Genomic DNA, 119225 nt, shown 5'->3' with positions numbered 1-119225 from the left:
TGATGCATTTATTAATGCATGCAATTGTGCATTTTTTGTTTAGCATGTTGTGTACATTTATTCATGTATTTATTGATATGGCAGGTTGCTCCATACCTGTATCCCTATTTTAAATAGCACCCATTCTTTTCCCACACATCATGTTACTGTAACAATATTAAGAACCAGTTGGCCCCTCAGGCAAATACACCCACACACCCACAAACACACACTCACGCATAGTCATTACCAAGGAACGGTATTTACATCGCCTGACTTGCCAGGTCACTTGAGTCACTGTTAGAGGGCAGTCACATGTTCTCATCTGTGAGGTGGTGTGACTTTGTTTTAGATATCTGATTGTCGTTCTCAGTTTTGGGACAAACACAAATGACATTTGCACTGTGAGTTTCAAAGTTAGCAAAGGCTGAGTTTTAGGGTATAAGGGAAAGCCTGCATACTGGCTTGAATGTAAATGCTAACTTAACTATGTATGTGTATATAATACTTGTATGATACATCTCACAGTTCTTGGTAAACCTCTCCCTATGTCTGTATTTATTATTAAAAAAATAATAATCTTATATTTGTATATTGTATAATTAGTATTTTAGGTAACCTGTTTTAATTTTTTTTTCCCTTTTCCTATTTTCCTTTCTTGCCTGCTGTTACACTGCAATTTCTCCTTGGGGGGTCAATAAAGTACCTAATACTACTGCTGTGTAGACATGTCTGGGAGCTTGAGTTTTAGTTAAAAAAAAATGTTTTAGCCTAATTCACAATTTGTTCTTCTCTCATGAAAGAGAGAAGAAAGAGAGAGTCAGGTGGCTGAGTGGTTAGGGAATCGGGCTAGTAATCAGAAGGTTGCCGGTTCGATTCCTGGCCGTGAAAATTACGTTGTGTCCTTGGGCAAGGCACTTCAACCACTGCCTCGGGGGAATGTCCCTGTACTTACTGTAAGTCACTCTGGATAAGAGTGTCTGCTAAATGACTAAATGTAAAATGGAAGCATATGTGTTTCTCTTTTAATTTTTAAATAGCTCCAATGACCTCTCTTATCTATCTGACCCTGGATGTTCACATGCTCTGCTGGTTTTGGGGGCTCCAGCCCACTGTTCTCTGGGTATAGAGTTTCTCTCCATTTAGTGTGGGCCACACACATGACTGGGACTGGGGGCCCTGGCTTTGAGAGAGGGTGTCAGGTTCTGTTTCTCAATCCACGCATCAGATCAGAGGAGGATGGAGCGGTAGAGTGGCATGAGATGAAAATGTCGATTCAAAGCGGGAGGGGGTGAGTAGGGCTTGGATTGAGTTAAAGAGCAGTCATTTTCCATGAGCTATATCATAGGCTCTGTTCTACCTCCCAACCAACGCCCCCCAACTCCCTAATCCATGCCTCTAGACACACCTACTTGCTGTCCCCAATTTCCACCTCTCTAGCACCAGCCCGTGTGATATGTTCCAAATTTAGGCTCCACCTGTTGCCTTGGGAAGGATTAATATTTTGTGTGAAATAGGGGAGGGTTTGTGGATGGGGTGATCTGGCGGTGTACTGGCTGGGTGCATGGCCCCTTTGGCATGTGTTTGAAAATAGCCTGGCGGATTCACAGCAGCTAAAATGGCAGACAATAGGAGGCATAGAGGCACAAGTCTGTTCTGGCTGTACAGCACAAGAGTCAGAGCCCCAGATCAGTGCTGGTGACAGTGGCTTCAGTTTATTTCAGGCCAAGCATTTGCACGGGACTCAGGACTGTTTCCGTTACTGGCAACAAAACAAAAATATATTTTGTATAAATATACGTTGATTGACAGTGAAATAGACTGTAATAGACAATGCTGAATTCATGTTTTTTGCAACAACAAAAAATACCCCCAAGATCCAGTTTTCCAACTCCATCTCCAAAAGGCCGTGATTGAAAGGAGGTCATAGAACTCACTCGTGTGGTGATTTCACCAGTCTGTATACAGTTGACACACTTGTCTTCAGGCAATGGTGGATAAGGTCAAGAAAGCTTTCTGCTTGCGTCTTTTCGCAAAAGACGACCTCTGTCGCTCTCAAGAGTAGGGACGGCTAAACCTCTCTCCAGTACCCCTCACAACCCCTCCCTCCTTTAGAAAAGACCAAGAGTTGTGAGATAGACTGTGGCCATGGCATTCTATTAAGGCTGAACGGACGCACCACGAACTTCATAGAAGACAGGATCCAGTGAAAGAGACGCATTAACACTTGCTCCTAATTTCTTCTCTTTATCGTGGATTTTTTCTTTTTTGGATCACTTTAATTCCACATTTGCGTGGTTTTTCGGGTCTACAAAGGGATTTCACGTGGTTGGGACTGCGCGAACGAGAGAGACGACTGAACGGCTACTATCGGTATCTCAGCCTGTAGCCATGCCAGTTGGGTTTCAGCAACTTGGAGGGGAGGTAATGTCAAATTTAATCTTTGAAAATGTTGTTTCAAAATGTGTTTTGCAGATCTAAATGAACGATATTTATAAATCCATCGTCATTGCGCAATGCACGCTCAACCGATGGGCCCATCCTATAGGCGCAGATATACTGTGATTGCCTCAAAGCATGACAGGAATGTTACGTAGGTGTCGTATTCTTTCATTCATTCATTATCAGAAAAAAACATTTACACGTTTTTTATTGACACCTGTGATAAACAACACAAACTATAGCTAAACTTTACTGCATTAGGTTTATGGGCATTTCGGCTGCACCAGAATAGAAACGAATGAGCATTTCATTCGTTTTCAAAAGTAGGCTAATGAGAGAAATGTGAATTGTGAAACTTTGTTTGTCCCCAGTGGTGACCTTGACGAGGAAGACCTTTCGATTAGCTATGCTGCTAGGTCTGGGTCAGGTTGAATTAGGGTGGGTGAGTGTGTGTAGTTCAATGGGTTTACATCACAGCTGCCATGAACATGACCACCTCTCAAATCCTCAAATCCTTACCCCTCTCAGGTCATATTGGTATTATGGCAGTATTTTCTCAGGTCCGTGGTAAGGAGAGGACTCTGGTGTGTAAAACTGTAACAGTATTACAGAGCACTAGACATTGCCATGGCACTCAGCAACTTGCTGACGACAGAATCTGATAACGTGACAAACATTAGAAAAAAGCTGAAAAAAGGTATTTTGTCTTGACTTCACAGAACCATTCTTCAAATTCTTCCATATGGTTGAGTAGTGAGGTGTTGTGGGGCATGTATTCTATGGAGTGAATTAGAGCAAGACTTTGTCATTCTATCTTTATGTGGGTGTCTTTCATACATGGGCTACACACACACACATACACACACACAGTCAAAGACACACACACACCCTTGTATTGGTTTATTTATTTTGGTGGATTAGAAAGCACAGCTTGTCTGGAGACTCAACACTGCAAGGTCATGTTGTTAATACACAGGCACGCCCAACCCATTCTCTTCACAAGGTGCCTAATACAAACATGCAGCACAGTTTGAGTAAGTCACAATTCATGTCGTACTATTGAGAAATTGATAACTCTGTCTAGTATCCCGCACACATTTTCTGGGAAAACACATTGCAAATTGCATTTAGTAATGGCACAACATGCAAAATGAGTGAAAGTGCACCGGTTTATGTCCCCTGTACAGATATTATTATTCACGCTTGTAGGTTGTGAAAGGTTCTTGAGCCACTCAGGCTCAACTCTCAGTTGGCAGTGTTGAACATAAACTGATGTCAACAGAAGGGTGGTTTCACCTCAAACTCCTGTCAGTCAGCATGCAGACAGGTGTGTGTGGCCAATTGGGGAATGGGGGGGGGGAGTTAAAGTCCAAGCACCTATCACACGATACACAGTTAAGTCCTGCCCACCGCTGAATAGATTCTTTCTCATTAATAACACAGTTATATATAGTGCATATTAGAGAGACTGTGTGAGGGTCCGTGTTTGTGTGTGGTGAGTATCCATTTTATCTTGAAGAGACAGTTCACCCCAAAATGATTTTTTTTCTCCTCTGATTGTTATTTATTCATCTATATTGTTTTGGTGTGAGTTGTGGAAAAATAATGGAACTAAATGGCACTCGGCTTGTGGTGGTCAAATTGGCTAAAAAGAAATGTGATTTATATATTTTTTATGTAGGGGATGAACTGCTCAAGGACCACATTGCCTTGCAATCTTGGCCCTCCAGGGTTATATGTGAAATAAAGGTGTAATGTCTGGTAAACAGGGGCATAGGTTTTATTAGACATGAGTGGGACATCCCACCACTTTGTGAGAACACCAAATCTGTCCCCCCACCTTTTATTAAGAAAATTATAATTAACGGCCTCATCCTCAGTTGTTAAGCTGTCCCACCCAATTTGAAAACAAACCTGCACCTCTGATGGTAAATGTTTCAAAAAACCTACAATCTTAAACTTCTTGTGCTGTTATGTGTTTGTGCTTGTTATCACCATGGTGTCAACATGTGTTCTCATGTGTGCCTTGTGTCCTGATTCAGACGGTGACTGGAACCCTCGCTCTCTCTGTGTTCACCGCTGTGCTCGGATCCCTGCAGTTTGGCTACAACATTGGCGTCATCAATGCCCCTCAGAAGGTAGTACATCTAGCGTTAACAGATCAAACTCACTTCGTTTTAGATGTAGGAATGTCTTTTGAGACTGTTTGTTCCAGACCAATGTGAAGGTGACTCGGCTAAGCTGATTAGGATGTGTGATATTGCTCTGATGAGGCATGTGAGGGAAGACAGTAATATGACATTTAACCAGATGTCCCTGGTTGGTTCCGGGTTAGTCCATTCTCATTGTTGCAGCTGTTACAGGCCATCATGTCTGTGTGTGTATACCCAGAGCACCTCATTACAGAGAGCTAGAGCTTAAAGGGAAACCTGAAATATGGGGATCAATTCCTTTAATTGATGAGTCACGTTCTAATTGTGAATGATAATTGGTCATTCAATGAATGATCTGCCATTTATTTAGCCCAAAAAGCATTGAAAGGGTTTTAGGGGTTTGATACATTGGCTGGAGCAAGAGGAGGAGTGAGAGACACAGAGATGAGGGGAGAGACTGAGTGGGGAAGAGGATGGGTAAGGAGATAAAGAGACAGCAAGCATCCAGTACACTATAGCAGAGAGTGGGATGTAACGAGGGAGTATCTGAGAAATGTCAACACGGGGGTGTGTGTCACATCATGCAGCATGCGGAAGCACGGTGCCCCGCCAACCCCCCTTGCCCCTCCCCCACCCCGATTCCCCCTCTCCTTCCTGGACCATCACTACCCCATGTCACTCACCCCCATAGCCTGCCGTCCCAGCAAGCTTTCACACATATGTACCTATTTGTATCCACCCAACCCCACACACACCCCACACACACACCCCCACACACACACTTCACCATTCCTCCATCTCGGGTGACCGGGCACAGCTGAGAGTTGCAACCCGAGGCAGCGGTCTGAGACTGCCGCTCTGGTGTCATGGGAAAAGAGGGGCTATTTCTGTCTCCTTTAAAGGGGGTCGTTGGGGAGCCACGCTCATATGGTTCGCCAAGGGTTCACGTTGTGACACAGACAAGGGGGGGGACGAGGTGTCTTTTTCGGAAAGGGACACACATCATGGTGCACGTACACTAGATTAGAGGGGCTCGAATACTGTGAATGCGGTTCCGGTCCCTTCAGCGTGAACCCTAGTTCTGGTTGAAGTTTTGCTTGTGTGGAGGATAGCCATCGTGCTGTATGGTGACACCTTAAGCAAGCCAACCAAATGAGAACTATCTATCTGACCTTTTGCACTCATGACAAAGGGATTGTCTATGGCTAAGTATGGCATTGATTTTCTGCCACAAAAATGATATGTTTATTAAGCAAAAATGGGAACAACTTCGGTGTTTATCGAATTGTTCTCAATGAGACCTAGTAAGGGCAGTCAAAGGGGATGGTCACTTTAAGGACAGTGAGTCAGACATAATCAGTCAGCTTGTCACCAGTCAGGTGAGCAGTCATACGAGACATCACAACTTCCCAGCCTATGTAGGCATGTGACCTGCCGTCATTATAGCGTGTGTCAAGTCTTTCAACTCTCACACTGTGCACACCAGGCCAAAACCTTGACCCTCCATGACAGAAATGATGTGCTGGCCTTGAGCTACAGAGACTGTGCTGGTCTCATCCTGACCGCACCATGTCTGACATCCATTGCTGAGGGGTATTCTAGTACAAGGCTTTGTGGGTGTGTAGAGGACCATCGTTCTAAAACCAATTGGCAGGAAACTCTTGTGCTTGAGTTTGTCAGGAACTGAAGTGTGAACTGTTTCTGTGTTACATTGTGTTAGGCTTTTATATAATATCAACACCATTATATTATATCAACACCATTGGTGTTGATTTTATATAAGTAGCTGCTGTACTGTAGACATTATAATTAAATATAACTATTTCAAAATACAATATTAAAGTCATCTTTGATTTGGTTGCTCCGCTTTCCAATTTTGCCTCAGCACATTGAATAATCAATATGAGAGTTGTAGTGTACATTTAAAGCCCATGTGGTAATTTTACCTCATGATTATGTCGTGTTTTTAGTTGTTCTGGTTTAGCTTGACATTATTTCCTATGTCCTGCTTTTGCTTTGCTTTACTCTCCTGTATATTGTCTCTCCTTGATCTTGACCTGCGTCTCCTTCTCTCTCGCCCGTCAGATCATTGAGCAGGACTACAATGCCACGTGGCACCATCGGTACGGGGAGCCCATCCCCCTGGGAACGCTCACCTCGCTCTGGTCCCTGTCTGTGGCCATCTTCTCCATAGGAGGCATGCTCTCCTCCTTCTGTGTGGGCGTCATCTCAGAGTGGCTGGGCAGGTAGGGACAAAGCACAGAGAGAGCACACACACACACGCTCAGACACACAAGCATGCGTACACAAGATGCTGCAACCATACGCAAATCACACGATGAAAGATATCTGAGAGACATCCGAGCCTGTTCAGTACTGCATGTAAAGCCTTGTTTTTAAATTCGAGGCAGTACCCTGACAGTTGACTGCCGCGGAACTGTCAATCAGAATCATTGGTACTTTCAGCCCCCTTGTAATAGGCTGTATCACGCCCCCTCTTTTCTGTCACTGATCCAAACTGGATCCTCATTTGGAGCAGATGGTTGAGCGGTTAAGGAATCGGGCTATTAATCAGAAGGTTGCCGGTTCGATTCCGGCCATGCAAAATGACGTTGTGTACTTGGGCAAGGCACTTCACCCTAAAAGCATCTGCTAAATGACTAAATGTAAATGTCATTGGTTAGTGCCTTTCATCCAGTCTGTCTGTCAGGAAGTGCATCCACTGTTATGTTGTCCAGTTTCCAGCTGTGAAACTAGCTAGTACACAAGAGGGATTATAGCCCAGAGACCTGGACTATTGAAAGGGGATCCCAGAAGAGATGAGTGGATTGGGGAAAAGGGAGGAGTAAAGCTGTGTGTGCTGAATATGTGTGTGTGGGCTGTGTATGGTGTGTGTTGTGTGTGTGTACATGCTGTGCGTGTGTGTATCTGCACCTGCTATCACAGTTTAGTTCTCTACCTGATGTCTGTCCATGATCCTACCTAACCCTCATGCAAATCCTTACCTGTTTTACAGGCTTTACTGTTATCAGATTTGGGTCAGTCTGAAATTCATAACACTTCACATCATAAACAAAGTTTTAGTTGAGGCATGCCTTTGTTGGAGCATAATCAGTTATTCATATTTCTTGTGCCCATCCTTAGCATGTCAGCTTTGACAAAGTACGTATTTGACAGAGTAAAACATGCTTTTCATTTAATTTTGTATCAGAATTTTAAACCCCACAACTTAGTCTGCACATGTTTGTTAAATTGTTTGTGATGAAATCCTGCCATCTAGAGGCTTTGCATAAGCCTCCGACATCTAAATACTCTTTTAGAGTGGTTACTTTGTGCAAACTAGCTACTGGTTTTCTATATTGAAAAAACATTGGTTTCTTTGTGTTTTGTCAGGAGGAAAGCCATGTTGATCAACAACTTGTTTGCATTCATTGGCGGAGGCCTGATGGGGATGTCCAAGATCAGTCGGTCATTTGAGATGATGATCCTCGGACGGTTTGTCATCGGGATGTACTGTGGTGAGGATCTGGTAGACTCAAAGCTTATCTGGAGAAACATATATGACCCTGATATAGGACTATTATAGGCCTACCCCTAATTAAAATCTGGGCAGAATATTAATAGAAAATAGTAGAATGCCATTACAAATGCAAGTTACAGTATACAAGCATTTTGCCCAAACAAGTATATCTGAATATGATACTGTATACTAGTTTCTGTTCCTTGTCTTTTTATACTCAGGATTGGCTTCAGGGCTGACACCCATGTATGTGGGTGAGATTGCACCCACCAGTCTCCGAGGGGCACTGGGCACCCTGCACCAGCTGGCTATCGTCACAGGCATACTCCTAGCACAGGTAGGATTCTGGACATACGTGTGAACAAGAAAAGAAGCACCAGGCACAGCATTCCGGGAGGGTTAAATAGTTTTGGAACAAGAAAACGTCTCTTACCGGAACACACATTGATAATTACATAAGTAAAAATGCTAAATAGTCAACAGTGTACATGGTTTACTTTTGGATGGTTTATTCACCCTTCCTAATTGTCTGTCTCTCCTTCCCCTGGTAGATCCTTGGTCTGGAGTCTCTGCTGGGTAGCGAGGAGCTCTGGCCGGTGCTGCTGGGGATCACCGTTATCCCCACCGTTCTGCAAATGGTGTTGCTGCCCTTCTGCCCCGAGAGCCCCCGGTTCCTCTACATCATCCGCTGCCAGGAGCACCACGCCAAGAGTGGTGAGAGAGACGTCTCGAACGTGTCCCAATACTCCGTAGTGGCCTCCTTTCCTGTCTCTTTTAGGAGTCACTAAGCTTAGAGGACCTTTAGAAACTTCAGGAAAGACGTCCCTAAACATTGAGATGTGTACCAGAGATAAGCTATTAATGAGCTATGTGTACTCTCTCTCTCTCACACACACTTTCTCTCTCTCTCTGTCTCTCTAATATACATACTCCCAGGTCTTAGGAGGTTGACGGGGAGACAGGATGTAGGGGACATGCTGGCGGAGATGAAGGAGGAGAAGAGGAGGATGGACATGGAGAGGAAGGTGTCCATCCCGGAGCTGTTCCGATCTCCGTTTTACAGACAGCCTATAATCATAGCTATCGTTCTGCAGCTCTCCCAGCAGCTGTCTGGAGTCAACGCTGTGAGTAGAGCATGCGCATGTGTGCGTGTATGTGTCTCTGGGTGTACAGTTTGTGAATTCTTTTTTTATTCAATTCCAGGGCAAACCATGGTATATGTTTGGATCGTTAAGTTGTTTCATCTTATTTCTTCTTCTCCTCCTACCAGATATTCTACTACTCCACCAGCATCTTCCAGAAGGCAGGGGTCCAAAGCCCTGTCTACGCCACCATTGGAGCCGGAGTGGTCAACTGTGCCTTTACCGTGGTCTCGGTAGGCTCATTAGTCACAACCACAACCCCATCCTCTCCTGTTTAACAATGCTATCAGAGAGTAAACAAGATAACGCTGTGGATCGAACCAACCTATCCTTTCTCTAATAGTTATCCAAAGAAATAAGCGAGATATGACTTGTTGGGTAGAGAAGTTAAACTGCCAAGTCACCCATAGTGTGTCCCAGTGTGTGTATTTGTAAATAAGAAGGGGTGGAAGTACTTTTTGTTTTGAAAAGTTGTTGTCTGGTCAAGTAATACTGTTACCCTTATCACAATGCTAAACAAACTGAACTATGAAATTATTCCATCCTTATCTATCTGTTTATTATGACTCTTGTAGTGTCCTCATCAGCTAATTAGATAAGTCCACTTCTGGAAGTTTAACCAGGGTGGTACCTACAATGCTTGTATAAAATTCCCTTTTTGCCTCATTCTGCTTACACACCATACTGATCTGTTTGATCTTTTGACACAAACATTTTAAAGCTAGTTTGCATGAGTGAACTTCCTTGGTTAACTTCAACCAATTAAGTTGCTTAAATGTTTTTTCCCTTCCGAATGACTCTTAAGACACAGACAGAAGTGAATGAATAATGACTAATGAATAATAATGAATAATGGGGAGCTCTTATTGGACTACGACTGTTCTCTAATCTTTTGTCGTCCTCCTTTCATCCAATCAACAGCTCTTCCTGGTGGAGAGGACAGGCCGCAGGACACTGCACATGCTCGGCCTGTCCGGGATGTGCCTGTGTGCTGTCATCATGACGATGGCCCTCGCCTTATTGGTCAGTCCTACATAAACATAAACAACATGTGCTATGGTTCAGCTACAATGACAGAAAAATAATGTACTTATTGATTAAAGCTTCTGTATTACCTTACTTGCACATTGTAGGCACAGACACCAAAAAACGAATTCAAGAAATAAACATAGAAAAAAATATTTTTACATAATAAATATTTTGTCACCTGCTTGTGTCAGACTCTTTCCTTCATCCCACCCAAAAATGTCAGCACCAAATGTTCCTAGTTGTTTCTATAAGACGACAATGAACCCTTTAATCTTGTCCCTGGCAGGATAGGGTTCCCTGGATGAGCTACATCAGCATGCTGGCCATCTTTGGCTTTGTGGGCTTCTTTGAAGTGGGTCCTGGTCCGATCCCCTGGTTCTTCGTCGCCGAGCTCTTCTCCCAGGGTCCCAGACCTGCTGCTATGGCTGTGGCCGGATTCTCCAACTGGACCGCCAACTTTATTATCGGCATGGGCTTCCAATACATCGCTGTGAGTGTTTGGATCCATGTTGTTTTACTTTAGTAAAGGAAAATAGTAGTTGATTATAGCCTTGTTGAGGTTAACTGGTAAGCAGATGTCATAAATGATTTATAAGTGAACCTTATCCTTACCGTGAACCTCTTTCTCTTAATTTCTTCATTTCTCCTCAGGACGTTTGCGGCCCGTACGTGTTCCTGATTTTCGCAGTGCTCATCCTCTTCTTCATCCTCTTCACCTACTTCCGGGTGCCAGAGACGCGGGGCAAGACGTTTGACCAAATTGCCGCCAATTTCCAGCAGCACTCAGCGACCATGATGGACATAGACCTGGACCTGGGCCTGGACAAGCCTAGCACCGAGCTGGACTACCTTGGGGATGGCACTCTGAACTAAGGGTGGGGGGCCTGAGGAGGGAAGGAAGGCTGGGCGCCATAGAAATGAAGTTGGGTATCGTCCCAAGGGGTGGACAGTCCTTTGGACCGGATTCCAAACCCATTGCTGTGTATTTGGAGAGTTGATGAGAGTATGCAATTGGTTTGGAATCAGGCCCTTGTAGGATGCCATGGGTGAAACAGGGAAATTACGCTAAGTGGGGGGGCATTCCTGGAACTCAACTTAGTACAATCAGTTTCAGGGAAAAGGTTATACAACTTTAGAACAGAACTGCAACAACTTAACAGTCCCGGGAGAGGAAGAGTTGGAGGCTTGTTACCAAGTTTGGGTGACAGATTCTGATTACCATTGCAACCCATAATGGGTCATAGTGGGCTGTAAAAAATGTTTTTTAAGGCATAAATCACATGGTTTTTAAATGCAGGTTGAGGTTGGGAAATTATTCTGTGATATTGCACACAGATATTATATATAGAGCAATGCTGGAGACTTTTTACTGCACTTTATCTACAAATATGTCAGGTTTTCAGAGATGGAGAAAACTAGTTACAGAAGGGAAATAAGGTTAACCAACTATACATAAGTAACTAGTTAAGTGGTCTTGACGGAAACATGTATGATTTGTTTCTGACATTTCATGATGCGTATTGCACAGCCTACAGAAATGTTACTGTGAGAAGTGATAATGATGTACAGTACTTAGTACTTAATGTTTATAGTGTGCTGGTTTGATTGAAACAAAGGAAAAATAATGGTTTGAGGGTCTACAAATATTCAAACTTTACCCACTCCAAAAGGAGGATGCCTTTCATTTCTTGTGACAGGTATTTGAAGTGGTCCTACTGCAAGAGATTTAACAAAGCTTTTTTTTTTACCATCTCTGCAATATGTCTGAAAGTACTATGCATGCAGTTAGATATTTTGGATGTACTGGTGTGATTGTTTCTTGAAGACTTGTATTGAGATATTGTACAAAGGACACCAGTAATTTATAAAATGTGTGAATATTGATGCTGTGTTCAATGAAGTAACAGATTGTTGACAAATGCCACTTGATTGTCTTTTTACTCAAATATTAACAGCCCAATTATGAAGATGTTATCAAAGGACTACTAAATATATTCAAGTAGATATGTTGACACCCCTATTACTTCAGGCATCATATGTATCACACCCAAAATGCAGGGTACAGTGCCATACAGGTAAAGAACTATACTTGAAATGTCACTTGAGTTAAAGAAATTGTAGGTAAGGAATATTAAACTGACTCGCCAGATGGTTTCCTACTGTTGAAAAAGGACACAAACACTTGGCAAGTGATGAACCATCTGTATCACAGGCTAACTTAAACCACCCCTGTAACTGCCAGTACGAGTTTCCTTATAGGATGCAAATTGGTCCAAAGCACTGGCTCGGGCACAACTAACAAAGTTTGTCAAGATGGATTGTCACATGGTCCTTATCGTGATGCCAGCTGTCTTAGCATGAGGTAGCATGTGAGGGATCTCATGAGGGAGCAAAGAACAGTGGCAGCATTTTTTGCAAATATTTTTTTATTGACATACTGAACTGACATTGCACATGATCCCCTCAAAATAAATGCATATAAAAATAAAACAAATGAAATTACTTTATACCCAGCTCCTGGCTTCGATCATTTAATAATGGGCAGCATGTTCGATTTTAGGTGATACGGATCTCAATAATCTCCCAGTATGCACTACTGCCCTCACCTGCTTCGCTTCCCCCTCGTCAAACTTAAAATCGAGGCTGGTTCCTCGTTGCTTCTCCTGCCCTTCTCAGTCAAAGAAAACTACCTGGGGTCATGTTGTATAACGGGGTATCGAAGCATATTTCAATAATTTTCTAAAGATTATTATTATTTTAAGGTTCACTTAGAATTTCTAAATATGCATGCACAAAACCCTTCACTACCCGAGCATTCCCCTTCCAATAAGCAGTGCCTAGACAAGACAAGACTGTCGGTGGGGAGGGGGCAGGGGTCAAGAAGAGAGGTGAATTGCAGGGAGGGGAGAGGGGAGTATGTGAGTGTGTTGGGGGGGGGGGGTAATTCACAGAGCAGTGGGTGTGTTGATAGGCCCGGTAACAGAGTTTACCAACCCCTACGACCTACAGACACAAGAGAGGATGAAAGGGGGGGACAGAAAGACAAAGGAGGAAGAAAGTGGGGAGTGACAACACAAAACATTAAAATATTAGACAACCAACACGAAAACATGGGCATTAGTCAAATGTCTCTCCCCCCCCCCCCAAAAAAAAAGCGAACAAACTATGGGTTGAACAATGTTTTGCTTTCCAATTGGCAACCAAAATACCCCTGCAATATTCAGGCCTATTCCAGGATGTCCAGACATTATAACCAAACTTAAAAAGGGCTACATCTGAAGACCCTCATGCCCTCTGGGACGAAAGGTCACAATCCCATCAGTTTTTCAACCTAAAAGGCTCAGGGTTAAAACTAATTAAAGAAAAAAAAAAAAAAAAAGGTCACACATTGCATCACAGGCTATGAGAACCAATGTTGCCATCATGCAGATGCAGAGCACGAGGTCAAAACCCTAGACCCACGCAGTCCACCACCCCACCCGAAAGGTTCAACTATTTTTTGCATGTGCGTGTGTGTGTGGGGGGGGGGGGGGTCCCACCTCTTGCCAGGGGTCATGCAAAGAGGTCCTCTCTCAGCCGTTACTCTGCCGGTGCCGGAACTGTCGGGGTAGATGTCTGGAAACAGTAACATACATGAGGGGGGTGGATGCCACCATCTGTGCGTCTACAGTGATTGGGAATCATTTAAAAAGTGGAAAGAATATGAGTGTATGGATAAAGAAAGTAAGGTTACTTACCTTAGGTGACTTCTGGGATGTTTTGGGGGAGTCCTTTGGAGAGGTTTTGGGGGAGGACTTGGGGGAGGACACTGGGGAGGACTTGAGGTCGGCTGGCTTCGAGGACTGAGGGGGTGTGCTGGGCTCTGAGGCCGATTTCTCCGTTCCATTCTCCAGAAAAAGGGAAATTTAGCACAATTGAAAGCAACTCCTTGTTTTTGGTGATTATAACATTGCCTCAACACCTAACACCCCCCTAGCCTGGCTCTGCCCTCCTACGTACACTTCCGCTCAATTTTCATTGTGCTTCTGTACTGCGTCTGGGCTTGAGGTATATTGGTCAGATGGCTCCGGTAAACTTTTTACCGGTCCAATCAGCGAACAGAGGGAGTGGCTGAGAACGACGATGTGCGCTAGTTTGAGTTGTAGTTACGTAATGGTGGCGGAGAAAGATGCGAGCGAAGCCTTTCGGCCTGTTGTGGCAACACTGCCGAATATCCAGAAGTTAAAGCCGGAGCAATAACAATCTTTGATCCCCACGGGGTTCATTTGATTTTCCAGCTAGCTCCGTTACTGGTGAAGGAGTTGGCCAAGGCGAACGCTAGCGATTGGTTATGCCAGATCCAGAGTGGCTCTGGGCAGATCCAATAGTTTTAAACTTCAACAGAGTACCCGCCTTCAAGGAAGTTAACGCTTGTCAATGGATCGAGCCCAGACTATGTACAAATGCAATGTACGACAGTCTGGTTAGGACCAGGCTAACACCCCCCCCCCCCCCAAAAAAAATAAAAATAAATAAATCCATACCTTTGAGGCTGAAGACTCAGAGTTCCTCTGTCGGCGCCGGCTGAACTGTCGACGAGGCTTCTGCCCGTCCAGCTCCCCGTTGGTCTGCTGGTCGTCCTGGCCCCCCTTCCTAGCCTCCCCCTGGGCCTCCGCCTGGCCCTCAGCTGGAACAGCCTGGCCCTCAGCCGGAACAGCCTGGCCCTCAGCCGGAACAGCCTGGCCCTCAGCCGGAACAGCCTGGCCCTCAGCCGGAACAGCCTGGCCCTCAGCCGGAACAGCCTGGCCCTCAGCCGGAACAGCCTGGCCCTCAGCCGGAACCTCTCCCGGAGGTGGCCGAGGGCGCACAGGTCTGGAGGCCCGATTGGTAAGAGGCAAGAGAATGGTTATTATGGAATATGTTTACATTTATGATTTGAATTGCACTTGGTTGTGACAACGATATGGTCACGATTGTCACCTGCGGTACTGGGGTCTGAATCTACGAGGTGGCAGCTTCTGCTGGTCACCATCTGCAACTACTCCATTCTTCTGTTCACCTCCTTCCCCCTGGAAAACAGACATGCTATGCAAGGCTTCAAGCCCAATACAAAAAAATAATAATCTATTTAAGACTATGGGTAGGGGGCATCTCACTCATTGTGATTCATATTCCATTGCTACAGAACACATAAGCTTGATTGGAAAGAGAACTTTCAAGTTCACTAAGCCCACCTGAGTCACCGTGCAGCAGCACAGTATAATCTTTCCCAGTACCAACTAGGACACTATATTCCAGGTTAATGCGGTCCATGTTTGTAGCCCTCCACCTCACCTCTTGACCCTCCTGTCTGGGCCTGCGCGGCCTGCGTCGTCGTGGGGCAGGCTGCGGACCGTCGTTGTCACCTGCTCCCTCGCCCTCAGAGCCCAGGCACTCGGGGCCCTCCTCAGCCTTGCCCTGCTCGTCGGGTCGGGGGCTGCGCGGGAAGAAACGCCGGCGGAAACGGCGCTTGTTGGGGGCGTAGCGGCTGCCTTTGACAGGTACACCGCCCGGCCCCGTCACATTGGCCGCTTCTGAACCCTGACGGAGAGGACAGCAGAGGGGTTGAGGAAGATTCCGGCGTCCTCGATGTAGCCAGATACCTTAAAATCATTTAATTATCCCAATAGGACTGTATATACGAAATAGGAATACAAAATGTGGCAACCTATTTCCACAACAGCACAAATGCCTGTTTTGGTTGGCAAAATATCACATGTATTAACCTGGGGACAACAGACAACACTTTAATTTACTCACCTTGGCTGCTTCGACAACATCAAACTCAACAACTTCACCATCGCCAACACTTCTAAGGAATTTCCTGGGGTTGTTCTTTTTGATGGCAGTCTAGTGGGAAAAATCAAACCGGTGGTTAGTTACTTAAAACTATTATGTAGCACACTGCCCAGAGGGAGTCAGAATCAACTTCATTGAGGACTCACCTGATGGACAAACACATCCTCTTTCGTATCATTTCTGAGGGAGCAGAAAGCATGAGTGTCAGTGCTATAGAATTCAAAAAAGCGCCAGAGCCAAGCAATGGTTTGCTTTCAGACAGGGTCGGCTCTAAGGGGCAATGCCCCCCAAATAGAATGCTGTGCCCCCTCAAAAAATAATTTGGCATTGGCTCTAAATTAAATATCAAGATGGCTACACTTTCCTGCAGAATATGCAGGTCTGATCTTATTTTGACACTAATACATGCTTTGTAAATGCGGGCCCCCCTTGTGAAAAAAATGTCGTCGTCCCCCCCCCCCCCCATTTAATTCGTTCTGGAGCCGAGTCTGCCTTCAGACCACCAACACAGAATCTATGCAGTTTAACAAAAATATGTTCGCGATTTACGAGACAACAGTATAGTCTTCAGTGTCATCCTTGAGCACCCTGGAAAAGTAATGTCATTTGAGGGGAATTGGAGCAGAAGACATTGACACACTACAGTGTACCTGTTGATGAAGCCGTATCCATTTCGCACATTGAACCATTTCACAGTGCCTTGGACCAGAGTGGCTGCAACAACAATATAAACAATTAAAAAGCACTGTATTACAAACTTACCCACTCTATAAACACATAGCCTAGAAGGGAATATGTTTGCCGTTCTCAACTACCTTTATCACCCCAAGCAGAGCTAGGTCATGTTATGCATGATGTAGGGCCTGGAGTCAATCATTAACAAGAAAACTTCGAAACCATTTTCTCCTCTAGGTCAACAGGGTAAGATTGAACACCCTTGTGTGTTTATGTGCATAACTCATAAGTTTGATGTGTACCAAGATATCTGCCGAGTGGTGTCCGCATAACTTTAAGTTAACCCAAACGTTAAAAGTTACTCATTTCTGTCAACCGGCAAATAGTGTCGAATTATATTTGAACATGACTGAATAAGCTACACCTGGGAGATCGCTCCCTCCTGCTTTGGACACGTGACAACTGATATGGAGAAAATCAGTGTAATGGTTTCACATGAGTAACTTTCTAATCAATGTCTCCCTCATAAATGTGAATTACTCGTCAAGTAAAACGGACCACAATCTACGCGTCTGGAAATGCCAATTGTCAAACGCACATGTCAAACGCACTTACATGGGGTCACTTGGGGAAACAGTGTAGGCCAGATACCTTGTGTTCCGAAATCAAACTTGTAAAACGGTTGATACATTTTAGATGGGGACACAGATTCGTATTATTGTAACTAGTAGGCCCATCTCAAATATTTCAGTAATCGTTGTGACACGTGAACGTTGGGAAACAAATCAGGCTAAATGGCCTAAATGGAAAACTTCTCAGGAGTAGCCTACAAATGTCATAAAGAATAGTTAATAGATAGGCTACTACTACCACAACTATATGGCCATGCGGTAAATGACGATATACACATTTCAAACAAATAACATTCTAGCGCAAGTAGCTAGCTCAATCTGAAGTGCGCTCGTTGCGATACTAAAATATTAACGTTTATCAAATAGGTTTAGCCTTAATAAGCTGCTTGGCATGCCTTGAGTACAGATTCCCTACCTATCACTTTTCTCTCGGGCTGTGGCTCGTCTTCCACAGGTACCGACGGTGGGGCGCTCTGCACTTCGACTTCGGTCATACTCTCTCGCGGATATACAATACAATTGCAATTGCGTCCCCCTCCCTCCGTCTCTCCAAACTTTGCTGAAGCCGCCACGGCAAACTTTTTATCCAAAATCCCGACACCCTCGCGGCATTCACTTGGTCAGCCGCCCCCTCATTGGTTTCACAATAGTCAGCCCCGCAGCCTCATTGGTTAAGGAGGCATGACAATTGGCAGGGCGAAGGGTGAAACCGTGCCGCGAAGAGTGACAGTTTTCAAAGAACACTTTCAAGTGTGATCAATTGCGTAGTGATTGTAATTGTGTCTAAATGCAGTAAAGAAAGCTAAATAAAACCTACAACGATTGTTGTGGATTACATTTCATTTTGTGGATTTGAAAAATGTAATCAGGTTTCAACTTAATATATAATTAGAAGCTGCTATTGTCATTGCCTGCATCTTGTGGCTCAGTAGCTGTAACCCTTGCCTATACATAATATTAAGCTACATAATATTAAGAAGGGAAAAAAGATGACCACAAACATTTATTGATCGATATTCATACCTTAGTGCTGAGCGATGAGGTCCCCTTTATGCACCTGTTATTCCAGTGCTGCCGTCCTTGATTGACATTACAGCATTATCTGGTTCCTTGCCTGATCGGTCAGCACAGACCATCCAGGGTTCCACGTTAATGAAGGGCTCCCTTTCTTCCACAAGCGCTTACTAGTTACCCCCCCCCCCCCCCCCGTCCACACACACACACGCACACACTCACAAACATCTACATACACCAGGAGCCCACCAGGAGCCTCTAGTTTTTTACCTCACTTCTCCCAACCTGAGCCCCCACATAGGTCATAGGATTTAAATTTCAGGGAACTATATTTAAACCAATGGTTCAGGCCACGTTCTACGGAGCCAACCACCGGGCATTGCACTGCCAATAGTTTATCATGAAGTCCCTGGAAAGGTATTCTACCACAATTTATAAAGCGAATAACGAAATTATGACCTGCCATTGCACCAAACTATCATAGAAGAGGTTACACATGACTTATGTGGCAATTAACATTCCATGTTTCAGTCTTTTGAAGTGCGTCTCTACGCGAGAACAGTTTATATTAACCTATATTTAGTTAGACTTGTTTAAACTTACACCACTTATTTAAGATCTATTCCTATATGTTGAATGTATGCACCTTCTTGTCAAAGTAAATTCCTTGTCTGTGGCGATTAAAACTCTTTCTGATTCTGATTCTGATAACGGGACCACGATGAATGAGACTGCAAGCTAATCGATACGATTAATTATTAAATAGATAAGATTAAATATTGAACTTTGATTGTTTCTAGTGTATGAACCGGATTTTTCCGTTCATCGCCCGATATCGCCCATGACTCTCAGCGCTCCGTTCTAAAATCAATAATGGATTGGGGTGACAACGCATGCGCAGTGTTGTCTAAATTGCCTAGGTTTGTTTCATGGGTATTTGGAAAGGCTGGGTGAGGGAGTGAGCGAGAGGTGCCTACGGACATTGTGGGATATTGGGTTCCCACTCTTTTTTGGCTGGCGGCTGACCTGAGCGTGTGCCCCCTTCAACGAGAGCGATTGCAACCGTGCAGTAGGATAAAACAGGGAGGCTAGTGGAAAAGACTGGAATGAAAGAAGAATAAGAGAGAGAGCTGATATAAGAGAAAAGGCACAACAGCGTGAGGCACCGCGGCGGCAGACACCAGCCAGACTAGGCAGACGGGGAAGAAAAAATAAAAAAATAAACAAGGGAACGGACTTACATTTCCTCCAAGGGGTCGGAGTAACAAAATATAGGCTAGTATTGGAAACGTCAGGACGCAAGGTAAGTTGCTTATCCCAACAGCCAGATTTCGGGCCGTAATTTACAACCTATTTCTCATGCACATGTCTATGTAGCTACGACACTATATTCACGTTATTTTCACCTGGAATCACGTTATAGCTTCCTGCTAATAAAAGTAAATTGCATAACGGTTGTTTGGATGTGAAAAACAGATCCAGTCACCTTATTTAATATTGCACAAATTATGGACTTGAGATGCTTAGAATGGGAGGTTTTGTCGTTCAACAACATGAAAAATGTAAAATGTCCTCTTGAATATTTGGATCATTTTTATGCATAAAAATTAAGCACAATAGCTTGGATCAAAACTCATCAGTGTAGCTATTTGCACGCCCTTGCCTATATGCGTATTAGCTTAGTCATTACCTGCAGTAGGCTATTCTATGCCACAGATGACAAGGGACGATAAGATCTGGGCTCGACTAAGTACGGTTTGCTCAATTTCTTTATCTGTTTAATTTACAATGTAACACCCTGATATGGCCGCGTTGGTACAACAATGTAGGCTATCATTCGTCCCCGAACTACAGCCCCATGTTTCGTGGGCCTCAGCCCGAATGCAGTGCGCATGCATCGACGCCGTCTGACAGCCAGTGTACGTATTGTGCAGACTAGGCCTCACACACGGCGCCCACACTGCAGAGTGCACGCGTGCCAAAAATGTGGCCGCAACAGTGTGTCAGTATATCATTAAATCCATATCGTTTTGTTAAATACTGTATATTACTTTAACATGTTATGTCATGTTATGTATATCCCAAACAAGACTTGCAATTATAAGGAATTCAATGTGGTGGACACAGGTAGCCAACTTCCGACTTAAATGATTTGAACATCATGGGGTATAGCATTTGGCCTTATTCATTTAAATGCTTATTCATATAGATCAAATTGCCTAATTATTTATAGGAATTTAACATACTAATAATGTAAGGCAACGTGTAAGGCATGACAACATCCTCACGCTTGGTCAGATCCTGATAAGAACTCCGTGCCTTTGCTTGAAGGGTCGCGTTCATACGTCGACATGACAGTCGGTTGCAAAAGCTACTGCATAATAGACCCAATAACACTGAACATTGTCTCACCATGTTTTTCCTTTTGTGTCTTATTATTGTCTAAAATATCACCAAAAACCATTTAATCAATTGTAAATCACATTTAAGGACTACTTTTATTTTAGGTGGACTCATGCCTGTCCCACTGGTTCAGTTTACAAGTGCCAGAGTTCTGTTGCTTAATTTAGATCGCACTTCACTTTTCCCCCTTATGTCAGTGGACCGGTTCACTACTGATTTAGCTGTGAATGATAGACAGACTGACTAAATCAACAACCAATGTTTATGATTGTAAAATGTAACTTAATTACTATTTTGTTTGTGTTTGTATCCTTGTATACTAGCAATTCTACAACTCACCCAAACACAAACTTTAAAGCAGTTATTTAGCCTTTTAGGGCCATTTAATGCTATTCAGATAAAGAATAAGACTTCTGAGAACGCAGATTGTAAGCCTATATTTCAAACAACAACACTGATATGATGCACATACTTACTGTCATATAATGAATATTAGGTTGGACCAACTGCCACCTTTATTACCAACCTCCTTTACAGCTTCACCCTTTCCCACTTCCGCTCACAACAAACCACTGTCATTAACTGGTCATAATGACAGTGACATAGTGACATTAACATAGTTCCCTCCTCACCCCTGTGACATGGCCTCCACAGCAGGTATGGCAGATGCAGACTTGGACTTCCAGACAGGCGATGCCGGCGCATCTGCCACGTTTCCCCAGCAGTGCTCTGCCCTGCGCAAGAACGGCTTTGTGGTGCTGAAAGGCCGACCCTGCAAGATTGTTGAGATGTCCACCTCCAAGACTGGCAAACACGGCCACGCTAAGGTCAGTGGGGCTGGGCTGGTCCAGAGAGATGGGACAGGAATGAAAGAATATGTTGACAAAATGGCCTGAATAAAAAAGACTGAGGTACGATTAACTGTACATTGTGGTTTTTGAAAGATTTGAAAGATCAGCGGTAATACCTACCTGTGTTTGTGTGTGCTGTATTCTTTGTTTTTGATAAGGGGATGTTGTGTCTGAGTTTGTCTCTAGCCTGAAGTTCAGTGTTTTCTGCTTCACTCGATGTGCAGGTCCACATGGTGGGAATTGACATCTTCTCTGGTAAGAAGTATGAGGATATCTGTCCCTCCACTCATAACATGGACGTCCCCAACATCAAGAGACTGGACTACCAGGTGAGAGAGAAAGAAGTATCAAAGGAGTTCAAGAGGGAGAGAGGGGATGCCGTAAAAGTAAAGAGTTATCCATTTAGAAACAATATAGGAAGCCTGTTGTAATTACATTCCAACATACAGTATTTACAGGTAAAAAATACAAATGAGTAGTATAAAAGGACATAAGAGTACAGTAAGGAGCAGTTTATTTGAATTTACCTATGCACATAGTGTTGTTATATAGTTTTCTATTTCGAATCTATCTGAATGCAGTCTAACTGAATGTATGTCCTATCTCTCTCACCTCCTGGTAGCTAATTGGGATCCAGGAAGGCTACCTGTCCCTGCTCCAGGACAGTGGGGAAGTGAGGGAGGACCTAAAGATGCCCGAAGGAGACATGGGAAAAGAGATTGAAAGCAAATACGAAGCTGGAGAGGAGATTCTGGTCAGTAGTTTTTTGCAGTCAAGTTGGCAAGAATCCCATTCATTAATAACCTGATTTAGTTAGATTCGTTGTAATCTGTTTTGCTTGTCTCTTTTGTTCTCCAGATCACTGTTTTGTCTGCCATGAATGAGGAGGCTGCAGTTGCTATCAAAGCCATGGCAAAATAAGAGACTGCAGGTAAAAGTTTACATGCTAAAGGTTTTTGAGTTTGTATGCCAGTCTGCCTGCACCTCCCCTGTGTGTGTGTGGGTATGTTTATGCAGACGTACATGTGTGCGGCCGTACCCAGCTAGAAGACACTACTGTGCCAGCAATGTGTGTATGTGGCTGTGTACATCCATGTTTTGTTAGTACAAATTTGTTTGTGTGTTGATGAATGTTGTTTTGTGAACTTCAAAGGGAAGGCAACTCCAGTCATAAACAACCTGACTTTTATACATTGTTTTGTTTAAGACTTATTGTTAATGAAGTGGTAATATTTTGCAGATTATCATAATTTGTCCCTTATAAATTGTTTCTTGTTTATTTATTTTGAGGAATATTTATTGGGCCGGATATAAGTTTGGGAGTTGGCATTCTTTCTAGTTACTTTTATAGCCTCCCCCAAACAGTCTATTTATTTGATTTCTTTTTTCTTTTTTTATATGTCGACCAGGCCATGTTTGTCCTGGGAAAATATAGAAAAGGACACTTTGTACAATGACATTGTATGTCATTTGGTATTAAATATTTTGTACGATGTCCACTCCTTGCCATTGCAATGGATTTGCCTACCCTCTCTGCACTTTGTCATGTATTTTTGTGTAAATGAGAATGCACATCATTTGAGTACCTTGTACTGCTTTGTATTGAAAATATCCCATTCATATTTAAAGTTGTATTTTATGTTTTGCACAGTGGCATTTCTTTTATTGCAGATAAAATGCACATGTACACTTTATAGGCTGTGGTTTACTTGCATTCTTTGCGAAAGGAATAGGTTGGAATCTGCACACACACTATACCTTCTGTGTTGATGTACACACTTATTGTTCTGTCAGTTTCTCCTTTCCCCTTGTATCACTCTAAATGACTAAAAAAAAATGACTAAAAAAATCACTCCCTCTCTTTTCTTCTGACCTGTCCTTTCTCTGTTCTGCTTTTCCCATTCTGTTTTAGGGGTTAACAAGATGCACTGGACCTTGGAAAAAGGAGGGAATATTGCCTCGTCAATGCTTCTCCCTCTTTTCTTTCTTTTGACTTTCTTTTTCATATCCTCTATCACTCCCCCTCTCTTTCTCTCCATCTCTGTACTTTCTTGCCCCTCTTTGGGTTCAATAAATAATTGGAAGTGACAAACAAACACCTTCTATATAAATTGCACACAAACACAACAAGCAACATACAGTCTGTCACTACAGACTCAAATGAGGAGAGAGAAGGGCAGAATAGAGTAGTCTCTCACAAACAAATGGTCGCCTATTGTGAGTAGGTACATCCTGCAGTACCTACCTCTCAGGGGAGGGATGGGGAAAATGTCACTGTTTTTGTAAAATATTTCCCCTGATTCATCAAGGGCTTCAACTCTAGATTTAAGATGGAGTGATGTCGTTTTGTTGGGGGGGGGGGGTGCCACACTTACTCAATCTTAACGTAGAAATGTGTCGCACAGAACTGACGCCCATTTCCTATAACACAAAATGACGAGTCTGTTCTGTGCGTCTAATTTGGATCTGTAAAAATCCTGTGCGGCGCTCTCCTCTGAGCAAGCACCCTCTGTCTTGTTCTATATTTTGTGTAACGTATATAACACATAAAAACTTGTCTATTAAAATGACGTTGTCAGGTTTACGGGCCAGGGTCTGTTCTTTCTCAGCACCAGGAGTGTGTCACTGAAGAACAGTCCTGTCATCTCTTTCTCCCCCAAGTTTCTCTTTCCTGAATATCTGAGTGATAATAGTTTCTCTTTCCTGAATTTCCGAGAAAGACCACGTAGAACACAGAAGAGAATCTTCCCTTATCTTCTATCACCAATAAAACATCTGGTGAAGAAACCTATGACAAGAGACTGCCAACAGAGCAGATACTACCCTGGGTCACCTGTAGGAACAGGCACAGACTAGAACATGACACATTTACTTTGTACAAAGCTCCATACGAGTAAAGAAGAAAAAGTCATGATGGTATATCTCCTTTTTTTTGTTCAAAAACAGTCCAAACTGTGCAGAATGTCTCCCCGCCTAAATTAAAGACGACACAAATTGTTAGAAATGGTGCGTGTGTTTTTGTATTTTTTATTTTAACGACACAAAGTAAGGCGGACATACATAAAGGCCTACAACCAGTTATATTCTGAACAAGGGTAAAGGAAAAGTCTCATTACTATTTCACAGGGTCTTCACTGACTGACTCCAGTTCCAGTTCTATGGAGCTGCAGGGGAAGTAGGATTTAGACCTACTGGTAGCACACCACAGTTCCAATACCCATCTGTTCAAGACCAGGTTCAGTAAAACGCTGATCTTAGACATCAAAACTAAAGTAAAAAAGAGGAAAACAAAGGATGAGCAGAGGACACTACAATATGCAGTATATGGTATGTACAAAGTAATACTGCAAAGACCAGTCCACGGTCCTGTCCTTTTTACAATCAACCATCAGGATCCAAGATTTGGAGAGGTGGGGGAGGGCAATGAACTCTCATCCATAAACTCCGGGGGGGAGGCAGTCAGTGTAGTGTGGGGTCACCGTGGTTACTTGCTGTGATGATAGAACCTCTGTCCACTCTGGGCGTGTGGGAGGAAGGCGTGGCGAGGAGCAGGCTGGGGCGAGCTTTGGAAAGGAGCCTGGATGACACAAAACGACAAACAAGCGTCCAATCAACACTTTCCGAGCCAAAGATTGATTCTTGCATGCGGATCCCGGCTAACTGTGACCATGAGCGAAGCTAGAATGCTTACAGTCATCCAACTTGATGAATCGAAAACGACTGTTGCTAGAAGCAACCATTTTTTGATGACTCAACATGGGTCCAACCATGCTCCTGGAATCTTCCTTCTTGTAGGCCTTCATTCCAGCCCCAGTTGAAACAAAAGATAATTCAGCTCGTCAACCAGCTAACTGTTAGAAGCAGGTGTGCTGGGTTAGGGTTGGAATGAAAACCCACAGGATGGGAGCTCTTCGAGAACAGGGCTAGGCAGCCTAGATCAGGTGAATGGGAGACCAGCTAGTTACAGACCGGCACCCATGTGGCTTGTATCAGACAGGAGACAGGACCCGGTACAGCCTTCGATGTGAATGGGGAGGCAGGGGGGGGGGGGGGGGGGGGTGACAGGGATAAGAAGGTCTAAGGTGTGTGTTTGGGGAAGTATATTAGAGTGGCGTTGGGGGGAGTCAGGATGGGGGCTGGGGAACCAGGAGAGGGGGATGGGGGGGGGGGCTCACCTTGGCTGTGGGGATCTGAACAGCCATGGAGGGAGTGGGAAGCAGACCTGCAGCAGAGGCATGGAGGGCTTGGGGGTGCATGGGTCTCAGGGCACCCTAGAACACACAAGAGGATTTTGTATGAGGAGGCAATGACAGGGCAAGGGGGACAGGGCCTGAGGTATCGTGCATAGGACAGGCCATAACAGGCACCCTGGAGTTTAACAGAGGACTTACTGTGTCGGTGAAGCCAGACTGCTGGTTGGCGTGTTCCAACTGCTTCTGGAGGGGGATTCCAGCACCAGGGATGAATCCTGAGAATAATAATGAGGGGGACATAAAACAATTCTGCAGCCCATATAGGTACATACATTTCTCAAATGTGACAGCTTGCATGAAACAGCACTTGTACAGTAGTTTAACATCCTCTAAAGAATATCCATACAATGAGTCGCTTTAGTTAAAAGTGTCTTCTGAATGACGTAAATGTCATCATCTACCACAATATGTCAACTTTTTTTTTTTTTTTTTTTCCCAAAGAGCTGAAACATAAAAGTGAATGAGGCAGGATAGAGAGACCGACCTGGCTGCGAGGTGAAGTGACTATGGACGGCGAAGCCCTGCTGCTGATGGGGAAGGTACTGCATGGCCTGGAACGCCGACGCGCCTAAAGGAGACACGCCGTAGCCGCACGTGAGACCGACAGGGGGAACAGAACCCCTACCGCGAGCCATACAGGCTCACCGGGTCCCACCCACGTCGACCGAACGGTCGAGAGCCCACACGCACACACCTCGGATCTGGGAGCTGCTGGCGAAGCTGACGGGTACGGAGGGTCCGGGGGCGTAGGCGGAGGGGTGCTGGGACGCCGCCACCCCGTAGGTCTCGTGCACCCCCTGGCTGCTGCTGCTGCTGAACTGGCCGTGCTCTGCCGACCCCCCGCTGAAGCCAGGCTGGGTCTGGTAGTGGCGACCCTGTGTGGGGGGTGTACAACTATTCATGACGTATCCTTACTTTCTCAGCGAGTATTCTGGAGACTGTGAGCCCCATTTGGGATGGCTAACCGCTACACAATACGCTGGCCTACAGAAATGGCTGCTGGGGAAGATTTGTGTTCTGATAGTGGCCTCTGGTGGTCAGAAGAGGCATTTGTATGCTGCACTCACTGGGATGACCGGCGTTGGGAAGAGCTGCTTGCTGCGTTCTCCTAACAGAGCTCCGGGCCTGCTGTGACCCACTGGACTTCCTGGAGGAAAATACACAAAAGGGGAAGTAGTATGTTAAAGTACTGATTCAGAAACAGAATTCAAAAATGATTTGTGACTGCTTCCATGTGCCACCTTGAATGCTGAGCAGATGCTGGCTCGAGTGCATGGGTAGACTGGGCTGGTAGCTGGCTGAGGTCAACGTTGTGATATCACTGGAAAACAAGATGGCGAGCTATTAAAAGGTGCTATTTATCGGATTTCTGACAGAGAGACTTCTACGTGTATTTTCCTCCATACAACAACACATCCATAGCCACAGAAAGCTGAACTTGCTACTAAATTTCCAGCTTTTCTGCCACTCACCTTTGCTCCTTCCTGCGCCTCTTCTCCTCCTCGTGGAGAACCTTCTTTAGCTGCAGGAAGAGCTGGTGTTTTTCCTCCTGCAGACCCTGCAGCTTCTCCCCCATCTTCATCACCTGGTAACAAGGCACACGCGATTCACAGGAGACCCTCACCAGTAGGTCTGCTGAATGAATACGGACATCATGCGGTGTAACTGTCTTTTAAGAGGACAGGGAGCAATAGTGAAAGGTGTGTCGTGCTCACCTGTTCTTTAGTCTCTTCCAAAGACATACGCTCCTCTATCTCTTTTGTTCTCTTCCTCTCTTCCTCCTCCTTCATCTTCTGTTCCATCATCTTATCAACCTCCTCCTCCTCTGAAATTTGAGGCCAAAATAGGACAGACTTTATGTGATTGGAGAGCATGACAGCTTGATTCTAATCAAATGGCTCGTGGGTTACAAGTACAATGATATTTCAATGAAATGTTGCCAGATGCACTAGCATATATGTCACCTTGTCTTTTGCGCTCTCTTTCTCTCATTATGTGCTTGTGGAGGGCTCGGGCCATTGCGTTGGACAGCTTGGGTCTCTCCAACAAAGCAGGCATAGTGACAGGCAGGGGTGGGGCCAGCTGAAGATCGAACAAAATAAATTGATTTTATAGACAAGGTTCACAAGAATGTTGTGTTTGTGAAGAATATGTTATTCTATCTACAGTAACCCTAGCCCAGATTCCTTGTATACTATAAACATTTACAATTATTACTTAACAACACCTAAATATTCAAATTCTCACCATTTGAGAATTTGTCATGACAAGTATGTATGACTATGCTAGCGATAGGGTAGCTTGCTTCCCTTTTGACGTTTGTGCAGTGCTCTGACGGCAACAGCTGTGTAAACTACGCACATATGCCCTAGTGCTAATTGGCGGGCTGAAAAGGCCTAGTTTTGGGCATTTTATTTTGTTTACTGTGTAGATACTTGCCAGGATATTGGTAACGCGCGAAACATAAATTATTAGGACCAAAATCGTGCAAAGGGATCATGCTAGGCTAACTAGTTAGCACTTAGCTGCTCAGCAGTTGGTCTGAGCAGGCGGCAAGTCGTAAACAGATAACTTACTTTTGTTTCTTTGTGAGTCTTTCAGAAGAAAATTTGCGTCTGCGTTTGGAGATAGTGTTGATATGTGTATATTTTACGTGAACACTACAAAAAACAGTTTTATATCGGCAGGGGATTCCTCCTGCTAAGCTAATTTTCATAATATTGCTTCGAAGAAAGTTGTATTTCCGGTTCATACGGCGTTTCCTGTTTGTCCGCGATTGAAATGCTAATAATAGGTCAGTTCTACTGTGTATTCCTAGAATCAAGGTCTACGGTTTAAAGCTATGGGAAATGTCTATTGTTGGAAAACAAAGTTCTCATTGATCTGCGAATAGTGTAATAAACCTATAGCTTCAACAGCTTGTTCAGGGTTACATCTCTGTTTAGCTTTGAAAAGGGTCCGATATAATAAATGGCCTACAGATATACAGACCCACCTTCCACCAGTTATACAATTAACATGGCCATGAACGTCTAGTACAGAAACAAGTAACTAGTAGTGAAGATGAGAGATGTCACAAATACAGAATATAGAAAGAGGATGTTGGGTTAAACCATATAACGTAATATAAATGGCCTGCAGATATACAGATCCACGGTCAATCATCAGATCCTGCTCACTAGACTTTCTGAGATGGGCATCTCTGTTACTGCACTTCAGTGGATCTCATCCTACCTGTCGGGAAGATCCTACCAGGTCTCCAGGGGAGGTAAAGTGTCAGGGCCCCGCCAGCTCTCCACTGGTGTCACAGGGCTCTGTACTTGGACCCCTCCTCTTCTCCCTGTACACCACCTCACTTGGACCGATCATCACCTCCCATGGCTTCTCCTACCACTACTAAACTGACGACATGCAGCTGTACCTGTCGTTCACCCCGACTGATCCGGGATCTCAGCTAGAATCGAGGCCTGCCTCACAGACATCTCCGCCTGGATGACAAAGCACCACCTCCAGCTGAACCTCGCCAAAACAAAACTTCTCATAATCCCGGCCAAACCCTCCATCCCCCACGATCTCTCAATCACCCTGGGATCTGCGACGTTGACCCCTTCATCCTCTGCCAGGAACCTCGGGGTTACCCTCACGGCCCACATTGCTGCAGTCTCCCAGTCGTGTAGATTCACCCTCTACAACGTCCGGAAGACCAGGAGATACTTGGACTACTGCAACTCGTTTTTCGCCCCTCTCCAGAGGATTCAGAAAGCAGCAGCCTGCCTGATCTTTAACCTACCCAGACGCTCCCATGTTACCCCACTCTTCATCTCCCTCCATTGGCTACCCATCACGGCCTGTATCAGATTCAAGACCCTGGTACTGACTTTCCGAGCGGTGAACGGGACTGCACCTGACTACATCCAGTCTCTCGTCGAGCCTTACACCCCCACCCGCCACCTACGGTCTTTTTCTGACAACCGTCTGGTGGTCCCACCGCTCAAGAGCGCCCGCTCCCAACCCAAGCACTTTTCCTGCTTGCTTTCCTCCAGGTACACTCTAGCACTTTTGAGGATCATGTTGTTTAAATGTAATTTGTTTAACGACATGCTCTTCTGGTTCTACCCATTGGCACTGATTTGCTTTTCACAATGTATGCTTCATGTTTTGGCTCCCCGCAATGTTTTTTATGAACTCGTTGTTTATGATCATTGACCTACGCACTTTTTGTAAAGCTCTTCTTGTAAGTCGCTTTGGATAAAAGTGTCTGCTAAATGAATACATGTAAATATAATTGTGTAGTGCCAATGGTGGACAGTTGGGCTGTTAATGGATTCAGTGTCTAACACAAAAAAAGAGACAGAAAACCAATTTGGGTTTATCACATTTTTATCATGTATGGTCATGAGTGGAGAGCGCCAGTAACGCAGCTATACCGAGTTCACATCTTTAAAAAAACTCAAACTTAAAAAAGGAAAAGTTGCACTGAGTGTTACAATACCTTAGAAATTAAGCCATCTAAAAATCAAGTACATTAACAACCATAATCATAATAGCAATCAATCAAAATAATAAATGTTACCATTGAAAGCAGAGACAGAGGGGGAAATGATTGTTCAGTCTGAATTCTATTCCATTCCAGTCAGATGTCAAACATTACCATTTCACCACATCAATAAAAATTATATATTATTTTGCCGACTGGAATTTAACCTCTAACATAACATACAAACTATCTTTTTCCCATATCTTTAGAATGGCAATTATTAATGGCCCAATTCAAACCACGTTTAATGTGACATCAGAAAATGCATAATGAAAGCGCTACCAAAACTGACCACTTGACCAATCAACTTCAAGTCCTTGCAGAAGAATCCTGTAGGAAGATAAAATTCAGACTGTAGAAGACTAATAAAGAGGTAGGGGGGGGGGGGGGGGGTGTAAAAGTGCATCTGACATATTTGCTCTGGGAACTCTAGGCTGCTGAGCTGGATTAAGTATTTAGATGGAGACAGGGTGGAGGATTTGGGTGTGAAAGGGGGTTTGGGTGTGAAGGGGGTTTAGATTTCTATTTGGCGGTCCCCATAGACGCTCTCATCACTGTAGGCGATATAGAGGAAGAAATCTTCTTCGTGGTGCTCCTGGAAAAAAGAAAAGGATAAAAAATTGGTTTGGTATTGAAACAAGGCAAAGAAAAGAGCGTCAACTTATGAACGTCTGCTAAATTAATAAAAATGTAAATGTATAAAACTATAAGTGAGTGAGTCTTACTTGGTATAACAGGCCCATAGTTGCGGAGGTGGGGGGAATTACATTGTTAACAAAGAAAAAGAGGGCATCCTCAGCTCGCAGGTGGATTCGTTTCCGGATGAGGAAGTAAAACTGGCCAACTATATAGAGACAGACAGTATTTTATTGAAATAATAGACTGTGATTTAGTCATTTTTAACTTGAGGAACACTTGTTTTTTGTAATACCTGTCAAGTCGGAGGGAACAAGGTATTTCTTCTTGTCCAGATCTCCTATCCTTGCTTTGGGAGCCTTTTCCACAATTACCTAAGCGTAAAGAAGCAAAAAAGTATATATATATATTTGTATTCAGATTATTCTTCCAACTGCATCTTATTTATTAGTATGAATACTTATTTATTCACTAATCATTTATTCAGCACATACAAACTCATGAGGGGGGCCTGTTAGTACAAATTCTACAAAGACTAAACAAGTAATGTCCCAATTAATTTATACATTACCAAGACCAATGATATCAAAGACAAACTGGTTAAGGATGAAGAAAGGCTAAAAGGAAATATGAATAATGTGCTCTAGTCAAGGCCTTGTGTTTACATTTGACATTATGTATGCTTGGGCTTCTGAATCTATTTCTGTAGCTATGTTGGTTTCAACATAACACGTTTTTGGATTCAGTCAGGATCTATTGCAGGGCGGTGTAAACAATCCATCTAGGCTAAATACATAGGTTAAGTCTAAATGCGTAAACAAACAGATAGCTAAATGGGCTACATGTACTTGACAACACTATTTAAGGCTCAAGTATTTGGAATGTTTCCGCACAGTCGAATCTCTTTTCGAATTATTCCTTTAGTTTAAGACTTTTGGGCCTGCATATGATTTAGGCTACTTCAAGGAAATCGACACGACAGCTTGCTGCTTGGCTAGCTTAGCGACTGTAGTAGCTCAAAACCCGTTTGTTAGTCTACTGTACCTTCTCAGCCATTCCATCCACATTTGCCTAACACTAGATTGTTGAACTCAGTACTTTGTTTGGCACAATTGTTATCCTATCATTCAATGTATTTATCTGATCAGTCTTCTTTTTTTCAAACGCTGTATCAGTTCCTGTTTACAGCTGATAGCTGGGCCTCGGATGCAACTGGCCGCCATGATAATGAAATGCCACTCGTGTTTGCTATCTCAGGTGAGTGAGTGTTTAGTCATAGCTATCGAACATACAATGTAGTTAACAATCAAATTAAAATAATTATTTCCCTTACACCGACAAGACAAGTAAGAATACGATTACACAACGATCCTAGCTAACACTGTTAAGCTACCTAGCTTAGGTAGCTACAATACTGTACAGTAGAGCTACTAGTATTGTCACCAAAAGAGAGCAACTTACAGGGACCCTGTCAGGATACTTCTTCCTAATTTTCTCGCCCTCGGACCGTCTCTTTTCAAATGGATGCTCCTCTTTGTACTGGAACTTCATTGTCAAAGAAATGACAGGCTGTAAGTAGGTTGATATTAGATGTCTGGTCGAGATTTCTCAATTTGTAACACTACAGTACGACACGGCGACGACAACACGACAGTCTTTTGCTAGCTTGTTTGGTGTCTGCGGGCTCTGTTATTTTTCAGTGCGAATGCGGCGGAGGGATACAATAACAACGTCTGACGTACGTAAGATCGCTGCGTTGAATTCACAAAGCATTTGCGCTCCATTCAATAATCGGGATGTGTTAACGTAAACGCCATTATTGTTATTGAATAAAAACTTTTCCATTGTATTTTACAGCTAAATGTTTTTTTTCTCCTCAAGTTAGAAAGTCTTTATGGAACTACTTTATTTTTAACACTTTTTATGCGAAATAATTCCACCAGATAGGTTGTGGTACGGTATGTGTCCTTGTCATATGACCCGTACGCTGCTGCAGTTGAGAGTTCACGTGATGTTAGTTGCAAGAATGTCGTAATATCAGGATAGTTCGACGTGTCATGGGAAATGTTTTCTTGATGTCTAAAATGTAATGTATTCCTAGGCTACTAACAGACAAATCTGAATCCTGTTTTCAAATACACTAGATTATATTCACAGGCAGTGTGCGTGAACGGTTACACAACAGTGGTCATTTGCGATTCATTTCCAGATTTCACCACATGCGTTCTGCTGCATTGCCTGGGTTTCACTCAGTGTTTGAATAACATTGTCATTATCAGCCTTCTATTGCACGCCATCATTTTTTGTTTCACATTGGTAATGTGAAACAAGGTCTGATTTTCGATATAGTTGTCACACCATATTAATATCTTCACATTTGATGATGGGCATTACTGAGTACCATAGAGAGACTGAAAACAGCTGGAGACTGGTAGATACTGACAAGTGTTTTATTAGAAACACAGATCTGGAGACTGACCTGATAAGCTGTTTTGAGCCCTGGACAAGACAGAAATGGTTCAAGTGCCATTTAATAGATGTTGGTCGGACAGTGAAACCAGTAAGGGTAGCAGATCTGAATAACAGATACTCGTTTTGCATCAAATACAAAACCATCCACAAAATGATAAGAAATTAAGTGCAAGTCCTTATCTTTCAAAAGCAGGATGGTATCAATTGGTAGAAAGGGAAAGCAAAATGTTCAGACTAGGTCATAGGATTGTACATCATAGTAGTAATTCAAGGAGGGCAGATTCAAAGCCCAAAGGTCTTGAACGATTATTTCCTTTCAAAACTGTTCCAAGTTCAGTTTCATGTCTTTGTATTATTGTGTACCGTGAGGAGTTTTGGAGGGGAAAAAGATGAGATGGTTGGTTATGGATGAATTTCATTTTATGAAGAAAAAGTCTGACCTGCTTTTGACCTAATTCAGAGATGTTTTGTGTTAGGTATTTAGCCAGCAAATCCTTGTTGCATACAATTAACCAAAGTACAATGTACAAACACACAGGTCCTAAAACAGGCCTGGGATTGAAAATCGATCACACCCTCACTCATATTTTGCTTTAGCTGCTCGTGGCTATGTCAAGTGAGGTTCAGTCTGGTATCAAGTTATCTAATAAGAGATGAGAATAGATTGCAGTCTCCATTGAAGTGCAGTGTCGAGGGTAGTAAACGTAAGGATTAATGATGGAAACTTGTCTTCATTGCTTTGCTGTCCCTTCTCAGGTTTTTCTCTTCACGTCAAAAAGTTTAAAAAGACCCAACGAACACGTGCATACTCCTCGCTCACAGACTCATGGACACGGACGCAGCCCCGGGCGCTCTAGGTCAGGTCAGGAGCTGTAAGGCAGAGACCATCCATTGTGTTTTAAGAAAGAAAAAATAAATTTGAAATCAAGAAGGAGGACAAAGCTTGCTTCCCCTCTTTCCCAGTCATTTCCTGGGGCAGTCCTGTTTTGCTGTCCCACCGCATGCCCCTCTCTCAGGTGTCCCTTCGGAGAGGGACTCACAGAGAGGGAGACAGATGCCCGTGAGGAAGGGGAGGAAGGATAAAAAAAAAAAAAGGGGCAATCGATAAGCCCCTCCCGCATCCTCAAATTCTGAATCCAGCCAATCACCAGAGCCGGTGCTGGTGGAGGTTTCGACTGAGGACGGAGCGGATGTCAGCGGTAAACCTGAACAAGAGCAGAAGAGTGACAAGAGTTAGAAAGGGAAAGAGTGGTGAAGAGGAATAAGTGACGTTATGGAGTAAAAAAGTACTTTTCCCCAGGGGGAAATTGCACTGTTAGACACATTTACAGACTCAATACAAAAAATAAGAGTATGCACTGTCAACATGACCCAATGGACAGATTAAACCATCATCCAAAGAAGCGTCATGCTTTGGTGTGACAGTAACTTGGAGTGGCTTACCTTAGTGCATCGAGCATAGGCAGCAAGTTAAGAAGTGCAGTGTCACTAGGGTCGCTGAACCATGACTTTATGGGTATTGCATTGTCTATAAAACAAGCGAGCAAAAACACAAACACATAAAGACACAGCCAGCAAAAACACACGACTTGTGTGATATTCAGGACGTGAAGTGATCTCTCATGCAACAAGTGATCTAATGTGCCATTCTTTTATGTACAATACAATCTATGTGTTGTTTGGAAGCGAGTGGTAACATTTCGATTACGCCGGCTTCCCGCCTTCTACATAGGCTGGCAGTAGTCTGTTTGAACTAAAGGGTGTAGATTGTTTACACACAAAATGAATGTATAGACATAAGAAAGCTGTTTCACACCCCTCGCTAACTTACACTTGTTTGATTGCAACTGTATGGACTTTAATGTTCTATACCAACCAGGTGTACTGCGTGTGCATGTTTCGGGGGGGTCATCTCACCTGGATGGCTCCGGTAGGCACCAGGTGAGTTATCCAGGATAACAATACTGGCCAGGTCTTCGTGTACGACGGATAAGTCTTTAATGTAACTGCCTAAATCCAGTGTGCAATGCTACAAGAAACGAAGAAAGGTGACTCAGTGTGTTGTTATATTGCAGCATGATTCATCTGAGCAGCAGCAGCAGCCTCCACACCTCAAAGACCCAGACCGACGCACCGCTGTCCATTATCCACAAGGTCACTGGCGCTAATTTAGCTTTTTAACACAAAAGACGAGGAGAACGCTCCGGAACAGCGGTTTCTCCGTAGGGAGAAGGAGGGCCGTCTTACCTGTCTATAGTATCTGCGTTTCAGGATGTTCCTATTGTTGTCTAGTTTGTCTGCCACAGCCGAGCCATATATCTCCATACTGGCAGTAAACACCACCAGCTCGTACCACTGGCTAACCTGGGGGTACCAAGTTTCACAGATGGAGGAACACGGGAGGGTCAACAATACCTTATAGAATTTAGTTGGAAAACCAATTATATTCAGTTTAGTTTATTCTTAGCAAAGAGAATGTATGACTTAACTTATTAACTCATAGGAGCTCTTAGGTTAACTACAAGAGAAGGCAAAGGAATTCGGAAATTACCACTTCTAAAAAGAAGTCGACGTGCGGTCTTTTGTGTACGAAGAATCGGACTGGATGCTTGTCAATGACTACCTGCGAATCATATGGAGAAAAAACGATTTTTAGGAGAGAAATAAATACCTACACATCCTTGTGCCACTGTATGTGTGTGGGGTGTGTGTGTGTGTACCTTGAGGATAAAGTCTGGCGGTGTGCCTGGTCTCACAGTAGGTCTGAGGACCCCATCGTGGTGAGAGTGGATCAACGTCTCGTCCAGATCCAGCACCAGAATCTTCCTCTTCACAGCATCTGGAGAGAATGTGAAGAGTCCACACAAACAAAACGACAGCAACACAACTATTACATTTATCGACCACATAATAATTTCTAAACTGGTCTTGCCAGTCTCATATGGAATCTTGGCCTAGACAAGTCCTCAGCAATCATATCAAAAGCACTTAAGACAATCAAATATTAAAGTATCCTCCTGGTTGTGCAGGATGCAGTCAAACCAGTCTTGATTCCATTCTAGCCTCTAGCATTATAACCTCCCTCGCCACAGGTTCGATCACGTGCTTCAACAAGCTTTAACAACAGAAGACGTGAAATACCGTACAGCTAACAGATTTGGCAACCAGCCAATTGCTGATTAAAAAAACATTATTTTTAATCAAGGGAAAGTCTCTCAGATTAAAGAAGCAATAATATACTTTCCCTTCAAGATGCGAAAAAAAGATTCACCAATTAATCACAAGTTAATTCCAGGCCTTTTAAAATATTTTAACGCGGTCTGTACTGTAACAACAGACCTCTCAACACATGCACTGAAAACACCCACTTATGCCTTTCTATATCCTCCATCATCCATTATCTGGTCTGTCAAAAAGGGATGAATGCACATTAAATATGCAAAAGTCTTCACAGGCTGACAGCTGGAGATGGTTGAGGGTTAAAAGGTTAAAGTAATTTTTCCAGGGGCTGTCTGTGCACACATTTCCTGGCGAAGGGGGTTCAAGGGAGGTGAGACGGAGTGACAGAACGGTACTCACCGAGTCTGTTTCTGGAGATTGGGGACAGGGGTAAAGTGTCGTACCGCACCGTCTGGTACTGGATTATCTGAAAGAGGAAATGACAGGCATTGAAAGGTCAGGTGGAGTGGGTGTCACTTGAGAGTTTATAAGATGAATACAAAGTACAGTAGATAAAACCATACACTTCATGTTACAGGTTGAAAGTTGGACTTCCAAAAAAAGCACATTTCACGGTACCCTGCCATATAGGCTTAGGTGCAATGAGGTCTGACAGGCCCCAACTGAATCCATTCACAGCTCCCTATATGGAATGCATAACTGGGAAAAGTGATGCCTTAGGGAATGGGTATGTCTCTGTAACTTTGGCGACGTCATACTTCACAACTTCTCCAATGTTGCACAGGGGCCGACTTTAAAACAAGCCATTTTTAAACTCCTTCAAAAGAATATGCCATAGGGTGACCTTTCCGTGTTTGCTGTACTGTACACAGGCAACGTTTCCCTCGCAGAGGAGTTCAAAGGGGAGGGTGCTAGTCCAGACTATTGAGATCCAGCCACTGCTCCTAGCTTCCCTTCTTTCCTCTGGGGTACTTGACACTACAGGGTGGACACACTCCTCTGCTGTACTGTCCTCAAGCTCTGTTCTTCCTAAGGGCTATTTATAGGACACCCAGCTGTCTGCCAGTGTCAATGGAATAGGGGCCTAGTGAAAAGAGACACTCGCAGAAGGGTGACTTTGACGTCTCCTGGCCAGGGTTGTTTTGTCCCAACCCTTCCAACAGGGACCCCTCTCTGGCAAGGCAGAGTGGGCCCAGGAAAAAGCAGTTTAGAAATGGCTGCTGGGATGAAAACAAGTGAGGCGGGGGAAGAAACAGGCCTAGGTGTAGTGTGTGCACCTGAGTTCACCTGCTACCCTCCTCTCTCCTCTTCGTCCAGGCTATCAGTTGTGTCCTGGGAGATTATGCATCGTTGTCACGAAGATTATGATGCAACGGGCTTACCATATGTTTACTAGGGGCTGCATAGGTTGGTAAGAACTTGTAGCATATATGATAGTTTCTTGTTCCCATCTAAGACAATTAACGACTGACAGCAGCACTGAAAGCAGCATGTCACATTAGAAAGTGTGGTTACTATATAGTCTACTGTCACATACGGCTGTATTTCTCAATTGGACAACTTATGTCCAATTGAGTCCAACCAAGTCAGCCTGCACTTCTATTGACAAACCTGACATTCCAATGAATAGACCTAGGCCTCAAGGCACCTAAATCATTAGCACTGAACAAGTATTAAGCAATGCTGTAAAACTTTAAACACTTGAGCTAGCTCATGTGCGGGGCAGTGTGTTTTTGTGAGCTGAGGTACTAGTTTATGAGCGTGTGTGAGGGTGAGCTGGATACAGGGCATTCTCTGTGGAATGGTAATCCCTCAAACTTCAGCTTTTTTCTTTAAAAACTTCCCCTTTTACCCCTGCTTACTACAAAATGTACAGAAACCACCACTGACAACATGAGCCCAAATTCAATTTTCGTGTGGAATGGGTGTGTGTAGCCTTACTAAGACATGACATGTTACTAAGATATGTGGTTGTCTTATGCAGAACGTATGATTTGAACAACTACTCAGATGTACAACTATTTAGTTGCCTTCCTGCTCACAACACGTTAAGAAACAGTGCGTTTTCTCCCTGCAGTGCCCTGTAAGGCTTCCCAAAAAGAGTAGGCAACCATGATCCGACAGTCTGATTGTCAGTCAGATCAGTTTTTCCTCTAGGCCATATGGGACACCAAAACTTTCAAGTAATTGACCACGTGGCTACTAGGATGATGGTTGTGTCGTTTTTTTGTTTTGTTTTTACGGACAGATATGATCACCAATAAATTCTCAAGATGAATACAATACAAAGGTGTTGACAAACTGCTAGGTGTCATTCAATGATAATTCTCACCGTACGAAGGTGCTTCCTGAGAATATACAAGATGAAGCCCCATATTCTGGACGATACTCCAAGTAAAGTGCGGATGCCAAGTAGACACTGTCGGGTCTTCAGCATTACGACGACCACTCAAGTATCCAGACTCGGGAACAATACTATGCCGAAATGACAGACTAGTCCTGACAGCCAAATTGGCCAATGTGATTCAAGCCGTTAAATAATGTCAATTGTTTCCTCTTTCGCTTTCCTATCAAAGAATCGAACACATCTAATTTAGTCGAGACGAAGCAAACATGCGAGTGGCTACCTCTGCACGCTTGCTACACAAACTCATAGATAAAAACGCATCGTGGTTGTAAAGTTGACTATTTGTTCAAATTTAAAAAACGAAACACCTAAACGTGGGTATTCCTGCACGACGACTGCTAGTATTACTAGTCGGAGTCCACCACGCAGCTCGCTAGCTGATATGTTGACCACCTTGAACCTTTAAGAAAAATTGGCCAAAACTTTCGTGCTTCCCGGCGTCAAGTCACTAAATGGTCTTCTTCTCTTTGTGTCGTTTCAATTCAGAGCATCTACGGGGAAACACTTAGTCAAACAGTCCACGTTAAAACTCTTTGTAGTTAACAGCAAATCCGGAATAGAACAGCGAGCCGCCATCACCGCCTTTCCGTCACTTCCGCGGCTTCTTGCCTCAACCCGATTCGAACCTGGTGGTTGCGCGCAGCACGCTCCCGTGGAAGGCAAATAAACTAAAGTAGACGAGCACAGCAAATATATATTTAATATTCATTCAAAGTAAAAGGCTACACGAGAGACCAAAAATATTATAATGTACATAGTTGATGAGCAAGTCTCTGATTTAGCGATTCGCTTTACTGCTCTTATCCGCCTCGTTTTATGAGCCGTTCAGTGTGTTCTAAAACTTACAAGTGGTTTCAAGCAAGTTTTCACTCACTCATTGATTTGTAAACACTTTTACTTTGTGCTTTTGTTGGCACACAAGACTGATGCCCTTAGGGGTCTCTGATGACATAGGAAAATTCGGATCATGGCGTTTCAGACGAGATTACAGAAATTGACCACCGCTCAATTCATCGTGTTCATAAAAACATAAATGAAGCATGAACGCAAATGTATCCAGGTCATAAAGACAAGAATGAAACATCCAACGAAATACTCATGACTCAAACTCACTCCAGTGGTTGCTGACAGAAACTGCACAAACATGTGTCTGATTTACAAATTGTGTGAGAATTCCTTTTTATATATATATATATATATATTTTTATGCAACATCCACAAGGAGACAAACAAAACAGTGTTTTATTTGAATAAAGGCTTATTGTGTTCAGCCTTCAGCTGCTCTTCATTTACCAGGAGACAGATCTTATGACAAGCTTTCATTCAGCCAAGGTATACAACCATTTGCATCGACAGCGCATACCAATTTTCTTTGACTCTGTACATCTCTGTTCATCATATCTTAAAGCATTGAGTATAGGCCTACTTGTCAAATGTGTTAAAAAAAAAAATTATAAAGCACTCCAACTGCAGTCTTCTTGCACTATTAGCAACGCTAGCAGTGCTCTTGCATTCTGAATTCATAGACACAAACATTTTATGTAAATGCCATGAGAAAATGTTTCTGCCTAGCCTCTGGTCTGTGATTCAGGGTTCTCCAGAATGTCACATATCCGAGGTCCCATTAGCTGTGTTTAGAAAAGAAACTCCTGCTTTAGTGGGGTTTCCTGGCCTATACATCCAGGTCGTCATCAGGATCCTCCTGGTCAAAGTCATCGTTGGCGTCAGGCTCGTACACGATGCGCCCTGAGCCAGGGCCAGAGTGGAGCAGAGCCGACTTCCTGGGGTAGAGGAGGGGGAATAACAATTAAGACAAAACTTTTACAATTATTACAAATATTTAAGGTACAGTAGGAAGCAACCCATATATATATATATTTATATATAAATGAATCTCACTTGTCTTTACTGAAAACAAAGGGGAGCGACAGTTTTTCTTTAGCTTGGCGCTCCTTCTCAGACAGACGGAGGTTGAAAGTCAAGTTGGCTGTTGGATCTGTCTATGGATGCAACAAAAGAAATCCCCATGGTTAAACTTTCTCATTACGAGTAATGGAATTGCAATGCCTAGACAAAAAACAGCTGTCATACCTCAGTTTCCACTGTGTCCATCTGTTTGGCTCCTGAAGGGTTGGGCTTGCCATGTACTGTGACTGTTAAGTCTTCTTTGATGCTAAAGATCTCCTCCTATAGGCAGACACAACTGATTACATTTACATTTAGTCATTTAGCAGACGCTCTTATCCAGAGCGACTTACAGTAAGTACAAGGACATTCTCCCCAAGGCAAATAGGGTGAAGTGCCTTGCCCAAGGACACAACGTAATTTTTCACGGTAATTTTTCACCGGCAACCTTCTGATTAATAGCCCGACTCTCTAACTGCTCAGCCATCTGACCCCCTATTATCATTGACAATAGTAAATTAATACATGTAAGACCTGTGTGTCAATCAGAAACCCTTACAGCTTGCAAAATCTTTCCAGATTTTGAGCGTCTTGTTATTTTGGCAACAGTCCCCTGATCCCTGGGCCCAGGTGCTACTGTGATGACTGAGGTAGCCAAGTGGCATACACTTCCCACAGTGCCATGCTGGTGCAGGTCTGCATGCAGCAGGCCAATGATAGTTCTCACAGCTCCACCTAAGGACACAAACAGTAAAAATACAGTAAAATTGTTAAAAACGGTAGCGTTCTAATGGCACTGATGTCACAGGCATTGATGTGTAACAAACTTGAATGTGATTGTCTACTACAGCACATAAACAGCAGGTGAATCCTCTTAATCAAGTTAGTGCTGCAGCAGGTGATCTTCAAACCGTCACGAACAAACCTTTCTTAAGTTGATGGAGAGTCTGACAGATGACAGTGGGATTGAGATGCCTCAAAATCCACGTCAAAGAGTCAATGACGAGTGTCAATCCTTTGTTATTGGGTGTTTGCTTAAGACAAGTGCTGATATCGTCTGTGGTAAACTGGTGGATGGTGAAACGTGGGTTTTCGGTCCAGCCGAGGGGGTCAGTATATGCATCATGAAAGTGTACCCTACATTTACAATGACAAACACATCAAAAATTATCAACTGCCCCAATGTATTGTTTTAGTAGTATCAGACTAAATGTCTGTCAAAGTCACCTTTGAATGGATGATCTGTCTAATCCATCTTTGAGTTCCTGCTCACTGACCTCGAAACCCAGCACGTGGACAACTTCCTCCCTAAATATAATGATAATGTTTTATTTTGGATTTGTGCTTTAAGCATGGCATGGTTCTTAACTTCTATATTCGAAATCTACTGACGACAACACATTACCTATTCAGTGCTGCATTAATGTAGCTTTTGAGGAGATGTCGACCAGAGTAATTCACCGAATCTGTAAATTGGAAAAGATAAAATAAACGGTTGTTTCACAAATGACATCAGTTTCAACGCTGTTGCCCACCTTTTAAACGTTGTTTGCAATCTGCCATCAAATCAAAAGAAGAAGAACGGAACAGTGTTGGCGATAACGAAAATATCAAATTGTAATGTAATGCAGTAAGATGCAGACACAAATACATCATGTATTACATGGCTGGCATCGTAAACAACTATGAAGCAAATTGACATGCATAGTGTACCTTTTATAATAATCAATCCTCCTGCCTCGGCTCCTTGTAATGATTCGAGCAACATGATGGATTCTAAAAACATGAGCTCAAAATCTCAAGCTAACTTTACCAATACTGCTGCAACCGCGTGCAGTTTGTTAGTCTCTTCATTTCGGATATGCAACCACAATTGTAAACCATGAAACCCGACAACTCAAAAAGAAACGTTACAATAGTATCCAACAAAGTCCATGTTGGAGTTATGAGTGATCAAAAGGATGGTTTCCATGGAATGCCAAATTCAGATTTTGTGTTTTGTTTTCAAGCTAGCTGGCTAGCACCATATATATATCTATGGCTAGCACTAGCTACTTCTACATTCGGATGCGGAAATTAAAACTACATATCCCATGTAGTTGAATGGCTCTTGACATAGGCAATGTAGTTTATCACGGTGGATCCGAGTAGATAAACGCCCCTGATTAAACTACAATACCCAGAAGAGCTCAAGTTACTGTCATTGCGTTGTGGCAACCACAAGGGGTTCTGCAATCAGTTGACATCCTGATGGCTTGAGTGAGGGCGCGCAAGGGACGACACGGAGACGTATTTTTAGTCCAACTCTACTCGGTTGTTGCCTCTGTTGTGGGGAAAAATGTTCAACTTCGGCTAATTCGTCGACCCAACGCTATTTGACGCAACTTTAAAAAGATCTACGAATTGTAGTTATGCTCTGCGTACTACGCTTCTTACTTTTACTACCAAACTAGTTTAATTGCAGGATTATTTATGCAATAGCTGCTGTGACGAAGAAATTAGCTCGCTAGCCAGCTAATCTTGTCCTCGACTCGGATTGCCACAACGTCAACGGCTATCTTGCAGCAACTGGGACGCACAACCAGGAGAAACAACACACGGAAAATATATTGTTTCTCGGACTGAATTCTTATTTGAAGAGTTGTTTAGAGTCCTTCGTCCACGGCTGGTGCTGCTCAGAGTAGCAGTCAAGCCGGGTGGAAGAGCAGTCTGCGGCGGATGGTAGCTACTTAGGCTACTAGCCACAAGGCCTTGTTGCTGAGGCGACAATGCTTGAAATAATGTCTGAGCACCAAGGTATGTAGACACTGCCTAACTGGATAGCTACATTTGTTTGTCAACTAGGCTAGTTATGAAAGTGTCATTTTAATCCTTTGTTAAATAGGATTTGTTACATACAATGTGATCTTCATCGAGTTTTAGAAATCTGGTCTGTCGATGATAAGTTGTCGACTGGGGCTTGTGCTAGTATTGGGGCTAGGCTAGCTAAACAGTAGCTACTGTAGAGGCTATATCGCAGCACTGAAGTTAGTTGGTTATGCTATCTGATAGCAGTAGCACCTCATTGCGGCAACTACCGCGCTAGACTAGCTAGGTTAGCAAGTTAAAACGCATGACGGCGATGATGTAGCTATAGTTTAGGTTAACCTTGTTTGTGTCTGTAATTTTTTATTCAAATACTCCAGTACAGTACAGCAGTATGAGGCACCACATTTATTAATGAACTAGTAAAGCATTACTGTAACGACGCTGTACTGTACAGTATCTGACAAGATAGAAAATGCGAGCTAGGTTGCTAACTAGCTCTACTACTAACGTTAATGGTAGATAAGTCCCACGCTTCTACTTAAGTATCCACTATGAAGTATCTAAACGTCTGCCCTGTCCATATAAAATGCGAATCTTCGACAGATTATAAGCGTCTGTAGTGAAAAGATTAACATCTGAGTTGGGCTCGCTTGCTAACGCTACTTTTACGTAATAGAAATAATTCACGTTGCGTTGGGTTTGCAGTTCTGCTGATGGTAGCTATACATGGATAGCCTAGTTACCTTGAACTTCTGATAGCTTACGGATAAGTACTTGTCCAGCTAGAGCTAAATGTCAAACTTTTCTGCACAGAATGGATTGGATTGTTGGCGTCGAGCTTGCTAGCTACAGTAGAGGTACTGTTTGTGCGCCATTATTTGGACAACGCTAGTTAGGGCTAGCTAGGTCCTGTACTGTAGCTAAGAAAACCTATCCGCTGAAGCCTGCTACTATTGTACTACTAGCTGACGTAGTAGTTTGCTAACTGACTAGCTACGCTTTGCACCAGAGTTTACGATAAACGCGTATGCTAACGTTAATAATAGCCGCTGTTGGGATTTGTATTTTACTCTCGTGTAGTAGCTAGTTAGCCCGATTCAATTGTTTATTAATGTTTAGAATACTTAACCACTTTTGTCACTTGCTGGTGTATTGCTAATGTTGGTTACATTGGCTTTTACGTTTACACCAGACACAAGAAAAAACATTACCATAAGCCATTCCCGGCCAGTCAGTAGACTACTAGTAACGATAGCTAGCGTCAACTACGGTGTGGGTCTGACAACGTTACCCGCTAATAATCACCTACCGTAACACATCTAGTTTGTAAAGAAATTTCATTTTTTTGTAAAAATGTACATTATTTTGTGGAAACTCACAATCTTTTCTCTCCCCTCCACAGATTCGTTATTGAAGTGCAAAACTGAGCCTCTGGTGAGTACACTTCCGGTGTAGATATCTTGTTCTTCATATAACCCCTTTTGAGCGTCAGTGCACTGGCAAGAGTTTGACATATGTGTACTTGCCTTAAAGTTTAATGTCATTTCTACCTTCAGCCTCCAGAGAGGAGAAAGAGGACTGTTGAAGACTTTAACAAGTTCTGCAACTTTGTATTGGCATATGCAGGATATATCCCCAGTCCCAAAGAGGTAGGCTGTTTACACACTCTCCTGTTTACCAAGATGTCACATAGAATCTATGTCTTAATGCTATTTCAAACGCTGTAATGTAACAAATTGAATGTGTTTTTACCCCCTTGTAGGAAAACTCATGGTCTCCGGCATCTTCCAGTTCGCCGCACAGTTCAGGGGCATCAGCAGAAGGCGGGGGTGGTTGCAGCGGAGGAGGAGGCAGCTCGATCGGGGCCAGCTGGGCTGATGGGGGCTCCGACCTGCACACCATCCACACGTTTGTTCACAAGGCTCGCGCCAACAAGGGCAAGGGCATGCGCCGCATGCATTCGGACAGCACCCTCCTGGACAAGATGCGCCTCAAAGACTCCCTGTACGAGAGCCAGGCCAGCAGCAAGGCTGAGCGCAAAAAAGACAAAAAAATGAAAAAGTTGTCCATGGGCTCGGCCGTGTCGATGGCTGGGGGCGAGAGCGGGAGTAGTGGAGGGGAGAAAAGGGCTCGCATCAAACGCAGCAAAAACCCCAAGCAGCCCAAAGCCCTGAAGAAGCTCAAGAGCTCGGCCACTCAAAGCGAGACAGACTCTGAGACGGGCCACATTCACGTCGGAGAGCGGTCAGTTCGGGAAGACCTCACTGGGCATGGCGTCTCCACGCAGGGCATGCAAGGGCTGGTCAAGATGCATGCAGAGGAGTCCACCAGGGAGGCAGAGATGAGCTCGAGTGAGGGGGAGACCTGGATCGCAGATGAAGATATCATGGTAGAGTCTGGTAAGTAACATCCTGCAAACGCGAAGTTTGACACTTTACTGTTTCACTGTCCACGGTTGTAAATTGGCACTTGCACTGTGCCGCCCAATATTTCTTTGTATATTATTTTTTCAAATGTTTTGCGATTTTATGAAGTGCACCAGTACATCTTGTTTTAATTTCCATCGAGGGGAACAATTGTGATGAACTCTTCTTCTTTTCAACACAGGTGATGATTCTTGGGACCTGATAACCTGTTACTGCGGGAAACCATTTGCAGGAAGGCCAATGATTGAATGCAACCAGTGTGGCATATGGGTTCACCTGTCCTGCGCCAAGATCAAGAAGTCCAACGTTCCTGACATCTTTTACTGCCACAAGTGCAGGGACACACGACGGTCAGGGCACAAGAAAGACCCTTGAAGAGAGGGATGTGAAGGACGACCAGGCAGCCCTGCCCTCACACACATCCCTCTCAAATGACTTTCATCCTCTCTTCTCTTTGTCCTTCCAACACCCAAGTTCTGTACTGCGATGCCTACCACTGATAAAGCCTAAACTTTCACCTGGATGGCAACATTTAGTTATGCCAGTTTCTTTTGACAATCACAAGCATTCTCATTTACTCATGGTGTTCTGTCTCTTTCTGCCTCTGTGAAAACTGGCCATGAAACATGAGAACAAAGTGAGACGGGTGATCTCCATATCAGTAAAACACAAATGTAATTGCCTCTCTTGCTCAGTATTCTTACTAAAATGAGACTGGCATACTGTTTACTGATTTGAAATGTCAACTTCACGGAAGTATCCACTCATCGTTTTCATGTTTTGTCCTACCAGAAAGTGCACGAGAAGTTAGAGAATTATTTATTTCAGCATCGATGGGCTTATCTTTGTCTGTCCAAGGAAAATTTAGTATTTTATAGTGTACATCAGATTTTGTGAAAGCCATCTCTTAAATGGTTATAAATGCCATGCTACTGCCACACCATGCATAGGTATAACTGTTTCCCCCTCATTATTGTCAGAAAAGATTATGCGTTTTGTTTTTGTCCATACATTTCTTTATTAGTGCTAGATGGGCAGCTCTTGCGATTGTTTTTGTGGCAGTTGTCACAGAAGCTTGTTTTTGATTTCTTTTGTATTTGTTATTTGTCTTTTACTAGACACTCAGTTAGTCACTGAGTCTTAGTCCCTAGTAAGTCACTCGTAGGATCATTTTTTTCCGATTCAAACAAATGGCAGATCAAATCTGAATGTTGAATCAATTCCATGTGAACGCACACAGACAGCTGTGCTAGGATGGTGCACTTTTTTTTTCTTTTAGGTGAGCCCATACCACCATCCTATTTTGGGGGGTGTAATTGGAGAGTAGAGTTGACAGTTTTTCCTCTTTCTGCTAAATGAATTTATAAGCATAAACTAACTACATTGGTGTCTGCAAGTTTGTGATGCAGCACTAATTGTGTCATTGTCAGGCTTATCTTACAATCCAGATTTCGGAGCCTGCTCACTTTGTTTTCATGGACTTTTTTTGTGTGTTTTGTTGTTTTTCATTATTGAAAGTCTTTAAATTGAAGACTAGTTTCATTGTCGTTAGCTAAATTGTAAAAAAAATATATAAAATAAGGAAAAAATACATTCTGTTGGATAGCCCAGACTTTACCATGTAGAAGTGGCTCAAAGACTTGCATGAATGGGTGTACAATTTTATTATTTTGTTCATTTGTTTTATTTTTACTTTCAGCTTTCTGAAAAGCCAGACATGCTCCCAAATCAGAGAATGAACGTAACAGGATTGTCAGGATTGACTCTAAACAGAAGTTGGCTTTTTGTGTACAGAAAATAAGTAGATGCCACCGGAGTCATGGCATTCTTTTATGTTTGGTTGGTTTTACCTTCTCATCCTTTTTTTTTTTTTGTTTGGGTGGCGGTGGAAGTAGTGTTATGTTTACTCCCCAAAAAGCAAATGCACTCTTGCCACCTCCCTCAATTATCTGTATATACCCTGTTCTTTGATGACTGTATATATGTGAAAGTGAAGAAAGAGAAAAATAGCCAAGCAAATGTTATATTTTCGGCATATGATATTGTTTTCTTTAACTGTAGCTTGAAAAATAAAAAATGTTCATTCTTGGGGACTGATGTATTGTTATTGAGTACATATATGAGAGAAAATAACAGGTCAAGCAAATCTATATTTATTTTGTGTTTTAAGTACATCCTCTAGAGGGCGAAAGACGATACATCTTGGTTGGTAAGCTGTTAAAATATCTATAAATACTGAAGTAATTTTGCAAGCTGTCAAAGGAACATTGTCCACATGTGAACAAAACAAACCATAAAAAGCAATCATGACAAGGGAGATTTGAGATGAACAAAGTTGTCAGCAGTTCTGGATAGCTTCTTCATTTCCAGTAGTCTTCGCGTGCATCCTGAGGGGGATACACGGTCTAATTGACATTCTGACAGATACGTATGTTGATCGGGACTATGACCTTTCAATCACAGGGCTAAAAAGTAAGTGTGCACATGTGTAAGAAGTTGACCATTCAACCACAACAAGTTATCTCACCTTTCTACTCATGTAGCTGGACATGAGAGTGCTGCTGCCAATAGAATCCAAAGGAGACACCCTTTTTCTGAAGTTAAGAGAAGAGACGGAACAGATCTGTTACAGTTAACATTCCACTTTCGGGGCTGGATGTTGTGATTTCTGATTAATATACGGTAATCCTGGTCAGGAGTCATGTAACAGATTTGTTCCTCTTTGCCTACCAATGTTTATATCTTATGTGTCTGTAAGAATAATCGTTCGCAATAATCGATCGCTACTTCATCAGGGCACTCCCCCTTTCTGATCTCTCACCTCTTGTCCTTGGGTTTACGACGGCGTTGGTTTTGATGCGGATGGACAGACAGGCGTTCCAGTGGGGCGTGGAAGGTGGCGGATTGAGAAGTGCCGGACAGAGTGTGGCGTCCTTCAAAATCCTGCTTTGTATCGCCGGCATCACCTGGAGAAAGGTCAGCTAAATGCGATAGCTCAGACAGGTGGGGGAAAAACTCTTGGTCCAGCCAATTAACGTCCTAACGAGAAATAAAGAATAGTATTAATATTTCAATGTATGCTGTCACTTAAATTTCCCTTGGGATTAATAAAGGAAATGTAATTTAATCGAACAATTTCCCCAACATACAACAATATAACAGGTTATACACTCATCATATACCAGAGTAAATTGACTATAGGCCTACATTGGAAAAGGTGAGTGTGGGGCTTGCATGTATTTACCCTTTTCTGTCTTAGCCTGTAAGGCAACAAAAACGCTGACAGGTGTTCCAGCATCAGGCAAAGTCCCAAGACGGGTAACACACACCCCGCAGAAAGCATCTGTAAAGATAAAGTGTTATTGTAGCCATTGATGAAGACAGTGCAACACAAGATGTACAAGTCAACAGAACATACACTAGAAGATGCAATGGAGACTCACTGTAACTTGGTAGAGATTTTGCTGTTGCTCTTGCTTGTGTCTTCTCCACCTTTGTTCTCTGTGCTGCTGGGTGATGTGTAGGGTATTTGTAGGAACAGGGCTGGGGTGGGTTTATATTTGAATGGGATGAAGATCTGTTTAGGCTATGGGTGTGTGTGTTGGAGACACTGTGGACTTCCGAGTGCCAATTACTTCTCCTACCCACATTGCCATTGTTGAACTGGGGGTGGTGTTTGTGTGTGTGTATGGAGGGGGGGGGGGGTCAAAGATTTCCTTTACACACACACTCACACATACATTAATACACACACACCCACACCACTACAAACCCCCAGCACCCACCTCCTTCCACCATGATGAGGACATGATAAGGACATTGGATGCCGTTCATCGTGTAAACACTTCAGGTTGGAGATGCATGTTGGATGGCTCTGGAGTTCGTCAATCTGTAGAATCTTTTACGCAATCTAAATACCAAGTTAGATATACACATGTATAAATTATATAGAATTGGCACAGAACCCCAACAATAATCCATACATCACATTTTTGGAAATCTCACAAATACAAGGTGCTTGACAGTAGGACATGCAGGGAAATTGATGATTAATATCAAAGAATTTGATAATAAAAATAATTTGACAGACAAATGATGCAAATGAAACAATGATGTCTTTCTCCTTTACCCCCAAATAAAAGCTACTGACCCAAAGAATACAAAACAAAGGGATATGAGTGAAGAGGGAGGGGTTGTGTGGAGTAAGGGACCGCTCGGAGCAAACGAGCGGTTGGACACGTTTCCACTTTTCCTCTTTTCCCGCCCTGTCCTAATTATTTCTATTTTTGGGACCTCTGGGGCCACCAGACCTAGAGCTAGTGCTGATAGATATCCCCTACAAAAATAAACTGACTAGCTGTCGCAGCCTCCCTCTGCAAGGGCCCTGTCAGGCCCACCCAGGAGTCTGTCAACATGGGCAGGCTAGATAGGACTAGCTGATTACCCTAATTATCAGAGATGTGTGGTACTGCCGGTCATCATGAGTGTGTGTGGCCATCTCATGGCAAAAGTCTTGTACTCTATAAACATGTTGCTTAAGTTAATGAGGCCCTCAGAGAGTTGTTTAGCAACACAGACAGCTTAGTGCCAGCGGATTGTCCATTTTTGAAGTGGCCCGCTACTTTCCAGCCAATTATGTTCCAGCAGTCCTGTTTCAACCAATCACCTTCAACTCAAGCTTTACGAAAGCGTGGAAGTTCAGACAAGAGGGGCGCTGTTCAGACAAGGGGGGCGCTGTTTCTCATCATGTTATTGCAGCTTTAAGGAGTGGCGTTTCACCGTAACTTTTAGCATGTGCGGTCATAATTGCCCCCCACTCCCCTCACCCTAATTGGCCTACAAGTAACCAAGCCAGTGTGTGTGCCAAATTTAGAACCGTGCAGTACCCATTGGTGGCTTGCGAGATGCATGGCTCCGTCTGTAGACAGTCGGCAGCCCACGCTATGCAGTATGGAAAGCCAATAGTGCCTGTTGGCGGCAAATATGATAGCCAATATTGCCAGTTGGCTCGCAAGATCCATGGCTCTATTGTGTAATACAGCTAAACATAGCACCTAATGCGTTTATATATTCAGGCTATATTTATTTGTCGCAAATCGCTAATCCAAACACCTTCACATTTAACCCTGCCAAAAGGCTACTTGGGTCCTGAGCCATACACCTGCGGATTTTTCTACTTCATACAACGTAGATAGACTAATTGCCACAGACACACACTCACACACATACAGAAATTCCTTCCATTATAGTTAGAAAGTTCGATGCAGAGTGCATAAGAAATCACAGAGCCTGTTTATAACTTCAATAAAGAGGATGTTGAGCAATAGTCCTATGTAATTAAGTTATGAGATAATTTAGAGGTGACATATTTACTAAAATAAGTGCTTAGTATCTTCAACACAGTAGCCTAATGTAGTGTAATCTCCGCTGCTCTAAAATTGATTTTGCTGGCCGATAACATAGCGTTTAAAAATGCACGTGTGTGATGATGATTGTAGTTTAAGAGCAGGAAAAGATATGTAGCACTTGGTCTACTTTATTAGATCAAGTTCAAATTATTCTATGGCTTTTCTGTGGCAGTGACAGCAGGATATTGCAATAACGTTGGTGGATTTAACTGTAGATTTATTTTCAAGCAGGAGGATTAAGACAGTAGTTAGAATACAGTAGGCTGAAATGTTAACAAACATCTCTATGATCATGAATAGAACAATTAACTATCATGCACATTAGGCGCTCGTGTGCCTTTATTTGTTTTTCATATAATTACAATTTTCTTACATGATAATAAAGTTGGGACACATATAGTTAAACTTTTTATTTTATTTTTTTTACTTTGCTTACAGTTCAGAACAGTGTAGCCTAATTGTTTGCCGTGATATTTAAATGCTTATGTGATAATAAATGACAATATCAAATCATACAAACTGTCATGATGTATTGTAGGCCTAGTTAATGCGGGAGTTTTTCTTTTTAAAATATTATCTGCCACACAAATGTGCAATTCCTTTCCATCCTACTCAAATTTATCTTGGCTGGTTTAGATGCAAGATTTCTTCCTGATGAAAAAATGATCCAAGGACTCGTACCCGAAGATAGGTCACGTGCAAAATTATCAAAAGACTCGTACCCGAAGGTTGGGAGATTTTCTGTTTCCTCTACTGAGCTGCAAAAGTCCCGATGCGCGGCCACGAGAAAATGAACTAATCACTTTCTTCTGAGACTACTCGTTACCGAGTCATACTAAAGATTCATTCAAAATTAACGAATCGTTCACAAACGAAACATCACTACCAGAGGGTGGGCAACGGAGGAAGTTAAACCTACTTTCCCGCTTGTCTGGACAGAGAAACACTATCTCACAATGTCTGCTACAGGTGAGTGTCTCTCCGCCGTTCTTCCCCTCATATATATATTAGATGTCATGGTGCATTTAATGAACATGTTAGGAACCAGGAAGCGAATTAGCTTTCTATGCCATTTGGAAACTGATTGGCAAGGATACTGGTAGTTTAGAGAAAAAAGTCAATAGCAATATATTTCTGTTTGAACTGAACATTTTTTGACCTCTTACTATTAACGCAACACAAAAGTTTTTTTTGGGAGTCAGATGACTGAGCGGTTAGGGCAGGGGTCGGCAACCCAAAATGTTGAAAGAGCCATATTGGACTAAAAACCAAAAAACAAATCTGTCTGGAGCCGCAAAAAATTAAAAGCCTTATATATGCCTTATAATGAAGGCAACACATGCTGTAAGTGTCTATAGACCAATTATTTGTTTGTAAACATATATAAACAACCTAACTGTATGATATATAAAACTGTACAAAACAGAATAAGGAATAACAGATTAAGGACACACAGTCCTCACTGTCAGTGTCAGGACAGTTATTTTCCAGTTCCTCAGTTTCTTTTGTGTTGGCACAATTACAACAATGACATAAGTCTGTGCAACACAGTCGTAGCGAAAAACAGGAACATCTGCCTGTCTCACACGCACTTTTGCAGCCGCTGCAGTGTATCACATGCAAAACACTGTCAGGGGACGAATTTCTGGTCATCCAGGTGACGTGCAAGGTCCCATCCTCTATTTGCCAACCAAATCCATCCATGTGGACAAAAAGCAGATACCTTATTGGTGTAGAACGATCACGTGTCGAACCGTGCCACCAAAATCCTATTACGCTCTGAAGAAACTAGTTCTGCATTAAAACATAGACGCATCGACAATCAACTGGAATTTTAGCGAAAAACTTTTTTTGGTAGCTAAGCACGACTCATTCTTTTTTATGAGATAAAGATTGTGTAGATGCCAGACTGTGGAGTGGGATGAAACGATAATAGGGTTCACCTTACGGCCTAGATGTCTCCGGTTAATTTTCTACCGGCCAATCAGCGAACAGAGGGAGTGGCTGAGAACGATGACGTTGATGTCGTGCGCTAGTTTGTGTTGTAGTTCCGTAATGGCGGCGGAGAAAGATGCGAGCGAAGCCATTTGGTCCATTGTAGCAACGCTGCCGAATATCCATAAGCTAAAGCCGGAGCAAGAACAAGTTTTGCTGAGTTTTGTTGGTGGCCATGATGTTGTGGCCCTCCTCCCCACGGGGTTCGGGAACAGTTTGATTTTCCAGCTACGGCAGCTAGCTCTGTCACAGTAGTGGTGAAGGAACTGGCTAAGGCGAACGCTAGCGATTGGTTATGGCAGATCAGAGTGGCTCTGGGCAGATCCAATAGTTTGGACTGTAACTTCAACAGAGTACCCGCCTACAAGGAAGTCAATGCTTGTCAATGGAGCGAGGCCAGACTCTCTGTACAAATGAAATGTACGAGAGTTTGGTTAGGACCAGGCTACTCCTTCATTGCCTGTCCAACCTAAGGGGCTAACTTTTCCATGTAAAACTATTTGTCTCCCTTTTGCTTAAGCAGTCAAACAGAACATCACCTCCCACAAGTGTCCATAGGTCATGGAAAATATAGTATTCTTCTTTTCTGTTCACCATCGGAGACCCATCCCCAAACCAGGCTCCATACCCCATGCCCCAACCAGGGCTGCGTTTCCCGAAAGCGTCGTAAGCCTAAATTGATCGTAGAATCCATCGTAGGACGAATCTTAGTTTTACGGGCCATTCCCAAAGACATCGTAGCTAAAGTGTCTCTTGAAAATTCGTAACTCTTGAAAGTGCATAGATTAGCCTACTCCTTACAAGCATGTTTGGGAAACACACGTAACAAATATCGATGGTTTCGTTTTTTGCTCGATCGTTGCTACGATCCATCATTATCGGGAAATGCAGCCCAGGCAGTTACTCCATGAGCCCCTACCATGTGCCACAGGGAGGTTATGGTGATCTAAGCCATGCCCCCCCACCTGCAGGCGTCAACATTGGTAACCAGCCCCAACCACAGCCTGAGAAGCTGCCAGGACCAGCAGGCCACGGTCCCATGCCAGATTACGGAGGTCCAAAGGTGGGTGCCCCTGGAGGCATCTCCCCTGCCCCAGCTCTGGCTCCAGCTCCAGCATCCGTTCCTGTTGGTGTGCCACCTGGGCTGGAGTACCTAACCCAGGTGACTGGTTGAGAATTCTCATAACCTGTAAAAGTCAAACACTCACCATGCAACAGGTGTTAGTTCATATTGTACACCTTCTGACTTGTACATAATCTTGTGTTGTGTTCTTTATATATTTTTTTAGGTTGACCAGATCCTTATACACCAAAAGGTCGAGCTTCTGGAGGGTGAGATTGTTAATCTGTTACTAAGACCGGTGGTGACCAGAGTCTGTGGTCATCTGGGGACAGAAGGTTTTAAAGGGTTGATGATGCATTGGCATTGCATACCCATTTGTAGCACTTGACACATTTCAGTTTTTAGGTGAATCAGCCAATTGTAAATTGAAAACCATAAACCTGCCCTTTCAATAGGTTAAAACATCAGTCTCTACATTATCATAAATATGTTTAAATGGGAGCTTTTGCCATCAAGACCATTCCATGTAAAAAAATACAAATGATTATATATACATGTGTATGTGTGTGTATATATTTAAATCAGGAGAGACCTGTGAATGAAGTAAAGATAATGTTTATTGAACAAATTATATTTGAACAGTTTATTGAACAGATGATAATTAGTCTTGACAGAAAGTCTTTTGACGCTTTGGGCGTCTGCCCAGAGGAGCAGCAATATAAATCTTCCTATGGAAAGAAGACACTGGTGGTGGCGGTGGTTGATGATTCTGCTAAAACCATAGGGTGATGAGGCAGATGGGAAGGTGAAGCTGGGGAAGCTGATGAATCCGTAAAGACTGGGTGGTGATATCTGTTATACTCTGTTGTATGGCCTAGCCACTCTAGTTTCCTCCTGACTCCTAACCTCTATTAGTCATTGCTAATCCCTTCTTCTCCTCTTTCTGATTCTCAGTAGTCCTTGGTTTTGAGACCAACAACCAGTACGAGATCAAGAACACCCTGGGCCAGCAGATTTACAAGGCCAAGGAGACAAACGACTGCTGCACCAGGAACTGCTGTGGCTCCATACGCAGCTTCGACATGAAGATCAAAGACAACATGGGCCGAGAGGTCATCCGCCTTATACGGCCCCTCCGCTGCAATTCATGCCTCTGCCCATGCTGCCTGCAAGAGGTGTGTGCTTGTGGGTTTGTGTGCGTGCGTGTGCATAATAGAGAAGACAAGGCACAGTATAGCATGTTTCTGTGTTGTGCGTGGTATAAAGTACAAACCACATTCCACTTTGCACAGTGAATTGGCCTTTGTCAGTTGAACTGTTTCCTAGACCATTTTGATCTCGCTATCACTTCACTTCGGATGGTCTTAATTGAATCTACAGCACATTCCCCATGGGCCATCGGAGCCCTCACACATGGACTGTGGTCCGCCTCCACTAATGAAAGCCCTACCCTGCTGTTGCCATGTGTGTTCGTTTTGTAATGGAAATGGTTGCTACGCTACAAAGGAGAGATTTGTTCACTCGTCCTACAGTCCTAAACAATTTAGGACTATTTTCAGCCACATGACCCATGCCCAGATATGTGCACTTGGTAATAGCTTTCAATTTGTGTGTGTATGTGCCCATTTTTGACATGTTTAGGACATATACATGTGTGTATGTACATTTTCATAATGATGTATGTGTGTTTTCTTAGCTTGAGGTGCAGGCTCCACCGGGCATCACTGTAGGCTATGTGTCACAGGTCTGGCACCCTTGGACTCCAAAGTTAACCATTCAAGGGGCCAACCAAGAGACACTGATGACATTGGAGGGGCCCTGCTTCGCCTTCAACTGCTGTGGCGAAGTCAACTTTGAGGTGAAGAAACAGGGGCCTGTATTACCAAGCAAGTTCAACATACCTGGGATACCTTTTAGTTTATAAGAACACTCTTCCTAAGTTATTGGTGTCTTATTTATGTTAATGTGATACAGAAAATACAATACAACTTTACAGCGCTGCATAGCATAAAGAACAAAAATACAAACGTTAATGTAAACATAGCAAACACCCCTTAGACAGAACTCTACATGCAGTGCTGTTTGGTGAATTAGGCCTACAATTATGACAACTGGCTCAAACATTGTGCATGTAATAACTTATGTAATGAACTAAATGTCTAAATGTTTGTGGGGTAAGACAATTTAACAGAAAACCAGTATTTATAAACTTTACAGAATGAATTAAGGTTAAACAATCAGAGGACTAAGAACAACAACCAAACAACTTACTTTTATCATGAACGCACCATTTCACTAAATTAAAGATTGCGAGCATAAAAAGAAAACTTAGTGCGGTATCAGCCTACTGCAGAAGACCAACCGTCATTTCTAATAACTCTAGCTGATAAAAGTCTGTTGACAAGCGTAGTCGGTCTCCTATTGGCTGATCCCACCAGCCTTTCTTAATGGTAATTATGCCCTTTGAAGGTTATCGGACACTGAAATTTGTGCTTTTGGTTTGTGATAAGCACATGAAAATAATACTTTTTTCATTCGAGTGATAATAAAGAAGCTGTCCTACATTCATTTGTCTCACTGTGTTGTGCTTGGAAAACTGCCACATCACCCCAAAAATAATAATAATATATACAGTATATTCATAAATGTACAGGTAGCGGTATCGGTATCGGCGAGTACCATAAAAGAAATATCGGTACTCGTACTCGGTCCTTAAAAAATTGTATTGGTGCATCCCTAATATCTATAATTCCAGAATTCTGTGTGTGTCACTGACATCTTAATCATTGACTGCATCACGGGCACTGTGCACTAGTAGCCTATGACCAATTGCAAACACGGACAAGTCTACAAGAGCCGCCATCATTAAGGCATGAGTAGATCGGACTAGTATTAATACAATTGTGTATTCAATTAAATTAATGTGTTCCTTAGGTGTATTGTTATAGTGTGTGGACTGTTTAGCCTTATTCTTTCAGCCGCACAACAGTGTTACAACTGTCTTGGGAGAAAATAAAGAACGTATATAAAACATGATTCAAATGATTTGGAAAAAAAGCAGACTTGCAAATCTTGTACGGTCAACAAGCCTTTGGTGCTTTAATCAGTCTCTGTTTTAGGAAGATATCAGTTATCCATAAAAGCTACAAAGATACTTGTTGGGGAAGACTCTAAAAACTATTTGTGCACAAGGTCACAGGATCTTCTAGAAACGATAAAGCAATTTTCCAAGAGATTTGACTGATCAGTAGGTGGTGTTTTCACACGTGTTGATATGTTATCTCAAACATAACCTGCCTGAGCAGGTTAGGTTTGCAGCATAAGTTACCATGGCGATTTACCCTGTGAAGAAGTGAACCATCGTTGTGACACTGAAAACCCAGGTTTAAACCTGAAGATACCTCACCAACCCCAAATCCTGCTTTGTAGTGTAGACCCCAAGTGTCATGTTTTTCACGAGACTCCATAAAGAAGGTTCCCAAAAAGAAAATGGACATACCAATTAACTTATTTGTATGTCTAACCCGTGTCCGTTTCGCCCACTTGTAGTTGTGGGGGAAAGATGGGGAAGAGCCAATTGGTCGAATCAGCAAGCAGTGGAGCGGTCTTCTTAAGGAGACCTTGACCGACACAGCTAACTTTGGTATCCAGTTCCCCCTCGATATGGATGTGAAGATGAAAGCCGTGCTCATGGGCACCTGCTTTCTCATTGTGAGTCCATCTGTTGTTTTTTTGGTAATTAATGTTTGTTTGAAATTATTTTAACTTTTAATTACTTAATGTTTTTGTTGCTTTTTCTTGACAGGATTTTATGTACTTTGAGAGGTCGTCGTAATACGTTTTTCTCATAACATGGGCACGTAGAAAAGAAGAGAGAGAAAGAAAGTCAATTCAATCTGTTATTCTTTGTCTGTATCAAGGCCATTTTTTCAGGATAAAATCCTGCCTGTTTCCAAAGCATTTTGTAATCTGCCGTATTGACAGTCCTGGAGTTTTTCTTTATTTATACAAAACTGGATTATTTATCTGATGATGAGCTGCAGTTTAGCCCAATGCAGACAAGTATCCCGTCCAATCATTGCATTCTGTCGAAATGCCGTCCAGTCATTAGTGTTGGTCCAAACTTAATGATTGGACATGTTTATTACATCCTGCGGATGGGATCCAGGATGTGAAGTTTATTCCAACGCAATATGTATATTGGTTTTCTGTTAAATAGTCTTGCCCCAGCATTGCCATCAAATTTTAGCCATATTTTACCTCACCAAATACTTAGTCCTATAATTACTCTAAGCTATTCCACCTCAAAGCTGACTTGTTACCGGTAACTTGAACATTAACATTTAGAAGATGGTATGTAAAACAAATGTTGGAGTGCTAGACATTGTTAAAAGACAGCTTAAAACCTACCTTTTTAGCGAAGCATTTAAGTAATTTTATCTCAGAAGGGTTTTACTACTTTTATTAGTTATATTATTGTTTTTATAGATTTTCTATTTTAATTATTACTTTTATCACTTGTATTATTGTTTTTATTGATTTTATGTAAAGCACCTTGAGCTACAATTCTTGTATGAAATGTGCTATATAAATAAAGTCTTACTTACTACTTCAAAAAAGCCAATATGTGTCAAAAAAAGCTTAAAATATGCTATTGTGTTTTTAAAAAACTCATTGTTACTTTAAAAGAAGAATACTAATTGCACACTTGAATTAACGTTTTTTGTAAGGGCACATTTAGAGAACTTTTAGGGAACGTTATGTCCCAAGATGGTCCCCTCCTACGTGGGTATGAACTGGACTGGAATGGACTGGAAAAGTGTTGGAGTCAGGTGGCTGAGCGGTCAGGTAATCGGGCTAGTAATCAGAAGGTTGCCGGTTCGATTCCAGGCTTCCGATGACGTTGTGTCCTTGGGCAACTTGCCTCGGGGGAATGTCGCTCTGGATAAGAGCGTCTGCTATGAGTAAATGTAAAAAGCACTATAGCTGATTTTGAATTGTGAGCTGACTAAGATAGCCTAACATTGGGACAGTTACATAGGCTACATTTAAAATACAACTCTAGTTGAGTCAACATCCTCTAGTGGTGGCTGAAGGTAGGCCAACAAACCTTTTCAATTTTCTTCCAATACTTGGAGATCATACAGAGAATAAAATGCATTGTTGAGGCTGATGTTTCCTAGCCTAGCCTCCTGCACTTAGAACGAAACCATTACCACACAACACCTTTACTGTTGTCTAGCTTATCTGCCAAACTGACAGGTCTGGGCCCCGTTCGTCGTAAGGGTTCAAGCTAAGTTAATCAATTGTCCCTTTAGCCCGTTAACATTAGCGAGATGAGTGAGAACAGCAAATATCGGTTCGTCAACGGCTGATCCGCATCCAAATCATGTGGTTAATTTCAATCAGGCTACACTTATGAGGGAAATTGCACGTGCACGTCCTACTTCAAAAGGCAGGAAAGGTCGATAACCAAAACCGTGATTTTCTAACGGTATGATGGCGGAAAAGACGAAAGAGAGAGCGGCGATAGGCTATCTCGCCATCCGAGCAAACTATTATAATGAGTCTCTACGAAGACAATAAGCATATTATCATGGCTAAGTCAAACACCGCCACCGCTGCCAGAGCAAGACAAGCAGCTTGGCAAAAAATTGCCGATAAGCTAAATGCGAAAGTTTTGGGGAAATGTATAAGCTCATCTTAAGTGCCTCATTACCCCAATCAATCAGATCACATTTCTTTAAATGTGCCTGCTGGCAGTAGGCTTAATGGAAATTAATAATCGAATGAGATCTTGCAAGCGAAAATAATGATCTCAACTCTTTCAGAATAAGTAGGCTAGATAAAAACAAGGCCAAAGAGTATCTAATTGATACAAATTCATAGACACTTACGAGGATATATGTAGGCTACTGAGCTTATATCATGTACTATATATGTGTATATGCATGTAGGCCTATGTGTAAATCCCTCTGATTTTATTGACTGGGACATGGGAATATGATGAATTGATTCATCAGCTGGTTAAGCGCCAAGTACACTTTTCTTACAGCAACGCATGCTGCGGCTTTGCCAATGTTTTCTGCATCGCCTATACTGTATAAAAATGTAGCCTATACCTGACGCAAAAAAACTCAAGGCTATGCAGTCTGAAGCACAGTTAAAGTTTCAAGTAGCTTTATTGTCAATTTCTTCACATGTCAAGACATAAAAAGGAATCGATATGACGTTTCCCACTCTCCCACAGTGAAACAAAAAAGCACAGGCAAAACAGATAAGACATTTCCTAAAACACAGCGTTACATATTCACATACAGCAGCATAAGCTCATATAAAGCATAAAGCTTGCTGCGGCGTGTGATATTTGCAATGTACGGCCCGAGAAGGTCTTGCAAATAACTGAGTCCTTGTCGGCTGAATCGATATCGCTCAAACAAGAACTCATCCGTGTGAAACAAAGGATCTTGGCAATCGCGAAGAACTCTATTGGTATGGAAAGCTAATCGAACTAAAATATAGCTCCTTGGTCTGGGTCTCTCAAAAAGGGAGCTGCCATGTTATTTTCCGGGGGTGTGGCAAGCTTATCCAGCTACACTAACGTTAGCCTGCTCTGGAGCAGGTTAGTGCTAATTGATATGTTACTATGGTGATTTATCGAAAGTTGCTTCCACGAACCAAAAAGAGGGGCGTTTATCTTAGCCTGGAAATTAGCTCGCTAAACCGCTTAGCGAGCTACGACGAATACCCCCCTGGTCGACACATTTTGACCATAGTTGACTCGAGGGTTGTGGAATCGACGTTTCATTTTCTCTCTACTCCAGTACTATGTAGGCTACCATACTATACAGACATAACAAACAAAAAGGTGTAGGTTACAAAAAGCTACGATAAAGAAATAATTTACAAAAAAAATATATAGCATACGGATATCGTCTACATCAGATCCTTCTAGCATCATGAAGGCATTAAAGCTCAAAATGGGGGGGAAGAAAGATTGCGAAAAGCTGAACTGGGAGGAGTCTTAGCTGCTGTCGAAGGCTTCTGTCAAGCGAACCTGCCCGGACAATCTTATTTAACTTAAAACATTTTCTAGTTGTGACATCCGCGTTGAAGTAGCCAGGTGTATCCTCTTTTCTTCAGGTAAGACATAACAAACACAATTTTGTAAACCTATATTTACTTTTGCTCGCAACTAGTCACAAACGGAAGGCTATATTGAACATTTGTTGCAAGTTGAATCAAGGGCTTTTACTCATTCGCAGCTCCAAAGAACTGTTGACATCTCTAAACGGAAAAATCCCTACTCATTCATGCAATTATTTACACACTAATTTGCATTCCCAGAATCCTTGAACGTTAAAAAATACAATTTAATTATAATGAGTGACCTGCAGGTATCCGGTGTGATACAAGACATTCTGGTTATTGTGTGGGTGACCTGAAGATCATATCCTTGATTTCATATCGGTGTAAAAACTTGTGAAATGGAATTCCATGCCTCACCTAAAATGTAGTGAGTGGAAAATGCCCATGACCCTTTCCCTAGCAGACCACACCCATAGGCTAATAAACGATTTGAGTGAGTATTTGATAAAGCCATGAAAAGCACAAACTGGTTTGACCACTTATAAAGTTGGCAAAAGGGACTATTTAAAAATGTAGAAAACTGGACTTATCCTGGCTTTCCTTTTCCTATAGCTAGACAGATAACATAGGCCATTGGGGCTATGTGATGGCTTTTTTCTATTCTCTCAACTTGGAAAATCCGATGACAAATTGTGACTGAATGTGTGAACTGGTGTGTTATTTACTTGTTCTTCCTTTTCCTTCCCTTCCCAAAAATCCCTCCCCCAATCCCTTTCCCTACTCAAATTTGCATAGCATCCACCTCCCTGAATTTCTCCTGGTCTCCATAGCAACCAAGAGGGTGGACAAGGGAGGAAGTTAAACCTACTTTCCCGCTTGTCTGGACAGAGAAACACTATCTTACAATGTCTGCTCCAGGTGAGTGTCTCTCCGCCGTCCCTCCCCTCATAAAAATATTAGATGTCATGTTGCATTTAATGAGAGCTTATCCATAATAGGAATGTATTAGCATCCACAGTGATGGATGGATTTGTTTTTTAACCAGATGTTCTATACACCTTTTTTTCTGCATTACATTCCTAGAGGCCCTCTACCTCATATACCCCAACACTGCTGACATGTTTCAAGGAATTACCCCAAAAAAGTATGCTTAGTATTCTAGAAGAACGTACTTGTGTATGTATAATACATTAAATGCACAAAGAAGTTGTCTGATGAACTTTTGGTGGCTTTTTTTGGTGTGGAAAGTCTCTATAGAGAAACCCCATCTGCTCCTTATCTGTGTTCTGTACTGTATAGTTTATGTTGGTAAATAGTTAGTTAGAAAGTAGTCGGTTAGTTTACCTAACAGGCCTGTACTTGGTAACCAGATCCTTTTTTAGGATGGTACTGCTAATGTATTTAAAAACACCCCTCATTTTTAGTAAAGCCGTGCTGAGGGGTGTTTTTAAATACATTAGCAGTACCTCCTAAATACTCACTTTTTTTCTCTCTCTGGGATTTAGATGAAAAACTTTTTATATATGTTTTTCATCTAAAGTATTTTACCTGCCAGACACATATCTACTTGAACAACAAACTCTAATTCTATCTGATAAAATGCAGCGTGTCATGCCTAAGCGGTCAAGACTCCCAAAATACATTAGCAGTCATGTTTGGAACCATTGTTGGGAAAGCCTAACACAAATTTGCCTTCTATGTCGTTTGGAAACAACGTTTCTATGAAGACTGGTTGTTTAGAGGAAAAAGTCAATAGCAATATATTTCCACTTTAGTTTGAGTTAATATTTTACTTTTCTATGTTCTATTCTGCTTTCTGTTTACGCAACACTTTATGCATACTTAAGGTAGTACAAATGCGTTGATTATTGTTCAATAGTATTGAGATTCCCACAGTGACACAGACCACAAATATTGACACTCTCTCCTTAGAAGAGCTTTTCATTCTTTTAGATTTGGCCCTCTAGCAGGTGACCGTACAGTAACATGGTCAGGGAGTTGTTGGTGTGATTCGGTATGTATGTTAGTGTTAATATGGGTGTCTAGAGGAATGTTTTAGTGTTGATCTAACCACTATCCTAATGGCAACCTCGAGTTCTTGGGTCATGTTCATACTTTCCAATGGCTGGCAAGACAACTAGGTTATTATTATAAAACCCAGAAACTATTGCTCCAAGTCCAATTGTTAGTGAATGTGTCAGACAATAATGAGAGGTGTCATCAGTGGTGTGGGAAACCCTTCTGTTTGTATTTTTGCGAGTATCCAGACATGACCACTGCCTGATGAGAATGTTGTGTCGTACTGTAGAGCAATGGCTGATGGGTACACCCTCGTCTGACCAATGTTATTTCAAGTTTCAAGACAGTTTGGCACACAAAGGCAGAAGTATTAGGTTTTCTTTCGTAAGACTGTGAGTGTGTTGAAACTCAACTTTGACCAGGATTTTATTTGATTTTATCAAGGGCATTTCTGCTTTATCGGGACAGATATATTGAAGAGAAAAAGGAAACGTGAGAGAGAGAGAGGGGAAGACATGCAGGAAATGGCTTGTGCAGGATTCAAACAATTTCCATGGAAACAGTACAGAACAGAACATCGCCTCACACAGATGTGGTGAATCCATAGGTCACTTAAAATATTCTACATTTCTGTTCACCGTAGGTTACCCATCCCCCAACCAGGCTCCATACCCCATGCCCCAACCAGGCAGTTACTCCATGAGCCCCTACCCTGTGCCACAGGGAGGTTATGGTGATCCAAGCCATGCCCCCCCGCCTGCAGGCTTCAACATGGGCTACCCGCCCCAACCACAACCTGGGCAGCCCATCATGTACCAGCCAGCAGGTCATGGTCCCATGCCAGATTACGGAGGTCCAAACATGGGTTCCCCTGGAGGCATCTCCCCTGCCCCAGCTCTGGCTCCAGCTCCAGCATCCGTTCCTGTTGGTGTGCCACCTGGGCTGGAGTACCTAACCCAGGTGACTGGTTGAGAATTCTCATAACCTGTAAAAGTCAAACACTCACCATGCAACAGGTGTTAGTTGATATTGTACACCTTCTGACTTGTACATAATCTTGTGTCATGTTCTTTATATATTTTTTTAGGTTGACCAGATCCTTATACACCAAAAGGTCGAGCTTCTGGAGGGTGAGATTGTTAATCTGTTACTAAGACCGGTGGTGACCAGAGTCTGTGGTCATCTGGGGACAGAAGGTTTTAAAGGGTTGATGATGCATTCTCATTTGTAGCACTTGACACAGTACTGTTTTTAGGAGAATCAGCCAATTTTTAAATTGAAAACCATAAACCTGCCCTTTCAGTAGGTTAAAACATCAGTCTCTACATTATCATTAATATGTTTAAATTGGAGCGTTTGCCATGAATACCATTTAAAGTAAAAATAATACAAATGATTGTGTGTTGTAAATTCTTTAGTCAAAGTCTATTGTATGACCTAGTTTGCTCCTAACTTCTGTTATTAGTCAGTTTTAATCTCTTCTTCTCATCCTCCTGATTCTCAGCATTCATTGGTTTTGAAACCAACAACCAATATGAGATCAAGAACAGCTTGGGCCAGAAGATCTACAAGGCCAAGGAGAAGAACGACTGCTGCACCAGGAACTGCTGTGGCGCCCTGCGCAGCTTCGACATGAAGATTAAAGACAACACGGACCGGGAGGTCATCCGCCTCATACGGCCCTACCGCTGCGCCTCCTGCTGGTGCCCCTGCTGCCTGCAAGAGGTGTGTGTGTGTGTGTGTGTGGGGGGGGGGTGTCTAGGTGTGTGTGTGTGTGTGCGCGAGTTACATAGAAGGGGAAAGCACAATATAGTATGATCTTGGCAGTGGTATAAAGTGGGTTGTTGTTACTGGTTAGAGGATGTTTTGCCCTGAAAAGCTGCTAAGGTGCTGGACCAGAGTCCACGTTGCACATCCCACACCACAGCCTGTTGGGATTTGAAGTCTGAATTGGCCTTTGTCAGTTTAACTGTCTCCTAGACCATTTTGATCTAGTGCCATCGCTTCCCTTGCGATGGTCTTAATTGAATCTACAGCACATTCCCCATGGGCCATCTGAGCACTCGCACACGGACTGTGGTCCGCCTCCACTAATGACGGCCGTACCCTGCTGTGGCCACGTGAAACACATTTGTTTTGTAATGGAAACAGTTGCTATGCCACAAACGAGAGACTGGTTCACTCGTCCGTGAGGTTGTGGTGTGAGTAGACTGGGAAGCTTTGTAGCCTCAGTCCTAAACTAGGACTATTTACAGCCACATGACCCATGCCCAGATATGTGCACTTGGTAATAGCTTTCTATTTGTGTGTGCGTGTGTGCACGTTTACATGTTTAAGACATGCACAATGTGCGTATGTACATGTTCATAGTGATGTTTGTGTGTTTTCTTAGCTTGAGGTGCAGGCTCCACCGGGCACCACCATAGGCTATGTGTCACAGGACTGGCACCCCTGTGTTCCCAACTTCTCCATTCAAGGGGCCAACAGGGAAACCGTGATGAAATTGGAGGGGCCCTGCTTCGCCTGCAACTGCTGCAGCGACGTCAACTTTGAGGTGAGGGTGCAGGTGTCCCTTTTCTTTTAGCAATGCTTAGACCATGTCAGGTCCCGACCATTCTGGTTTGACGTGAAATGAGACTCCATGAAGAAGCTTCCCCAAAATAAAACAGACATAACGAGGAACTTCTGGACCTGTCTAACCCATGTCCGTTTTGCTGACTCGCAGTTGAAGGGGAAAGATGGTGGCAAATCGATTGGTCGAATCAGCAAGCAGTGGAGCGGTCTTCTGAAGGAGGTCTTCACCGACACAGATAACTTTGGTATCCAGTTCCCCCTCGATATGGATGTGAAGATGAAAGCCGTGCTCATGGGAGCCTGTTTTCTCATTGTGAGTCCATCTGTCATTTTGTTGGTACTTAATGTATGTTTTAAAATTTCTTTTAGTTAACAATTATTTTACATTTTGCGTTTTTTCTTCACAGGACTTCATGTTCTTTGAGAAAGTGGGCGAAACAAACCAGCGCAATACTGTTTTCTCGTAACGTGGAGAGAGAAGGAAAGTCAATTCTTGCCCGTTTCCAAAGGATTTTGGAATTTGCCATATTGCCAGTCCTGGAGTTTTTATTTTATACCTACAAAACTGGAGTATTTGTCTGATGATGATCTGCAGTTTAGCCAAACACAGCCTTCATGCAGTCTTCTACATTTGTGTCAATGGAGAAGTCAGCAACCAGATTTTGGATGTTTTTTGTACTGGGTTTCTAGTCCTTTCTACGTAGTGTACTTGTCCATGTTTTATTGTAAGGGTTTCATATCTATTAATTACGTGTGGGGTTCACTTGACACTTAAATATTTATTCTTCAGGTAAACCAGTCACATGCATCAGAATTGTCTTGGATTGTCTGTTGAAATTTGTATCCATCATTATTCGTTCAACTATTCAAGTGTGTATATTCATCCTCATTTGTCTTCTGATGATGTGCCTCATGTCTCCCTTTATCTAATTATTCTATGATTATCTAGTTCATATATCAAAGCTATTAAAGGGTTTACATGTGCAATATTGTAGTGTCATAGCTGCCGTGTTTGTAGAATTGCTAATTACATGATGTTTATACCAGGGGCGTAGCCAGAAAAATATTTTTGGGTAGGCCTAGAAAAATATGGATAGGCATCTTTTCAGTTTTTTTTTTACTTATTTACTTTGCGATGTGCACTCTGTGCATAATTTTTCGGAGATATTTTCGTCTTTAGGTAGGCCTTAGAACAAATTGGGTAGGCCTGTGCCTACCCAGGCCTACCCGTGGCTACGCCCCTGGTTTATACACACATATATATCATCCGCCCCCAAATTGTCACCTCTAGTGTGAAGCGGTGGTGCAATAGGGAGAATAGGAAAAGATTTTGACGTGTAGGAAAATTAGGCAACTGAAAGCATTATCAAAGTACTCTTAAGAAGCTGTTAAATGTGTTTTTGGCTGCTTTACTCTGCTTTACTCTACCTCTTGGCTTGTCTTTCTTTCTGAAAGTCGCATGTTGCACATTTCTACTGAGTGCCTACCCAATGTAAACATGTAGGCGTTTTCCCAGTCTGTGAGTGCAGTATGTTCTGTGTAGGTCTACATTCTGTATGTATCTCACTGTGTGTGCCATCTTAACACCAATGCAACTGTGCTGGTCGTGCTGTTGCTCTGGAGAATGGCAATGGTCGTCTCCCTCCTCTTCTGAGGATGGGTGGACTACAAGGCAGGTTTGGAATCTAGGTCAAAAAAAGGAAGGAAAACGATAGTGACAGAGGGGCGAATGGGAAGTGAAAAGAAGGAAAAGGACCTAATAGGGCTTACATTTCAAATGAAGGAACTCCCCATTAGTCGAGGGATATGTGCTACTTTCCCTTGTTGGAGTTTAGTGAAACTAGAGAGGACATGCCGTGACATGTTTGTGGGAAACGAGTCAATGGGCTGATCAGGTCAAGAAGAGCTACATTGGTGCCTAACGGAAGAAAAGATGGTTTCAGTGTAATCTAAAGATGTTGAAAGCATAGTTTAACTGTTTAAAGCAGCGTTTGTTTAACCAAGCCTTTGTCACATGCATTTTACTTACGCTTGTCACATCAGATTTCATGGTTGTGCCTGTACTGAGGGTTTGGTTATTTTATTTCAAAAAGTAATAACTGAAATGTTTCTTTTGTTGTTTTTTTCCAGACTTTTTTTGTGTACGTTTTATTCAACCATTGCTACTGTTTTATAAGTCTATGATAAAGTTATATGTTCTCTGCTTCCATTTTAGCATGACCACTAACAAGGAAATGTCAAAGGACAACAAAAGGAAGTTGTCAGACTTGTGAAATATTTGCCTTCTCACCACTCCTGTTTGTGATATGTCGGCATTTGGATATGAGGTAATTGTTCATTACCTGCTTTGCCGTGCTAAACTTACATGTAAATGTTTGTTTATTCATACTATTAATGTCAAACATAAAGTGCCATTTAAAGATGTGTTTTGTTTTCTCGGTGGGTATAGCAGAGCCTCAGAGCGACGACTTGGGAAAGAAAGCTGTTTTCAGAAGCCCCTTCCTTCCCAGACATCTGTTTCCAATTGGAAAATGTGATCCATGCTTTAGGAGGGGTTGTCCTCTCTCCACCACCTCCAAAAAGCTCCAACCAGAGAATGTTTAATAGGGGAGAACTGCTACTCTCGGGAAACTTCCGGGTTCTGAACTGGTTGCAGTTCCACTCTAGTTCCATATGAGGGCTCTATGGAGCTATACCCCTCAAAATCCACTTTTCTCAGGATATAATTTGTTGTCTAGTAATTTGAATGTTGAATTCGAAAGGGGAGGCCAAAAAAATACACACTGCTGGGTGTTAGATTTCTTTAAAGTCGCTTTTTTTGTCTTAAAAAGCCTTTTAAAATGTCAATGACGCCATACACGTCGTACGACCAGAGATACTGCTTTACGGCAAGCTCTGGTCACTTCCTTTTTTCTCTCGAGGCATCGACAACACAGCTGACAGATTAGGCTCTCCCTGTCAACACACATGCTAAAAATAGTTTTGGCTTGCTGATGTTGTTGCTAATGTTGCTAATGCTCTGACATTCTGGTTCCGTTTCGGATGTCATCAAGCGGGATAGTCGTAGTCAGTCCTTCACTAACCAATCAGCATTCATTAGCAGAATGCTAGCGTGTTAGGGACAACAACGACTCACCCTGTAAGAAATCAAAAGGACATAAATACTCGTTCATTCAACTTTCGATCTATAATCCATGTTGAACATGCACAAACTACAATCAAATCTGAGATTTCTCAACGACAATCAGGCAAAAGAGACAAATTTAGCCATTTAGCTCCATAGACTCCCATTCATTTTGCACTCGACTGCGATCACCCCCAGTGGAACTCTGGTGTAACTGCAACAAAATTCGGTACAATGGGGCTTTATAGGCAGTGGACAGGCTCTGCTCCATCTCATTTGTGGTTTAGAAACACGTTCTTTCATGCTTCCGGTGTCAGTTTAATATCCGAACTACGCACTCATATACGTCCTTGAAACATTTAATTGGGGGAGAGCGCTAACGCAGTTCCCCGCTACCAGAATTTATGCAGTCGAGATTTCAACATTCTGGATATTCGCAAGCGTCAAACAACCGAGGTGCAATGGCTGAGCCTCAACTTGGGTGAATCACCTCTGTGATTAAGGTGTCTCCACTGCCAGGTAAGTATGACGTGAGCATAGGCAATGTGGGGTACTCATTTCCATTCGTACTCTATAGTGACGGTGATCATATTTACTTCTTTATTCTTTTACCAGCGCACGTGAAAGGCATCAGAAAACCATTCCTTTAAACACGAATAACTACAAGAAATAGATTTTGCCTGCGTTTTAAACCTAAATGTAAATATACTTTTGTCTGTGACCCACAATGCATTGCAGTATGTTACCCAAACAATTCAGTTTTCAGTCACGTGACATCCGCGGTGACCTGGTGCTTACCTTCCCCCCTTTTTTCTGGATCACCTCTTAGCTAAAGAAAATGCAAGATATGGACACAAACTGCAAGTGTGGAGACAGGTGGCTGAGCGGTTAAGGAATCGGGCTAGTAATCTGAAGGTTGCCAGTTCAATTCCCGGCCTGCAAAATGACGTTGTGTCCTTGGGCAAGGCACTTCACCCTACTTGCCTTGGGGGAATGTCCCTGTACTTACTGTAAGTCGCTCTGGATAAGAGTGTCTGCTAAATGACTAAATGTAAGTGTAGATTTGTACTATTTATAGGGTTAATTATTCGATCAAACATATTCTTGTATGATACACATTTAGCAGGATGTAATCGTGGGTAATATGACACTTTGGTAGGGGAGGTAGATACGCCCACAGTGAACACACCTCGACGTGGTCCTCTGGTCGGTATTTTAAGATACATTAAACAGTCAATATATTCTGGAAATTCTAAAATACACTTCCTGCCAGACATGGACATGAAGGTAGGTAAGGGCACATGGGAACCTGGTTTCTCATTTTAATTTAGCTGTTCGTTATTTTGTAGCATGATTGGCTATAGCAGTGAATAGTTACAGTGCAAACACTAGAAAATAGTATAAGTTGTTCTTTGTACTTGTAAAGGGGATTCCTCACAGCACTGAGCAGGGGTCACACAGCACTACTGTTCTGCAAATTCTAGGTGACAAAATATTACAATTAAAAGACTTTTAAATTTGTCTTTATTGAATTAGGAGAAAAAAAATCTCTGCCTCAGGTTTCTGTTTGGCCCATTTAACATCCAACCTTTTACAGTACTGTAACCCGCATTGACAGTTTATTAAAACACAATTAAGACAAATAAAATATGTACAAATCTATCAGGATATATGTTTTAGAAAACTGTGGATACACCTGTCTCTTCATTAAATAAAAGTAAACACAAAAGACGGTATCCGGCTTTTATCTTCTTCGTACTCCTGTCTGTTTGTAGTTCATTCTTCATTCCTCCTCCTCCATTTCTCTTGTTTTCCAGTTCCTTAAACCTCCCTCATTTAGTTTGGTGTCCTTCCACCTGAGTTGGTAGGTGGTGCCTCCCTCTATCTCTCACTCTGTCCCCCATTAACCCTCTCATCCCTGGTTAGTTTGATGAGGTAACGGCTGGCCAGCTGGAGGTCCCACTGGTATTTGGACAGGATCCTAAAACAGTCCTCTCTGGTACACAGACTCAGAGAGTAGAGCTGCTCCATCTAAGAGGAGATCAGATCATTTGTAACAGATTAGTTTGATAAAATGCATGCTGCAATTTTACAGTCCTTCGGGGTTAACAGGGTCTTCTGCGTAACTACAGAAAAAATGGTTAGTATATCTAATAATCGAAGTGTGAGATAAAAAGGGATAAAATACAATCTTAGATTGACCCGACTAAAACACAAAGAATGTATATGATGTAATGAATGTTCATTCTATGATGTAATGAATGTTTGAATACTATGCCAACCTTAAGCTGTTGTTCAGCCTTGAGTGGGTTCCATTCATTGCGACGGAGTGCGTTACGGACTTCATCAATGGTCACACCATGCACCGCCTCCATGACCTGGCCAACCAGAGCAGAGAAACAGAGTTCAATCTGTGAAATTGCTTGCTCAATGTTACAGATCAAACAGCAATGATCTTTAACCAACATCTCAAACATACCTGTGAAATGACTGCTTCCCTGGTGTTCTGCACTTGAGGTGGGTACCGATCCCTCTCTTTTTCCCTGTCCCTCTCTCTCTCCTTTTCTCTCTCCTTCTCTTTGTCTGCACCGTCATCAAGTTGTGGTGTTGAGCGTGCCATGTGAGCCATCTTGACCAGGTTGCTGATGCCCATGGTTGGCTGAGGTGGGGGCTGGGCCACCTGTATCTGCTGCTGCTGAGGGTGTGGAGGCCAAGAAGAGCCTGGGGCTGGATTCACCGCCGGCCTCCGGTCTCGGATCACCATTTGTGGCTTGAGGCACTTGAGGTTTGGGGGTGGTGGGCGTGGAGGAGGGGCTATGCTGGCCTCGCTGAACCTGCGTGGGTCCTGCGTGACCACGCTGCGAGCTGCCATGGGAGTGTTGGGGAAGGGTCTACGGGGGTCCACACGCAGCCCTCCTACCGGCTGACCTTTACTCTTAGATTCACCCAGGACAGACTCCAAACTCCGACACATACCTTGGAAGGAAAGGATGCAGGCATCATAGCTTCTAGTAATAAATCAATCAATCCATCAATCAATACGTGCAGAAGTTCAAACAAAAGTACACAGGCTTAGGCAACTATTAAAACAGTTTCTGGAAAAAGATGCCGAATTGGGATGCCATTTTGTGTGATCTGTATGCAAGTGGTGGTTTACCTGCCATGCTCTGTAAATTTGAGCCTTCCTTGTCTCTCTCTTTGTGAACTAGAGGAGTTTTCCACCTCCCACTGCTGTAACAAAACCCCAAGCACATGTAAACATGCAGCATGAACCGAGAAACATCCTCTGCAAACCAGGGATGTGTAAATGATGATTTCCGTGCTCTCTGGCACACGGCGTCTGTAAAGCACCTTACTTTGGTCTCCCATAGAAAAGCAGTCCGTTCTGACTGGCACCTTGTTTGAAAGCTTACTGAGAGATATACTCACTCCTCCAGGCGTTCGGGAGTCCCCCAGCTCCGGTCGGGGTGGCAGTCCCCGTGCCCTGTGTGCTGCAGACTGCCCCTCAAGGGGGCGGAGATGTGGGCGAGATGTGTGACGGGGCCTGGACAAGGGGCAGGGGCGGTGCCGGTGGCGACTGAGGGTGCAGCCAGACTCGGGGGGAACCAGCCGACGCTGAGGGCCCTCTGGTTCTGGCCCTTCCACTCACACAGCTCCAGGCTGCAGGAGAACAGGAAGACAGAGGGAGAGTCACAGGAAGTGGTTTCACATTATCTTCATATTGCAATGGCAGATTAAAAGCGGGAGGAGTATGAGAGAAATTGAAGAAGAAGAAAGAAAAAAAAAACTTAAATGCACAATAGCTGTTATTTACACATGCCATCAGGCTGTTGACTTCCACATTGCCCATGCCCTCGAGAACTCAGCCTTTAACTCCAGTCCTGAGAATATCTCAGCTTTTCTCCATCCTTCCTTTTACAAATTACTCTTGATCTACCGACTAATGTGAAATACAGGGACATGGAACTACCCACGTGTGAATGTCCTATACCTGCTGAATTTCAGTGAATGCTTACATTTACATTTATGCATTTAGCAGACGCTTTTATCCAAAGCGACTTCCACGAGAGAGCTTGACAAAAGTGCATAGGTCACTGATCATGACAACGAGATATCCCCAACATTGCAAGCAAACAAAACATGAAGCATACATTGTGAAAAACCAAATAAGTGCCAAAGGGAAGAACCATAAGAGCATGCATTTAAACAAGTCACAATTAAACAACATGAAACTCAAAAGTGCAAGCGTGTACCTGTAGAAAAACAATCAACAGTAAAAATACTGTTTTTGAATACTGCTTAGAATATTATGTCTCAGACATCAGAAGTAAATGCCTCCCATGCTTAATACCAAACCCCCTCCTTGAGAGGGAGGAAAGAATGTGAGGCTCTGGTTCTGGAATGTTCCTCAGAAGTAGAACAGTTCATAGGCTGACCCCGCCCCCCCACCCTCACCCGTGGTCTATGACGGTGACTAGGTCGTTGGCCAGCAGGGGCAGCATCCTGGGTTCGTTGAAGTCCCTCACCGCGCGCACCTCCATGGGTTGAGCCTGGAGAGACAGGGAGAGGGACGGAGGTAGACAGAAAAATGGAAAAAGAAAGAGAGATTGAGAAAACAGAAGTCGAGCATTTGGATCGACATGCTCACAGCCAGACAGAACACCCAGCAACAAGTGGTGTTACTATGGTGACGATTGGCGAGTGCTAATGGGTAATGGCGAGTACTAATAAGTACTGGTAAGTAGTAATGAGTGCTGGTGGCTGTACTGGTGAACCGACCTCTGCCACCAGCGTAACAAGATCTGAGAAGGTGGGCCGGTCGGTGGCGGTGCAGGCCCAGCACTTCCTCATGACGGAGTACAGCTCCTGGGGACAGTCCGGGGGCCGCTCCAGGCGTTCGCCCTCGCGCTCCACCCTCCACAGGATCTGGACACAGCGTGAGGGGAGTTCGAAAGATTTGTTTTCACCTCGGGTCAATGTAGAGTCAATGAATAAATGATTGTTTTTTGCAATGAAAGCCTTCTCACACACCTGTCTGCCTGACATGCCTAGCCAGGGCTCCTCACAGTAGGTGAACATCTCCCACAGAGTGATCCCAAACATCCACACGTCAGACGCATGAGAGAACGAGCCGACACGCAAGCTCTCTGGGGCACACCTGGACAGGGGAGAGGGAATAAAGGGAATATTTCTTATTCAAGAAAGGCTAATAAGCTTTTGTGGTAGGTGGCTACAAGTCTCCCGAGCTAAATAATCCACAACACAACCTTTCTCCACAACACTGCTCTTCCTCTAGTAGGGAAAAATACGATTTACTATTTGCATATGTTATCCCAATCAGTAGATGAAGTATGCTTATTAATACTTAATCTATATGACCTTATTATTATTAATCTTGTGTCATATTATCCACTGTTGTCTTCATATTACTACAGTATTTTGATTCATGTTGATTCTTGTATAGCAGTCTTCAGGTCACCTTTCACCCCATGCACTCCCCATGTTCTGTTCATCTGTAGTGATGAACTATGAGAAGGTCAAAAAGAGGGTGTCCAGGTGGAGCTGTATTTCACTCCAGCGCCTGGAGCCAGGAAGGGAGCTGACAAGGGCATGTATATTAAAGTAATGAGCCACTAGAGGGTGTGGTGTATCGCCAAATAACCCACGAGCACTGGCTTTTGGTGCTTGTTTTACTTTCTACCGGCTGTCTTCTCATTTCTGTGTTTTCCTCTGTTCTCTGTAAAAATGAGCTCTCACCTCAAACTGAAAAAGGTGAAGGCAAAAAAAAACCTTCCCACCTCAGAGAGCCTTTGCAATCGGCCTTACAGCCTCTGTCCTGGACCTTATTCATGTCGTAGTATCCTCTAACTTAACCTGATATCTGCTCTCCATGCACCAAACTCCATCTGCTCCGTCCTCCTCCTCCTGCCTCCCCCCGCTTCCTATCTCCTCACCATGCAAACGGGATCCGTCGGTGTGCCTTCATCACGTAGTGGTCCTTCTCCTGGCTCAGGCCCCTCATCAGGCCGAAATCTCCGATCTTCACCATCTCCCGGGACGCTAGCAGGACGTTCCGTGCCGCTAGGTCCCTGTGGATGAACCTGCGCCCCTCCAGGTACTCCATACCGGCTGCAATCTGGGTGGCAAAGAGCCACAGGCGAACAAGGGGGTACTCGTACTGGCGTGAGCGCAGGGTGTCATACAGGGAGCCCAGGTTTGCCAGCTCTGTTACCTGGAGATAGTAAAAGGAAGGGCAAAATCAACTCAAGGATGTTTTGATAACGCTTTTCCTTTGAAGTTGACAAGTCAATGGAGGTTGTAGGGAAACTGGATATAGATTTCCGGGTCTAGATATAGATCCATTAGTCCCCTTTACTATCCCCTAGCACCAATACTAGATGTCGCAAGTGCTCTGTTTCCCAGTGATCCTGTAATCAACTCAAACTATTTAACTCAGTCTTCTCAACATGCTAATTGTATGCCAACCTATCCAATCTTACATCTGCCAAGACTACCAACAGAAAATAACATATTTACTGAAGACTGAAGCAGGATGACAGTATAACTCACATTAGCATTGCTAATTCTGTTTACGGTGTTGATTTAATTCAGAATCCAGCTGACCTGGTGAGGTCTATGCTCCCGGCTGAATGTATTTGTAGGATTCCTACCATCTTGAGGGGCTGTGTAAGCACAACTCCGTACAGACGGATGATGTTGGAGTGGTCCAGGGACTGCATGGTGGTCACCTCTTGGAGGAAGTCTGTCAGCGTGTCGGTCTGTCTGGACAGGCTGCTACGCAGAGACTTCACGGCGACGGGCAACTGTCATGGCCACAGCAGAGACATAGCTCAGCAAATAAACCCCGCTTATTAAGATTATTCAAAAGGTTTTCTTTTTTTTTTGGACTGGATTCAAAGCCGAGCCCAGTGACCCACCACTTTCCCAGTGGGAGTCTGCCACTCTGCTCTCTTCACCACCCCGAAGGAGCCAGAGCCCAGCTTCTCTCCCATGGTGAGGTCACTGTCCTGGATCAGACAGCTCACGTTCCGCCTTGTGTCCTGGCCCTGGCTCTGGCTGGGCGCTCCCGCACTCCATTGGTCGCCAACCTCTGGACCACGCCCACTGAAGACCTGGACATGGGGAAAAGGATTAATGTGCTGCACAACCTTTTGATCCCAGAGATATGGCGGTCAGGCTTTTCGAGGTTGAGAAGTGAGTTTTTCTACCTTGGTCATCCATGAGCGTGGTCGCATGTTCAGTTTGTAACGTTTTAGAGCCTCCCATAGTCTTCTCTGTCCTGCATGCAGAAAATACCAAAATTATACATAACACACAACATAATGCACGGAAAAAAACAAGTATTTCATTACTGAACAACTCTCAGAGGCCACACATAAAAATGTATATGTTTATACGAACATAAACATGATTTGAACCTATACATCATCCTATGATAGAAAACCAAATGTTTCTGTTCAGCATTCCAAGACCCAACTAACCTGGTTTGCTGATGCCTATCTGCTCAAGGTCAGCCTCCTTCACGTAGGAGAAGTGCTCGACGCGTGTGATGTTGAGTCCGTCCCGGACGCGCAGGTAAAACCTCTCCAACTGGACCTCGGCCAGGAGATGGTACAGCCACTGTGTGTCCTTGTCCATCAGCATGACCTGCACAGGCAGCGCAGATCCGCCTGGGGCCAAAGGGCAAAGGTTAGGAGAGGAGGATGGGAGGGGGGGAGGGGGGGAGAGGAAACACACGGCCCTTGACCGATAAGATCAGAGAAGCACAGAGGAGGTCTCATTTCATGTGACATTCCTGGAATAGAGTTTGACAATATTGTTGCTGCCCTTGCTGCTTTCAACACAATATCATTCCAAATTCACTCAAGTTGTTTACTGGAAGCAGATCAGAGAAATCCCAGAGAGCTGTAACCAGAGGAGATGGTGCCTCTATGCAATGAAACGCTTCCCTGTTTTACTGTAACTATGCTGACACTGGCACAATAATAAACCTTGCAAGCTGATCTCCTGTCTGTCTAGAACCATCAAACCTCTGTTTTGTGTCCTTTAAAAACATGGAAGCCTCGCTGTGGGGAGAAATTGGCGCCTGCCAGAAAAGTACAACGTCAGCTGAGTTCTGGCTAATGTGATATCCCCCCCCTAAACAACATGGACGCCATCCCAACTTCCATGGCAGCAGGAACAGAGAGGTTGTAGTCCCAACAACAGAGCTCACAATGCATGGAAAATGAGGAACAGGAGGGACTAGGAGATCGAGGACAGATATGAGAGAGAGAGAGAGAGAGAGAGAGAGAGGGAGAGAGAGGGAGAGAGAGAGAGAGAGAGAGAGAGAGAGAGAGAGAGAGAGAGATGAAGAATAGCTCAATCAACAGAAGTTAAGGGTGACTTGGCCACGCATGGGTGAATCAGTCAACACCAACAATCATTTTGAAACAACATCACCAACCCAGATAGGAAATGGTTGGTGGTCGACTAACTAGTCAAACCTGTTCTTCTCAGCAATTACGTAAACACAAAGGATAGAAACCAAGAGATGCTCAAACACAACACTAAAGATGTGTTTTGTAAGGAAATAATGGCACAATGTTATGTCTCTGACTAAGCTAAAGCATGGACCCTGAACAGTATCACTTATGCTCAGAGTGCGAATTATACAATGACAAGGGTCAAGTTCTTCTCCAGGGCGTGTATTGACCCCCCAACCTTTTATTTTGATCTCTTTTGGGGGGGTCCAAGTCTTAATTAGTGGGGGTCAGACCCCCCCAAACCCCCCCGTAATTCGCACCCTGCTTACACTCTCTAATGAGCAGTATATGACATTGATATTTTATCTTTTATCAGTGTTCCAGGTTGTGTTTCCTTTTCTGCACATAATTGCTCTCCTGTCAATGTGAAATGTCAGCTATTATACCTGTCTGTGTATGACTGCTTCAGGCAACAGCAGTCATAAAACAGCCAGTCAGTGTTATCAGCTGGAGTAGTTGGTAGGGCATGAGTCAGGAGAAGCCTGTCAGATTCCTGTGTCGTTTTTTGCCCTGGAAAACTCAGAGCCTGACAATGTCATGCAAGACAGACGTTTTCTCAATTTCTCCTTGACAGCCTCCCCCCACAATGATTTTAAGATAGACACATGCAAGATGGGGCTAGTCCAGACAGAAACTTCATCAAACGGAATTACCCAAGACTACTTCTGCGTCCACACCCAAACACATTTGAAAACAAACTGGGTGGGACAGTTGTGCCGTGTCAGCATGTGAGCCAGTAAACATTGGAAGGGTCTTTTTTCAGGCCATTGAGTTGAGGTCAGTTGTCCCTATGTACACACTGTGGAAATCTTTAACCACATACTGGATAATCGTTTGAACGTGTTTTTCAAGGCTTGGCCTATTAAACAATTCTTTATTTCACATTGTTAGGCAGTCCATTTGAACATTTCTAGGTTTCAAACTATGCTGGAGGGACTTGCAGGTGAGAGGACAAGATCAAGGGAGATCAACTTATAGAGTAACCCAAGAAGTCGAAAAAACGTTGGAAACATGATCCTTGATAAGAAACACCCAAACAAAAAGACTGGAAGACAAAGCATAAAAATCTACTTGTATAACTTCTCTTAACAAACAATCTGCTGCTTATCCACATCAGCAAATAAGCATGTCTTCAACAATGTCTGACCATTGCTGTGTTGAGAAATGTAGTCTATAATTAATGACATAATTATAGAGCTCACTGAGGTTGCCATGACCACTTTATCAATTGCAAAACTCACCCTAAACTTTCTTACACTGCACAGGTTCTAATACACCAGCAGCCCACGCAAATGACTGGCAATGCTCTCAATGAGGCAACTTTCACTTTTGTAAGGACACATGTAGACCTGATTTCTTATGAGTTCCAATTAGTACTTTCAACAAGAAATTATAACACTGAACAATGATCTGGCCTCAATAAATTAATATGAATTTAAAGTGATCAAAGCCATTATGTCCAAACTAGGCCAGTGAAATGAAACCGTCATTATTTTGTAGAAAGCGAGTTGCCTTGCTGATAGGCTAGTATAAATCTGTCCCCCAAAGTTCAATTCATTAAGACAGGTAAGTGTAAATACATACCGCCAACAATAGGTTAATGACTCCACCAAAAGCAAAGAATGATTTCGCTTATGATCCCAGTTATTTCGTATTTACATACAACACACATTCCTTTTTAGCCATATCTGTCTGGTAACCTCCATAGGCTCGACGACTCATCCGCTTCTTAAAAATAGTTTGAATTATGTTTAATATTTACGCGATTCTTTCAGTTCTTTTTTTATGCATACAGTGTCATAGTCTCATGGTGTCTACAAAACGTTTTTAGATACATTTGTTAGTCACGACAATCTTTTCGAGCTACCTGTTGCCTTGCTAGACTCCACCCCTGTCAGTCTTCCACCTGTGCGCACATGAATAATCACTGGAGAGTATTGTAGCAGCCAAACTCACGGAAGTAGTCTGTTTGAGACTAGTGGTTTGTAACACAGTGCCAAATGACACTGTAGAATTAGTTATCTTAACCCCTGTGCTGCCTTCGGGTCACATGACCCAAAGGTTCATAACGAACCATCTTTGTGTTTACCCAATTTTACCCAATACAAAAACAAATAAAAATAATTTTCTTTTAACCTTTGCAATGTGGGGGGTCTGAGACAGCCCAACGGTTAAAAGAAAAGGCTTCACTTTGTTTTTGTATGTGGTAAATTTGTCGCAATACGACGGTGGGTCACAATGACTAATGGGTCAGAATGAACCGAAGATAACACAAGGGTTAAACAACAACAACATTGTTCATAGTTCATAGCAATATACTAGCCATAAAATTACTTTTCACAATGGACAAAATTGGTACTGTCACATTTACATTTAGTTAAATTTTGTATTCTGCTTTTTGGTTAGATACTTTAGGAACTAAGCATCCTGTTACAATTAATAAAGAATATGGTGGAGTTAAAATATTAGCATGAAATCACAATTACAACACTGAGTAAGGACTTCACTGAGAAAAGAGGCGATGTTCCTGCACTACTACTTATTTGGTTGTGTTTGGATACCGAAACTTGCCAGTAGCCAAAGAAAACTCTCGACACGCTCTCTTTCTATGTTCCAGTCAAGCCGGTCTGTCAAGATTTCTACTTCTCACTTGGCCGCCAATTTGAATGTAAACCCTATCTTAAAGGCATGCCTCCTCTCCCCTGCACCTTGTACTTCCTGGTACAGTATGACACAGTAGTTCAACCTCTGCTCACATGACTACACATAAAAATAGAATCTGGAGGTCCTATTCACTGGAGTGGCTGTTCATTTTACATTTCAAAGAAAGTGGCACATAATGTTGTATTACATTACATTACATTTCACAGAATAAATGGAATTGTTGAACCTGTCAACTTCAGACTGTGATGCTGAAAGTTTTCATAGCTGACTTGGAAACTAAAAACAGTGTTGTGCAAAATAAAAAATCACCAAGGCGTCAGCGTGGGAATCTCTCCCAGAGTATGTGGGTGGCCTGGAGTTGAGCAGAGGAGCCTCAAACATGATATGCACCTCTCACTCACATGCAGTATCGATGCCTAAGTTATTTGTAACACGGTCAATACGAACAAAATCAGCATCCCTGTACACGTGTTTAGGGGGTGGCCCATGGTGACCCCTCGAAATGTGATTAGTCACTCCAGTGGCTCCTCCAGAAATGTGGGTGTTTTCGGATAGATGTCTAGCACGTTGGGAAAAGACTTGTGTCAAGAAAACAAGGGAGGTTCTACCATTTCATCTGTGGGGGGTGGGGGGGTGGGTGTATTATACCATATAGTTTTCTTCACTGCATTAACAGGCAAAATACCATGCTTATAATAATTCTGACTATACATTTAGGGGGGACCCCCTCCTACAAGGGGGTCCAAGCTTTTTGTCGCAGGGGTACTACCCCCCCCCCCCCCCCCCCGAACCGCCCCTGCAGGAAAATACATGTTTTTAATACAGTGAGGGTGTAAACAAGGCACAAAGCTGCTTCATGTTTTAAAGTCAAGAAAAGATGCCATTGCATTCAAGCTCTTTGTTCCATGTGTTCCATGAATACTGTATGTATTTTCTCCTTCAGTTTAATGTATGTAAAAGTGAATGTGGCCCGTGTAGTCTATATTGTGTACGTGTGTGTCAGTCTCTCTCTGTGTGTGTGTCTTCAATGCATATTAATACATACATATATTTTTGTAAACATTTATTTACAAACTTTCAGTAATAGAAGTATGCTACGTTTTGACAGAGTAGTGGTGCTGGAAATAACAGTAGCGCCCTCTCCTGTCTCTTTCTGTAAACGCAGTTTTGTTCACTGACATGACGCCATTCTCTTGTCCGGTACATATAATATAAACAATAGTTATATTTTGCTGTTTGATAGACTTACATAATATCTCATTTATTCCAGTATTGTTAAATATTCAAGCTAAGTATGCATTAAATAGTTACACTTTTGAAAGCCTTCTTGACTTTTATTTTGAAATGTTTGGCTGTTTTAAAATACCCGGAAGTTAAATGTTTCAGTAAACATACGTTGGCTTCGTAACGGTACTCTTAACTGTGGTCCTATATCTTAACAATGCCAACATTATTTGAATTAAAGTTCCCGGATCAGTGCAAGACTCTTCCAGAAGGATTTTGGTCTGCTGTGGAGGTGTGGATAAAGAAACCTCATGTTGTGAACAAACGCTTATGCGGAGTTAAAGAGACAGAGAGGAAGGATGTGGACTTCACAGAACTTGCACCCATTCTACAAGGCCAAGAGAAAGATGCCACAGAATCCAATGATGTGTTTACTTTCTTGAGAACCAGTGGTGGTGAACTTGAACGTGGAAAAGAAGGACAATGGTCTTATAGTGTTAGAACAATAATCCCCAAAGTAAATTGTTATGGGACAACAGCACATAAAGAAATTATACTCAGAGGTAAGGACTTGACAAATATAACCAGACTAACGAATCCTGTGTAAGCCTTTTAAATCATGTTTTTGGATAGTGTTGTTACATACATTTGTATATTATTACATTACAGTTGTGTAAGTTTATTATGATGCTGTATCCAGACTTTGACACTCAAAGAGTGACCTTCATACCGACTGAAGAGGACACAGAGGGACAGGTATCTCATAGAAAAAGCAACATATATCAGCTTCAGCTCCTTGCTCCAAGCTCTAATGAATGGTGAGTCACAAAACGATGCTAACGTCCGTTATTATTAATCTGTGACCGTACTAAGAATTCTAATCTTAACATTTGCTATCTTGGGGATGACCCGAGGGATGAGGATCTTTTTGGAGGACACGAGGAATGTGAAAAGTTTATCCAACGTAAGACAATCCCCGCCCCTTTCCTCTCCCAGGGTAGTGAGACTACATGTCCTTAGGCCAGAAGAATGGTTCTCAGATGGGGTAGCCTACCCGAAGCTACCCTGGCTCTCCACAGAGCTCCTGCCCAGACTGGTGCGTTGGGCCACAGAGAGTAGGACCAGTGAGTTCAAGAGCACCCTGTCTCTGCTGCCTGTAGAGAAGTACAGCTATGTGTACCAACAACTAAAGGACAAGTACAGGGAAATGGTCAAGGTAAAACATATATATATATTCACAATGCAAGCTTAGGAAATTGTGTTAAATCGTTCTAAGGTATTAGCAAATGTGTTGTACGGTCTGACATGGAAACATGGTGTGTCTCAAAAGCCGCCAGGCCTATTCTGAGAGTTGTTGACTAAGAAGCCATTTCTGTACCTGTTCCTGCAGGTCTGGCCTGAGGTGACCAACCCAGAGAAGTTTGTCTATGAAGACGTTGCCATCGCTACCTATCTTCTGGTAGGTTGAGCTTAGTTCTGACAGCACATCTCTTAAGTGGATGCTTTCATATTTCATATTTATGTGAATGCCAGTGGGAGTATATCAGAAGTATCACGAGGACAATAGCTTTCTTCACTGTTCTTTAGGTCCTCTGGGGCGAGGAGCGATCTGAAAAGGGCCTCACTGACAAACAGTCGTTTGTGGATCTTGGCTGTGGAAATGGCCTTTTGGTGCACATACTGACCAACGAAGGAGTATGTATAGTCGTCAGCCCACAAGCCTTCCCTTGCATGCTACATTTACATTTAGTCATTTAGCAGACGCTCTTATCCAGAGCGACTTACAGTAAGTACAGGGACATTCCCCCCGAGGCAAGTAGGGTGAAGTGCCTTGCCCAAGGACACAACGTCAGTTGGCATGACCGGGAATCGAACTGGCAACCTTCAGATTACTAGCCCGATTCCCTCACAGCTCAGCCACCTGACTCCCCTGCTCATGTAATAAATATATATATATATATGTACTGTATACAGCACCTGAATGTCAATACCGAAAAACTTTTCATGTGGAAAATTGACCTCTGTTGCTAAAGACTTCATTTTTAAATGTTCATTGGAACGCTTAATCAATGACTCGGTGGTCGTCTGACGCAGGTGAGAGGATTTAATCCCTGGAAACACATATTTAATCAGCAATCTCATACAGGCCTATCATCCAATCATGGTCCTGGGTGGATGTAATTGAAATGACACACAGTGGCTGTGTGGGAAGAGAAGGGCTGTAACCAGACTCGGTCGGCTTGATGAAGCGATTATGAACTGACCGTCAAGGTTGCTTGTATTGCAGCATCCTGGAAAGGGCATCGATGTGCGGAGAAGGAAGATCTGGGACATGTACGGAGCCCAAACACTTCTAGAGGTGAGATAGTTTAGTAAATCTTCCTGATTGGATAGAAATAGTTTCGACGCTTCGTGGCATCGAATTGTGCGGTACTGTGATGCCGTGATTTGACGTTAAGTGTAGTGACTGACCTAGAAGTATAGCTTCAAAGAAACTTGAATATCAACAGAACATTCCCAACCACGAGCACACACACACACACACACACACACACACACAATTATAGGGAACCCCTTTTTACGTATGCCCACTTTTTACTTTTCCCTGCTTCTTGTCGTCTTCAATCTTGCATTTGACAACACCCTGCTGCGTGCTCTCCACCATCCATTATTCACTGTGTTGAGGCCAGGGAGACATGGCTGGCCGCTTTATCCCACAGGGGCGCGATGTACTCTTAACAAGGGGATGGAGTTCTGTCTGAATCTGCTCACTCATTCTTTTTGCCCTGGTTTCAATTTTTTTTTTTTACTTGTGTTTACCGCTTTATCAAGGAAGCAAGTAAGATTAGCTTGTGTTAGAATGGGGTTGTTACCGTATCTTATTTTCACTGTTGTAGCTTACGTGAATGCTTTGAACACTGTCCAATCTTCCAAATTTGGAATCCCAATCCCAGTGTTTAATTTCAACACCTTCAAACACCCAGACACAAAATGAACGTACATCATAACAAATAACAAACCACTTGCTACATTCAAAGTAAGAACACCCCCCCCCCCCTTCCCACACAGGCAGGTTGTCACAAGCATTTTTTAATGAACGATTCAAAATGTAATTACAGCCAGTGTGCCTCTGATCTGGAGAAGCTCTCACGGTTTCAGGGGGGTGTTTCTATTTCAGGAGACCGCGATCACTCCCGGCGATAGCTTCTTGTTCCCATCCACAGATTGGTTGATTGGGAACCACTCAGACGAGCTCACGCCGTGGATCCCTGTGATGGCGGCGAGGTGAGTCATCAACGTATTCACTTTAGACAAGAAGCCTGAGTGCCAGCTGATGTCTTGCGAGTTTGAATTAAAAAAGAAGGTGGTGGTGGTGGTGGTGGTGGTGGTGGTGATGATGTGAGTGACATGTAATTAGCAGTGCTGGCCACCTGAGGGTAATGTTGAGCTTGGGCTCTTGACTCTTCAGTGCATTTACTACGCTGATTCGTTTAGCAGACGTGCAGAGTAGTGTAGTGTCAAGTAAGTGTAGCAAATAAACAAGGACTAGAAGTGCCCAGTTCTAACTGGATTGTGGTGGTTAATGCCAAGGAACAGTTTGCTCATGTTCCTATTTCCTCTTTCAGGAAGAATCGCTGCTCCCTCGACATTCAGTTAGAACTGAGTTTACTCAGACTCATGTTATGGAACCTTTGGAGTTCATGTCTTTGGACTCAGTTTGTGCATGTATTAAATGGGACTGGATAGGTAGAGGAATATGGTACAGTTGTTATCTACAGCTTGACTCCTTATAGCTCATTCATTGGCAGCATTCCCCTACACCTATCCAGTTAATTTAGATCTACACTATTTAGATCAAAGTTCTTTAGATGTATACTATTTAGATGTACACTATTTAGATCAAAGCAATTTAGATCTACACTATTTAGATCTACACTATTCGATTCTACTCTACTTAGATGTACACTACGACCCAATGGGAAGGGCTGGGATTCATAGACATCATGGGCTTGGATGTGTTATTGAACCCAAACATGAAAAAACATGTCAATCATCAAGTGTGTTATGTTCAACCCCAGGTCGTCCTACTCCTGTCGATACTTTGTCCTGCCTTGCTGCTTCTTCGACTTTTATGGGAAGTACCAGAGGAGACAGTGTAAGAAGTCCCAGTACAAAGAGTACATTGACTTCATTACAGAGGTCAGCACAGCCTGTGGGTTCATCACCCAGGAAGACTGCCTAAGAATCCCCTCCACCAAGCGGGTAGGCTGGCAGCAACACTGAAACCTAGACTTTGGCATCCTCCTTTCATGCCATGTCATGCTTAATGATGTTCGCAACAATTTATTCGAACCTTTTTTTTTTACATTTACCCAAGGCGGTTTTAAGGTACACATGAAATACTGGCACACACAAATGGGATTTTACAAGCAAACTTGTATATTATGTTTTTGTAATATTTTGGGGTTGCCTACGCTCCTGTGCAATTTTCCGTTAAGGCTTTATTTTTCACTGTTAAATGTTTCTGTGCAGGTTTGTCTGGTGGGAAAGTCGAGGACCTATGAACGCTCAGACGAGCAACAGGCAGATGAGCACAGGACTCTGTACATACAGAGTCGCCAGGCTCGTTCTGGGACCACGGGTCAAGGGTCAAATGCGAGAGGTGAAGTGGAAAATGGCCATGACGATTCAGAGGCCTGCAGATCCCATGACAATGACTGGGGCTCCGGGTTCCAGCCCAGAGAGAGGGTTGAGACGGTTCGGAACTGTGCCGCCCTTCCCCGGGATTTCATAGATGGTGTGGTCCTACGGGTGGCTAATGCTTTGCTGGGGTTAACCAAGGACGAAGACGGGGGGGTGCCAGTCGCCTGGAACCGAGGAGGTACTTACTTTACAAAATCAGAAAAATGGTGTCCTGTTCAGGTGGACATAAATCTTCTTTTACAGGGTGTTATTATAGAAGTTTAGGATTAAAGACATTCATTCCGATGTTATGATCCTGAGGGGATCATTGGGGTTTTAAAGGCATGGTACAGCTTCATGATTCATTCGAGTGAGTATTAAGGGCGGCAGGGGTTTACATGCACCTGCCTAAGACTGAGATAAATGAGTTTGGACATTTACCATCTGTACCTTATCTCTTCCAACGCACTTTTTACTCATGGTCGAGGTTGTCATGCCCTGAACCTTCCATTTTTAGTCTCTCTCATCCACTCACTTACACACACACACACACACACACACACACAGACACACACAGACACACACACATTCTCTCCTACCCTTTTTACTCCCCCTCTCCTTTCCATCTTTTGCTCTCCCCTCTTTGTCTCTCCCTTGCTCTTTCCCCCCCCCCCCGTCCCTCCGCATCAACAGGGAGTTCTCTGGGTAACCCTGCTTTGAACCCTGTCATTGTTTCATCCACTGCCAGCATCTTCCTGCGTCACACCGCGCAGACCACCGAAACACACACGCACAAGCCCACACACGTAGACATTACCCCGTATCTCTTTTATCACCACCCCCGGGGCCCTCATCACACACACGCGCGCACACACACACACAGAAATACAGACGATGGATGAGATAAGGAGATGAAGTCCACCCTGATTAAAACGGAATTGTGAGGACTGGAATTACAAAGAGGGAGAGGTGGAGAGGGAGAACAACAGGTTGAAGAGAGGGAGGGAGAGAACCCCAGGATAAGAGAGGACAAGATGAATAATGCACTGGGATCCATGATTTATGCATGACAATGCATTTGTGTTGAGCTATTCCTACTAGTTATCTTATGGTTCCCCTCAGTGAAGACGACGGGTAAATTCGGGTTACTCCGTGCCATGTTGTATTGATGGTATTCAGCCTCTGAGTGACTCACGCTCATGCAAGTTTGACAGGATATTTCTTCCCTCACGCTTTTATTACACGGTTATTAAATAATGGAACTTCCCTGTTTAACAAAGAATAGTCTAGGTACCTTAGGTGTCATGCCGTATGTTTTATTTATTTATTTATGCTTATTTGTCATAAGTCTATAGTCTAATGTTTTTTTTCCTGTTCCATACAAATAAGATGTGTTGGGAACTTTCCAGGCCTCCCACTCTCGAAATCTCCAGAAATAGAATTTACATAGTTTTTTGTCGATGTTGAGTGCTCCTCTATGTGTGTTTTTCCCTACTTGGCATTTCCTGTGGCCACTTTGTCTCCACTCTACCTGATTTTGTACAAAACCTAAGCACAACATAAACACTTCCAGCTCCGCAATCAATCATAAGTAAGGCTGTACCCGGGGAGGGCAGCATAATTGTAGGTTAGAGTTGGCCGCTATGACTAGATCGTTCGCAGTCCAAGACGAGGCTGAATTCACGTTGTTGTCAATAGTCCCATTATGCCATTAATCCCCATTAGTGTACCCGTCTCCAAAGGCCAAGTCTGAACCTTGTATTGATATTATATTAGAGCCTGGAGCTCTCTTTACTGGCGTCGGCCTCTTCGACTGCTGTCTGCACGGTGTTCACACTGGCTGTCTGTGTTTTTGTTCCAAGTGAATGCTGAAATAGGCCCACTAGGCCTGGATCTATTAGCGCTCCGTATTTACTTTGTAGGCAAATGCAACAGAACAATGTTGCCGCAAAAGAGACTCAGGTAGCTAGGGGTTGTTAATGATTGATTGACGGGTTTTGGACGGTAATTTAGTTGCAGGGTACTGGCATGTGTGAGAATTGGTAGGTAATTATGGTGTTCCTACACACCCTGACCTAAAAAACAAGAAGAAAACACGGGCAAAAACCTACGAGGGAATTGCACTCCCATATGCCAGAGAAGATGAGATTGTCATTTAAACTACCCAAAGGTCAACGCAGATTAAATTCCCCACTGGGAGGCAACGAGAGCCAGAAATACCTTTGTTTTCGTGGAATGGAACTGAAAGGTTGGCCGCAGTGTGGACTGGACTGACAATGTATTTCTCAGTTTACAGTATCATGGCGACCTAAGTTTTCCAATGCAAGCGGCTTAAGCTAAATCACTGGAAATGACTTGGCTTGTTTTTATGTTTTACCCTTTAATAAAATCAAATCGATCAAAAATTTGATCAAAATCAAAAATGACAGAACAAGTGAGTAAATGGTGGTTGGTTTGGAACAACAGTGAATCAGACTTTAAAATGGCCGTCAGTAATGATAGGCTCTTTGATCGTTATGAATGTTGAACCAATGTAAATTGAGGAAACTTCACAGCTTAGATGCTGACATTTCAAGGGCCTGACCAAGGTTTCTTTTTGCAACACCTCAGTCATCCCATGTCTTTCTCCCTTTTCCAAAATCACATATTTTTTATGTTCTAATCCACCTCTCTCAAGCTCTAACAACCGAAATGTCTTTGCCTTAAACCAAAAAACACAAAATCCAGCTCGAGGTATCTAAAACAAAATGTTCTGGCGGCAAGAGCAGAATAGCAAGACTCGACCCCTCCTCTCTTCCCTCTCGTCTCCCATTTGTTTTCATCTGAAGTCCACCTGTTCTCTCCCTCCCCCCTCCGGGGGAGGGAGGGAGAGAACCACCCGTCTTTCTTTTGTCTCCCCGTCAGGGAGCCTGTCGGTGCGAGGCGTGGCGGAGACGCTGGAGCAGGAGACTCTGCAGGTGCTGAAGAAGGAGTGCGGGGGTCTTCAGACGCTGCTCAGGAACAACCACCAGGTCTTCAGAGGTAACCAGCCTCCCCGCAGTCAGCCTGAGTGTCCAGTGGGCCGCACTCGCTGTGTTTCGAATCTAACACCGTACACACAACAACGCTACGCTGGCTCACAACTAGGACACGCAGTACACGACCCTGATATACACATGAAATGTATTCCCCCGACGACAAATACAGTTAAAGTGTAATTGTTAAGAGACTGGGATTTTGCAGTAACGTCGGACCTCTGTGTAGTGCAGTAATTGGCCCCAACAGTAATTAGCTTCTTCTGCCGGTGCTATCTTAAGTGGAAGGAGGGATGGTCCATATCAGGGACTGGAGGACCCAGACCTACAGACCCAGGGGCCATGGCACCGCAGCTGAGGCCAAGAGGAAGCCTATGCCCCCTGGCGCCCTGAAGACGAGGGCTTGCTGGTTCCATGCACACCACCCTCAAGGATGCCCCCGGCAGGCAGAGGAGTGCGCCTTCGCACATGGCCTAGATGACCTACGACCTTCCACAAGACCCCTGAAGAAATTGAAGACCTTTGCTTGTTGATAGGACAAGGTCCTACGGCTGTGTGTGTGTTTGATGAGGATTTAGTTTTTCATCTGTATACATTAATGGTACTGTACAGTATGGCAACTATTTCATCTAGTGTTTTCTGACTACTTTAATTAAGACCAATAATCAATTGTGAAGGACTGAGACGGCAGTCAACTACTCCAAGTGTTTCTATTTCATAATTTGTTTATTCAATTTTTTTGGACTGTTGCAAAAAACGTGCGATACACTGGGGCATTTTTTTGGCATAGTAAATCCAGGGACAATCCTCACTTTTCGGTCCTGCTTATTTTGTACAGATCGGAGCCAAATAAACATCCCAAATAAGATAAGAGGTTCTCTTGATGCTGTTTTCGCCACACTGTATTGACCCCGCAATGCTGGCACAGACACAGGGCCGCTTTGAGGTCCAAATCAAACCAACAGAGAGACTTAGCAGAGTAAATGTTAGTGTTATGAATTATTCGGTGGGTAGGTTGAGGGTTTGGGGCGGGGTGGGGGGTGTGCCCTGTGTGGTGCTCCCTTGTGTTCCCTTCTCTGCTCATCTTCCCCCGCTGGACCTGGTCCAACGGCTCAAATGTCACTCGCAGATGGTTGAGGATTTCCGGGGACCACCCTGGGGTCAAGAGGGGAGAGGCCTACAGGGGGTCGTGGTGGGTGGTGGGGTCACTGAGTCCAAAATAATACAAATAACAAATACAGGCTTGATAGTTATCACAGAATGTCTTTGTGACAATGCTGATGCATAGTGACAAAACCTAATCACCGGGGAACGGTTGACCTTGAGCTGGCGGCGCCTTCGAGTGTGCCGGACGCGTCAACGTTTTCAATCGATGTCATCTGTAAAACTTAATCCTCTCTCTGTACAAGAGACATCGTTATTGACTTCAGGCAGCACATGCTTTGGTCTTTCCCTTTTCCCTTGGCTGGATCTTAAGGTTGAAAATCCATATGCAGGTTCAAAGGGACATTCTAAGGTTAGTTTCAAATTAACCGACTGTATTCCCTTGTGGCCAGAGTGACATTGACTAAATCATGCAGAAAAATAAAAACGACAAACAGCCTGTTGACGGTCTGGCCTACAGTATATTTGTCCAGGAGGAGTCTGAGCCAGTCCACCCGGTGCACATGCACATCTACCTGCTACACTAACACACACACACATACACACACCCCTTACCTTTCCATTGTTGCTTCCTCTATGACCCCTTTGACCTCATTTTCCAGCGCCACCCACGCTGTCCGCCCCCCACACCAAATAAGACACCATGATGACTCAGTTGACACCTGCCTCACAGCAATACCTCACAAGCCCCTTGACCAGAAGGAAGGAAAATGGATTCTCACCCCTCACTTGGCTGATGGAGTCAATGCCCCGATGGTATGTACAAAAACAAGCCCAGTCTAAAACATGCATCACCACGCCAACCACAACAGCAGTGAATTAAGTGGCGTGTGTACTGACCAAAATCATCGGGTGGCCCATGGATGTATTTCGTGTGTGACTGTGTTTGATGTGTCTGGCCACCAAGACTTGAGGAAACCAAGACCCAGTCTCTCTAGTCAAGTTAAAAGGGATATTAAAGAGGGTGACAATACCAACAACAACTGACCCAGCCCTGTATCTAGGTCAGCCAGAAGTGGCCGATCTCTCCAGGAACAAAGTTCGCTTGTTTCTCATGTGTTATTTAGTGTGTCGCCATGGGCTTTGTGCAATGTTTTCCCTTGTGGACGTTTTCAAAATGCCTCTTTCAGTACAGCGTGAACAGCTGTTTCTCGAGTGCTCGTTATATCGAGGAGATTGCTGTTACGACCACATTTCAACATGTGCATCTTTGGAGGTTTCCCCCCGCAGAATTAGGGAAGCTGAAAAAAAACATTTGGAACGTTCTTTAAAATGTGCTACAGTGTCATTACGAACTGATCTGCCCAGCCACACGTCAGTGCAGACGAGAGTACATCACACAGGCAACTTCCTGAAAATCTCATGTCAACAAATGTGCTCAAACACTCATCTCACGTCGCTCGTCCATCGCACCTACGTGTGCGAGGGCGCTCACGCGGACTCACAGGACACGAGTGTGAGCCTTCAATGAGGAAGATGCAGACATGGAGGATGGCCTCCTAATCTGCTCCAGCTGGAGATGTTCTCAGCTCTCTGCTAGTTGGGATGATCAATCTGGTGGTTGGAATGCAGAGGGTGGTCAGACTCAGGTCATTGGCACGGGGAAGAACTGTGGTAAACATCCCACTGCAGAAAAGCCGTGAGAGTTAGACAGTTGTTTTGTTGTGGGGTATGTGTTTATAAGTGGGAGTCTGCACGTCAGTGTGTGTTTTGTTTATTAAAGACGAGTGTGTGTGTAGTCATTCTTGTCATGAAACCAGCATAGAATTATGTGAGATATGTACTGTGAGCAGGCCAACAGCTGGCCTTTTTAAAATGTCAAAGCGATTTTTTTTCTCTAGAATTGATCAGTCTAAAATAGATGTATTCCAATCTTCTCTTCACTTGTTCCATATATAAAACAAATGAAATGAAACTGTACAAGGACGTGTGAACCTGACTGGAAAACAAATACTGCACATCCTGTTTTGCCTGAACAACAAGATATAAATACAAAATGTCAATTAGTTATGAGCTAACTAGGGAAATGGGGCATAATAGCGTTTACTTTGGCTGTGTGTGCATCTGTTGATGCAGAGGCGATAGTGAGGGTCAGGACTAGTTCAGACACAAATGTGTTCCATCTACATTGCTGCTTGACTGAGTATGTTTACACTCAAGGGGTCAGTGAAGGACACTGGGCCCTGTTTCAATACTAAGTAATAGGCACCTCAGTACTTCCTTCCTAATCTACGATGATTAGATGATTGTAAATGGCACTAGATTCATTGAAGTAAGTGAGTGCTTGAAAAGTATTTTGCCCCATTTCCTCAGTTTAAACAGTTGTGTGTAATTAAAGTGCATGGTCATTCCAACAATAAGGCCATTTTATTGTTACTTGTAGCTCGACAACAACAAGCAGTAATTCACTTCAATTTAATCTTCTCTGTTTCTTGCAGTCAAATCAAACCTCGGTCACAAAGGCAGAAGAAATTTAAACTGCAAATGTCTATTGATAATCATTCCGGTTTATACTAAATACAAAGCAGCTAATTTGTTCTTGTTATTCATATTAGTAGATATTGTTCATACTGTATTTTGGCAATTTTATGGAACAAGCTGTTGATTAAACTACTCCATGTGAGACTACAAGGAACACGCTGTGACCTCATCAATCTGTGAGACCTTATTTAAATGACTGTTGCTAGGATCAGAAATGGTGTCTGTTTCTCTTTAGGGAAGGGTTAGGTACAGCAGTGTTGTAAGGGTTGGTTAGGGTTACCTTTAAGGTAGTTAAGGGTATTGGGTTGAGCGAGGGATAACCCTAGTTAGGTTACCCTGTTTAGCGAGGGATTACCCTAGGTTAGTTAGGGTCATTCCTGACCTAAGGAGGAAGGGCGCTGTTTTATTTGTCTTCCATGCTATCCAAAGGTTTAGCATGAGACTTCATGTTATGAATAATGGAATTACCAAATTGTCTAGCGATTACACACAAGGTAGGTACACACTTACCTCGAGGCCAACAATGTCTTGCAATGGCATGAGGTCTTGCACAGCACACAGATCACGTCAGATCACCATCACCAAATTGTTTAATCATTTATCTTGTGTATGTATACGTGTATGTGGCTCAAAGGAGTGGAATCACATGGTCCAATACTCCAGCCAGGTTAAATATGCCCATGTTATTTTGTTTGCTTACTGACTGTCAGTGGCTTAAAATGACCCTGAACTTGAGCATGTACGTTCTGCTAAACCTGTCCTTCCCTCACTCCTCCCCTCTCACACCCCTGTACATGGTGTTCCTTTGAGACGAGAACTTTCCAGAACTCTACAATGACAGGAAGCAAAAGCTGTGATGTCGCGGGGATACAGAAATACTTTGGCTAAATTAGGTTGGAACACCATCCAAAGCCCTACAGTCTTCTCTGCCTTATCGGGTAACCACACAATACGGTACAGTCCTGCTTTGCTTGCATCCCCATTTTCAGACAGTTTGTCCTTACTGTTCGTGTCAAGAACTTTGTTAGAAAGTTGAGTCAGCATTTGATGAAAATTAATTTTGATGTTGTCATTCAAAACTGTCCAAATTGATATTCGCTGTGGCAGATGTGAGGGACTAATTGCTTGTCACTTTTACTCAGAGTGTCACAGAAGAACTGTATAAAAAATGAAAACAGTATTACAGTACATTCATATGTTCAGAGCAAATGCTCATCAAGTAGCCTTGTTATCGCCTTCTCCAGGAAAATTCTGCCTCTCATCCTTTTAAATGTAATTTATTGTTTAACCTACAAATAAAGAAGAGAAACTGGAAAATCTAAAAAATTATGGACTTTTGTTGAGTGTTCCCTTGAGGACAGCACTCTATAAAACTGCCAAGCTAATTTATTTCTTCCCCTTTTCTTGGAAGTTTCCTCTCTTCCGGTATGCTTCACATATTCCCTTGGCTGACCATTTTTAAATTGAGGTAACACAAACTGTTGACTAAAAAGAGAACTTAGGAATGATGACAAAAAAATTCAGTCTGTCTTTGATTCTGGGTTATGCTGTGCCTTTGTGGATCTGGATGTCTGTCAGACACTGTGTGTGTGTGTGAGTGTGTGTGTGTGTGTGTGTGCGTGTGTGTGTGTGTGTGTGTGTGTGTGTGAGAGAGAGAGAGAGATGTAAAAACAGTCTTCATCTCACACTCTCTTTCTTTGTGCGTTTGTGTGTGTGTGTGTTGGTGTAGGCATGTGTGTATTTCCCTCTGCAAGCATGCCAGTTTCCATGGCACCTGTTTATCCCAAAAAAAGCTTCAGGATTTTGGTCAAAGGCTCTGTTTTGCTTACTTTAAGAACACTTACGTTTCCACATAAAACAAGGACCTCCGAGATTCACAATAACTCTAGAAAGCCAAGGAAGGTATTGGTAAGAAGCGTCCTTTACCAAAACAACAATTATTAATGAAAACAATTCTTTACTAGGTTTATTAAAATGAAATAAAAATACTAGAGCAACAGACTGAAAAGAAAAAAAGACAGAAAAAGAGGAACTGCTCACATTGGGTGACACAACACATAAACACTTCTAACCACTGATGAACACCTTCACCCTGTCTCACACCAACCCTAAACAGAACACTATCTAAGAAAGTGGGTAGTGGGAGGGATCTTCACCTCCCCACTATCCTAGATAGTGTTTGGTTTAGGTTATCTAGACTACCTGTCTGTCTGGTCTAGCTCTAGCTCTAACCTAATAACATGCCACTGACAGTCCCATCTCTGTCTGCTGTGTTGAACTGGTGTCGGACATTCCATCCAATATCACTCACACAGCCTAGCTGGGGAGAGGTAGAGGACACAGGTAGGGAATGGTCTCTAATGCCGTACCAGTGAGATGACCACAGGGCCAGAAACAACCTCTTGTCACACAATACCGTCACCGACTCTAGTCTCTGACTATTTTCATGTTTATTTATTTATAATGCCCACTTAAAATGACTGTTCAATTTATTGTCTGTTGCATACCTGTAGGGATTGGTGATGGTGATGTTACCTCTTAGATCATATAGCAATAACTAGAAACTGTAGTGATAATATAAATCTTTAGTACAGATGTTTATTATAAAGACTATAAACTAAATACTGAGATTAAGACGACTGCATTATTTTGGTTTCTAAGATGGAAAAAATGTGTCTGCCAGACAAAAGAGCTGTGGTATTGTCATAGACAGCCTTGATGTGGGTCGAGGAATGGGGTTACCATAGACGCCACTACGGGGGTGTTGTTTCCATGGCGGCAGGACTGTGGCAACCAAGCCAAGATGACGCCAAGCCTGTCAAAGCAAATCACGCCCCAAATATCACAGTCGATACGTCTGACAAGGTTGAAACAACATCACAAAGGTGTGTTGCCCACACTCCCTTGTGTATTTCCCGACATGAAGTGGCGAGGTGAGTTCAAATCACTAAAAGGGGGACGAATGTGCTAAAAAATATTGGGCTGTTTGAGGAAAGAAAACATATATGTTTGCATTTCATTGAGCAAGGCATCTCCAAATAATCCCCACGAGTCGTTGCTGGAGAAGCATGTCTACGTGTTTGCTCAGAGGTGGGAACTCCTGGCAGCCGATGTGGAAAAGGCAATCAGAAACATGTGGATCAGGGGTGGGCAAACAAGGGCGTAAACACAGCAGCCAGCACTGGACACTGTTGTTTGTTTAATGGCAGGAGGGGACTAACACAGATTTCAGATGTCACAGCTGGAAGCACAGCCTTAATGTCTTCTACATGTACAAATGTACATACTAAATATAGATACAATTTCTATCAATATAAACTGTCAGCTAAATGCCACTTGAATATATTAGATCCACATGTTTGATGTTTTCAGTCACAGTTTGATGATAGTATTTTAATGTAGCACAAGGTCTTTGCATTCGTTCTTCTTATTGATGGGGACTAAAACTATTCATTAACATTCTTGACACTAACGGGAAAACAAAATCTGAAACTAAATAAAAACTTTGGGTGACCAGACACAAAGATATATTTTTGTTTTTGTCCTTTAAGGTTTTAAGGCATTTGGGGGGCATGAAATACACTCCCACACACTGTGGCTACTCGAGTTTGAATACATGTGGAAAGAAGAAGCTTTCAATGTAACAGCCTTAAATATTCTGTTTGTTCGATGGGAACAAGTCTACTCAGTGTGATACTACTGTGAGAGAGTGGTGAAAATAAAAGGATGTTAAACAGGGAGGTTGATGCTGTCATGTTAGCTACAGCGATTCCACAAAATCGTACTGCAGGTTCCAATAACAGCAAATACTTAATTGATTTCTCAACCCATTTCCAGGTTTGCAATTTCATTGAAAATGTAGGCATGACCGAGTAACCAATTTCACCACTTATTTAGTTTTGACTCGTTCATAAAAATGGCATTCCATAAAAATTCATGCTTTGACCCACCAACTGACCCTAATACACGTATAGTGTAGGCTACTGACCGTTACATTACACTCCTCTGTCACTTATTGCACACTGCCTTACTGCACTCTTTTACTTTATATTTTATTTAATATTTTACAGTATTGTTAGTATTTTGATGTAAATGTGTTACATTTCTTAAATGTTATATTTATAGACAGCACACACTTTAAAAAATATATTATTATATGTTTACTGTATGCACCTGCCCACCAAATTAAATTCCTTGTTGTGTAAACTTCTTGGCGATTCAACTTTATTCTGATTCTGATTTTAATTTGCTGCTTTCCTCCCCGACCTAATATCATCAACCAAATCTCACTCAATCAAACCTCAAATCTCATATCAATCTAATTTCTATCTGGCCACATCGAAATGTGAGGGATGCAACACAGCCACTCCTTCAAACGGTAGCACTGCTAAATTCAATCACATTAACCAGGATATTTTTATAGTCCCCTTTTTTGACTCTTAAAGACTTACTCTTCCTCCCCCGAGAGTGAGGGGGTGGGCGAAGTCGGCTGGAAATAGCTGCCGCCGAGAACAGATGAATCAACGCTGCACCTTGTGCTTAATTAAAGATTAACGAGAAATCGGTTGGTGTGCCGAGCTTTCTAGAAGCCTCACTCACTTTCCTGATTAGACTTATGTAACACTTGTTAATACTGCATGGGCCTGTTGAAAAAGTAATGACCTCAGCCAGCGTTGCGGAATCACTCTTGTCATGACGGCTGGTAGAACCTTGAGCCCATAACGTGGCCCAAAGCGTTCGAATTAAAAAGAATTTGCTCATTGCCCGTTGCCACCAAACCAGTTATCTACTTGATGTGCAAGAAATGTCTTGAATAAATGATGGGTGTCTCTCAAGAAGCTCGGCATATGAGCGCTTCCTCTTCGAAGCACCCACAGAAGAGCCCAATGTCAGAGATGGTCTACTCTTGCGATGCCAGAACACAGTAGCGTCCTTGAAACCCAGTGCTTCATCAGTGTGTTGAGGATGTAAATCAGGTTGTCACCTGAAATGTGTCTGCCATTACCTCACCATTACCCCACACCTACAATAAAACCCTCTTCCTCTTATCATAGACTATAATAGCTGTTGCTATTTATTCAGCACAAAGCCTTTATAAATGTGCTGCCCAGCACGACCACAGTGCTCGTACTGTGCTGTAGTAGTGGAGTGACTTCCTTACTTCCAGCTTAGGGACATCATGACTCATCCATCTTTTCCATTATGTAACAGTAGGGTTCTGCTACTTCACAGAGCATGCAGACTAAAGAGCAGCCAGGTTTGTGTGCGTGTGTGAGTGTGAGCGTGTGTGTCACATTGATGGATATCTTGATGGATGGCTTAAAAGCCACATGACTGTCAGTTGTATTAGGACGTGCTGAATCAGATTGTCCACTGGGATAACTGCTTCAAGATGGCAGGTGTTCACGTGTTTCGGAGAGTAGAGTACGGGGTGAACACGTAAAGCATCTTTGTGAAATGCACATCATGAGAAGTTAGGCATTTTTCAAAGAATTTAAAGGGTGTGTCTGTGCGCGTGCATGGGTGCGTATCTATCTACGTGTGTGAGCGTGCGTGCGTGTGTGTTCACGCACGTACACACGCACGTGTGTACGTGCGTGTTTACGTGCGTGTTTACGTGCGTGCGTGGTGGGAGACGGAGGCGTAAAACAGGTGGTGAGAGGATGGATCTCACAACCACACCGCAGAGAAGGAAGTGTGAAACTAAAACAAGTGTTGCGCTTCTGCACAGAACATAACTGCTTTTTGTTTCAAGTCATGGTCAGAAAAATAAATATATATATATATATATATATATTTATATACGACAGACCTGACTCAAAATAGACAAGTGGACAGCGGATAATTGGGCTCAACAACTCATGGATTCTGTAAAGCTTCAGGGCAACGGCTGCTAACACTTTCCTGCATTCTCGAAAAAGAATCGTCACGATTCATTCTGCCTGTGCTGTTCTTTTTCTGTAAAAGTGTATTTCTGTAAAAACGTTGGCTCATCATGTGACACACCCAGTCAATCTATCTGTCATACACAGAAGGCCTACATAATGATATAATAGTACTGCTTCATAGTGAGGGGCCATTAGTTCAAATCAAGTAGTCAAAACTAATATGGATGGTTTAATTATTGATCATGTATTCTACGTCCAAATAAAGAACACTGTACTACTTCAGATTCCTCAGGCAGGCCTAGGATTTCTTTTCAAACCCTGCAAACGTTGGCAACGAGAAAGTTTAATAAAATCCTAAACATATTCACCCCCAAATAAACGACATCAGGTATGAACATTTACCAAAAAAAAAACTGATATCCTCATCACGCTGCTCCCTTTGAATAAAGTTTTCTGGTGTTTTGTTCATCACCGTGGAGGAGTTTCCTTTTACGAGGCTCTTTTCATAGCGTTCTGGAGAAGCCGTTAGTGTTCATTGCCACTCCTGTCTAGCGGTTAGTGACTGGGCTGACTTCAAAGCACTCCGCTCAGCTAATGATAATGAATGCATCGTGTCTGCTCATGCTCAGGGTCCACCTTTGTGCTGTTTTGCAAGTCGGTCAGTACCTTCGAAAGTTACTTTACCTCAGCTAACTTTCTAAACTGTTATTTTCTTCTCTTTTTTTCGTGTACCATTGGTGGATTTGAGTTGACCGGTTGTACCACAGAATCAGAATCAGAATCAGAATGGGATTTATTCGCCATGAAAGTTTGCACAGACAAGGAATTTGCTTTGGCAGGAAGGTGCATACAATAAACATATAGGGACCTAAAATTTAAATATGTGGACTATCTATACTAAGGGTACATAAACTAGCAGTACTAAAGATGGTATCGTTGTGACTTTTACCTCCCCCCAAATAAAGAGGAGACCTATTTATAGGCTCAAGACCTTCAATGATGAATACCTGATACAAACAACGACAGAAATATGCAGCTTCTCACTCGTGTGTCTGGGAATCACTTAATTTCCGCAACCTTTTTGGTCTCAGTGAGAGATAAAATATCACTACCAGGACTGACAAGGAATACAAAAAGATGTATTTAAAGCCAAACTTTCACTTTTCCTACACTGACAGACAACATAAAAAATACATGAAAATGAATACGCCTATGGATAGTTGAATCATAATCATAATCATTAAATGACACCCTTTTAAAAGTGACCCGCCTGTCATCAACGGGTCAAAGAGATCGATTACACTCATCAAGTTATAAAGGCATTATTTATGTGTCCTCTCTGGCCCGCCTTGCAGGCACTCTGGTCACTGCTTTTGGTCTCCAGATAAAAGAGGGACCCTGGGGAACAAAGCAAAGGTTTGATAGGGCTTTGGAGTCCTGCAGTGGACCAAACCATTCAATCAACAAGAGCTCAATGAGGCTGTGTTGATCGGAAGTAGACTAGACCATTCACTGATAGGGGTGTGCATGTCCAACACAAAAGGTTGAGGGCATGATCGCTGCAAGTGAAATTCGGAGGACAAGGGCTGTGGAAATGCAATTTGGAAAATAAGTGAATCCCGAAATTTCCTTCCATTTACAAATACTACATCTTGTATGAAGCTGTTCCTTGTGCCACTTCACTTTAAGCCTGAGGCCCGAAAACAAACTTATGCACTGGAGTCACCTGTCACACATCTTTTTGGTGTCCCTCCCTCAATATGTCACACCAGTTCTCCCGTTGCTTAGCTACAGCAATAGAGTAACACATGCTGCTTCGATTCGGCCATAGAAAGACAACAAAGGTTAAGTAAGTGACAGGGGAATTTTAGAGTGAGAGGGGCTCTGTTCAATGTCATAACCAACGCCATCCAAGAGGTATTTAAATCGACATCAAACACACGAGGCGGCAGCGAAGATGGACGATAACTTCTCTTGACTGTGGTGTTGCCATGGGAACATGACTCATCATAACAAGTCATCCTGCTTTACCTATGGCAGCTGGAGGCAACTCATGAAAGCTATTTCACACTCCTTTGTTTGCCAACTGACACTGTTTGGCAGCACTAAGCCCTAATTTTCGATAACATTTTACACCAGATGTCCTATGAAACTCAACAGGCAGACACTTAAAAATAGTTGGAGTGTGCAAGTCGATATTGCCTTGTTGGTGTGTTAACCCAGTTTCTCTGGCTAGTTCTATTCCTTGGAACAGTGGATTTAGATTCTAAGTTAATGCTGTTGAAATAGATGAGAAGCAAAAGACAGCTGGTAATTTCAAATTATTCTAACAACGAGGAATTCAACCAAGTGCCCCTCCACTTACTGAAATAAGATTTATCTTCCTGACTGACTCCAAAGTGTGTCATACAAATCAATATCACATAGCTGCCCAATGTAGTCTCTGGGGAGCTGTGCTGTCCTGGTGTTTTCTCATAAACACCAGATGTAACTAATCAGATTAAGTTGATTGACCAGATCATTATAATCAGGGGACCTAGATTAGGGTTGGCATGAACACCTATGGTACGTTGGCTTCAGAAGCCAGGTTGCAGCTCGGAACTCCTCTGTCGCTCAATGCTGTCTGATGTGTATACAAGCCCTCTGGGCTGGTGTTTACAAACATCCCTCTGGTGTTTCAGGTATGTTGTCAAACAGCTCTACAGAGTGTGAAGGAGCTGAAGGCTAGCCATCTGTCACAGGCTGCTCTCTTCTGTAAACACTATACTGAGCTGTTCATCAGCATCGAGGCTCATATCAGTTGTTTCCTTGATAATCACTGCACGATAGCTCGTGTGTTATCGTGCTAGTCAATGGATCTGTATACGCCTTTTGGGTCAACAGCCAACGTCAACAATGTCATAAGAAGTGTCAAACGTCTTATTTGCAAACACAGACTTTCTCTGTATTTCATTGGAACCTTATGGTAATGTGCTAGTATCCCCTCAGGGAGAATAACAATGGATTAGCTGCAGGGTGCTCTGAGCCCTCAGACCTCTGCATGTCAACATTCACATCTAGACTTTGCAGTCTGTGACCCATCGTCTCCCTTTAGCTCGACAACCCAAGGCTGACCCAATACAGGTCACAGTTCAGCAGCATATCTTGTGGTGGCTAGGGTACAACCAACAGAGTTGGTTGAGTGCAGTTGTCGTAATAGAGTGCAGTCGTCGTATTTGAGTGCAGTCGTATTTAAGTGCAGCTGTGAATGGACAACATTGCATGCTCTCCACTGACACAAATGTCAGTGATTATAATATAATTTGATATAATCATTCCAAAAGATCTAACCAGCGATGAGGCATGCAGCCTTCATGCTTTTGTTGAAGGCCGCATGTAAGTTGTAAAATGTAAGCCCTCCTGATCGTCTTTTATGTTGAAGTAAGAAACACAATTGGCCTGCCAGGATGACTGATATCATTGGTTGCTTATGTGTAATATGATATTTTCTGATATTATATTATCTGATATTCCACATAATATTCCTATAATCTTTCGAGCAAGTTATTAAATGAGTCTATAGCAGGTCATTTAGGATCTCAATATACATAAGACTGACCCCCAGAGTCAAAGCTTGCAATCTACTCTCTGACTTTCACAGTAGTTTGAGTTTCTTCGTCTGCCATTTTTAAAGTTACTACAGTAGAAGTGGCACTCTACAATGTACATTTCAGATACATTTTTCAGACACCAGGGAAGCCATCCTTTACACTAGGGAAAAGTCACCTATATTCGTAACATCTAAAGCACTTACCATGCTCTCCTGTAGAGCTGTGCGTGTTGTTGAAGGTCAGGCATGGTTATGTAACAGTGTGGCCCTCTACTTGGATGGATGGGAAACAGTGACTGAACTGACCATGAAATTCTCCTTTGTTAAAGTTGTTATATTTGGGTATCTTTACCCAAAGGTGCACTATCATGTCCTTTTTCCATCCAGTCATACTTTAGCTATCATGTCCTATACCAATCCAGTCAAAATGCAGCCAGCATGCATGATGTTTTGTACATCTATAGTAGGTTTAGTAGATTTGAACAAATAATGCAATAATCATCAAAATATTCAGATGGTTGTGCCCATACAGTAAAGCATTTCAACTGAAATTCCTCATGAAATCCATACTTGGAAACATCTGTTGACACTGTTAATTATTACCATATTTGTCTGTACTATGACAGTTTGTTGTCAACCTCTGGATTTGCTAGTCTCGTGAAGTTGTGTGAAACCCCCAAATATATAAATAGTCTGGCTGGTAGCTATGAGTAATTCCGGAAGCATCGTTTTATTCGATGGGTGGAATACCTCACTTCACCCCTATGCCTACGTTTGCTTAGGTAATGCACCAACAGCAGGCACTTATATTAAAGGTGACACCCTGTCAGCGCTATAAATAGCCCTGCACTTTCCCCCCACAAGCACAGCTGTAGCCTCCCCCAAGTCGTTTGATCATTCGTTTGCAGAGAGACGACATCGCCCGCTGTTATTCCAGCTCCCTGACTCTCTCTGGCACACGCACACACATATGTACACTCCCAAAAGACCCCTCAACTAATCCGCAGTGTACTCGAATTGTCTCGTTAGTGTGGTAGCACTTTAAATGAGATGTATCAGTGAGTCTTCATCATCTTACTGGACAACTATACTGGGCAATTTACCTTAAGGAGGCCATTTGTCCTTCAGGTCAGATGTATCCATAGGAGGCAAGGTGGAGAGGTCAGAGAATCAGGGAGGTCAGGGAGGTCAGAGAATAGTCAGAGGGACACTGGTTCTATTGCTGCGACCTGTTGAGTATGAGTCATCTAGTCATCTGGTTTTACTAGCTTTAACAATATGCTGCATATCATGCATACATTTTTTTATTTGTTGGGAAAGCTTGATCTTAGCTACAAGGTCAACTTGGACCAAAAAGAAACTGGCACTAATCAGGTTCTTCTGAGTAAATTTTAATCAGGTACAGCACACTTTAAAAACATGTGACATGTTTTTCAGTAGTCCATGTCAAGTTCTTTTGACTTAATAGTCGAAAACTGGATTTTAAAGGCATGTCCTCTCCCTTAATTGGCACTTAAAATTCAATACTAATTTTCTATACAAAAAAAGTAGCGTTTTTAAACGAAAGTATTTTTAGAACCCTTGGGTACGCTAACATGCTTCGGTGAACATGTGAAAACCTCCTTACCCAAAGTTGCTCCAGTTCTAAACAATTTATTTCAGGAAAATAGATCTATTTGCCAGTTTCACTGTGTGCTCCTCCAATGTGCACCTGGTGCCTTTTTGTCATGGGCGACCTAGGTTCAATTATCAAGTAGTAGCCTTTCCCTTGGTATCCATGTGCTCATTTTTGCAGACTTGATGTGTTCGGTCGACAACACGTGTATTTTGAATGTAAATTAATTAAAGGCAATTTCATCAACAGTTGAGAGCAAATATATTAATTGTTGATACAATAAACATAACGAAATAAACAAATCAAATGGGTTATTATCACGTGCTTCTCCACAAGATACTAGGGATTGGCATTTGTCATTTTTCTTTTGTTATGAAATGTTTATCTTCTGGACAGCTTCTGATACAGTGTTTTTTCCCTAGTACGCATGTTCTGCGCACAAGACAGTAGGGTGCGTTGCCACTGTTTTCATGCTGAGGCAATCGTAGCAGTCGAAACGGAGACACCACCTATTATATCATGTCCATACAACTCAAATGCTTGCATTAGAACAAATGCATCTTCCTTACTACCTGCTTCTACGTTTGTAAAACAATCCACAAGCCCGAGGAGCGAAATGGTCTGAGCGCTAAAGAAGGAAGGGCGCGCGTCTCCTCACTTCAGAACGATGGACAGCTCCCCAATAACTTGGAGACCGGCTGCAAGACTTGTAGGAGTTAATTTCTCCAACCTGGAATGAAGAGCTATTGGAAATGAACGACGACTAACTATGGTGGATTTTATTTGTATCTTATCATCAGGTACAGGTCCACATCCGGACATATTGAAGTGAGAAATGGACTTTGCTGAAATTATTTTCGCGTTGTTCATTGTCGTGGTCGCAATTGTGTCTTTGTTGTCGAACTTGTTGGTGCTACTATGTTTCGTACACAGCACCGAGATACGGCGACAGGTTCCAGGTATATTCACCATGAACCTGTCTTTTTGCAACATTCTCATCACTATTTTAAACATGCCAACGACATTGGTGGGGATTATCAGAAATCAGCAACCCTTTGGTAATTGCCTTTGCCATACTGTAAGCTTTCTGGAGACTTTTTTGACTGCGAACACTATGTTGAGCATGGCAGCTCTTAGCATTGACCGGTGGATAGCGGTGGTCTTTCCCTTGAGTTACTCCAGCAAGATGAGATACAAGGATGCAGTGATCATGGTTTGCTACTCGTGGCTGCATTCACTCACGTTTTCCCTCATTGCGCTCCTCTTCTCCTGGGTTGACTACAGCCACATTTACGCGTCCTGTACCTTGCATCTAACTGAGGAGAGCGACCGCATTAAGTTTACAGTTTTCACCGTTGTTTTCCATGCCACTAGCTTCGTGTTATCCCTTCTAATCCTGTGCTTCACGTACTTGAAGGTTTTAAAAGTTGCACGGTTTCATTGCAAGAGGATTGATGTAATAACCATGCAGACCCTTTTTTTGCTGGTAGATATCCACCCAAGGTACTTGCATCCATGTTTATCTGTCAAAGGTTTTGTCCATGATATTTATATTATGTCAATTTTGTCTTTTGCATTGAACTAAAAGCAACATAACTAATGTTTTCAGTGTGAAACAAAGATGTCTGGTAGAGCAAAAAAGGAGGAAACAGAGAGCCACCAAGAAAATCAGCATCTTTATTGGCTCCTTTATCGTCTGTTTTGCTCCATATGTAATTACAAGGTAAGTGGGATTAATCATAAAGCAAGACAGCAAATATGAACTGTATTACCTCCTGCAAACACACAGTATTATTTTGTTTAGTTGCTGCTGTCTGCTGTCTACTAACTATAAACTAAAACATGAACATTCCTCCCACAATATGAGATACACTATACTACACAAAATGTTAAAACAGTTTCATCCAACGAGAGCTTTGCAGTAGGTACTGTAACACTTAAAACACATGTACCATGATTCTACCAAAAAATCCATCCACGTCAGTTTTCTATTGTAATTCCACTTCCCAGTGTGAATAACGTTCATTCTCGACTTGAATAGGTTTAGTGGAATCCCCCAATTCCAGAGTAAATGAAATTAGATGCATCTTATTCCTTATTCCAAGATATGGATACAGCATATGTGTCAGGTTCAATGAACTGAAATGTTAGGCAGGTAGTTTCCACTGAAGTGGTGGTGTGAAGGATGACAGTGGAGGGGAAGTTACAAATTAGGAAACGAGGAGGATACAGGATACAAATGAACAGCGAAATGGTCTCAGTAATTGGCTCACCTCTGTACCCTCCACAAATAGTCTGATTACCCAGTTGAGGAGAAAGGTCTGCCAATGATAGGGCCTATCAGACCCTTTCAGTATTATGCTTAGCATCAATGTCTAGTCATATATTGATGCTGGATGTCCATGTCTCGGATGAAACATAACACAATGTGCTGTATTGTGTTACAAAAGAACATGAACATGTTGCTACACAGTAGTCGATATATTCCCCGTAACTCAATTTTGTGAAAAGAGTCTCATAACTGTGTAAGACCGCTTCGGAAAACAGCCAGTTACGTTCCATGGGTTTACCTGAGCTTGACATGGTACAAGATGCCTCCAATAGCAATCACTCACCGCAATTCTTGATAACAAATAAAACAAATAGCTCTGAATCATACCTCTAATGAGATGAGAATGTGTCCTTTCTAAAAGGTTATTTTGGCTATATTTGGCTCTCCCTCCCTGCTTTCCTTCCCAGATTGACTGAACTACTTCCCTTTGTGGGCATCAACCGCCACTGGGGGATCGTCAGTAAGTGCTTGACATACAGCAAGGCTGCGTCCGACCCCTTTGCCTACTCCCTCCTGCGTCAACAGTACAAGAAGGTCCTGGTTACCGTCGTCAACAGACTACTGCGCCGTGACCTGTACCCCTCGTCCGGGCACAACAGCTCTTTAGACACGGAGAACGACTACTGTCTCCAGAGGATCAGTTAATGACATCTGCTCGGACATGGGAAATAACGCCGGTGCCCAAAAATAATGTCTGCCTCATAGGTAAAGAGAGGGCGAGAAGAGATGGGGATCAATGAAGGTGATACATGGAAAGAAAACAGGATAGAGAGAATTGAAGGGGGTGGGTCATTGTGGGTGGAGGGACTGAGAGACAGTAGGATGGGAAAGTCACATGGGGGGGGGGGGGGGGGGTAAGGTTGGTACAATAGAGGGAGACACAAGAAGATGATAGAGCAGAAGCACACTGTAAGAGAGATGAAAAGCCAAGGAGAGTGATCGCATTCTGAGACACTGGCTCCAGACCGTATTGGTAAACAAGGGATGCGATCTATGACTCTCTGGCAATGCCACAAACACAAGTACCCCCCGCACAAACACGCAAATACACGCACACAAACGCTCACACACAAACATACGCACACACACAGATAACGATGAAATGGATCGATATTTTTTGATAAGCCGTTGGCTTAGTTGACAAACAGGGAACGACAGATTCTGATCACAGTGCTCGAGACCCCATGCGTATCATAGCTTAGCACTATTATCAGAGCTAAGGGAAAGGCATTTGCTTACTATCACAACCTCTGGCATAGTCACTTTTAACCATGCTTTGTGACCCACAGAAAACAGGGACTTGAAGTAGAAGTCAGTTATGTTCTGTGAATTGATTGTGATGAATCATGGATGTCAAAGCTAGCATCTGTCTAGCTCACACTGAGCACTGGCGCTGCCAGGGGCATCAGGCTATTTCTTTAAATTATATTAAATCATATAGCCTCCTCACAATGGCAAGTGCCACAAAGTGGTGACTGTGTTCTGTATGGACTGTGTTAGACTTCTCTGCAGTTCTTCACAAATGTCATGTCAATCACTGGATAATGATGCACTTTGTATAATTCTCTCAAACCTACTAGTTTCAAGAGCCAAAGGTAAATCAAATTTTTACTATGATGTTAAAGTGTATATTGTAATTGAATGTATGACAGATACTTTGGAATGAAATGCATTTGTACCTCTGTACTTATTTTGGTGGTTGCAAAAAATATTTGTACAGATACATAGTGTAATCTTAACTCTTCTGCACTGTACAATAAATTATTATATCTATTTGTAGAAATGATTCGCTAACTACAGTTGTGCTACGTAATGTAGCAAAAGAATGTCATTATGTTCAAGTGCTTTAAAGACACTTGTCTTTGTGCCAGATTTCAACATGTGACTGTTAAACGTTTTGATACAGTTAAAATGAAGATAGTTGTTTCATGAAAACGTGTTCTTTGGGTGTAGACACAGGTGTTTTTAATTATGTGAGCCAGTTGCTGTTCTTTGGCAGTGTAAGGTTAAGCTGCTGTATGTGAAATTATGTGCAATAAAGATGTCAATTAATATTTCTCTTACAGCATATTGTACTGTCTTATTATATGAGTTCATAATTTTAATATAATGTAATGTAGGCTATCAAATGGCGTAGGAAAGTATACGCTATACAGTAAAGTAGGGTATCAAATAGTATACGCTAAAAAGAGAAATGGTTCCATAAGAATGTTTAGTTTGAAATTGACAACAGGTGTATCACAGAACAAAATCTTGCGTGCTAGGACATGTCTTGTTCTTCTCCGGTCAAAGATGTTTCCTATGTAATTTGATAGTCGACCGTAATACGTGTAATAAACAGAAATTTTGGGACACTTGAAGTTCCTCTGTAATTAAAAGCAGCGCATTTAGGTGCCACATCAATATGTACTGCAGTCGGAGAGAAATGAACACTATAGTTTTTCTGGGTGTATTAGCAGCGGTTGCCTTGTCTTCCTCTTTGCGTTGTGAATACGGACACAGATTTCTAGGTAAAGTATAATTTAAAATAAAGTGATTACGAACATGATGTTTTCGATAAACTATAGTCGATCTGTAATAATGTGGGTTAGGGTTAATAATGTGTAGCCTAGCCTATGTAAAGTGAAATATGTTACCCTTGCCATCAAGGAAACTTTTTTATTGATAGGCTGCAACGTTTGTCATCTTGTGTAAAGGTCAAGTTCTGGAAACTTACAAAAGTAAAGGCATGCACAGACATACATTAGCCTACTAATGGGATGTTTACCACTGTAGAGTTGTTAAGTAGGCCTGTTTGAGACAGGAAACCTTCTGCATTATTTAACAGAACGTAGGTGTATGTTTTACAGGTACAAATGTGTGGAGAGATGATCATTTATGGCTCAGCTCTAAACTATAATATCCTAGAAGTCTAATCAGTATTGGCCTAGTGATGATAAACACAATTCTGCCATCTAGTGTTTTATGTATTCCAGGAATATAAACACTGGTTTCTCCTGCAGGGCGTTGCAAACCAACCGATGAAAGCAAAAGTACGTATTCAAAACATTATGCATTTGCTGAAAGTCTATAGCCAGTGGAGAATGTCTTGTTGAAGAGCCAAGGTGTGGAAGGATGGAGTTTACTTGACTACCATTAGACTTAATGGAAAATGCTAGAACATCCAGAACCCATCCTGCAAGCTTAAAAGCCAGCTGTGGTCCACAAAACATAGTTTCATCTGACCCAGTTTTCCTATGGACTGGGTTCCCAGACCACATAGCAGGCATGGATCAAAGTAACAAGGTGTGGCCTGGTTCAAGCTTACGTGCAGGGCAAGCTCCAGAAGGGTCTCAGATACAGCAGGCATATTATATTACCTTATAATGACTCAGAAATGTATGATTGACAAATATGATTAGGCCATTTAGATGGTCATGATAATAAGAAGTCATAATAATATTCTGATTTAGTAATAATACAATATTATAAGAAGTCTGATGTATATTAAATGAGTCAATCATAAGCGTAGGCCTGTTAGATATATTGTCTTGGTAGTGTTCTGGGGAAGATGCAATACCATCAGCTTCTTTAGATTCAGGCCACTGCTGGTATAATCTAAGCTAATGTAGTATATTTTGGATCCATTTGCTTACAGCAGCTTTTACCTATATACAAGTTGTTGGATAACTCAACTGGACAGATGTTTTCAGAAAGTAGAAGCTGGGACCATACAGAGATCATACTGGTTTGGTTTAATGGAATTTAGCCTTAGGATCCTCCAGTGAGCTACCCAGATATATTTTGGAATGATCAATGGCTGTATAAAATATTTAAATTCTAATTTCCAGAGATAATAGAAATATTTTGGACATAACCAGTCTGCAGAAGCACATGATGTATTGAGAATGTGCAGCCTGTAGCACTATCTGTATTATACCTTTCCCATTTTATATAGTTTATGCTATAGCACTGCAAAATACTTAACATATATTTAACATTGTATTTTCCCCACAATCCAACCCTTGCCGATCCTACCCCTCAGCCAAATGCACGGACATGGTTTTGGGCTACTGTGAAGACATGCCCTACGCTCAGACCATGTTCCCCAACACGCTGGGCCATCGAACTCGCGAGGAGGCAGAGATGAGCACCGAGTACCTCCTCCTCAGTGTGATCCACTCGCTCCTCAACGGAGAGTGCAGTCCAGACATCCGTATGCTGGGCTGCTCCGTGCTAGCCCCGCACTGCCAGAGACACAAGGCGCTCAAGCCCTGCCGCAGTACCTGCGAGGCGGTGTTCATGAGCTGCGGTCATGCTTTCGAGGGCATCGACATGGCATGGCCCTACTTCCTGGACTGTGACCGCTTCTTTGTCAGCAAAGAGGAGGGCTGTTATGACCCCCTGGAGGGACTGAGAGGTAGGGACCCGAGTTGGGACTGTGTGTACTAAACTTAAGGTTTACATCGCGACCTGGTCTGTGACATCACATCAAGATTGTGTTCACGGCCAGGCTGCTGATTGGTTTTGTTCAAAGCAATTTCCTTTTCTCCAATTTTCTAGTCTGTTTCAATTCCAAAACACTGATAGAGGAGCGAATGCTTTTTTGTGTTTCAAAGAAAGTAAAACTCCCTCAATGAGTCAGAGAGTTTTGAGGGTCAAGTAAGAGTGCTGTTTCCCGCAGATTTACAATGCCCGTACGGCTGCCATCAGAGCTTTTCTGGGACCTAAAAACACACTTAAATCATTTATAGGTCAGTTTAAAAACCTGCTTCTATATGCAATCCAACATTTTCTCTGGTTTTGTGTTTGCGTCATGAATTATTTTGCATTACTTCCTTCGGTACTGAGACGTTTCTAAAGAAGATTGCTGTAATTATTAGGTCGATGTTTGACTATCTTCAAAACAGAACATAAAAACAATGGCTTCCCACCACTTTAGTGCCATCAGATACAGTAGAAGTTTAATCAATTACATTACAAACATAGTATAGGCAGATATTCAAATAAACAACTTACAATGATATCTTACACAGGATATGCAACACAGCGAACACCAAGACCAAGTCATAATGCTAAATATGAAACATAACTGTAAGACAAGGGGAATTCATTGTTACTCGTGGAGTACACTCTGCTACTGTTGTTTCACATAGCTGTGATTTGGCTGTGTGTGTGAGGCTTCCTGTGAACTCTCTGTTTGCTATATTTCAACAGCTGCACCAAGCAATCATTAGTAGCCAATAGGAAAGCTTGTTTGTTTTCATTACACTGCTCAGTAATAGCAAAGGGGGGAGGATTTGAAATGTGCACACTGTATGATAAAAAAATAAAATGGGTTTGACATTTTTTGTAAACCTGCTTTTAGTGCAGGATGAAACCTGTATCTTTCCAAGCCAATCCTAGTCTTCACGTAACCAGATGCTTGGCAACATCGCTGTTATGATATTCCTTCCAAACTGGCGTCATGCCAATGGTACTAGCCCAACCCCAGTAGAAAGAAACACTACACTGTTCTTTGGCTTTTAATATACTTTGGGTCAGTTTGTCAGGGATGAAAGTGTTACATGGAAATGTTGACCTCCACCCCCACTGTCTGCCTGCATCAGACCAGCAGGAAGAAGCTTTATCCAGCTTCCCTGTGGAGCCGTCCACCCTCATCCAGTTTACATACCAGTCCAACGCTCAGATGACCAGCATCCTCACAAGAACTGCCGCGCGCTGCTCCGACATCGCTACCACCTACAGCATAGGCCGCAGTGTGGAGGGCAAGGACCTGCTGGTAATTGAGTTCTCCAACAACCCTGGCCGTCACGAACTGTGTAAGCTCCAATTCTCTTCACTGATTGATTTATTTATTACAACACTGCGAGCCCTCCTTTTTGAGTTTGAATAGAGCTATTGTTCCTTTTGAATGAGTACAGTATATATCGTCCTAGGGCAATATGCTGAAGTATTTTATTTCCGATTTGCCACATAACAACGACCATAATAATATGGTCGCCAATTTGCCTGCGCCTACATTTTTTTTTAACTGTCTCCACCATGACCCCCTCTAGTGGAGCCAGAGGTGAAGTACATCGGCAACATGCACGGGAACGAGGTGTTGGGTCGTCAGCTGCTGCTCTACCTGGTCCAGTACCTGTGTTCCGAGTACCAGCTGGGGAACCAGCGTGTCCAGACCCTCATCAATACCACGCGCATCCACATCCTACCCTCCATGAACCCTGACGGCTACGAACTGGCCTTCCCTGGCGTACAGGACAGCATTGACCCTGAACACGAAACTGTGAGTTCACCTGTTATGAAACTTGGTCTTGTTGTTTTGGGGTTCTCGTTCCAACACTGATTTAGTACACCTAATTCTAATACTTTGCTGTTTGACAAGCTGAATCATGTTTGTAACAACTGCGGTTGGAAACTGATAGAAGGGTATCGTAGATTTCCAGGGCAGGGTTGGACAGGTCTGGTATACATCACTCATGAAAGTTTCATTTAGCCAAGGTAGGGAAGACATCTAGTTTGCCATGTTTATGGCCACAGGGATGCTGTATACAAGCAAATGTGTGTTTCATAAACAGGTTGTGCAGACTTCACCGAGTCCATCCAGTACTTTGGGCCTGTAAACAACTCAAACTATTGAAACTATTGAAACCCATCCATTTCCTTGTTAAAAGGGTGGCAGATATGTGGGTCGCACTAATGCCCAGAACATCGACCTGAACAGGAACTTCCCAGACCTGACCTCCCTTGCCTACAAAAGACGTAGACAAAAGGGCTACCGCACCGATCACATCCCGATACCAGACTCTTACTGGTTTGGTAAGGTACAGTATGAATCCTTGTCCATCTACCCACATCACTTTGAAATGTGCCTGCTATTTTGCGTTACCTTGGTATACTTATCAGAAGACAAGTTTTGGTTGAGCCTAAAACACCAAACACCATGTTCCAGCAGCCCTGGTTATAGACTGAATTGATTGTGAGGGCACTGAGAAATCTTGGTTGGGCAGGATTTATTTTCCTTCACTGAGTGAGTATATGCCTCTACTAAGTGTAGTCTACTCTGTAGTCTTGAACAAGGCTAGCGGTGCTAGCCGTGATGTGCTTGACACACATTTCTCCAAATAAAAATGGCTGCATCTTCAAACTATATTTTAGACTGGTTTACAAGAAAGACTAAAGGTATGTATGTTTGCTTGCTAATCAATCATCCATGTACAATGTGGGCACGTTCATCTTTTATATTACTAGCCTGTCAGAAATGAGTAAAATAACATCCCAAGATCCGGCTCTGTTCCAGGGTTGCCAACTCTCTTTTATCTGGCCTGAAAACCATGTTTTTGCCTTGGTCTCCTGCTGAAATATCAGCAAAAAGTCTATAGACTGAGAATTGCTTGCGTGCATTTATGCAAAATCTCCCAACCAGCCAAATTTACCTTTGTCAAATTGACATTTTAAATAGTTCCCGTTTGATCCTGTGGAAAGGCTCAACAATGCATCACAGGCCTGTTTTTATGACATGATGCAGGTAGCACCAGAGACCTATGCCATGATGCGGTGGATACGCTCCATCCCGTTTGTGCTTTCGGCTAACTTCCATGGGGGGGAGCTGGTGATCGCCTACCCTTTTGACTTCTCCAAGCACCCCCTGGAGCGCAACATGTTCTCCCCTACGCCGGATGAAAAGGTAAACAGGGCTCTGAGTCACCTACCGTTCACCAGACCAGGCTGTAGAACAGTAGAGTGCCTGGCAGACCATTACTGTGATTGCCGTCAGTGCACGGTTAATGGCTTGTTAATTGACGCTTTTGCATATCATCGCACTGTGTATTTGTATTTTAATCTGTAGGTATTCAAGCTGTTGGCACAAACATATGCAGATGCGCACGCCACGATGAGTAGAATTGACACAGAGAGGTGCAGGGGCTCTCTTAGACCTTCGGAGGGAATTATCAATGGTGCACAGTGGCACAGCTTTGCGGGTGGTAAGTCAAGAGAGTTCATGAAGAGATTAGTGCGTTCTGTAGCTGGTTTATTCATTGTTATTGTGAAGGACAGTAAATTGCTGAGCACCCAGTGTTATTCCAAGTGTTGCAAGATTGCCCTCTAGTGGTGTAATCTGTATCCACCCATTCTATTATTAGCAAGCACAAGCCACAATATACAAAGAGATAGTAATATAAACCCAGTTTGTAAAGGGTCATGAAGGACTTTTCCACAGAGATAACAGATGTCCACATGTCATCATTTGATCTGGTCAGGTATGCAGGACTTCAACTACCTGCACACCAACTGTTTTGAGATTACGGTGGAGCTGGGCTGTGACACGTTCCCCCCGGAGGAGGAGCTCTACACCGCCTGGCAGGAGAACAAGGAGGCTCTGCTCACATACATGGAGTCGGTATGAACAGCTCCTCTCGTTCTGGATTGAAGATGTTCTTCTTACGTTCCAGTCACCAGTAGTCTAGACTGACCTTGTGAAGCCGCTTGCACATTATCGCTGCACAAAGACCAGCCAGCCCATTTCACACTGTTGGTTCAGGCTGTTGATGGGTTAACTGACAGCAACCTGATTATAAAGTACTGAAATCCTATGCATCATACCACAATGAGTCTCCAGAACATGGACTGAAATCAAAATACCAAATACGAATGAAAAAAACTCTAAATTCTGTTTATGGGTATACGATGAGTAACAGCAGTCACAATGTAATTACAAAGTCAGAATTATAGGTTATTACCCAATTACAAAATGCTGTCAATGAGGGTATGATTTCCTGTTTCTGGTATTTATTCAAGCCAAATAGTAACTAATGGACACTCAACACAACCAAACGTGTAAATACAACAGCAAGTCCCACTTCTAACTGACCTACATACTGTGTCCTCCTGCTTAGGTCCACAGAGGAATAAAGGGCATCGTACAGGATGAGGACGGGAATGGAATCAAAGAAGCCAGGATATCTGTCAGGGGAATAAGACATGACATCATCACAGGTAAAACATAAGCTGCCCAATCAGCTGTGTCTGTTCCAGCCAAGAAATGACTGTTTACACGTATTCTTTTGTGATTGTACGTTTTAAAATGGGAAGCAGATGTGAAATTGAGTTCAGTTGCATATTCTGAAGAAAGTGACACGGTTAGAGCACATTTTTAGTCTCTGGGCGGTGTTCCCTCAACATAACACTAATGGTTCTGGATGTTTATTTTCCTTTTTGGTTGGAAAGTAGTTTCTAGTTCCTAATTCCTTGATGCTTTTGTAACATTACTACACAGAGAAACCAGAGAGAATGTGTATTTATCTCACAGTCATTTCACATTTTGGATAACAGGTACTGTAGTGTGACTTGTGAGTCAAAAGAATGATATTTCTCTCCAGCTGAAAACGGAGACTACTGGCGCCTGCTCAGCCCTGGCATCTATGTCGTGAGCGCCTCCGCTCCAGGCTACGCCAAAGTCTTGAAGAAGGTTCACCTCCCTGCCCGAATGAGGAAGGCTGGCCGGGTGGACTTTGTGCTCCAGAGAGCTGTCCAGGAGCCAGACCTGGACCAGCACTACAACCTCCCTTCCATGGGGACCTACGAGCGATTCGACCCCTATAAGAAATTTGAACGCTATGCCCTGACTGACGTGGGTCAGAATGTAGAGGAGAGGCAGCAGAAGCCCTGGTGGTGGAGCTACTTCACCAGCGCCGGAGGCACCGCGCCGACCTGGCTGCTCAGAAACTACTAGAGCCCCCTCTAGAGGATCCAAGGGGCATGACATTTTATAGGAATTTAACGCTGTACATGGTTTGTCACACTTTCCTGAAAATAAAAGAACCCAGTAAGCCTGTCATAACATAACAGCAACAGTAGTAGAATAGCTAGACGGCTGGCCACATTTGCGTTGGCGGTATTACATAAGATTATGATGTCAGTTATGCCAGGAATACATGTCTCGAATCATGTTCATGATTGCTCTAATACTGACTTCTGAAACATACCATTTCAGGTGATGATGCTGCCTCATAACATCATTTTAGGGACAGTACTTTTGTGCAAATGCTGCAAAGTCCAAAGAATTCCATTGAAATCACCATTGAATTCAGATACCTCTGTTTGAAGATCAAAATGGAGGCAGAGCATGTTACCATAAAGTGAAGGTGTAAATGGTGTTATGAGTAATTAATAATCCTGAAATTAAGATATTCACAAGCTTTTTACCTACAGTTGATCAGTTTCACTTCATGCCCATTATAAACCCATACTTGGCGTAAATAATTGTTGTTTTATAACCAAAGATGAATAAAGAACTTGACTATTGCATTTTTAGGATTATGACCAGTTCTTCCAGTTTTCCATTACATTGTAAGTTACTCTTAAATTTACTTTCAATAAATATTAAACATCTGTTAACACCTTTTAAAGATGCAATGACACAAGATTGCCACAAAGAGGCAGCCTCTTCCTACTCTCTTATGCAGGACTTTAAGTTTCCATGGGTTGCCATTCAAGTCTATACATTCTCCATTTCTATACCATACAGCCATGTGCTGTATCTGTTCAAGCAGTGCCAGGGTCTTGTGTCGGAATTCTCAAACAGTCTAGATTCATGGGTCATATAATGTGTCACTACTGATAACACTGTCAGTCTCTCCAAGATAGCTTCAAACTACTTCCTTGTTTTTAAAAGGCTATGTTGTTTATTGTAGATTCTCAATAGGCCTACTTGCTCTCCAGCAGTTTCTGAACTAACAATATCTCATAAGGTAAGCAGACACTCATTTATTGTCCAATAATAAGTTATTTAAGTTTCAGGAATCAAGCTTTGTATTCGATTTCAGTCGGTCTGTTTTACCTCCCACACCTATGAACATGAAGAATGATTAGTAAATGAAGACCGTACCTAATTTGTGCTTGTGTACATTTCCAGACGTCAGCACTTTTGACATGCTACAGTGTAGCACTGCCTGCTGTGCGTAGCCTGGGATCCTCAGAGACTTTCGGACCTGAATGTTTCTATTGACCACACCCAACCGCAACATGGAACCTCAAACCAGATCCCGGAAGTCACTATCAGAGCAATTTTACTTTATATCAAATTCCTGCCACTTTACTCACCGTAAAGTTAAATTCATAATTTTTTTTGATTGGTTGCATGCAACGTTTGTGATTCATTTTGGATGTTGGATGTCTGTCTTAACTGAAAGCAAGTTCTTGGTTGGATTGACAAGCAGCAATGTGTCATCATTCTTTATGTACCAACCATAACTCTAGAGAATTGTCATAGACCTTATTCACGCCCAGTTAGGAAGCTGGTGTGAACGCTACACTGTACTGAACATGGCAGTGTATTGCTACAAAACATGCTAATATGAGCAGGAAGGATAATGGAGTGCTGTAATGACAACACAACTAATGAAAAAATGCTAATCCTTGTTTAGCGGGTACTTGTAATAGTGACATCTGACACAAATGTTCTCTTTAGAATCACATACTGTACTATTATGTCCTCTATGCTTCTCTTTAAGTAATGCTTAGCATAAAATACTGTATTTATGTATATCCATCTTTAATTAATAAGTTATTATAACTAATAAATGCAGTATTAGGAAAGTGAAGGTTAAAACAATTGAGTTTATGGTACACTAACTAACATTACTATTTCAAAGACGCCATGTGATGTATATCATATCGTTTAGAAACAAAAATTGAAACTTTTACATCAATCTGTACTTTTTTGTTCAAATTTCATAGTTTCACTAATAAACTTTTTAAAATCTGTAAACAATAATAGTAGCTAAATAATACATTAGAAAGTATTAGTAGCTAAAATAATATAATACAGTATTGATAGCTCATTATCCCGAATTGGAAATGAGCCTAGCTTGTAGATATCCCTCTAGAATGGTACAAATAGTTATCATAGTAGAGTATACTGCAGTATGAGTGGTTCTATAGTTGGAACACAACAGTTAACTACGTATCTGTGTTGAGGTTTTGAGTGTCCATGTAACTGACTGGTGAGAAAGACAAAATGAAGGACATGCACTATTCAGAGAGAGAACAGGTCATCAGAATCAGGTCACATGCTGCAGAGTGGACTGAGCATAGTCCTGCGTGGGATTGACCTGTTTGCTTTGCCGGGACCTGCTCTCCCCCGCTCCCCATGTGAGGTGGGGTCCTGGGTCACCAATTACTTAGGGAGGCTGAGAAAGCTGCATGGAGCTGCCCTAAACTGCCATGTTGCATTAGCATCACAGTGACTGCAGGTAGATAAGTAATCCTGCTGCATTTCACTTCAATGAATCTGCTGATTTTACATTCCCAAAGTAGCTCTAATATTTATCCCTCGTATTCTAACCCAACCTCAGTTAAGACTAATTGTGAATTTTTAAGTTTGTTTGTATTTGTTTAGAGTATCAAGGATCATATTATTATGTAAATCAACATGTTAGAATTGGTCATTAGGAATTTCTTAAAGAGAAAGAGACTTAAAAGTTAAAGA

At 42.9% G+C, this 119225-nt stretch overlaps 14 protein-coding genes and 1 non-coding gene across 25 annotated transcripts; 8 read left to right on the top strand and 7 right to left on the bottom strand.

Moving 5' to 3' along the window:
- The first annotated feature begins 1685 nt into the window (after window positions 1-1685).
- On the top strand, window positions 1686-12774 carry LOC134009628 (solute carrier family 2, facilitated glucose transporter member 4-like). The gene is made up of 11 exons (XM_062449188.1): window positions 1686-2403; window positions 4464-4559; window positions 6660-6820; window positions 7968-8092; window positions 8316-8431; window positions 8646-8808; window positions 9031-9218; window positions 9365-9469; window positions 10158-10259; window positions 10552-10755; window positions 10917-12774. Exons 1-11 carry the CDS (start codon window positions 2371-2373, stop codon window positions 11136-11138), a joined length of 1515 nt encoding a protein of 504 aa, XP_062305172.1. The 5' UTR covers window positions 1686-2370; the 3' UTR covers window positions 11139-12774.
- Window positions 12775-12874: 100 nt separating this feature from the next.
- Window positions 12875-18008, bottom strand: LOC134009629 (Y-box-binding protein 2-B-like). Its single transcript, XM_062449189.1, has 10 exons — window positions 17805-18008; window positions 16733-16796; window positions 16229-16262; window positions 16044-16133; window positions 15579-15824; window positions 15225-15313; window positions 14789-15116; window positions 14003-14152; window positions 13805-13880; window positions 12875-13268 (listed from the first exon to the last, which is right to left on the bottom strand). The coding sequence occupies exons 1-9, from the start codon at window positions 17881-17883 to the stop codon at window positions 13845-13847; spliced, it is 1116 nt and encodes a 371-aa protein (XP_062305173.1). The 5' UTR covers window positions 17884-18008; the 3' UTR covers window positions 12875-13268; window positions 13805-13844.
- A 1333-nt stretch (window positions 18009-19341) lies between these two features.
- On the top strand, window positions 19342-24663 carry LOC134009700 (eukaryotic translation initiation factor 5A-1). Of its 2 annotated transcripts, none has more exons than XM_062449304.1 (6): window positions 19342-19706; window positions 21464-21633; window positions 21882-21986; window positions 22280-22411; window positions 22516-22588; window positions 23570-24663. In XM_062449304.1, the coding sequence occupies exons 2-5, from the start codon at window positions 21466-21468 to the stop codon at window positions 22576-22578; spliced, it is 468 nt and encodes a 155-aa protein (XP_062305288.1). In that variant the 5' UTR covers window positions 19342-19706; window positions 21464-21465; the 3' UTR covers window positions 22579-22588; window positions 23570-24663. The 2 variants fall into 2 exon arrangements, with proteins under 2 accessions (XP_062305288.1, XP_062305287.1); XM_062449303.1 differs by having other exon boundaries at window positions 19344-19706; window positions 21461-21633.
- A 1-nt stretch (window position 24664) lies between these two features.
- On the bottom strand, window positions 24665-28692 carry LOC134009698 (G protein pathway suppressor 2-like). Of its 6 annotated transcripts, none has more exons than XM_062449297.1 (12): window positions 28487-28692; window positions 27875-27992; window positions 27626-27735; window positions 27383-27495; window positions 27152-27231; window positions 26978-27057; window positions 26605-26785; window positions 26395-26478; window positions 26049-26125; window positions 25833-25928; window positions 25146-25234; window positions 24665-24924 (listed from the first exon to the last, which is right to left on the bottom strand). In XM_062449297.1, the coding sequence occupies exons 2-12, from the start codon at window positions 27966-27968 to the stop codon at window positions 24912-24914; spliced, it is 1017 nt and encodes a 338-aa protein (XP_062305281.1). In that variant the 5' UTR covers window positions 27969-27992; window positions 28487-28692; the 3' UTR covers window positions 24665-24911. The 6 variants fall into 6 exon arrangements, with proteins under 6 accessions (XP_062305281.1, XP_062305283.1, XP_062305282.1 ...); XM_062449299.1 differs by having other exon boundaries at window positions 25137-25234; window positions 28487-28691; XM_062449298.1 differs by having other exon boundaries at window positions 24665-25234; window positions 28487-28691.
- Window positions 28693-30272: 1580 nt separating this feature from the next.
- On the bottom strand, window positions 30273-32802 carry LOC134009634 (gamma-aminobutyric acid receptor-associated protein-like). Its single transcript, XM_062449196.1, has 4 exons — window positions 32545-32802; window positions 31379-31457; window positions 31173-31291; window positions 30273-31042 (listed from the first exon to the last, which is right to left on the bottom strand). Exons 1-4 carry the CDS (start codon window positions 32632-32634, stop codon window positions 30962-30964), a joined length of 369 nt encoding a protein of 122 aa, XP_062305180.1. The 5' UTR covers window positions 32635-32802; the 3' UTR covers window positions 30273-30961.
- Window positions 32803-33512: 710 nt separating this feature from the next.
- Window positions 33513-39777, bottom strand: LOC134009633 (CTD nuclear envelope phosphatase 1A-like). Its single transcript, XM_062449194.1, has 8 exons — window positions 39068-39777; window positions 37135-37201; window positions 36276-36394; window positions 36107-36178; window positions 35803-35919; window positions 35473-35584; window positions 34999-35083; window positions 33513-34760 (listed from the first exon to the last, which is right to left on the bottom strand). The coding sequence occupies exons 1-8, from the start codon at window positions 39170-39172 to the stop codon at window positions 34700-34702; spliced, it is 738 nt and encodes a 245-aa protein (XP_062305178.1). The 5' UTR covers window positions 39173-39777; the 3' UTR covers window positions 33513-34699.
- A 558-nt stretch (window positions 39778-40335) lies between these two features.
- On the bottom strand, window positions 40336-43088 carry elp5 (elongator acetyltransferase complex subunit 5). The gene is made up of 8 exons (XM_062449241.1): window positions 42761-43088; window positions 42453-42513; window positions 42275-42355; window positions 41973-42184; window positions 41607-41782; window positions 41234-41329; window positions 41042-41142; window positions 40336-40923 (listed from the first exon to the last, which is right to left on the bottom strand). Exons 1-8 carry the CDS (start codon window positions 42831-42833, stop codon window positions 40815-40817), a joined length of 909 nt encoding a protein of 302 aa, XP_062305225.1. The 5' UTR covers window positions 42834-43088; the 3' UTR covers window positions 40336-40814.
- Window positions 43089-43275: 187 nt separating this feature from the next.
- phf23b (PHD finger protein 23b) lies at window positions 43276-48374 on the top strand. The gene is made up of 5 exons (XM_062449240.1): window positions 43276-43843; window positions 45258-45289; window positions 45412-45504; window positions 45618-46254; window positions 46463-48374. The coding sequence occupies exons 1-5, from the start codon at window positions 43816-43818 to the stop codon at window positions 46654-46656; spliced, it is 984 nt and encodes a 327-aa protein (XP_062305224.1). The 5' UTR covers window positions 43276-43815; the 3' UTR covers window positions 46657-48374.
- Window positions 48375-52448: 4074 nt separating this feature from the next.
- On the top strand, window positions 52449-68853 carry LOC134009636 (phospholipid scramblase 2-like). Of its 3 annotated transcripts, none has more exons than XM_062449200.1 (8): window positions 61720-61890; window positions 62632-62754; window positions 64499-64815; window positions 64943-64985; window positions 65360-65580; window positions 66248-66409; window positions 66581-66742; window positions 66837-68853. In XM_062449200.1, exons 2-8 carry the CDS (start codon window positions 62742-62744, stop codon window positions 66894-66896), a joined length of 978 nt encoding a protein of 325 aa, XP_062305184.1. In that variant the 5' UTR covers window positions 61720-61890; window positions 62632-62741; the 3' UTR covers window positions 66897-68853. The 3 variants fall into 3 exon arrangements, with proteins under 3 accessions (XP_062305185.1, XP_062305184.1, XP_062305186.1); XM_062449202.1 differs by lacking the exon at window positions 61720-61890 and adding an exon at window positions 62920-62980 and having other exon boundaries at window positions 62633-62754; XM_062449201.1 differs by lacking the exons at window positions 61720-61890; window positions 62632-62754 and adding an exon at window positions 52449-52658.
- Window positions 54577-59365, top strand: LOC134009637 (phospholipid scramblase 1-like). Its single transcript, XM_062449203.1, has 6 exons — window positions 54577-54846; window positions 54974-55016; window positions 55702-55922; window positions 56444-56605; window positions 58297-58458; window positions 58553-59365. The coding sequence occupies exons 1-6, from the start codon at window positions 54592-54594 to the stop codon at window positions 58580-58582; spliced, it is 873 nt and encodes a 290-aa protein (XP_062305187.1). The 5' UTR covers window positions 54577-54591; the 3' UTR covers window positions 58583-59365.
- Window positions 68854-69917: 1064 nt separating the features above from the next.
- LOC134010165 (U1 spliceosomal RNA) lies at window positions 69918-70080 on the bottom strand. The gene has a single exon (XR_009928315.1). It is a non-coding gene; the product is annotated as a U1 spliceosomal RNA (small nuclear RNA).
- Window positions 70081-71060: 980 nt separating this feature from the next.
- tnk1 (tyrosine kinase, non-receptor, 1) lies at window positions 71061-80070 on the bottom strand. 2 transcript variants are annotated; one of them, XM_062449638.1, is made up of 14 exons: window positions 79967-80070; window positions 77056-77244; window positions 76783-76853; window positions 76492-76686; window positions 76225-76377; window positions 75508-75785; window positions 74585-74711; window positions 74333-74479; window positions 74009-74103; window positions 72983-73213; window positions 72711-72784; window positions 72033-72529; window positions 71836-71931; window positions 71061-71584 (listed from the first exon to the last, which is right to left on the bottom strand). In XM_062449638.1, exons 2-14 carry the CDS (start codon window positions 77216-77218, stop codon window positions 71435-71437), a joined length of 2277 nt encoding a protein of 758 aa, XP_062305622.1. In that variant the 5' UTR covers window positions 77219-77244; window positions 79967-80070; the 3' UTR covers window positions 71061-71434. The 2 variants fall into 2 exon arrangements, with proteins under 2 accessions (XP_062305622.1, XP_062305621.1); XM_062449637.1 differs by lacking the exon at window positions 79967-80070 and adding an exon at window positions 79684-79958.
- A 2066-nt stretch (window positions 80071-82136) lies between these two features.
- trmt44 (tRNA methyltransferase 44 homolog) lies at window positions 82137-90555 on the top strand. Its single transcript, XM_062449533.1, has 11 exons — window positions 82137-82550; window positions 82688-82805; window positions 82984-83203; window positions 83378-83446; window positions 83575-83682; window positions 84275-84346; window positions 85166-85272; window positions 86067-86250; window positions 86521-86869; window positions 89575-89691; window positions 89967-90555. The coding sequence occupies exons 1-11, from the start codon at window positions 82205-82207 to the stop codon at window positions 90215-90217; spliced, it is 1941 nt and encodes a 646-aa protein (XP_062305517.1). The 5' UTR covers window positions 82137-82204; the 3' UTR covers window positions 90218-90555.
- A 14333-nt stretch (window positions 90556-104888) lies between these two features.
- LOC134009788 (G-protein coupled receptor 26-like) lies at window positions 104889-108780 on the top strand. Its single transcript, XM_062449480.1, has 3 exons — window positions 104889-105924; window positions 106031-106144; window positions 107161-108780. The coding sequence occupies exons 1-3, from the start codon at window positions 105257-105259 to the stop codon at window positions 107396-107398; spliced, it is 1020 nt and encodes a 339-aa protein (XP_062305464.1). The 5' UTR covers window positions 104889-105256; the 3' UTR covers window positions 107399-108780.
- A 278-nt stretch (window positions 108781-109058) lies between these two features.
- Window positions 109059-117043, top strand: LOC134009877 (carboxypeptidase Z-like). 2 transcript variants are annotated; one of them, XM_062449626.1, is made up of 11 exons: window positions 109059-109263; window positions 109756-109785; window positions 110778-111152; window positions 112342-112554; window positions 112792-113021; window positions 113410-113559; window positions 114264-114422; window positions 114585-114720; window positions 114997-115136; window positions 115633-115732; window positions 116116-117043. In XM_062449626.1, exons 1-11 carry the CDS (start codon window positions 109158-109160, stop codon window positions 116466-116468), a joined length of 1992 nt encoding a protein of 663 aa, XP_062305610.1. In that variant the 5' UTR covers window positions 109059-109157; the 3' UTR covers window positions 116469-117043. The 2 variants fall into 2 exon arrangements, with proteins under 2 accessions (XP_062305610.1, XP_062305609.1); XM_062449625.1 differs by having other exon boundaries at window positions 112792-113033.
- The last annotated feature ends 2182 nt before the right edge of the window (window positions 117044-119225 follow it).

This window comes from Osmerus eperlanus, chromosome 23, assembly GCF_963692335.1.
Source record: "Osmerus eperlanus chromosome 23, fOsmEpe2.1, whole genome shotgun sequence".
Lineage (NCBI taxonomy): Eukaryota > Metazoa > Chordata > Actinopteri > Osmeriformes > Osmeridae > Osmerus > Osmerus eperlanus.
The sequence above is the reverse complement of the archived record's forward strand: the minus strand, read 5'-3'. Positions and strand labels throughout refer to the sequence as shown.

What these genes read in the sequence shown, in the direction of transcription:
- LOC134009628 (XM_062449188.1), top strand. Translation starts at nt 2,371, where the DNA reads ATGCCAGTTGGGTTTCAGCAACTTGGAGGGGAG. An exon ending in TGTCATCGGGATGTACTGTG is followed by an intron (nt 8,093 to 8,315) that starts GTGAGGATCTGG and finishes TTTTATACTCAG; the next exon opens with GATTGGCTTCAGGGCTGACA. An exon ending in TGGGCTTCCAATACATCGCT is followed by an intron (nt 10,756 to 10,916) that starts GTGAGTGTTTGG and finishes ATTTCTCCTCAG; the next exon opens with GACGTTTGCGGCCCGTACGT.
- LOC134009629 (XM_062449189.1), bottom strand. Translation starts at nt 17,883, where the DNA reads ATGACCGAAGTCGAAGTGCAGAGCGCCCCACCGTCGGTACCTGTGGAA. An exon ending in GGATACGGCTTCATCAACAG is followed by an intron (nt 16,263 to 16,732) that starts GTACACTGTAGT and finishes CTGCTCCCTCAG; the next exon opens with AAATGATACGAAAGAGGATG. An exon ending in AGGATGTGTTTGTCCATCAG is followed by an intron (nt 16,134 to 16,228) that starts GTGAGTCCTCAA and finishes TTTTCCCACTAG; the next exon opens with ACTGCCATCAAAAAGAACAA.
- LOC134009700 (XM_062449304.1), top strand. Translation starts at nt 21,466, where the DNA reads ATGGCAGATGCAGACTTGGACTTCCAGACAGGCGATGCCGGCGCATCT. An exon ending in GCAAACACGGCCACGCTAAG is followed by an intron (nt 21,634 to 21,881) that starts GTCAGTGGGGCT and finishes CTCGATGTGCAG; the next exon opens with GTCCACATGGTGGGAATTGA. An exon ending in AAGCTGGAGAGGAGATTCTG is followed by an intron (nt 22,412 to 22,515) that starts GTCAGTAGTTTT and finishes TTTGTTCTCCAG; the next exon opens with ATCACTGTTTTGTCTGCCAT.
- LOC134009698 (XM_062449297.1), bottom strand. Translation starts at nt 27,968, where the DNA reads ATGCCTGCTTTGTTGGAGAGACCCAAGCTGTCCAACGCAATGGCCCGA. An exon ending in TGGAAGAGACTAAAGAACAG is followed by an intron (nt 27,496 to 27,625) that starts GTGAGCACGACA and finishes CCTTGTTACCAG; the next exon opens with GTGATGAAGATGGGGGAGAA. An exon ending in CAGCAGCTCCCAGATCCGAG is followed by an intron (nt 26,479 to 26,604) that starts GTGTGTGCGTGT and finishes TGTCTCCTTTAG; the next exon opens with GCGCGTCGGCGTTCCAGGCC.
- LOC134009634 (XM_062449196.1), bottom strand. Translation starts at nt 32,634, where the DNA reads ATGAAGTTCCAGTACAAAGAGGAGCATCCATTTGAAAAGAGACGGTCC. An exon ending in TGTTCCCTCCGACTTGACAG is followed by an intron (nt 31,292 to 31,378) that starts GTATTACAAAAA and finishes GTCTCTATATAG; the next exon opens with TTGGCCAGTTTTACTTCCTC. An exon ending in CTATGGGCCTGTTATACCAA is followed by an intron (nt 31,043 to 31,172) that starts GTAAGACTCACT and finishes TCTTTTTTCCAG; the next exon opens with GAGCACCACGAAGAAGATTT.
- LOC134009633 (XM_062449194.1), bottom strand. Translation starts at nt 39,172, where the DNA reads ATGCTGAAGACCCGACAGTGTCTACTTGGCATCCGCACTTTACTTGGA. An exon ending in TCGACTTCTTTTTAGAAGTG is followed by an intron (nt 35,920 to 36,106) that starts GTAATTTCCGAA and finishes TGGTACCCCCAG; the next exon opens with GTTAGCCAGTGGTACGAGCT. An exon ending in AACGCAGATACTATAGACAG is followed by an intron (nt 35,585 to 35,802) that starts GTAAGACGGCCC and finishes CGTTTCTTGTAG; the next exon opens with CATTGCACACTGGATTTAGG.
- elp5 (XM_062449241.1), bottom strand. Translation starts at nt 42,833, where the DNA reads ATGTTTTTAGAATCCATCATGTTGCTCGAATCATTACAAGGAGCCGAG. An exon ending in TCTCCATCAACTTAAGAAAG is followed by an intron (nt 41,783 to 41,972) that starts GTTTGTTCGTGA and finishes TTGTGTCCTTAG; the next exon opens with GTGGAGCTGTGAGAACTATC. An exon ending in CTGGAAAGATTTTGCAAGCT is followed by an intron (nt 41,330 to 41,606) that starts GTAAGGGTTTCT and finishes GTCTGCCTATAG; the next exon opens with GAGGAGATCTTTAGCATCAA.
- phf23b (XM_062449240.1), top strand. Translation starts at nt 43,816, where the DNA reads ATGCTTGAAATAATGTCTGAGCACCAAG. An exon ending in AATAATGTCTGAGCACCAAG is followed by an intron (nt 43,844 to 45,257) that starts GTATGTAGACAC and finishes TCCCCTCCACAG; the next exon opens with ATTCGTTATTGAAGTGCAAA. An exon ending in ATATCCCCAGTCCCAAAGAG is followed by an intron (nt 45,505 to 45,617) that starts GTAGGCTGTTTA and finishes ACCCCCTTGTAG; the next exon opens with GAAAACTCATGGTCTCCGGC.
- LOC134009636 (XM_062449201.1), top strand. An exon ending in GGCTGGAGTACCTAACCCAG is followed by an intron (nt 64,816 to 64,942) that starts GTGACTGGTTGA and finishes ATATTTTTTTAG; the next exon opens with GTTGACCAGATCCTTATACA. An exon ending in AAAGGTCGAGCTTCTGGAGG is followed by an intron (nt 64,986 to 65,359) that starts GTGAGATTGTTA and finishes CCTGATTCTCAG; the next exon opens with CATTCATTGGTTTTGAAACC.
- LOC134009637 (XM_062449203.1), top strand. Translation starts at nt 54,592, where the DNA reads ATGAGCCCCTACCATGTGCCACAGGGAGGTTATGGTGATCTAAGCCAT. An exon ending in GCCCATGCTGCCTGCAAGAG is followed by an intron (nt 55,923 to 56,443) that starts GTGTGTGCTTGT and finishes GTGTTTTCTTAG; the next exon opens with CTTGAGGTGCAGGCTCCACC. An exon ending in TGGGCACCTGCTTTCTCATT is followed by an intron (nt 58,459 to 58,552) that starts GTGAGTCCATCT and finishes TTTTCTTGACAG; the next exon opens with GATTTTATGTACTTTGAGAG.
- tnk1 (XM_062449638.1), bottom strand. Translation starts at nt 77,218, where the DNA reads ATGCTGATGGACAAGGACACACAGTGGCTGTACCATCTCCTGGCCGAG. An exon ending in TTACACAGCCCCTCAAGATG is followed by an intron (nt 75,786 to 76,224) that starts GTAGGAATCCTA and finishes TACTATCTCCAG; the next exon opens with GTAACAGAGCTGGCAAACCT. An exon ending in GGGAAGCAGTCATTTCACAG is followed by an intron (nt 71,932 to 72,032) that starts GTATGTTTGAGA and finishes CTGGTTGGCCAG; the next exon opens with GTCATGGAGGCGGTGCATGG.
- trmt44 (XM_062449533.1), top strand. Translation starts at nt 82,205, where the DNA reads ATGCCAACATTATTTGAATTAAAGTTCCCGGATCAGTGCAAGACTCTT. An exon ending in TAAAGAAATTATACTCAGAG is followed by an intron (nt 82,551 to 82,687) that starts GTAAGGACTTGA and finishes TGCTGTATCCAG; the next exon opens with ACTTTGACACTCAAAGAGTG. An exon ending in GCTCCAAGCTCTAATGAATG is followed by an intron (nt 82,806 to 82,983) that starts GTGAGTCACAAA and finishes TTCCTCTCCCAG; the next exon opens with GGTAGTGAGACTACATGTCC.
- LOC134009788 (XM_062449480.1), top strand. Translation starts at nt 105,257, where the DNA reads ATGGACTTTGCTGAAATTATTTTCGCGTTGTTCATTGTCGTGGTCGCA. An exon ending in CTGGTAGATATCCACCCAAG is followed by an intron (nt 105,925 to 106,030) that starts GTACTTGCATCC and finishes TAATGTTTTCAG; the next exon opens with TGTGAAACAAAGATGTCTGG. An exon ending in GCTCCATATGTAATTACAAG is followed by an intron (nt 106,145 to 107,160) that starts GTAAGTGGGATT and finishes TTTCCTTCCCAG; the next exon opens with ATTGACTGAACTACTTCCCT.
- LOC134009877 (XM_062449625.1), top strand. Translation starts at nt 109,158, where the DNA reads ATGTACTGCAGTCGGAGAGAAATGAACACTATAGTTTTTCTGGGTGTA. An exon ending in ACGAAACTGTGAGTTCACCT is followed by an intron (nt 113,034 to 113,409) that starts GTTATGAAACTT and finishes CCTTGTTAAAAG; the next exon opens with GGTGGCAGATATGTGGGTCG. An exon ending in GTGGCACAGCTTTGCGGGTG is followed by an intron (nt 114,721 to 114,996) that starts GTAAGTCAAGAG and finishes TGATCTGGTCAG; the next exon opens with GTATGCAGGACTTCAACTAC.